The 134,836-nt window shown below is 45.5% G+C and overlaps 1 protein-coding gene and 1 long non-coding RNA gene across 3 annotated transcripts; one reads left to right on the top strand and one right to left on the bottom strand.

Moving 5' to 3' along the window:
- The first annotated feature begins 68,452 nt into the window (after positions 1 to 68,452).
- Positions 68,453 to 83,664, top strand: LOC137530307 (uncharacterized). Its single transcript, XR_011023648.1, has 3 exons — positions 68,453 to 68,613; positions 79,336 to 79,387; positions 83,186 to 83,664. It is a non-coding gene; the product is annotated as an uncharacterized lncRNA (long non-coding RNA).
- On the bottom strand, positions 68,891 to 117,692 carry ST8SIA3 (ST8 alpha-N-acetyl-neuraminide alpha-2,8-sialyltransferase 3). 2 transcript variants are annotated; one of them, XM_068251297.1, is made up of 4 exons: positions 117,148 to 117,692; positions 91,795 to 91,917; positions 83,158 to 83,715; positions 68,891 to 69,211 (listed from the first exon to the last, which is right to left on the bottom strand). In XM_068251297.1, exons 1-4 carry the CDS (start codon positions 117,324 to 117,326, stop codon positions 68,929 to 68,931), a joined length of 1,143 nt encoding a protein of 380 aa, XP_068107398.1. In that variant the 5' UTR covers positions 117,327 to 117,692; the 3' UTR covers positions 68,891 to 68,928. The 2 variants fall into 2 exon arrangements, 1 of the variants encoding a protein (XP_068107398.1); XR_011023647.1 differs by lacking the exons at positions 83,158 to 83,715; positions 91,795 to 91,917; positions 117,148 to 117,692 and adding an exon at positions 76,197 to 76,388 and having other exon boundaries at positions 69,128 to 69,211.
- Between the last annotated feature and the right edge of the window lie 17,144 nt (positions 117,693 to 134,836).

Consider the following 134,836-nt stretch of genomic DNA (forward strand, 5'->3'; position numbering starts at 1 on the left):
TGGTAACAGGTATCCTTCTTATATATACACATCAATATCATGTTTTCCGTATGACAAGACTGTACATATAATTTATGTTCGTGTGTACTTGACATCCTTTCGCATATCCTTACTATGTCAATACCCTGTATGCTGTGTGATGCCAATTATTGTATGTACTTGTTCGTACCTTCAATAAATTCAATAAAAAGTGAACAGTTAGGAAAAAAAAGAAGTTTTGGGGTGGGGGCGGGGTGTTAAAGAAAATCTGTACTGTAACAAAAAAACCTTCCCTGGGGAGTACTCACCTCGGGAGGGGGAAGCCTCCGGATCCTATTGAGGCTTCCCCCATCCTCCTCGGTCCCACGGTGGCGGCCAAAATCCTCCCGGAACGTCAGCGATGTAAATATTTACCTTTTGGCTCCAGCGCTGGCGCAGTATCCGCCTCTTCCCATGGAGATAGGCGGAAATAGCCGATCTCCGTCGGGCCGTTCAACTGCACAGGCACAAGTCTCTTGCACCTGCGCAGTAGAGCAGACCCGACGGAGATCGGCTATTTCCACCTATCTCCGTGTTGAGAGCCACAACAGCGCACCCGCTGGAGACTGGAAAGGTAAATATTGAACAGGCTGTCAGGCCGGCTTTGAAGGGCTGCAGCGAGACCCCCGTGGGACAGAGGAGGACGGGGGAAGCCTCATTAGGATCCGGAGGCTTCCCCCTCCTGAGGTGAGTACCCCCCAGGGGAGGTTTTTCTTGTTACAGTGTCATTTTAAGGTTAGGTGCGGGGGGCGGGGGTTTAAGGTTAGTTGTGGGGGACGGAGGTTACCCACAGGGGGAGGGGGGGAGTTTAGGTTGGGCACCCAATGGGGTAGGGTTCTGTGTGAGAGTAGGGAGAAGTTGTGCCATCGAAAAATATCTGTAAATATTACCAATATGTTACTACCAGGGACGGACTGGGACACCAAGGGCCCACCAAGGAAGTTTCAGCCTGGGGACCGCCCCCCTCTCCTCCTCCTCCCCCCCCATTTTGGGCTCACATACAAATGTACTCTAGAAATTTTGCTTGACTTTATGGTAGGGAATAGATTGTGAGCAATTCTGAGGACAGTCTCCAATAGGGTTATGTCTAAATGCGGCGCGCGCGACGCACTGGAACATTGGCGTGGTCATGATGAGTCATGGGCAGACTTAAAAAAATTAATACAAAACACAAAATAAGTAGCGGTGTTATTCACAGAGATTAGGTCTGACCAGATACATTTTAGATAAAATATTCAAGTAGTTACATGCCTCATGATAATTCATCAAGTAGTCAAATGGCAGCAGATACCCCCACAAAATGCAATCAGGTTGGCTGCAGATACCCCCACACAATGCAATCAGGTTGGTGGCAGATACCCCCACAAAATGCAATCAGGTTGGCTGCAGATACCCCCACAAAATGCAATCAGGTTGGCTGCAGATACCCCCACACAATGCAATCAGGTTGGTGGCAGATACCCCCACAAAATGCAATCAGGTTGACGGCAGATACCCACACAAAATGCAATCAGGTTGGCTGCAGATACCCCCACACAATGCAATCAGGTTGGTGGCAGATACCCCCACACAATGCAATCAGGTTGGCTGCAGATACCCCCACAAAATGCAATCAGGTTGGTGGCAGGTACCCCCACACAATGCAATCAGGTTGGTGGCAGATACCCCCACAAAATGCAATCAGGTTGGCTGCAGATACCCCCACAAAATGCAATCAGGTTGGCTGCAGATACCCACACACAATGCAATCAGGTTGGCTGCAGATACCCCCACAAAATGCAATCAGGTTGGCTGCAGATACCCCCACACAATGCAATCAGGTTGGTGGCAGATACCCCTACAAAATGCAATCAGGTTGGCTGCAGATACCCCCACAAAATGCAAACAGGTTGGCTGCAGATACCCCCACAAAATGCAAACAGGTTGGCTGCAGATACCCCCACAAAATGCAAACAGGTTGGCTGCAGATACCCCCACAAAATGCAATCAGGTTGGCTGCAGATACCCCCACACAATGCAATCAGGTTGGCTGCAGATACCCCCACAAAATGCAATCAGGTTGGCTGCAGATACCCCCACACAATGCAATCAGGTTGGTGGCAGATACCCCTACAAAATGCAATCAGGTTGGCTGCAGATACCCCCACAAAATGCAAACAGGTTGGCTGCAGATACCCCCACAAAATGCAAACAGGTTGGCTGCAGATACCCCCACACAATGCAATCAGGTTGGTGGCAGATACCCTCACACAATGCAAGTCCCCCTCCAGCTTGGAAGGGGGGGCAGCGGGCACAGATCAGCGGGGAAGCCTCCCCCCTCCCTCACCTAGGGCCCCCCCCCCTTCCGTGCACCGCCCTCCTCCAGAAGTGCAGCCAGCAGCGAGCGGAGAATACCTTACCGAGCTTCAGATGATGCTAGCTCCGCTCCGCATGCCGCTGCTGCCGCCCTGCTGGTCTCTGTCTACTGTAGTGATGCTGTCCAATCGCGCTCTCGCAGAAAGTACTGCGAGAGCATGATTGGACAGCGTCACTACAGCAGACAGTGACCAGCAGGGCAGCAACAGCGGCATGTGGAGCGGAGCGGAGCTAGCATCATCTGAAGCTCTGTAGCTATTCTCCGCTCGCTGCTGGCTGCACTTCTGGAGGAGGGGGGTGCGCGGAAGGGGGGGCCCCTAGGTGAGGGAGGGGGGGGGGACGCTTCCACCCCTCCCCGCCGCTCTGTGCCCAATTCCCCCCCTTCCAAGCTGTGCCCCCCTCCTTCTTAGCTCTGGGGCCCCCAGGAGGCGGGGCTGTTGGGGCCCACCGGTGGGACCATCGGTGGTTCGGTGGCTCAGTCCAAGCCTGGTTACTACAGTATATGAATGAAGTTGTAGAATATTGCTAAATATATTGATTTTCTACTACCACTATCCTGCGCCATTTTAAACAGGCGTCTTTATCAAATGAACACTGTCGTCCTTTCTGTACCACAGTCTGCACCTGTGACGAATGTATGTTTCTTAACTGTACTCCATAACACTTAAAGAGGAACTGTAACCCAGAATTGAACTTCATCCCAATCAGTAGCTGATACCCCCTTTCCCACGAGAAATCTATTCCTTTTCTCTGATAGATCATCAGGGGGATCTGTATAGCTGATATTGTGGTGACACCCCTCCCACAGTGTGATGTCATGACCATGGTCCTGGCAGTTTGCTGTCTGTGAACTCTGTTGCATTGTGGAAAATAACTGCTTTTTCCAGCTGCCAAACAAGCCGTATCTCCCTCTGGGCGTAGAACTCTCAGTAACGAACATTCCGTCCAGATCACCTGGCAGAATTAAAGATGTCACCACCAGTGATACATTTCAGCATGTAAATCAGGGAGAGGAAAGATTTTACAGCAGGCAAACGCTGACTAAAAAATCTATAAACCAATATTGTATAAAATGAGACATTTTATTCATTATGTTATTTCCACTACAGTTGGTCTTTAATATACAACCGCCATAACACTTAAAGAGAATCTGTATTGTTAAAATCGCACAAAAGTAAACATACCAGTGCGTTAGGGGACATCTCCTATTACCCTCTGTCACAATTTTGCCGCTCCTCACCGCATTAAAAGTGGTTAAAAACAGTTTTAAAAAGTTTGTTCATAAACAAACAAAATGGCCACCAAAACAGGAAGTAGGTTGATGTACAGTATGTCCACACATAGAAAATACATTCATACACAAGCAGGCTGTATACAGCCTTCCTTTTGAATCTCAAGAGATCATTTGTGTGTTTCTTTCCCCCTGCATCTCTCATGCACTGAAGTTTCAGGCTGCTCTTTTCTTCCTGCAAACAGCTTTGCCCTTGTCTGAATTTCCTCAGTATGTGAAAGCCCAGCCAGCTCAGAGGACGATTTATCCAGCTTGTAAAAGATGAGAGAAGAGAGAAGCTGCCCTAATCTAAATAATATGCAGGCAGTGTGCATAGAGGGGACCTGGAAGGGGGAGTTCATAGCAGAACCACAACACTGAAGAACTTGGCAGCCTTCCAGACACAGGCCGACAAGTCTGACAGGGGAAAGATACATTGATTTATTACAGAGACTGTGATAGTATAAAGTGCTGCAGTAAGCCAGAACACATTAGAATAGCTTTTGGAACTTGTAGGATGATAAAAAACAGGATGCAATTTTTGTTACGGAGTCTCTTTAATGTACAACATTTCCTAGCACACGCACACATCCCTTCTCTCTACACCTCTTTCTTTTATAACGTACATATGGATGTATGGGCTATGGTTCACTGTGGTGCTACCAGTAAGATATGTTAGGGTATAATGGGGTCACATGATACATAGACTGTCATGCTTCTCTTAGCAGGTCAAATGGAAGCAAGGGTCTTCCCCTCTGCCCAAAGGATATATGCCTTCCTCCTATATAGATGTATACAGGCAGAAGCCATTTAGCTGGGTAACAGCTTAAAAATACAAAAAACCCGCACAAAACTGATGTTATTGGAAGTCCCCAGAGCACAGAATGGCTACTCCGTAACAAGGACAATGAGATGGGTGCCTGTTGCGTGTGGTGTACATTGTGTATAACTGTTGTCTTCCGGCACTGAATAAACATGTGTGGGGGTTGGGGGGAAGCTTTTTGTTTCACAATCCTTTTACAGGACCTAATTGATGGTTTCAGTTTGAACCCTAGCGGATCTCTCATAAGTATTATGGACTTCAAGAGGACATAAAGAAGGAGGAAAGTAGGCAAGTTGTTCCTGCAACCTTGGAAAATCATGAGTAATATTTTTAGTGCTTTTATTTAAAGCTATTAATCTTCCGCCTTCTCATTTACTAGGTTTCGAGGGAAGGGTTGTTTAGCTGAAAATGGCATTGCTTAAAGGGAACCTCAAGACCAAGACATATGAAGGCTGCCAGCAATACACTCAGCATGCAGTTATGCAAAAATGCATCTTGGCTGTAAGGTCGGGGGTCCTACTTGAGGAAATTAGCATGAGATTTGTGTTATTGCAATAACGCAATCGCCGCACTAACAGTGGTTGCATTCGCGTTTAGCCCTTTAAATTTTCTGATCTCATTATGCCGTGCTTTTAAAATACTTACAACATGCGCTACTTTGTCAGCCTAGGGCGGGCAGTTTCTCATAGAAAAGCATTAACGTATTGAAACACACACAAACGAGCAGAGTTCCTGAAAAATCTTGTACGGAAATACCTGGGTCTTTCACAAGCAAACAAGTGTGAACCCTCTCTAGAGTTTTACAGAATTTTACATTTATAGAATCACTATTGAGAACAATTGTAAAATTAAAAATAACAGGTATATACTGTACTGTACTGTATATACTATAAAAGATGCACAGTATAAGATATTTCAGAATAAAATGTGCTATAAATTATTTTTTTTTCCTACGCCGCAGTCACTTAGGAATCTTTCACAGTAGGACATTGCGTTTTAAAGCAACGTTAAAGTCGCAACACAAGTTACAACGCAATGCCCCAAAAAGGTCGCATCGCAACTTAATGCCCCATTATGGTCGCATACAGTAGGCATACAGGCAATGAAAAGTATGTTTCCAAGTCATTACTGAGCATGTGCAAACAGTCCATCGCAGCTAATAACGTGTATAATGCACTGCATGCAGCACGTTCACTTAACGTGCAGCGTTAGTCACTAACGCAACGTGTGCACTGTGAACAGGGCATTGATTTTTCATTGCAGTGCGTTATTCTGCAGTGACTGGATAGTGTAATGGTTAAGGGCTCTGTCTCTGACACAGGATTGGGTTCAAATCTCGGCTCTGCCTGTTCAGTAAGCCAGCACCTATTTCAGTAAGGAGTTTCTTGGGCAAGTCTCCTTAACACTGCTACTGCCTACTGAGTGCGCTCTAGTGGCTGCCTCACAAGCGCTTTGAGTCCGACAGGAGAAAGGCGCTATACAAATACTGCCATTATTATTCTGCTTTAAATGTTGTTTTAACATGCGACTTTAACGTCGCACTGGGAAAGAGGCCTTACAGTTAGTAGTAAAAATCTGACAGGTTTTTAACTTGTCCATCTCCACATGAGGGATTCTTAACATTTCCTTTATTCTCACAAAAGCGCTCCGGCCTCCCTACTCGTTTACACAGTTCACATTTTGACAGTTGGACTGTCCAAGAGCTGTTAAAGAGACTCTGAAGCGAGATTAAAACTCGCTTTTTACCTTATATTTAACATGGGCATGTTTGCCCCTGCTAAAACGTCGCGATCCCGCGGCAGAACGAGTGGTCTTTACCCCCCAAATCTCCCCCTGCAAAATCCACAAACAACTTGGTTGTAGATTTTGCTGCTCCTGGAGGCAGAGCTTTCGGCTGTAGCTCTGCCTCCATGTGCGTCTATCAGCGGCGGATCTCCGCCTCTCCCCCGCCCCTCTCAGTGAAGGAAGACTGAGGGGCGGGGAGAGGCAGCGATCAGCGCTGATAGACGCGCTGAGAGGCAGGCTGCGGCCATTAGCCCTGCCTCAACAGGAAGTGCTGACCAGGAACAACGGAGGGGATTTGGGGGATAAAGATCATTGTTCAGCCACGGGATAGCAGCGTTTTAGCAGGGGCAAACATGCCCCTGTTGAATATAAGCTGAGAAGTGAGTTTTAATCTCGCTTCAGATTCTCTTCAAGTAAACGCTTTTGAAAATAGGGAAAACGTTAAAAATCCCACATGAAGAGATAGACTAGTCCAAAATCTGCCAGATCTGTCAGATTTTTACTACTGACTGCATGTGACAGCAACTCAGGAAAAAAGTAACAGCGCCTGCAGAACGTGGCAATATTTACCTTTGGACTCCTCTGTCTGCGCAGTAGAGCGAACCTGATCAGGCTCAGCTATTTCCTGCGCTGGATCCTAAAGGTAAATACATAGGTCCCAACAGGGCCGGGCTGAGGCAGAGGCAACAGAGGCTCCAGCCTCAGGGTGCAGGAAAAGAGGGGGCGCACAACTCACTCAGCTATCAGTGTTTGTAGCAGAGAGAAAAAAGACAAGGGGATACATGGCAGTGACTACAAGCTAGATAAATACATATTAAGGTGTTGGGGGACCTGGGGCACCTCTTAGGCTAATAGCAATCAGTGTGTGATGGCTGGGGTGGGAGGGATGGAGGGGCGCACTTTGGTGTCTCAGCCTTGGGTGCAGGAGGACCTTGTCCTGGCTCTGGCTCCCAACTGTCCCTCTTTTAGAGGGACAGGTCCTCTTTGGCTACCCAATTTGATTCCCTGTCCCTCTTTCTTCATTTGTCCCTCTTTCAAAACTGATGTACAGATCTGTGTAAATATATGTGTTTCATGTGCTGAAAATGGGTTTAACTGACTCTAAACTTTGCTCCCATCCTTTAAATTGATATATTTCTTATTTTCGTATGTTATTATGAAGGAAAATGAACCAGGATAGAAACAACCAGTGTGGTTTGAATTAAAAAACAACATATTTTTCTTATGACTAGGGGTGTGCTGGGGGCATGGTTAGGGGTGTGGCAATACACATACACATGTCATACTTACCTCCTGTGTAGTCTACTCCTCAATCTCTTTTTCCTCTCCTGCGTCCCATTTGGCCACTGTGATCAATGGAATTCTCTGTCAGTCATTTTGAAAATGGCCATTACCCCATAACAGCTTCCTGGTCAGCACACTGTTAAACTGTAATATCACTCACTTGAGCCATAGGGAAACATGGACATTACCTTGCACATTCAGTTGTAACTGACAGCTGCTGATATATAACTGACAGCAACTGGTATATTTCAGTTCTGATAAAATATCGTCAGAACTGGAAGGGATCACTGTAAGAAGCAAATGGTGAGCTTCTGAGAGGAACTGACTGTGAGGTTAGTATGTAATATTCATTTGCAGCTACATCATGTGTTTGTTTTAAATAATTTACTCAGTTCAGGTTCCCCTTTAAGTGTCCCTCCTGCTTATCTCAAAAAGTTAGGAGGTATGGTAAATATTCCCGTCTGCTGCTCCAGGGGTCCATGCTGTACAGAAAGAAGTGGGCAGCCTCATTAGGGTGTAGAGGCTTTTTTCCCCCTTCAGATTCTCTTTAAACAATTTTCTGCAATAGTAGTCCTTTAAGTAACAGGAATAGTTGTATCGCGATCCGGCCTGGAGCTGTAAGGTAAGTTTTAATAACAAAGTAAATTGTACTGCAATAAGATGTAACATTTTCTTTTCTGCACAACATAGCCGCGCTTGTCAAACAGACAGAAACAAGCACAGCAACGAGCAGAGAATTGTCAGGAAACAACACAAATTATATATAAATCTGTGTTCAGATGTATGATGGATTAGAGCTGGGAGGCAGGGCCAGAGCTACCATAGGAAAAAATGGGCAGTTGCCCTAGGGCCCCAGAGCCTGTAGAAGCCCCCAAAGGGGGCCCCATCTTAACTGTTGCTCCTCAGGGACTCTGCAGACTCCTTGGCAGAGTAGTGTCTCATCTCTGCTGGTGAGCAGGTGAGACACTACACTGACATAGACACTGCAGAGGTCCTAGGGAGCACAGTTAAGTTGGGAGGTGATTGGGGGAGGGTCAACAGCCAGCTCAGGCGCCCAGGAGGGAAATTTGGCTGCAACAAAGGGCCCCTAATGACGCTTTTTGGTCGGGGTGTCTGTTGGGGGGCCCCAAGGCTAATTTTGCCCTAGGGCCCAATTGTTACTTTAACTGGATCTGCTGGGAGGATGCCTCTTATCTTCTTCTGAAGGAGTCCTTCCACATTATATTTTTCTGCGAAATAAAAAAAATTCCCCTTATTCTGAAGATTTTTTTTTTGGGGTGTATTTTGACGTGAAAAGACTCATTAAAGGGACTCCGAGCACCTCTGATAGGCATGCCTTTAAGACTCCGACCAGTACTGCAAAGTACTTAAAGATGCACACCTTCCTGTAGCTTGTGCTCTCCTCTTTCATTTGATGCCTCAATCGCTGTTCTACACCAAATAGTTTTTGTTCAATTAAAAGATTGCGGCTGCCATCTTGGCTATGTTATAATTTCCGGGTCACCCCTGTCTTCTCTGTTAGAGAAGTGCATCACTGAATGAAGCAGGAAGAGGAAGTGACACGCATGGCCATTGCAAGAGGCTCCTCCAGAGCACAACTTTGTTGGAAGTCGTCTGGCTTAAAGGCATGCCCATGAGAGGTGCTCGGAGTCCCTTTAATCTGATAATGCAGGGAGTCCTCAATGTACACCAGGGCTAAGAAGTTGTATGCAATTCAAATGTCACACAATATAAACCATTGGAGCTTAGCACAAGATCCTCCCACCTGGCGAAGCTGTATCAGCAAAGGTGCTACCTCCTACAGGCAGAGCAGGATTGCAGAGGCAATCAGCAATCCTGCTTCCAGTGGCTAATGGCCATATAGCAAATGTAGAAACTCCCAGGGATTGTTTCACTACTGTAATTCGATCTCTCAGATGTGTCAGCTGGCTGCCAGAGCAAAGCAGTTCATTTGTAAACACAGGATGTTAACTCTTTGTCTGCTTCCATGAAAGCAGGAAGTAGACACACTCCACATTTATTGCCTGATTTGTATCAGCTGTAACAAAGAAAACATTTTTTCTGTGAAGGTTATTATGCTGTTGCTTATCTTTTAGAGCAGAGAGGGAGTTCTGAGTTCAGGACAGCTTTAAAGGGATACTGTAGGGGGGTCGGGGGAAAATGAGCTGAACTTACCCAGAGCTTCTAATGGTCCCCCGCAGGCATCCTGTGCCCACGCAGCCACTCACCGATGCTCCGGCTCCGCCTCCGGTTCACTTCTGGAATTTCTGACTTTAAAGTCTCAAAACCACTGCGCCTGCGTTGCCATGTTCTCGCTCCCGCTGATGTCACCAGGCGCGTACTGCGCAGGCGCAAACTACACTAGGCCTGCGCGGCACGCTCCTGGTGACATCAGCGGGAGCGAGGACACGGCAACGCAGGCACAGTGGTTTTCAGACTTTAAAGTCAGAAATTCCTGAAGTGAACCAGAGGCGGGGCCGGAGCATCGGTGAGTGGCTGCGCGGGCACAGGATGTCTGAGGGGGACCATTAGGAGCCCCGGGTAAGTTCAACTCATTTTACCTTGGCCCCCTACAGTATTCCTTTAATATTAGCACAGGGATGACATATTGCAGGGGTCCCCAACCTTTTTGAGCCCGGGGCCCACTATCCCGACCCCTGGGGGTGGGGGGGGGAGGGGTGAGTGGGCGTGGCTAGTGTCGGCGGCAGCAGCCCCCCCTTTTTTCCCAGATTCCACAGTATAGCAAGTACAGTTTCCACAGTATAGCAAGAACAGTTAGCCTAGTATAGCAAGTATAGTTACCCCAGTATAGCAAGTACAGTTACCACAGTATAGCAAGTACAGAAGGCCTAGTATAGCAAGTACAGTTACCACAGTATAGCAAGTACAGAAGGCCTAGTATAGCAAGTACAGTTACCACAGTATAGCAAGTACAGTTAGCCTAGTATAGCAAGTATAGCTACCCCAGTATAGCCAGTAGTTACCCCAGTATAGTAAGTACAGTTAGCCTAGTATAGCAAGTACAGTTACCACACTATAGCAAGTACAGTTAGCCTAGTATAGCAAGTATAGTTACCCCAGTATAGCAAGTACAGTTACCACACTATAGCAAGTACAGTTAGCCTAGTATAGCAAGTACAGTTAGCCTAGTATAGCAAGTATAGTTACCCCAGTATAGCTAGTACAGTTACCACAGTATAGCAAGTACAGTCAGCCCAGTATAGCAAGTACAGTCAGCCTAGTATAGCAAGTATAGTTAGCCCAGTATAGCAAGTATAGTTAGCCCAATATAGCCAGTAGTTATCCCAGTATAGCAAGTATAGTTAGCCCAGAATAGCAAGTATAGATAGCCCAGAATAGCAAGTATAGTTAGCCCAGAATAGCAAGTATAGTTAGCCCAGAATAGCAAGTATAGTTAGCCCAGAATAGCAAGTATAGTTAGCCCAGTATAGCAAGTATAGTTAGCCCAGTATAGCAAGTATAGTTAGCCCAGAATAGCAAGTATAGTTACCCCAGTATAGCAAGTACAGTTAGCCTAGTATAGCAAGTACAGTTACCACACTATAGCAAGTACAGTTAGCCTAGTATAGCAAGTATAGTTACCCCAGTATAGCAAGTACAGTTACCACACTATAGCAAGTACAGTTAGCCTAGTATAGCAAGTATAGTTACCCCAGTATAGCTAGTACAGTTACCACAGTATAGCAAGTACAGTCAGCCCAGTATAGCAAGTACAGTTAGCCTAGTATAGCAAGTACAGTCAGCCCAGTATAGCAAGTACAGTTAGCCTAGTATAGCCAGTATAGTTAGCCCAGTATAGCCAGTAGTTATCCCAGTATAGCAAGTATAGTTAGCCCAGTATAGCAAGTATAGTTAGCCCAGAATAGCAAGTATAGTTAGCCCAGTATAGCAAGTATAGTTAGCCCAGTATAGCAAGTATAGTTAGCCCAGTATAGCAAGTATAGTTAGCCCAGAATAGCAAGTATAGTTAGCCCAGTATAGCAAATATAGTTAGCCCAGTATAGCAAGTATAGTTAGCCCAGTATAGCAAGTATAGTTAGCCCAGAATAGCAAGTATAGTTAGCCCAGTATAGCAAGTATAGTTAGCCCAGTATAGCAAGTATAGTTAGCCCAGAATAGCAAGTATAGTTAGCCCAGTATAGCAAGTATAGTTAGCCCAGTATAGCAAGTATAGTTAGCCCAGTATAGCAAGTATAGTTAGCCCAGAATAGCAAGTATAGTTAGCCCAGTATAGCAAGTATAGTTAGCCCAGAATAGCAAGTATAGTTAGCCCAGTATAGCAAGTATAGTTAGCCCAGTATAGCAAGTATAGTTAGCCCAGTATAGCAAGTATAGTTAGCCCAGTATAGCAAGTATAGTTAGCCCAGTATAGCAAGTATAGTTACCCCAGTATAGCAAATATAGTTAGCCCAGAATAGCAAGTATAGTTAGCCCAGTATAGCAAGTATAGTTAGCCTAGTATAGCAAGTATAGTTACCCCAGTATAGCAAGTACAGTAACCACACTATAGCAAGTACAGTTAGCCTAGTATAGCAAGTATAGCTACCCCAGTATAGAAAGTACAGTTACCACAGTATAGCAAGTACAGTTAGCCTAGTATAGCAAGTATAGTTACCCCAGTATAGCAAGTACAGTTACCACACTATAGCAAGTACAGTTAGCCTAGTATAGCAAGTATAGTTACCCCAGTATAGCTAGTACAGTTACCACAGTATAGCAAGTACAGTCAGCCCAGTATAGCAAGTACAGTTAGCCTAGTATAGCAAGTATAGTTACCCCAGTATAGCAAGTACAGTTACCACACTATAGCAAGTACAGTTAGCCTAGTATAGCAAGTATAGTTACCCCAGTATAGCTAGTACAGTTACCACAGTATAGCAAGTACAGTCAGCCCAGTATAGCAAGTACAGTTAGCCTAGTATAGCAAGTACAGTTAGCCCAGTATAGCCAGTATAGTTAGCCCAGTATAGCCAGTAGTTATCCCAGTATAGCAAGTATAGTTAGCCCAGAATAGCAAGTATAGTTAGCCCAGAATAGCAAGTATAGTTAGCCCAGAATAGCAAGTATAGTTAGCCCAGTATAGCAAGTATAGTTAGCCCAGTATAGCAAGTATAGTTAGCCCAGAATAGCAAGTATAGTTAGCCCAGTATAGCAAGTATAGTTAGCCCAGTATAGCAAGTATAGTTAGCCCAGTATAGCAAATATAGTTAGCCCAGTATAGCAAGTATAGTTAGCCCAGTATAGCAAGTATAGTTAGCCCAGTATAGCAAGTATAGTTAGCCCAGAATAGCAAGTATAGTTAGCCCAGTATAGCAAGTATAGTTAGCCCAGTATAGCAAGTATAGTTAGCCCAGTATAGCAAGTATAGTTAGTCCAGTATAGCAAGTATAGTTAGCCCAGAATAGCAAGTATAGTTAGCCCAGTATAGCAAATATAGTTAGCCCAGTATAGCAAGTATAGTTAGCCCAGTATAGCAAGTATAGTTAGCCCAGTATAGCAAGTATAGTTAGCCCAGTATAGCAAGTATAGTTAGCCCAGTATAGCAAGTATAGTTAGCCCAGAATAGCAAGTATAGTTAGCCCAGTATAGCAAGTATAGTTAGCCCAGTATAGCAAGTATAGTTACCCCAGTATAGCTAGTATATTTAGCCAAGTATAGCAAGTATAGTTACCCCAGTATAGCAAGTATAGTTAGCCCAGTATAGCAAGTATAGTTATCCCAGTATAGCAAGTATAGTTAGCCCAGTATAGCAAGTACAGTTATCACACTATAGCAAGTACAGTTAGCCTAGTATAACAAGTATAGCTACCCCAGTATAGCCAGTAGTTACCCCAGTATAGCAAGTACAGTTAGCCTAGTATAGCAAGTACAGTTACCACACTATAGCAAGTACAGTTAGCCTAGTATAGCAAGTATAGTTACCCCAGTATAGCAAGTACAGTTACCACACTATAGCAAGTACAGTTAGCCTAGTATAGCAAGTATAGTTACCCCAGTATAGCTAGTACAGTTACCACAGTATAGCAAGTACAGTCAGCCCAGTATAGCAAGTACAGTTAGCCTAGTATAGCAAGTACAGTCAGCCCAGTATAGCAAGTACAGTTAGCCTAGTATAGCCAGTATAGTTAGCCCAGTATAGCCAGTAGTTATCCCAGTATAGCAAGTATAGTTAGCCCAGTATAGCAAGTATAGTTAGCCCAGAATAGCAAGTATAGTTAGCCCAGTATAGCAAGTATAGTTAGCCCAGTATAGCAAGTATAGTTAGCCCAGTATAGCAAGTATAGTTAGCCCAGAATAGCAAGTATAGTTAGCCCAGTATAGCAAATATAGTTAGCCCAGTATAGCAAGTATAGTTAGCCCAGTATAGCAAGTATAGTTAGCCCAGAATAGCAAGTATAGTTAGCCCAGTATAGCAAGTATAGTTAGCCCAGTATAGCAAGTATAGTTAGCCCAGAATAGCAAGTATAGTTAGCCCAGTATAGCAAGTATAGTTAGCCCAGTATAGCAAGTATAGTTAGCCCAGTATAGCAAGTATAGTTAGCCCAGAATAGCAAGTATAGTTAGCCCAGTATAGCAAGTATAGTTAGCCCAGAATAGCAAGTATAGTTAGCCCAGTATAGCAAGTATAGTTAGCCCAGTATAGCAAGTATAGTTAGCCCAGTATAGCAAGTATAGTTAGCCCAGTATAGCAAGTATAGTTAGCCCAGTATAGCAAGTATAGTTACCCCAGTATAGCAAATATAGTTAGCCCAGAATAGCAAGTATAGTTAGCCCAGTATAGCAAGTATAGTTAGCCTAGTATAGCAAGTATAGTTACCCCAGTATAGCAAGTACAGTAACCACACTATAGCAAGTACAGTTAGCCTAGTATAGCAAGTATAGCTACCCCAGTATAGAAAGTACAGTTACCACAGTATAGCAAGTACAGTTAGCCTAGTATAGCAAGTATAGTTACCCCAGTATAGCAAGTACAGTTACCACACTATAGCAAGTACAGTTAGCCTAGTATAGCAAGTATAGTTACCCCAGTATAGCTAGTACAGTTACCACAGTATAGCAAGTACAGTCAGCCCAGTATAGCAAGTACAGTTAGCCTAGTATAGCAAGTATAGTTACCCCAGTATAGCAAGTACAGTTACCACACTATAGCAAGTACAGTTAGCCTAGTATAGCAAGTATAGTTACCCCAGTATAGCTAGTACAGTTACCACAGTATAGCAAGTACAGTCAGCCCAGTATAGCAAGTACAGTTAGCCTAGTATAGCAAGTACAGTTAGCCCAGTATAGCCAGTATAGTTAGCCCAGTATAGCCAGTAGTTATCCCAGTATAGCAAGTATAGTTAGCCCAGAATAGCAAGTATAGTTAGCCCAGAATAGCAAGTATAGTTAGCCCAGAATAGCAAGTATAGTTAGCCCAGTATAGCAAGTATAGTTAGCCCAGTATAGCAAGTATAGTTAGCCCAGAATAGCAAGTATAGTTAGCCCAGTATAGCAAGTATAGTTAGCCCAGTATAGCAAGTATAGTTAGCCCAGTATAGCAAATATAGTTAGCCCAGTATAGCAAGTATAGTTAGCCCAGTATAGCAAGTATAGTTAGCCCAGTATAGCAAGTATAGTTAGCCCAGAATAGCAAGTATAGTTAGCCCAGTATAGCAAGTATAGTTAGCCCAGTATAGCAAGTATAGTTAGCCCAGTATAGCAAGTATAGTTAGTCCAGTATAGCAAGTATAGTTAGCCCAGAATAGCAAGTATAGTTAGCCCAGTATAGCAAATATAGTTAGCCCAGTATAGCAAGTATAGTTAGCCCAGTATAGCAAGTATAGTTAGCCCAGTATAGCAAGTATAGTTAGCCCAGTATAGCAAGTATAGTTAGCCCAGTATAGCAAGTATAGTTAGCCCAGAATAGCAAGTATAGTTAGCCCAGTATAGCAAGTATAGTTAGCCCAGTATAGCAAGTATAGTTACCCCAGTATAGCTAGTATATTTAGCCAAGTATAGCAAGTATAGTTACCCCAGTATAGCAAGTATAGTTAGCCCAGTATAGCAAGTATAGTTATCCCAGTATAGCAAGTATAGTTAGCCCAGTATAGCAAGTATAGTTAGCCCAGTATAGCAAGTATAGTTAGCCCAGAATAGCAAGTATAGTTAGCCAAGTATAGCAAATATAGTTAGCCCAGTATAGCAAGTATAGTTAGCCCAGTATAGCAAGTATAGTTAGCCCAGTATAGCAAGTATAGTTAGCCCAGTATAGCAAGTATAGTTAGCCCAGTATTGCTGCCCCAGTGTCGCCAGTACAGTTAGCCCAGTGTAGCCTCTCCTCTCCCCCGCACAGCCCCCCGTGGCCACCGCTCCTGTTACCTTACGAGCGGGCGGTCGCTTCCTTGTATTCCCCATAGCTCCTCTCCTCTTGCAGCACCTCGTATTACAGCAGCGCTTCCCGCGCGGCTGCTGTAAGGAAGGGTAGGAAGTAGGGCAGTGGCTTCCTGTAGCGGTGATCGCCGTTACCATGGGAACGCTGCCCCGCCTCCTTCCCTCCTTACAGCAGTCGCACAGCAAGCGCTGCTGTAATACGAGATGCGAGAGGGGCTATGGGGAATACAAGGAAGAAAGCGGCCGCCCGCTCAAAAGGTATCAGGAACGGCGGCCGCTGGGGGGAGAGGGAGAAAGGCCAGATCCGCCGCGGCCCCCCAGAAATCTGCCCACGGACCCCCAGGGGGCCACGGCCCCCAGGTTGGGGACCTCTGTAGGTGTAATGTCTTTGATAAGGTGTGATATTTGAGTTATCACAGTTTAGTGAATCAAGCCCTATGAACCCATGGCTGCATGTATGGATCACACTGTATTTTTGTGTCTTTTTAGCCATGTCCTCTGTTGGTATTCGACTTTTTTACACCCCCCCCCCCATGATCCATCATTTTTCCCAGCACTACATCAAGTCCCTGGACAGCAATATTAACCCCTGGGTCACAGCACCTCTAATGGATTGCCGCCTCCCTTCCACGCAGAGGACCAGAGCTGGAGTGAAGTTGTCTCCACTCACTGGTTGCTAGGAGTCCACTGTGATGAATGAAACATCGATGACACCTGACTGCGTGTGACAAAGTGCATTCATTTACATACAGCAGCATTCCCAATCGCCCAATCCCAATCTCTGTGACACAGGGAACACTATATGACATCAGCAGAATGTCACATGACAGTATCCTTTAAAGGACAGCTGATGTGAGAGGGATATGATGGCTGCCATGTTTATTTCATTTTAAATAATACCGGTTGCCTGGCAGTCCTGCTGATTTTTCATGCCTCAGTAGTGTCTGAATCACACACCTGAAATAAGCATGCAGGTAATCTAGTCAGACTTCAGTCAGAGCACCTAATTTGCATGCTTGTTCAGGGTCTATGGCTAAAAGTATTAGTAGCAGATGCTTAGCGGGACAGGCATGAAATTTGCATTGTTTAAAAGGAAATAAATATGGCAGCCTCTACTAGCGTAACAATAGGGGATGCGACCCCTGCCCCTGCAGGGCCCCCCCCCGGGGACCACTCGGGGCCGTTTTGGAGGGCTGGAGGGGTCGCAGCATGAGGGGAAAGCCATGCCCACAGTCGGCGGGGAGGGGGGACGGTCCCCCCCTCCCTCACCTCGGGGCTCTCCCCTCTGCGCTCCCCTCCAACTTAACGAGTGTCCGGGCAGCGGCAGGCAACAGCTGATACATACCTTCCATCTTCCGTGCGCTCCAGCGTGCGTTCCTCACTCTAGTCTCTGACGCGACTTCCTGTATAAAACAGGAAGTCACGTCAGAGACTAGAGTGAGGAACGCACGCTGGAGCACACGGAAGATGGAAGGTATGTATCAGCTGTTGCCTGTCACTGCCCGCCGCTGCCCGGACACTCGTTAAGCAGGAGGGGAGCACAGAGGGGAGAGCCCTGAGGTGAGGGAGGGGGGGGGGACCGTCCCCCCACCCCGCCGACTGTGGGCATGGTTTTCCCCTCATGCTGCGACCCCTCCAGCACCCTAAAACGGCCCCGGGCAGGCCCCGGGGGGGGGGCATGTCTGCTCCGAATTTCTGCAGAGGGGCCCGGTGGGACCTAGTTACACCCCTGGCAGCCTCCATATCCCTCTCACTTCAGTTGTCCTTCAGGCTGGGAGCAGACTTGTCTGTGTAGAAAGCCTTGAGTAAATAGCATTTTGCATTTCTGCATTTTTCTGTGCAGTTTTAAACTTTGGCATGTGCGGTTTTGTGTTCGTGTTGAGTTTTGTGTTTGCGTTTTTCATGCGTTTTGCTTTTTTTTTCAATATTCTCTCTTATTTAATGGAAAAATTACAGTATCATATTTATTAAATGGGCAAGCGAAATGCGATTCGCATACAGAATGCAAAAATAATCAGCAAATTGTGCATTTTAAAAACACACAGCTATGTGGCCATATAATTCTATTGTATGCGATATCACATGCGTTTTCGGCACTCCTGAAAAACGCATGCAATTCTACAAATTGTGCTCCCTGCCTTAAAGGAAGCCATAGACACAGAGACATGACTGCAGACTGATTCTTCCATTTACATAAAACATACCAGCGATCATCAACATCCAATGCCGTTGTGGTGAAATTAATTTGGGCAATGATAGTTGCACTAAACTGAGCAGTATTTTTAGCCCCCGGCATCTCATACCACATTAAAAATGTATGCTAACAAGTGGCTCATTACTAAAAAAATCTACCTCTTTTTTGACATTTAAATGTTTGTTAGTGGCTGATAGGACTGCTGTAATTAGCAGTGCTATTTACAGCAGTCCTATTAGCCACTAAGGTAGCAATGAGCAAACAAAAGCTTTAATCAGCAGGGGGTTGGAAAGATAGTGCACTGTCCTTCAAACAGTTTAGGGAAGTCACATTTGATTAAATTCACACCTTCCCATCGAAAATAAGGGAAAAGGGAAGGGGAGGATGTAAAATGGCAGCTCCTACAGCTATTAGAAACCAGGACAAACTGCAGATAAAAAAGATTCAGCATTGTCCGTGCTGGTTGTGCAGTGCCTTGCGCAGTATAAGGCTGGGTGCACACATAACATAACGTGAAAGGCTGCGATTTATGTCATGTTTTATGTTAATGTTGTGTGCATTTTTTTGTGCATTTTTACTGCATTTCTGGTGCGTTTTTCATGAGTTTTAATGCGTTTGCGGTTCGCGTATACAAAATGCATATACCGTATATTCCGGCGTATAAGACGACTGGGCGTATAAGACGACCCCCCAACCTTTCCAGTTAAAATATAGAGTTTGGGATATACTCGCCGTATAAGACTACCCCTCTTCCAACGCACACCAAACGAAAATTAAAAAAAATCATATACTGGTGCTATGTATGAACAGATACTGGTGCTGTACTGTATGTGGTACCCAGTATATAACAGTATACAGGGGATTGACTGGTTGGGTTGGTCAACTCTCCCTCTCCCTAAGTGGATTGGTCAGCTCTCCTTGCTCTACCTGTTTATCAGAGCGGTATGGAGGAATAGATTGCGCTGTGCCCATAAAACACGCCTCTTTCGCCCGTCTGGCCCCGCCCTTGTATCCTATTTACCTCCTTCTCTGCCTCTCAGATCTCGCACATGTGCGCCTGCACCGCTTCACTACAGTCCTCAGCAGCGAGATCTGAGAGTCGGTAACAGGATAGGGCGTATCACCCGGCATCAATGACACCCGGCATATAAGATGACACCCGACTTTTCAGAAGATTTTTAAGGGTTAAAAAGTAGCCTTATACGCCAGAATTATACCGTACATGCATTTTTCATGCGTTTTTAGATTTCCATTTATGCAAATCAAGACAACAGGAAGCGGAAATACAGCATAAAAAATGTTTTTGGGGGAAAAAAAAGCATATAAAAAAACGCATGAAAAACTCATACCATTGCGTTCCCATTTATTTTCATTATGTGCGTTTTTGAATATAATGCAACAAAATCTGCATTTTTAAAAATTGTTTGAAAATGCATAGAAAACATATGTGTTTTTTTATATGCGTTTTTTTCCTGCGGCCCATAGACTTCAATTAGCGGCAAAAATGCAGCGTTTTCCGCAACGCTAGCGTTTCTGCTATGTGCGCACTTAGCCTCAAGGTTCCCACACAATCATTGATTTTCTCATGCGCTTCCTTGCTTATTTGATTTATATGCTGGTAGTGACCCATTCCCCAAAATGTCTTATTGGATGAATTTTGATCGGGAGTCGATTAAAAGTATCAATCGGACAGGAAGGAGAATGTAGATTGATCAGGGGTTGGGCAGGAGCCATAGTGGATCAATAGGCCATAGCATTGCACTGCTTTAAAGCGGAATAAAACCCAGCATTTCTACTTTGCTCTAATAGATTATTTACAGCATATTATATACAACCAGCATTTTTTTTTTACTAGAACAGCATTCAAAGGGTTAACACAGGCTTTAGAAGCTTCCCTTCCAGCAGAGCTGGCCACTTCCGAACTTTACATAATGTTATCTTGTGTTTAATTGTATCAAGTGAGAAATGTAAACAAAGCCTTCTCTCACACTGCTGGGTCCCCTGAACAAAGTCAGACAAGCATACATGCTTTCTGATGCTTTCTGATTAAGTTAGAGGATGAATACAGCAGTTATAAATAAAATGCAAAGTCAGCTCTCAGAGTAAAATAAGTGTACTTTAGAAATGTATAATTTCTAAATGAATAATATTATCTATGCACAAAAGCAAATATGCTAACCGTATGGCATATAAAAAGTAGGAAAACATGTTTTTATTGAATATTATGTCAGGGTTTTATACCGATTTAAACAGTGGAGCTCTATGGCTCAATCAATTTTCAAAAGGCTCCCTGATTTATGCCCTGAATACGCAGGGTTGAAACCAACTACACTGCCTCTTCCTGCCACCAAAATCAGTTAGTCTACGTAAAAATGTTTACATATTAACAGGATTGCCGTGTATAGGCCTCCTTTGCACCAAGGAAAGGGGAGCAGCACAAACAGTGCCCGAAGCACACTTGTTACCCAGGAGTACCACCACTGCTGCCCAGGGGGGCAACACAGATATCCCCCCCGAGCATGGCCACCACCACCTGGGATAGCCATCCACAACCTCCCGCCGAAGAGAAGAGAGCTCTTGGAACCCACTGTATGCTTAGCTCTGTATTATTGCAAGACCTTTTAGTTCCTGCAGATTACATGGGAGGAGGGCATGGTCCGGACTACCATGTCTCCTTTTTTCCTTTTTTTCTTTTTCCTTTTCAAACTCAGATGCATATTTGATATGGGAAGTTCATCAGCGTATGGCGTAGTCACTTGGGCGCCAAACACCAGTGCTGAATAATGCCATCATCGTTTGAATCATACATAATTAAACTTTATTTATTTACTATATTTATGTCTATGCGTGCTTCAAATACCATAAACTCCTCCCTTCCCTTACGCAGTGGCGGCTCCAGGAAATTTTTTTAGGGGGTGCTATGCAGGTGCTGGACCAATTTCCGGGGGAGCTGACGACCTGCGGCGCGCAAAGCGCGCCGCGTCAAAAAATGGGTGTGGCTACAACCTGCGGCGCGCGAAGCGCGCCGCGGCGAGAAAATGGGCGTGGTCATGACCGGATGAGGGCGGGGCTAACTGTAATTTAAAGTGAACCCAGGGTGAGAGTGATATGGTGGCTGCCATATTTATTTCCTTTTAAACAATACTAGTTGCCTGGCAGCCCTGCTGATCTATTTGGCTGTAGTAGTGAACTGAATTACACCAGAAACAAGCCATGCAGCTAATCTTGTCAGTTCTGACAATATTGTCAGAAACCCCTGACCTGCTGCATGCTTGTTCAGGGTCTATGGTTGAAAGAATAAGAGGCAGAGGACCAGCACGGCAGCCAGGCAACTGGTATTGCTTAAAGGGAGATAAATATGGCAGCCTCAATATTATTCTCACCTCGAGTTCCCTTTAAAAGTGCAACGCAAAGACAGAGGGCCCAAGTTTTGGTGACCCTTTTCCCAGAAAATTCACATAATTGTGCAGGTTTTCTCAAGAAAATACACGTAATGTGAGCAGATTTTAACAAAAAACACGTCCAATGACCCCAATATGCACAATCGTTATCACATATGGCTCCAATATGCACAATCGGTAGCAGATATGACCCCAATATGCACAATCGGTAGCAGATATGACCCCAATATGCACAATCGGTAGCAGATATGACCCCAATATGCACAATCGGTAGCAGATATGGTCCCAATATGCACAATCGGTAGCAGATATGGTCCCAATATGCACAATCGGTAGCAGATATGGTCCCAATATGCACAATCGGTAGCAGATATGGTCCCAATATGCACAATCGGTAGCAGATATGGTCCCAATATGCACAATCGGTAGCAGATATGGTCCCAATATGCACAATCGGTAGCAGATATGGTCCCAATATGCACAATCGGTAGCAGATATGGTCCCAATATGCACAATCGGTAGCAGATATGGTCCCAATATGCACAATCGGTAGCAGATATGGTCCCAATATGCACAATCGGTGGCAGATATGGTCCCAATATGCACAATCGGTGGCAGATATGGTCCCAATATGCACAATCGGTGGCAGATATGGTCCCAATATGCACAATCGGTGGCAGATATGGTCCCAATATGCACAATCGGTGGCAGATATGGTCCCAATATGCACAATCGGTGGCAGATATGGTCCCAATATGCACAATCGGTGGCAGATATGGTCCCAATATGCACAATCGGTGGCAGATATGGTCCCAATATGCACAATCGGTGGCAGATATGGTCCCAATATGCACAATCGGTGGCAGATATGGTCCCAATATGCACAATCGGTGGCAGATATGGTCCCAATATGCACAATCGGTGGCAGATATGGTCCCAATATGCACAATCGTTATCAGATATGGTCCCAATATGCACAATCGTTATCAGATATGGTCCCAATATGCACAATCGTTATCAGATATGGTCCCAATATGCACAATCGTTATCAGATATGGCCCCAATATGCACAATCGGTAGCAGATATGACCCCAATATGCACAATCGGTAGCAGATATGACCCCAATATGCACAATCGGTAGCAGATATGACCCCAATATGCACAATCGGTAGCAGATATGACTCCAATATGCACAATCTGTAGCAGATATGACCCCAATATGCACAATCGGTAGCAGAAATGACCCCAATATGCACAATCGGTAGCAGAAATGACCCCAATATGCACAATCGGTAGCAGAAATGACCCCAATATGCACAATCGGTAGCAGAAATGACCCCAATATGCACAATCGGTAGCAGAAATGACCCCAATATGCACAATCCGTAGCAGATATGACCCCAATATGCACAATCCGTAGCAGATATGACCCCAATATGCACAATCCGTAGCAGATATGACCCCAATATGCACAATCCGTAGCAGATATGACCCCAATATGCACAATCAGCATCACCTGAAAAAGAAAAGAAAAACCCATTTACTCACCTACAGCCAGAAGACCTTCTTTCCCGACCTCCTGTCCCGAGTCTCGACCTCATTGTGGCGCGCAGCGCCCGCGCGCCCACGATCCTCTTCCTTCCCGACGTCACGACGAGACTTCCTGCCTGCATGCAGAGAGCAGGGCTACGGGAAAATGGCCGCCCGAAGCCATGCACTGCAGACTCGAAGTCTGCAGAACAGGGCTCCGGGCGGCCATCTTACCGTAGCCCTGCCTGCTGCTCCGTGCTGCCGCTGTGTGAACTGACTTGGCGTCTTTTAGACGCCTGAAGTCAGTTCACTCCAGGGGGTGCTTTGGGGGTGCTTGGACAATTCTAGGGGGTGCTCGAGCACCCCCTTGCACCCCCCTGGCGCCGCCCCTGCCCTTACGCAACCTTCCCCATTCCGGGATTAACCACGTCATTCCATATTCTTTATCCCACATATCTTAATGAAATGTTGATCTCGCTTCTGAGTACCACCACTGCTGCCCAGGGGGGCAACACAGATATCCCCCCCCCCTGGACATGGCCACCACCTGGGATAGCCATCTACAACCTCCCGCCGAAGAGAAGAGAGCTCTTGGAACCCACTGTATGCTTAGCTCTGTATTATTGCAAAACCTTTTAGTTCCTGCAGATTACATGGGAGGAGGGCGTGGTCCGGACTGCCAGGTCTCCAACGGTTGTGGGGCCTTGCCTGGCAGTCTGATTGATGAACCAAACTCTTCTTACATAGAGTTGGGCCGAACCTCCGATTTTAGGTTCGCGAACCTGGTTCGCGAACTTCCGCGGAAGGTTCGGTTCGCGTTAAAGTTCGCGAACCGCAATAGACTTCAATGGGGATGCGAACTTTGAAAAAAAAAAATAATTATGCTGGCCACAAAAGTGATGGAAAAGATGTTTCAAGGGGTCTAAAACCTGGAGGGGGGCATGGCGGAGTGGGATACATGCCAAAAGTCCCGGGGAAAAATCTGGATTTGACGCAAAGCAGCGTTTTAAGGGCAGAAATCACATTGAATGCTAAATGACAGGCCTAAAGTGCTTTCAAACATCTTGCATGTGTATACATCAATCAGGTAGTGTAATTAAGGTACTGCTTCACACTGACACACCAAACTCACCGTGTAACGCACCGCAAACAGCTGTTTGTGTAGTGATGGCCGTGCTGGACTGGTGCGCACCATGGCGAGAGTGCAGGTTTTGGTGGCTTTACAGCCCATATGGTCGCCTGGCTGATGTAGCTGAATGACAGAACAGTGACTGTCCAGCTGATCAAATTTGGTCTGACCACAATGAGGCAACGACCTTATTATCGTGGGTGTGCCCCCCGAGACACTCATCTAGGCGCCGGTCATTGCTTCATTGTGATACGCAAGCCCCTTCACCACGGCAAGGTAATGATCACGAAGGGGAATGGGCGCATGTACATGCCTTTTCTTTTGTTGTTGCAGCTGCCCGCAGTGCAGCCAGAAAAATTAGGCAGTCATGTACACGCACCAGAAAAATTACTACAGCGGCCGCTGCTAGCAGCGGCCTAAAAAATTCAGCAATCCGCCTGGAGTCCCGGACCCTGTTGGTGGTGGCGGAGAAGGTAGTCAAGCGGCCTGCAGGCAGACATGCTGTGTGGAGGGACTGGGAGCGACTTAGTCTTCTTGGGGCAGGCCAGGCAGCCAGTCACACGGCGTGCAGGCAGAGATGCTGTGTGTGCGGGGACTGACTTAGTCTTGGGGCGGGCAGCAGCCCTCCGGGATCCATGCCTCATTCATTTTGATAAAGGTGAGGTACTTAACACTTTTGTGACTTAGGCGACTTCTCTGTAACAATGCCTCCAGCTGCGCTGAAGGTCCTTTCTGACAGGACGCTTGCGGCAGGGCAGGAGAGAAGTTGGATGGCAAATTGGGACAGCTCTGGCCACAGGTCAAGCCTGCGCACCCAGTAGTTCAAGGGTTCCTCATCGCTGTTCACAGCAGTGTCTACATCCACACTTAAGGCCAGGTAGTCGGCTACCTGCCGTTCCAGGCGTTGGTGGAGGGTGGATCCGGAAGGGCTACGGCGAGGCGTTGGACTAAAGAACGTCCGCATGTCCGACATCACCATGAGATCGCTGGAGCGTCCTGTCTTTGACTGCGTGGACACGGGAGGAGGATTAGTGGCAGTGGTACCTTGCTGGCGTTGTGCCGTCACATCACCCTTAAAGGCATTGTAAAGCATAGTTGACAGCTGGTTCTGCATGTGCTGCATCCTTTCCACCTTCCGGTGAGTTGGTAACAGGTCCGCCACTTTGTGCCTGTACCGAGGGTCTAGTAGTGTGGCCACCCAGTACAGGTCATTCCCCTTGAGGTTTTTTATACGGGGGTCCCTCAACAGGCAGGACAGCATAAAAGACGACATCTGCACAAAGTTGGATCCAGTACCCTCCATCTCCTCTTGCTCTTCCTCAGTGACGTCAGGTAAGTCAACCTCCTCCCCCCAGCCGCGAACAATACCACGGGAAGGTTGAGCAGCACAAGCCCCTTGCGATGCCTGCTGAGGTTGTTCTCCTGCCGCTGTCCCCTCCTCCTCCTCCTCCCCCAAAGAAACACCTTGCTCATCATCCTCTGAGTCTGACTCGTCTTCTGCACACGACTTCTCTTCTTCCTCCTCCTCCCCCCTCTGTGCTGCCGCAGGTGTTGAGGAAACAGCTGGGTCTGATGAAAATTGGTCCCATGCCTGTTCCTGCCGTAACGGTTCCTGGTCACGCTCATTCACAGCTTCATCCGCCACTCTACGCACAGCACGCTCCAAGAAGTAAGCGTAGGGAATTAAGTCGCTGATGGTGCCCTCACTGCGGCTCACCAGGTTGGTCACCTCCTCAAACGGCCGCATGAGCCTGCATGCATTTTCCATCAGTGTCCAGTTGTCGGGCCAGAACATCCCCATCTTCCCAGACTGTTTCATTCTACTGTAGTTGTAGAGGTAGTGGGTCACGGCTTTCTTCTGTTCTAGCAGGCGGGAGAACATGAGCAGGGTCGAGTTCCAGCGAGTCGGGCTATCGCAAATGAGGCGTCTCACCGGCATCTTGTTTTTGCGCTGAATTTCCGCAAAGCGTGCCATGGCTGTGTAAGACCGCCTCAAATGCCCACAGAACTTCCTGGCCTGCTTCAGGACATTCGCTAAGCCAGGGTACTTTGCCACAAATCTTTGAACCACTAGATTCATGACATGTGCCATGCAGGGTATGTGTGTCAGCTTCCCCATATGCAAAGCGGCAAGCAGATTGCTGCCGTTGTCGCACACCACGTTGCCTATCTCCAGGTGGTGCGGGGTCAGCCACTCATCCACCTGTTTCTTAAGAGCAGCCAGGAGAGCTGCTCCAGTGTGACTCTCCGCTTTGAGACAAGACATGTCTAAGATGGCGTGACACCGTCTTACCTGGCATGCAGCATAGGCCCTGCGGAGCTGGGGCTGTGTAGCTGGAGAGGAGAACTGCCACTCAGCCAAGGAGGAGGAGGACAGCGAAGAGCATGTAGCAGGAGGAGAGGAGGTGGCAGGAGGCCTGCCTGCAAGCCGTGGAGGTGTCACAATTTGGTCCGCTGCGCCCTGCTTGCCATCGTTCACCACCAGGTTCACCCAATGGGCTGTGTAGGTAATGTAGCGGCCCTGCCCGTGCTTGGCAGACCAGGCATCCCTGGTCAGGTGTACCCTTGACCCAAAGCTCTTCGCAAGAGATGACACCACTTGCCTCTCAACTTCACGGTGCAGTTGGGGTATGGCCTTTCTCGAAAAATAAGTGCGGCCTGGCATCTTCCACTGCGGTGTTCCGATGGCCACAAATTTACGGAAGGCCTCAGAGTCCACCAGCCGGTATGGTAACAGCTGCCGAGCTAACAGTTCCGCCACGCCAGCTGTCAGACGCCGGGCAAGGGGGTGACTGGCCGAAATTGGCTTCTTCCGCTCAAACATTTCCTTCACGGACACCTGACTGCTGCTGTGGGCAGAGGAGCAGGAACCGCTCAAGGGCAGAGGCGGAGTGGAGGAGGGTGCCTGTGAAGGTGGAAGGGAGAAAGCGGCAGAAGCAGATAATGCACCTGATGGAGGAGGAAGAGGAGAAGGAGGGTGGCTTTGCTTTTGTGTGCTGCTGCTGCTTTTGCTCAGGTGGCCATCCCATTGCTGTTTGTGCCTTTTCTCCAGGTGCCTTCGTAAGGCACTTGTCCCTACGTGAGTGTTGGCCTTTCCACGGCTCAATTTTTGTTGGCAGAGCGAACAGATGGCTTTGGTCCGATCTGAGGCACACACATTAAAAAATTTCCACACCGCTGAGCTACCCTGGGATGTGGGCACTATGGGGACCTCAGCAGCTGATGCTGAAGGGCAAGTTGGCTGGCTGTACATAGGTGGCGATACATGGTGCCGGACTCTGCCACCAGCTGTTTCTGACGAAGAGCTGCCCCAGCTTCTTTCAGCAACTTCTCTCCTCCTACTACTCTCTGATTCCCCTCTGAACTGTCCTCCTCTTCATCTCCTCTATTGGGAACATACAGAGGATCCCTATCATCGTCATCATCGTAATCATCCTGCCCAGCTTCGCTTGCCTCAGACAAATCCAAACATGCACCATCAGTAGGTCCTTCATCCTCCTTACACGTTACATCCATAGTGTTGCCGGGTAACTCAAATATATGAGCTGGTGAAAATTCATCTGGCTGTAACAACAATGGCTGTGCATCAGTGATTTCAACACTAAATAATTCTTGCGAAGTGTCAAATGCAGCGGAAGTGGTGCTAGTAGTAGCGCTGGTGGCTGAGCAAGATGAGGTGTTCTGTGTCGCTAAATACTCAACCACGTCCTGACAATCTTGGGAGGTGATGGGACGTGCCTTCTTCCGAGCACTGTACTGTGGGCCAGGTCCACACGAAATTACATTTACACGACCTCGCGCAGATCTGCCGGGTGGCCTTCCTCTGGCTCTGGCACTACCTCTTCCTCTACCTGTTTTGTCCATATCGGGTATGCACGGAGTGGTATATCACACTGCGTGCACTCACGTAGGTAGGTGGGTTCACTTAACTGCACAGGTATGCGCACTGATGCGGTGGGTTCACTGAACAGAACAGGTATACAGTGGCGGGTTCACAGAACAGGTATGCAGTGGCAGGTTCACTGAACACAACAGGTATGCAGTGGCAGGTTCACTGAACACAACAGGTATGCAGTGGCGGGTTCACTAAACAGAACAGGTATACAGTGGCGGGTTCACAGAACAGGTATGCAGTGGCAGGTTCACTGAACACAACAGGTATGCAGTGGCGGGTTCACTGAACAGGTATACAGTGGCGGGTCCACTGAACAGAACAGGTATGCAGTGGCGGGTTCACTAAACAGAACAGATATACAGTGGCGGGTTCACTAAACAGAACAGGTATACAGTGGCAGGTTCACTAAACAGAACAGGTATACAGTGGCGGGTTCACAGAACAGGTATGCAGTGGTGGGTTCACAGCACAGGTATGCAGTGGTGGGTTCAATGAACAGGTATACAGTGGCGGGTCCACTGAACAGAACAGGTATGCAGTGGCAGGTTCACTGAACAGGTATACAGTGGCGGGTCCACTGAACAGAACAGGTATGCAGTGGCAGGTTCACTTAACAGGTATGCAGTGGTGGGTTCACAGCACAGGTATGCAGTGGTGGGTTCACAGAACAGGTATGCAGTGGTGGGTTCACAGCACAGGTATGCAGTGGTGGGTTCAATGAACATGTATACAGTGGCGGGTCCACTGAACAGAACAGGTATGCAGTGGCAGGTTCACTGAACAGGTATGCAGTGGTGGGTTCACAGCACAGGTATGCAGTGGTGGGTTCACAGAACAGGTATGCAGTGGTGGGTTCACAGCACAGGTATGCAGTGGTGGGTTCAATGAACAGGTATACAGTGGCGGGTCCACTGAACAGAACAGGTATGCAGTGGCAGGTTCACTGAACAGGTATGCAGTGGTGGGTTCACAGCACAGGTATGCAGTGGTGGGTTCACTGAACAGGTATGCAGTGGTGGGTTCACAGCACAGGTATGCAGTGGTGGGTTCACAGCACAGGTATGCAGTGGTGGGTTCACAGCACAGGTATGCAGTGGTGGGTTCACAGAACAGGTATGCAGCCAGACAGGAACAAGTTAAGCCTAACTAATCTTTCCCTGAGAGACAGTCTGCAGCAGCTCGCCCTACTCTCACTAACGCAGGCAGCACACGAGTGACCGTAATGGCTGCCGCTGCCTGCCTTATATAAGGGGGGGGTGGGGCTCCAGGGGCTAGTGTAGCCTAATTGGCTACACTGGGCCTGCTGACTGTGATGTAGAGGGTCAAAGTTGACCCTCCATGTGCATTATGGGGCGAACCGAACTTCCGCAAAGGTTCGCCTGCGGGACGCGAACGCGAACCACTGAAGTTCGCATGGAACCGTTCGCAGGCGAACCGTTCGGCCCAACTCTATTCTTACAGAGGTCTCCCGGTTGGATTGGATATAAAGCACTTCTAGACACTATGTAGCACAGAAGCTTGCTTCTCTAGGTGTTTGTCAGTGGGGGAAGCAGGGCTGCAATTTATGAAAAAAAAGACTGTAGTTTTCTATCTGGATAGTGCTTGAACTGTAGCCAGTCAGTAGGGGAACCCGGCTATCAGTCATTTTACTCAGAGTCTGTACTGCCAGGTCACATAACTTTATTATCGATTCTTCACCTGCTGCAGACATTGATTGATTACCAAATATAGGGAGGAGGTCACAGAGGGCTTAGGGGACACACATGACTGGAGCTGTATGGAAATCACTTGGTTGTTCCACGTCTCAATTGTTCCCTGATACAGGCACGGCGCACCCAGTTCAAAGCCTTCAGCCCAGCGACATCACTATCAGCATAGCAGTATAGCGTGGCCAACGAGAGGGTTCATTCAGTTCAACCTGTTATAATGCAGTCATGTGACCGCTAATCTGTTGAATACAGAGGACATGGCTGTGTCCATTGGAATTCGCGCTTTTTAATTTCTTAAGGTGTGTACGTAAAATCGTCCTCGATATCCCAGTGTTGTTTATGGGGCTTCATTTGTGCAAGCCCAATATCCTAATTTCCTTTGCCCTTGTATGACCTCTGGCACCCCCAACTTACTCCCTAAAGGTGGCCACTGAAGATACAATCTACCGAACGATCGTTTACCAATAATTATTTTTCCTATGAACGATCGGAAATTAACATTTGGGACCACTAACGGACAAAAGTCTCCTAACCAATCCGATCAGATTGCCAGCATTGATTTGAATTCATTAATCTAATACATACATGTCCAACTCCGGCCAAATCTGGCCCCTTCAAAGTCATTACGGTAAATTTGGCCCTCACCTTGCATTATGTTTGGCCCACTCTAGACAACCAGAAAAGCTATATTGTAAATAAATTAAAATGGTAAATAGCGGGGAAGGGGTTGGATGCTCTAGTTTTAGGCAGCGGGGGTTGGGGGGACAGACAGCAGGACAGGCAGTGAGGTGGAGGGAGTAGGATTAGCTGGAGGGAGGATGTGTGCATAGGCATACATTACCTTGTACCGGCCGGTGAGCATTCCTTCACTTCCTAGATAGTTTGCTATATTTCTGCATCCAGCCAATCACCATGTAGGGACGGAAGCCACAAGGTGGTTGGCTGGAAGTGAAAGAGCGATCGCCTGCCAGGACAAGGTAATGTATGCGTATGCACAAATCCTTGCTCCGCCTAATCCTACTCCCTCCACCTCTGCTGCCTCTCTCCCCCTGACCCGCGGGCTAACACTCTCCCCCCCAACCCCCGCTGCCTAATACTAGCCCCCCCTGCATTTTTAACTATTTAGTGTTATAAGTGTATGTCACCCTGCATGTTCCATTTATGAACACTTGTAAAGCTAAATAGCGTTATATAATGTAAGTATATGTGGTGCCATTTCCATTCTATCTGTCCCCCCCCCCCCCCCCCCCAGGCTGTGAGTCACCAAGAAGAGGCAAAGGAAGGGTTGTGAAGATCAAGGGGCCTTATCAAAGTTTTGGAGGAGGGTCCAATGATTTGTAGTTACGCCCCCGATCTGGAGGAGTTCAGGCAAGAGCAATTCATTAATTTCTTTCTTCCATTCTATGGGATTGATTCACAAAAGCGTGAATAACCCAGTTATCACGCCTAAAAACTCAGTTATCACGCCTAACAGCTTTGCACGTGCAAACTAGGGTGCTAAGTAGTTTGCACCCTAGTTTGCAACCTAGTTTGCGTGTGCAAAGCTTTTAGGCGTGATAACTCAGTTATCGCGTACGTTAAAAAAGGGCGCCGGGAAAAAACGGCGCACTGTTTTAAACGATAAGCATGAATAACGTTTAAAAACAAATTGTGCTATATTTCGTTTAAGAATAATGTTTTATAAAGGTATAAATCATTAAATAATGTGTATGAAATCGGCAATTGTAAAAACGTTAATCTTCCCTGTTTAAAAAGTGAAATTTATAATAACGTTTTATAAAACATTAATAAGAATGTTACTAAAGCTATACCTAACCCTACTCTCACACAGAACCGTCCCTGTACCTATCCCTAACCCCTAGACCCCCCTAGTGGTGCCTGAACCTAAGACCCCCCTGGTGGTGCCTAATCCTAAGACCCCCCTGGTGGTGCCTAAACCTAAGACCCCCCTGGTGGTGCCTAAACCTAAGACCCCCTGGTGGTGCCTAAACCTAAGACCCCCCTGGTGGTGTCTAAACCTAAGACCCCCCTGGTGGTGCCTAAACCTAAGACCCCCCTGGTGGTGCCTAAACCTAAGACCCCCTGGTGGTGCCTAAACCTAAGACCCCCCTGGTGGTGACTAAACCTAAGACCCTCCTGGTGGTGCCTAAACCTAAGACCCCCTGTGATAAGCATTAATAACGTTTTTAAAAAAATGTGCGGTTTTTCGTTTAAAAATAAAGTTTTAAAAAATTTTTTTTACGATTTTTCGTTTAAAAATAATGTTTTAAAAAATATTGTACTGTTTTTCGTTTAAAAATAATGTGTAAAAAATTATAAATCATTAAATAATGTGTAATCATGAGAAGCAGTTATAGAACATTAAAAGTCTCCGGGCGCCGCTTTTAAAACGTTATTTTTCTCCGGCGCCCTTTTTTCCTGTTGGGCGCCCATTAAACGATTTTTATTATGGGAGTGAATGGCGGCGCCCTTTTTGTCCACCTGCCTCATGTGCCCAAATTTCCTGCTTCCCAGTTATCACCCTTTTGTGAATCAAGCCCAATATATTCCATTGTGCTGCAATGTGATTGGGTCTGATGACAAACATTGAAAAGTGTTCTATACTTCCAAAACACAGTACGTGGGCATGAGACCCGCCGTGGCTTTGTTTCCAGGACTCGCTTCAGAGACCTCACAACGTAGAGTCATTTTTCTTTCCAGGGTTTAATCAGTAATGGGCGATTCAGCAATACAGTAGATTATATAATGACTCCTCAATGAAGTGGCTGAGAGGCTCTGAGCTATTGAACTCAATGAAAGCCCTGCTTCTCTTATCAGGCACCTCCAGCATCTCTGCTCCCTCCTGCTCTGTGTTTCCTGTGGACAGTTTCTGGCCCTGTACTGTGCAATGAATTATGTTCCAAAACGCATTTTTTTAGTTAAAGAGAAACCGTAACCAAGAACTGAACTTCATCCCAATCAGTAGCTGATACCCCCTTTTCTATGAGAAATCTATTCCTTTTCTTAAAGGGAATCTAAACTGAGAAGGATATGGATTTTTCATTTTAAAATAATACCAGTTGCCTGACTCTCCTGCTGATCCTGTGCCTGTAATACTTTTAGCCACAGCCCCTCAACATGCATGCAGATCAGGTGCTCTGACTGAAGTCAGACTGGATTAGCTGCACGCTTGTTTCAGGTGTGTGATTCAGCCACTACTGCAGCCAAAGAGATTAGCAGGACTGCCCGGGCACTGGTATTGTTAAAAGGAAACAACCATATCCCTCTCAGTTAAGGTTCCCTTTAAATGGATCATCAGGGGGCTCTGTATGGCTGATATTGTGGTGAAACCCCTCCCACAGTGCGATGTCAGGACCATCAGAATCAATTTATTTTCGCCAAGTAAGTTTGCACCTACAAGGAATTTGTCTTGGCAGTTGCTTATAAAACACAAACAAAAACAATACAAGGACAGACAGTGTGAATATTACAAGTCAAGGACATTATAAGTATAGTGGCAGTAAGCAATGTGAGAATTGTTCATTTTCAGTTCTGTGCTGATTACTTTCAAGTCCTAGCATAGTTCTGATATCACACTGTGGAAGCCTGTTGCATTGTGGAAAATAACAGCTGTTTACGGCTGTTTCCAACTGCCAAAAAGCAAGCAGTGTCTCCTTCCACTGACATCACCTGCCAGCAGTAAAAATGTCGCCATGTGATAAATGGTAGAATGTAAATCAGAGAGAGGAAAGATTTTACAATGGGCAAACACTGACTAAATCATCTATACATAATTATTGTAAAAATGAAGCACTTTTTTATTACATTATTTTCACTGGAGTTCCTCTTTAAAGTAGTCATCATAGCATAGAATGGAAAGAGCAAACCCTGTAATATGACTGCAAACAAAGCAGCATGCAGCCTTGTCTACTGTATCCTCTCTCAGCCATGGTATCACTGTCAAGACCTAACAGTGAAGTAAGGGATTCCAGTTGGGCGCTGCCACCCACAATTTAAAATCATTATAATCAGTTTATAAAAGTATTGATCATTTTGGGGGTTTTGAAGTTCGGGTGTATCTAGTGGCGTTTGAAAAGCCAGGTAGACAAGACGTTTGTATCACACTTTTCTCCTCAAAGCGCCACAGCTGCAGCCACTAGAGTGCGCTCTATAGGCAGTAGCAGTGTTAAGGAGGTCTGCCCAAGGACTGGCTTACTGAACAGGAAGAGACAAGATTTGAACACTGGTCACCTGTGTGTCAGAGCCCTTAACCAGTACACTATCCAACCACTGTTTAACGGATGGTATGGTTAATCCAGGGTTGGGAGATAACGTCAGGTTAGTTTAGGGTTTAGAAAGACTCAGGAATGTGTTTATAGTCAAACCTAAAGGGAACCTGAACCGAGTAAAATTATTTAAAATAAACACATGATGGACAAGCAAATGAATATTACATACTTACCTTGCTGTCAGTTCCTCTCAGAAGTTCACCATTTCCTATAACAGCGATTCCTTCTGATTTTGTCAGAACTGAAATATATCAGTTGCTGCCAGTAATAACTGAAAGGACACCTGATGAGCAAGGTAATGTCCATGTTTCCCTATGGCTCAAGTGGATGGCACAACCACGATGCAGGAAAGGAGAAAGAGATTGATGAGTAGACTACACAAGAGGTAAGTATGATGCATGTATGTTTATTTTGGCTTTACATTTTAAGTTCAGGGTAGGGCTGCTCAAATCTGATCCGGGAGACATCCAGATAGTTGCTATCCGAATATCTCCCAGTAAACCTATGCGGGGTGGGCAGGGGGGAGGGGGGAATCTTACCTGTCTGACGTCTTCTTCGGTCCGTCCCTCGGCGCCTCCCACGATGCGGTCCAAGCGGCGGTCACGTCATTACAAACACTTCCTCCTTCCGGGTTGAAAGAGGAAGTGTTTGTAATAACGTGACGAACATGGAGCGCATCATGGGAGGCGCCGAGGGACGAAGAAGAAGACGTCAGACAGGTAAGATTGACCCCCTCCCCCCCCGCCCAGCCCGCACAGGTTTACTGGGAGATATCTGGATAGAAACTATCCAGATGTCTCCCAGATCGGATTTGAGCAGCCCTAGTTCAGAGTCACTTTAAAGGGAACCTCAAATACCTTAAAAAAGAGTTTTACTTACCTGGGGCTTCTCCCAGCCCCCTGCAGTCGTCCTGTGCCTGCACCATCACTCAAAGATCCTCCGGTCCTCCGCCTTGGCTCAGTTTCGTCATTGACGACTTGTAAGTCGATGGCCAATGCACCTGCATGGCCCAGGGCGCGCAAAGCCTTGTTCGCGCTCCCATTGCCGGGAGCTTCCTGCGCAGGCGCAGTATGAGAAAATCTCTACTATGCCACACAGGACGCTCCGAGCGACAAGAGCATGAACGAGGATGCCCACAGCCAGGGCCACGCAGGCATAGTGGCCATCAACTGTCAGATACGAAAGTGAGCCGTGGGATACTGGAGGATCTTTGAGAGACGGCTCGGACACAGGGCGGCTGCAGGGGGGCTGGTAGAAAACCCCAGGTAAGTGATACTCTTTTTTTTAAAGGTACTTCAGGTTCCATTTAATTTAAATGGGTACGGTGAGGGAGCTCTGCTAGCGTTTCACTGGGTGGTAGGGGCATGAGTTGTAGTCAAGCCATTGCTCAGCATAGCACAATACATTGCACTGGACACCATGGGGTTGATTCACTATAACAAATAGGGAGCTTTGCCTCCTGTAACACTTGCTATCTCCTTTTGCTCCCCTTACTACATGCTTAGCGTGCCTTATCAGAGTTAGTGTGCCTTATTAGAGTGTGCATGCCTTATCAGAGTAGCATAATGAGCACTATGAACTTATGCCTGCTAATTGGCAATGATGAGAGCTCCACTCGTCCTGCCCTGAGCCCCTGCGGGTCCAATCACTTTAAAGGACATTATCCCCGCACTTTGATTGGCCCAATGTGCTGTCTGTCACTCGACAGGAAACTTGACAGGCAGCCTATTGGGCCAATCAAAGTGCGGGGAAAGTGTCCTGGATAGTGTTTGGACCCGCAGGGGCTCAGGGCAGGATGAGGGGAGCTCTCGTTATTGCCAATTAGCAGGCATAAGTTCTTAGTGCTCGCTATGCTACTCTGATAAAGCGTGTTAACTCTGATAAGACACATCAACTCTGATAAGACATGTTAACTTTGATAAAGCATGTTACCTCTGATAAGGCATGCTAAGCATGCAGTAAGGGGAGCAAAAGGAGATAGCGAGTGTTACAGGAGGCAAAGCTCGCTATTTGTTATAGTGAATCAACCCCCCTTTGTCTGTTTCTCAATATGCATCAGAGTAGGATTGTTCTTCAACAATGGCACAGTCCTGCACTGCAGCAGCCATTCTTCTTTTACCTTGGCTTCAGATAGACAAATTGTGGAGCACTGTGCTGTGCCTGTTTGATACCCCCAAGCCACTGCACACATTGCATTTCATTAGCATTCATTTAGGAGACCTTCTTTTTTGCAGCTGCCCCCACACTTGCCCCCACACATGTCCAGTGGTTTATGTGAAGTGCAATTTTAAGATTTGTGCTAGAAGGACTTAAGCACGTGTAGCAGAACAATTAGTAGTTTGAGATAAGGCCCATTCCCATTGCCTACAGCAGCATTGACTCTAACTATGACCCTTATTAAATAAACAGACATTCATGTTTTCTTCCCCTTCTTGAGGAGGCCTCTCTGACCCTCACAGTCCCATCTTTGCAGGAGAAGTACTTCAAAGCACAGAAGATCCCAACTGTTCTTCGACCGAGCAGAGGAACCGTGGAAGATAACGGCAGACCTCTTGAACATACAAAGCACCAGGCTTAGTGGCATTAACCACATAAGAGCAATGCAGAACCTAAAGGTCATAAACAGAATTTCTAAAAAAATCAATAGGCAACTTAAAAGCAGCCCTGCAGAGAGATTTCAGGTTGTGTAAATGTGACAAGAGATTTTAATCATGATTTGTGTGGTTGAAACTTCACAGCGATGCTGCATCCTCTTCCTAGGAGAAGACCCACTTGAGAACAATGCTCCGAATGCCAAGCTTATTTGTATGGAGAGAACAAGGAGGACTGTGAGAAAATAGCTCTAGGACCAACAATAGCCTGCAGACTCCAAGCAAGCATCTGGGAATGTCACATTGATACTTTTTTATAACAGTGTTGTAAAAATTCAGACAGAACACGGGAATGCTTGGGCTGATGGACAATGTTGGGGTGATGGTAAAGGGATCCTGGTGTGTTGCAGACAGGGGCGTAACTAGAAATCACTGGGCCCCCCTGCACAACTTTGGATGGGGCCCCCCTTTCATCTTCCTCAACCCCCCCCCCCCCTCCCTTTAAAGGAAATCTGAAATAAAATAAGCGTATAGATTTATACTTACCTGGGGCTTCCTCCAGCCCGATGTAGTCCGTCTGCTTGATTGCTGCCCTCCTGCAGTGGAGTCCACGATCCAGCCCAGTTGCACTCCACTGTGCTTGCACAGTCCAGGATACACATGCACCCACGATCACTCTGTACAAGCGCACAGGTTTAGTGGCCTGCACATGTGCAGATTGCTCCTGGCAGTGTGAGCACAATTGGGGGACATACACAGCCGTGACCACGCATGCGCAGTGGAGTGCGACTGGGCTAGTCTGGTAATTTACTGCTAGAAAACAGAGTGGCCCAGGAGGACAGCAATCAAGCAGACAGACTACAGGGGGCTGGAGGAAGCCCCAGGTAAGTATAAATCTATACATCTATGAATCTATTACAGGTACACTTTGAAAGATGCCAGAGCCTAAGTGTCCTGCTAAAATGATGGCTACCTGCATGTGTGTGCAGATGTCCTCATCTTAAACATTCCTCCCATTTACCACTCCCCCCCCCCCCTTCATTTGTATGAAAAAGACCATGTTAGTTTGTGTGAGTCACCTTAGTCGCACACTAATGAGCATGCGCAGGCCTCATGACACGCCTCCTTGACTACGCTTCTATGGCCTGGAACATTCTGCATATGAGGCTTGTGAAGGCACGTTAAGAGCATTCCCAGCCACTGAAATGCGGTCAAAAAGGCTTGCCACCGGGCCTGCGCATGTGCGGTAGTGGGCAACGTAGGTGTCTCATTCAAACGGAGGGGGGCAGGGGTATGAGGCAGAAGCGGTAAGGATGAGCGTATCTGTATATACACATTGTATGTAGTGGCTGTGCACACACACACAAAACACTCTCACACACGACACCACACACACACAAACACCACCCGACACACACCACAACCCCCCCCCCCCCCCTTACACACACACACACACACACACAGCCCCCCCCCCCCCCCACACACACACACACACACAAACAAGAAACACACACCACCAACCCACACACACACAGCCCCCCTCACACACACACACACACACACACACACACACACACACACACACACACCTTACACATATACACACACACAGCCCCCCTTACACACACACACAGCCCCCTTACACAAATGCACACACACACAGCCCCCCCCCCCACACACACACACAGCCCCCCCCCCCACACACATACACAAACAAGAAACACACACCACCAACCCACACATACACAGCCCCCCTTACACACACACACACACACACACACACACACACACACACACACACACACACCCCTTACACATATACACACACACACAGCCCCCCTTACACACACACACACAGCCCCCTTACACGAATGTACACACACACTGCCCCCTTACACACACACACACACACACACACACACACACACACACACACACACACACACACAGCCCCCCTTACACACACACACAGCCCCCCTTGCACAAATACACACACCCACTCACAGCCCCCCTTACACAAACACACACACACACACACACACACACACACACACACACACAGCTTCCCTTACACAAATACACACACACACACCCCATACACACACACACACACACAGCTCCCCTTACACAAAAACACAAATACACACACACACACACCCCATACACACACACACAGCCCCCCTTACACAAAGACATACACACACAGCCCCCCCCCCCCTTACACACATACACACACACACACACACACACACACACACACACACACCCTTACACACATACACACACACACACATACACACACTAACACACACACACACACACACACACACACACACACACACACACACACACACACACACACACACACACACTTCAAAGTAATATACTCTCACAGAAACATACAGTATGATCCAGGAAGCACCTATCTTTCTGCAGGCAGCCTGTGTGAGCCCTCTGTCTCAGTCTTCCCTCTCATCTCAGGCACAGACAGGCAGGCACACTGTCATAATCTGGTGGTCTTCTTCCTTCACAGGACGGAACCACCACGTGCATGAGGGGGCGGAGCAGTGAATGAAAGAAACACTGCCCGAAGTCTGCAGGACTTGATGTCAGCTGTGTCCTAGTGCCCATCCCCTGCCCTGCTGCTGGTACACAGCGAGCTGAAGTTACAGTGACAGATGCCCGCTTGTGTGTTAGTTACAGGAGCAGACGACCCCTCCACCAGGCCCCCCCACGTGATCCCCTCTACCTGGGCCCCCCTGCGATTGAGGGGCTTGCAGGCCCTATTGTTACGCCCCTGGTTGCAGAGAATCGGCTGCAGAGGGAGGTGCAAGCAAATGACTGGGTGATTGTGGTTCAGGGCATTATTATTAAAGTGTATTTATAATGCGCCATCTTCTGCAGCACTTTACAGAGTACATGTCACTGACTGCACTCAGAGAACTTTACAATCCAATGCTACTTACAATCCAATGCTTAAGCTATGTACCTACGTCACGATTGTTCAAACTATATTTCCCACGACAGGCTTTTTTTTTAGGCAACGAGTGCGCAATCCCACTGGCGTAACAATAGGGGATGCTGAGCACATACCTCCTTCTCGCCGGAGGTTTTCCGATCTCTAAGAGCTTCATGTAACTTCCTGTTTACACAGGAACTTACATGAAGGTGAGGGGGGGATGTCCCTCCTCCCCACCGATCTGCGGCCATGCTCTCCTCTTATGCTGCGACCCCTCCTGACCCACAAAAGTCCCTGCGCGGGCCGTGGGTGGTGGGGGGGGGGGGGGGCATGGATTTTTTTTTTGCAGGGGGATTTCTAGGTACGCCCCTGCGCGATCCCATGATGTGGGTGCACGATTAGGAGAACAATGTTTTGCATCCCGTGGCAGTGTCAGACTGGGAGTTGGAAAAGCTGAGGAAATCCACTTGCTGGCCAAGCGGCAGTAATCATGTGTTGCTGCTCACAGTGAAGACTTGCTACAGGTTTCTATTGGGAGTGATAACACAGGGTTACTGCTGCTTGGCCAGCTGATGGATGTCCTCAGTTTTTCCACCTACATATAAATGAATGACTGATTCTCTCACCTACTGACAGGCTTATTCAAACACCACCCCCAAAAAAAGGGAGGGACAAGATAATCCAGTCCCCACCCCTCATTAAACATTTCCCTCCGAATGGAGAGTATAAAAAAAAGGCATAACTTATCTGTCCTGGTGATTGATGTCGATCCCTGGATCAGACATTTCCCTGGAACCGTAATCTGCTGCAGCAAGAAGTAGACAGCCGTAAAGTTGTACGGAAAAGATGTGCAATCTTGCGCTGCTGAGGCGGTAGTCAGGGGTGGCGGAGTGGAGTTACACTTTAGCTGCTCCTCTTAGAGCCCGGCTGTCAAGGAGGCTTGATCAAGGAAACAAAAAAAGGAAAAGGAGGAGCGCTCCTAAGTGTAACATCGCTTTATTAAGACAATTGCGCAAATAAAAATTCACTTACTGGATGTAAGTTGAATGCAAGCATAAAAAATCCTTAAAATCCTTCCTTGGCGGTTGCACCTCAAACTGCCGTGGCCATCGGAGTCGAGAGGATCTGGTGGAAAGTGATCCTGAATGCTCCCTCAAGGGTAAATCGTGTGCTGGCTGCGTTACTACGCGTTTCGGCGTTCCACGCCTTCGTCAGATAACGCTGCCAGCTTGCACACTAGATGCTTATATACTCTCCATTCGGAGGGAAATGTTTAATGAGGGGTGGGGACTGGATTATCTTGTCCCTCCCTTTTTTGGGGGGTGGTGTTTGAATAAGCCTGTCAGTAGGTGAGAGAATCAGTCATTCATTTATATGTAACACCCTTCTTATGCAAAGCGTCATGGTTGTTCGAACTCTCATTCGTGCCTGTTGAGTGCCGTTGCGTGTTCCCACGGGTAGGAAAATGAATAAGGGAACGCTCGCTTGTCGGGTAGCGTCACTGAACTTTTTCGATCCATCTAGCAGGGAGTATGGGCCTTTAGTTTTATGCTGATGGCAGCACTTGTGAACTTTTTGTGTGTACTTTTGCTGTCCACCAGTAGATGTCCCTTTTCACATTTTGGAGCGCTGCTTATCAAACTTAACACGCCTTATCAGAGTAGCATAGCTAGCGTTACCAACTTATGCCTGCTAATTGGCATTGACGAGAGCTCCCCTCGTCCTTCCCTGAGCCCCTGCGGGTTCGTAGCGCTCGCTCTGCTACTCTGATAAGGCATGTTCACTTTGATAACAAGTGTTTTCTCTGATAAGGCGTGTTAACTCGGATAAGCCATGCTGTTTGTCTTAGTGAATTAAGCCCATTGTATTTATTCATTAAAAGTGCTCGGGAAGTCGCTTTTCAAACCATTTTTCAAGCGCTTAGTGATTTCCCTATTCTTTCTATTGAATAGCAAACACTCTGAAAATGGAGCAGGAGCCACGTATGCGATTGGATAGAAAGCTCATCGCTTACGTGACAATACTCACATATGCGAAAAATACACAAGCGATTTTAAGGCGATTTCTCCGACTGAGCAATCAGTCTGGCTTTGCCCTGGAATTTTTATAGCTGAGTCTGTGTTCTCTGGTGTCTTTTCAAGCCCAAGCCTGCCCCCTTGTGGCTCTGCTCAGGAATCATTATAGCTGAGTCATTATAGCAAAGCCAGACTGAATGCTCAGTCTGATATTTTATTAGGGCTGATTAGAAGCAAGCTGAACAGTTAAAAATGAAACAGACAGCAGATATGGTAAAATATATGAGGGTGCTTCGTCTCAGGTTCACTTTAAAGCTGCATCTGCCATCAGTGAGCTGCTAGATATTGATGCGCGTAGCCTTGTGAATCTGGTCATCAGTTCCTTGCTCCCTGTTCCTGGTAATCTGACTCCCTGATCTTATGCCTGTCTGACTACTCTCTTGCCCTGCCATTTATATGTTTATGTACATATATTGTATCAGTCTGTTCTCTGCATTTGTACATTTGCCTTTGTATACTGTATCTGCTTTGGTTAGTTAGTCAGGGTTGTTATTTTGGGATCAGTGGTGCACTATTATCATATGTATATAATACACACTTGTAAATAAAATACATTATTTACTTTACAATTCATTGTTTGGACCTTGGTATTTTCTATCAAGTGGCCCGCTGTTTCTGTGCAGTCTCGCCAATGTGCAGATCAATATCATAGCCATAGCAATACAGCTATCATAGTCATTATTATTATTATTATTATTATTGTATATTTATATAGCTCTGACATCTTCTGCATTACTTTAGAGTACATAGTCATATCACTGACTGTCCTCTGAGGAGTTCACAATCTAATCCTTACCATAGTCATCGTCTAATGTCCTACAATATTATTATATATTTATATAGCACTGGCATCTTCTGCAGCACTTTACAGAGTACATAGTAATGTCACTGGCTGTCCTCAGAGGAGCTCACACTCTAATCCTACCATAGTAATAGTCTACTGTCCTACCATATTATTATTATGTATTTATATAGCACTGACATCTTCTGCTGCACATTACAGAGTACATAGTCATATCACTGAATGTCCCCAGAGAAGTTCACAATCTAATCCCTACCATAGTCATCATCTAATGTCCTTCCCAATTACTATATATTTATATAGCACTGACACCTTCTGCAGCACTTTACAGAGTACATAGTCATGTCACTGGCTGTCCTCAGAGGAGCTCATAATCGAATCCCTATCATAGTAATAGTCTACTGTCCTACCATATTATCATATATTTATATAACGTTGATATCTGAAACCACTAAATAAATAAAAGGGGAGACACACATGAGAGCACACTATAGTGTAGTATGTACTGGAAATGTGGAAATGAGAGAGTAAGTATGACGTTATACTCACAAGAATATCTGATTCCAAGAAGAAAGCAAAGAGCATGCACCTTCCGTCTAAATAGTGTTGTTTAATGGCCTCCCCACTCTTAGCCGGGCACCCACCTCCAGCACCAGCCACCGAAGGTTTCTTTGCCGGTCACGTAAGAGATGTCTGACAAGCATACTTTATGCAACACTGTATCGATATGAAATGCCTGCAAGAATTTTAAGGTTGTCTTCACTGCCATTAAACAACACTATTTAGACGGAAGGTGCATGCTCTTTGCTTTCTTCTTGGAATCAGATATTGATGTGAGTTTCTTCTTTGATGAGCTGTGCACACGTCTGAGTGGCAGAATTGGGCGACCTAACAGCAAGCATATAACTGAGGACGCTGGAAAGATTGTTTTGCTATGTGATTATACTTTATTGCTCTTTGAGGTTTCCAATTGATGGGATGTGCCATACACACACCTTTTTCTCCTTTTTGAAGTGAATCGTTATACTCACAAGTCTGGGTTACCGTCCAGGAAACCACTGTGTAGGCAGGTGGGGAGTATTAGACCTGTCCCTATTCATGATTAAGAAGTCGCTCTCTGTAGTTCGGAAGAAGGGGGCTAAATCCCCTCCACCAGGGATGGACACAGTAGTTATACAGGTCTGGAACCGCAGTTGCTCAATTGAAGCTGAATTATGGCAAATACCTTATGTTTTAAGAAGGCAAATTATAGTCGGCTTTATTTCTAATAGGAGGGCGTTCTGGTCTCTTTTAGCCCCTTATACTTTCCTAGTGATTCTGGGTCTCCATGACTTTCTGGGTATTTTGTTTGAATAATAAAATGTTCAAAAGGAGAAGAAAAAAATAATAAATAATAATATATAAATACTAGTGACCTTGGGCTAGGTCTGTCTCCACGCTCCTGCCACGTGCATTAGCGCACCTGTCCGTCACGTGCGCGCAACCGCCACGCACGTCCGGTATGCACACTCACACACAGGCCCGCCCCTTCCTCCCCTTCAGTGTTTCTGCGTCCCTCCCTGCACATGCGCAGTACAAACACACACACACACACACGAACATGGGACGCAGAGACATTAGTGTTTTATTATATAGGATTACACTGAACCGACTGCCTTGGTAAACCAGCAGGTTGTAAATTAAGCAATGGCAGTTTCTGATAGGTTGCTGTAGTCCTAGACATTGTGGTGAAAAGTACTAAAGAGTTTCCTTGTGCTAGTACCACAGGTTGGATCTGGTTCACATATTACTAGTGAATTGGTGTGGTTCATGCGCTGTTTCTGGATTGTTCTCATTCAGGGTCTAACTTAAACTCCTCACCCTATCATACAAAGCTCGACATAAGTTGTCACCTCCATACATTCCTTCATTAATCTTCAGATACCATCCCACCCAGAACCTCCACTCCACCCAGGAGACCCTCTTGTCCTTCAGCTTGGGCACCTCCTCTTATTCCCACATGCAGGACTTTTCATAAACATCTCCTCTCCTTTGGAACTCTCTACCACAACCATATGTAGAAGCTTTCCAGAGGCGCCAATAGAATAAAAGTCACTTAAACGAGCTTAAAACCGATGGGGCAGTGGTGGGCCTATCCCATCCATGCAGACAAAGCAACCAAAGGAAGGACTGTGGCATCAACAGTCAAACAACAATTTATTTATACTCCACAGTAAAAATAGGCCTATTTTTACTGTGAAGTATAAATAAATTGTTGTTTGACTGTTGATGCCACAGTCCTTCCTTTGTTTGCTTTGTCTGCATGGATGTGATAGGCTCACCACTGCCCCATCGGTTTTAAGCTCGTTTAAGTGACTTTTATTCTATTGGCGCCTCTGGAAAGCTTCTACATATTGCTAAGTCCACCCTTGGTGGAGGGTTGTACCCATCTTCTTCCCATCTACAGAGAGCGACTTTTAATCCTGAGTGGGGTCAGGTTAATCTCCCCACCTGCCTTCACAGTGGTTGCCTAATGGTAACCCTGGTTTGTGAGTATTAAATTGTTATATTACTCATAAATGGTATCATCCTGATTTAAAACTTCTTGTCATTATTATCTATACAATATCACACTATTGGGCTCTTGGTGTCCCCCCTCCCTTTATCTCTACCACAACCAGTCCATCACGTTCTCTCAAAATACACCTGTTCAGACAAGCCTATAATTTGCTTTAAAGGACAACTGAAGTGAGAGGGATATGGAGGCTGCCATACTTTTTCTTTTTAAGCAGTACCAGTTGCCTGGCAGATCTGCTGATCCTCTGCCTTTTAGCCATAGACCATGAACAAGGATGCAGCAGATCAGGTGTTTCTGACATTTTTGTCAGATCTGACAAGATTTACTGCATGCTTGTTTCTGGTGTTATTCAAACACTACAGCAGCCAAATAGACCAGCAGGGCTTCCAGGCAACTGGTATTGTTTAAAAGGAAATAAATATGGCATCCTCCATAGTCGTCTCACTTCAGTTGTCCTTTAAGTTGCATTGGAGGTTCACTGCCTCATCTGCTAACCCATGTGTCCTTCCCTAATGTCGCCACACCACTACCCTCTAGATTGTTTTCTTGCAAGGGCAGGGACCTCTTCTTACTCTGCTGTAATTTATCATATTAACATGTACCAATATCGGTGATGTCTCAAACCACACATCATCAATGTATGTATTTGTATTGCTGGGAAGTGGGGGGGGGGCAGAAGCTGGCAGGAGTGATGAAGAGCCTCTCAGATGACCCATAAATAAACGACAGAGGCAGAACTTTACTACTACAACAAGCTTGTGCCAGATAATGTCCTCAATGAGATGGATCTTGGCATTAGAGGTCAATGAAGGTCTTTTCAAGAGTCATCTCATCCATGACATTTATTGACTTAAAGGCAGGAGACATGGCTAACCATGGGCACTTCCAGAGTTGTGGGCCATTATCTTCTCTGAGAGCTTGTCACACTCTTACCAGGCCAGTGAGCCAGCAGTAGGTCCGGCACTTTCAGGAGCCAGCTCATGTGTCCGGCTTCCTTCTTTGGTGGGAGTAGCATCTCCGGCGTCCCTTCAGAGTTTTGCACACACAAACAGCTTCAAGGGGTGGTGGGCATGAGCTCTGACACCAGCAGTGGCAGCTGGGGGTTAAAGTGCTCCTTAAAGAAGCCATTTAGATAGGATCCTGATGCGTCAGCCTATTGGCTGATAGAATGTGTGGTCTCTCCAGATTGGTGCTTGTCTCTGTATAACTCTCTCTGTAACTTCCTCTGGCCTGTGCATCTTGCCCATGATAGTGTTAGTTGCTGTATCTAGCTGCTTGAGTGTGTTTCTGTACGATCTGTTGTGACCTTGCTTGACCTGCTGACTTCTCTGTGGATTGCTGCCTGAACTGACCTTTGCTCGTTGTGAACCTCTGCCTGCTTCCTGGATAACTGCCTGATTACCTGTGTATGACCTTTGGCTAGTGGCTGACCTGGAGTTTGCCTTATCCCTGAACTGACACTCATCTGATCTCCAGTATTGACATTTGACCTGGTTCCTGGACATTACTCTGTTTGGCCCTCTGGTATTTCATTGGTTTCCTTGACCTCAGAAACAATATCTTGCATGCACAAGTCCTGGGGGCAACAGAAGTTGGGGAGACGCATCCAGTCTCGCGTTCAAGCCGGCTTCCCACCCCAGGCATCCCTGAACCTCCCAGATGTGCATGTCACTATTAACCACACTACCATTCACCCTACCCGTCAAGTCCGCTGTCTGGGTGTCACCCTGGACTCCACACTCTCCTTCACTCCCCACATCCAAAACCTCACAAAGTCCTGCAACTTCCACCTTGACTATGATTAAGGACCTGGAGTCTGAAACATGTCAGTCTTGAGCTTCTTTTTGTACTGGAACATGTCCCGAATACATTTAGCATTTTCTTTTAAGACATTTGTGCGGACCATTCTTTCTTTTCTAACTTCCACATCCGTAACATCTGCAAGATCCGCCCTTTCCTGACCTCTGCCACCACCAATCTCCTCATCCATGCCCTCATAATTTCCCACCTTGACTACTGCAATGCCCTTTTGTCTGGTCTCCCTAGGACCCAAATAGGGGCTATTTGGGTCATAGGGAGACCAGACAGAGGGGCATTGCAGTAGTCAAGGCGGATAATTCTGGTTGCCGCATTCATGATGGACTGCAGCGGGGCGCTGCAGTCCATCATGAATGCGGCAGACAGAATTATCCACTCCTCCCATCGCTCCACCACGGCGGCTCCCCTCTGTGAATCCCTCCACTGGTTTCCTATGCAGTCCAGATTCAGGATACTGTGTCTGACCTACAAATCTGACCACAAAACCTGTTCAACCTACATTTCCGATCTTACTCAGGGGTACACACCTAGCCGCTCACTACGCTCCTCCAATGAACTTCGCCTGATCGCCCCCCGCATCACCCAGTCCCATGCACGCATCCAGGACTTCTCAAGAGCTGCTCCAACACTATGGAACTTCCTACCTCCACCCATTAGCGCAGCCTCCTCCTTCAACATCTTCAGGAAGGCCCTCAAAACTCACCTTTTCACTCTGGCCTACCCTCACAAGTACTCTAAACCCACAGCTGAACTCTGGTCCCTACCGTTTGTGTCCCTACCTCCCCCTCTAGATTGTAAGCCTTCGGGCAGGGTCCTCCCTGATCATGCACCTCCATTACTGTGCACCCATGCTATGCATTTGAGTGGACTCAACTTGCCTAATCTCCATGCTCCCATCCAATGACTGACTAAGCATTACCTTGTACTCATACTGTGCTGCGTGATCTGGTTTTTCTTGTATTCCTGTATTGTCGTATTGCTGTATGTCACCCCTAAATATTGTCTGTAACCTAAACTAATGTCCAGCGCTGCGTAATGGCACTTTATAAATACAATAAATAAATAAAATAAATATGTGAAGAGCGTGGCGGTGATTGGGATATAGGGTTTGAAAGGAAACCAGTGATTACTGGACAGTTTTGCATGGTTCAGTTTGGCCCTGCTCCTTGCAACCTATGCAGCTAAAGCTCACAGTGCCCGCTTTTGAAGTCATTGGGAATTGTGATAACAAAAAAAAATCCAGATACTTACCTAGGGAGAATGAAGGCTCTGGGTCCTAACCACGACTTCCAGTGACTTTAATGCCTCTTGGTTGGCGATTCAGGTCACATGACCAAATATTCAAAAAAGGCTTTTCAAGCACTTTTACAGACGTGAATAATGACCAGCCACACTTATGCACAATGAAACTTTTATTATTAAAAACAATGCATTCATCACCGTGTTTTGGCAAACAATTTTCAAGTTGCAGGCACATTACATCGACCAATTACCGAAACCGAAAGATGTAAAGTGAGTCACTGCCATGTTTTATTCACAAAATACTGCTACAATAAACAGGTCGGTAAACTCTACAACGTAAGAAATAGATATTCCAGAATCCACAAGATATGTACATCAGCACTTGCGCTTCCGAGAATACTATCCTATGGCCTTGGAACCATGACGGATGGAGGTCACATAGAAAAAGAGTCATCATGGCAAACCTTAGCCTAACTGTACAAGTGACACTGAGGAGATGGTCGAGACATTCACGAAAAAGCTGATTCGCGGCGACGGCATTATTGTGCTCCATACAAATTAATCCGTGTGCTTAAAGTGAACACTGAAAGAAACTTATACATTTATGGAAAACCCATTACAGGTACCCAATTCACAAAAAATGTTAAAGAAGCCCATAAACCTCTGGAGTGGTGAATAGCAGAGGGTGGCTGGGGTATCAAACCCCGATTCAACAAACCCTTCTCACAAGGTCTCGTACTTTATCAATAAAATACCCTTTCAGTACTCAGTACACAACAAATTACTCAAAGCAATTTGTCCCATAAGTAGGGATGGTCAACAGGATGCATAAAAGTAGCATCAGCCCAGAATTCTTAGAATCCCATTGACCATCCCTACCGAAAAACAACTATATTTCTTTTATGCTTTTTGTATTAGTTTTAAAGTTGCTCCTTTGTGAAAAAGTATCTTGTAGAGAAGGTGAGAAAACAACTCCTTTAACCACTTCAGTACCAGAAGTCTCTGGTCCACTTCTTGGTAAAAACGAGGCTCATCGATGTCATGCTGCATGGACCCGTCTCTCTCGCCCTCTCTGATGCCCACTAGTCCCGCTGTCGGTATGACAACAGAGCATCGTGAGCGGATTTCATTGGCTCCTGACCCTGTGAACAATGTGAGCCAATGACATTGATTACAGGGTCAGGAGCCAATGAAATCAGCTCCTTACCAACTCTCGGAGCACTGCTGTAATACCAACAGCAGGGTGAGTGGGCTGCAGCGACAGGAGGGCAGCAGTAGCATGCAGTAATTGAAATCTATGCCCTGGCAGGGATAACAGGTCCTAAACAGGGCGTAGATTTCAATTAGCCCGGTCCAGAAGTTGTTAGCAAACTTAGGAGAAATGTTTACCGAATTAAAGGGTACCTGAAGGCAAATAAATGGGAAGCCTCTGGATAGTCCAGTGGCGCCCCCTATTCTCATCAATCTCACCAATCCAGTGCTGGGACCCTCCTAACATATTCAACAACAGCTTGCCAAATATGTTCTTGCAGGCAGGAGCTCCTGTCCGTGTACACGCTGTACAGCGCAGGCATAAATACGGTCAGCGCCTGTGCAGCAGTACCGAGCCACTCCTGCACGTCTTTCTCCTCCGTGCACATGCGGCTTTGTGATACTGCACAGGAATGGGCCATACCACTGCCTGCCTAGTGCGGCATCTGAGAAGCCTGAATGACCGCACCCAAGCTCTTCATGCCCTCTGTAATCTGCTAATGCAAGTCCGTGCATGCAATGACTTCATCGCACCCGCTAATGATGGATAAACCTGCCATGCTAGACTATTCAAGGCTTTTCTGCACCACCCTTTGCACCAATTAGAGGGTAAAGGGAGTGCGCCTGGTGGCACTGATGTGATCATTGTATGCATAGGATGCAGATGCATCCACCATTAGCGTAAGGGCCCTTCTAGGAGTTTGGCCTTAACGCCAACAGAGGGGTTTAACCCAAATGCCTGTTGAATATGTGGCACTAACAATCTCATTTATTTTAGGATGTTGTGTTAGCCGCTGCTATCTGTGAGTTTTGAGCCCAGGTCTCTTTAAATTTTGCTCTGTGTATTTGCCCAACGTTGTGAGCTCCTCATATAATGGTTATCAGCCTGATTGAGCAACTACAAACTTTTTGCTGTGATCATGGGGAGGAAGAGACTGCAGAGGGGGGCATAGATTCTGGAATTTTAGAACAGTTCTGAGAGAATTCGTTGGTTAGAGCAGTGATCTGGAAACTCGGCAAGTCACACAATGCATTTGCCTTTATGAATCATGACTGTGGCTGTCAGACTCCCGCAATGCATTGTGGGACTTGTAGTTCATTAACAGCTGGAGAGCCAAGTTTGCAGATCACTGGTTTAGAGAGAGTCACATTTATACCCCAGCATCTCCAAACCATACACCACAAGAGTGTTTAGCTAGATCGTAGACACTTCGGGAAAACAAGTGCTTTAAAGCCCCAGCCCAGGCAGTTATTTTATATGTATTTAATAGAAGAGAATTTTTGAATTAATTATGAATTTTTGTAAAAATCACAGTTTTTGCAAAAAAAAAAAATGGAAAATACCTGATGCTTCCATTCATCTCCTGCTCAAAGGCTAATGCCTAGGTACATACTATGACATTTCCTGGCAGATTTACTGTCAGATCGAATATTTCCAACATGTCCGATCTGTTTTCCGTTCACTTCAATAAAATCGATCGGAAAATACTCAGAAATCGATCGGACATGTTGGAAATAATCTATCTGACAGTTAATCTGCCAGGAAATCTCGTAGCGTGTACCTAGGATAACAGTTACCTGCTCACTCCCAGTCAGTCTGTACTGTGCTTCCTTTAATCACATAGGCATGTGTGTGGTAGAGTGATTGTTCCGTCATCAGAAGCCACACCTCCTTCTCAGCTGATAGCCTATCAGGAAGTACGTCTTCAGACTGACAGGGAGGGGTGGAGAAATCATGCAGCTAGGAGTTTGATGATCTATTACCTGGTTTAACATGCATTTTTCCTTTTTATTTTACTAAAACGGCAACTTTTTTTTTTACAACAAAATTTACACACTTTACACACTTAATTCATTCATAAATAACGTTCTATTAATAGCATATCAAAACTGTGTCTGTACTTGGGGCTTTAGGCTTCAAGTTTTCATTTCCCAAAACATTTGTATTGTTACTGAAATTCTTTTCATCCAGAGGAAAATATCTATTTTATATTATGGTTCACTTTAGCTCTGTCAGTAGACTGAAACATCTTGACATCACTAATGCACTTTACGCCATCAAAATCTATTTTATAACAACCTTTAAAAATGAAAAAAAAATACACATGTTCATGCAAAGCAAAGCCTGATCTTAAAGGGCATTGTCTAATGATGAGACAAATGTGAATGTGGGGTAGAATGCACCCCATTGAAAAAATGTGAATGTGGGGTAGTGTGCACCCCATTGAAAAAATGTCAATGTGGGGTAGTGTGCACCCCCATTGCAAAAATGTGAATGTGAGGTAGTGTGCACCCCCATTGCAAAAATGTGAATGTGGGGTAGTGTGCACCCCCATTGCAAAAATGTGAATGTGGGGTAGTGTGCAACCCCTTTGCAGTCCTGTGGGTGAAATCACCCCAGGTTGACGAAATATATCTTACACCTTGTTTTACCACTATGAGTAGCTTGCTGTCTCAGGCATATTAGTTCAGTTTGCAAAGCCCAGTGTTAGGGGTGGTAGGGTGACTGGAAACACCACTGGCACAGAAGAGCTCATCAAAGTTGCCAGTTTCTCGAAAAACTGAAATGTTTCCAAAAGCTAATTTTCACTAAAGCAAATTTCCAACTGGTGCACCAAAAAGCTCCTTTGATGTTACACAAGCGCTACTGCTGTTTTACCTTAAATCCATGAACCAGCACTCCCTGTGACAACTACTGGGCCACTTTAGAAGCAGTTGGCTGGTTATACAAAATAATACCCAGAAAAATGGCCAGCATGCTCCAGTCAATGCCTATTGAAAATTAGTACTGTTGTTAAGCATGTCAGAAGGAAGTCTCTCAGAGTCAGGAGGAAACCACTCCCCTTTGACCTGTCAAGATTTTTTACTCCTCCTTCAATGTGATGGACAGCATCACTGACCAATAGGGATGTTTAGGAGCTCATCGCTCTTAACTCTTCCTTTCATTTTGCCTTGTTAAGTTTGCGCTAAACTCTGGAGTAAGTAAAAATTAGACATTAAGTTTTCACTATATCTGTATTTTACAAACTGGGCTTACTTTAAACTTTCTTTAAAATGAAACTCAGCCTATTTAATTATTTTTTTTATTTTTCAATGGAGGAAGGGTTATGATCTCTCTCATACTTTTATTCCTTTCTAATTAACCTCAATCATCTGAATAGGAAGTAAGACAGTAATAAAATCTGACAAAGCTCTAATCCCACCCTGTGTGAGAACATCAGTTACAAAGGTTTATTATCGATTCCTGTCAAAATAATACAAAAATAATAAAGAGGAAGTGAGGGGAAATTCCTTCAGCATGAACAAAGACGGCAATAAAAAAGTCACATCCCATCCTCACTCTATTTAAAACTAAATAAGCATTGGCTTAAGGGATGGCCAGTGCGTTGCTAATAATTCTGAGATCATGCAAGGTATATGCAAATGTATGCATCTTGAAACAATCAAACACAGCAGCTGCTGCAGTTCATTGGCCCATTTCCAACCTGCACAAATTTGCATGACATTACATCAACTCAGAATTGTTAGCATCTCACTGGACACCCTTAGTGAACCAATTGCACAATCTTACCACTTCCATGTAATTTGTGGAAATACTTAAAGTGTAACCAAAGCAAACCTCGGGTACAAAAATACATACTTACCTAAGAAGAAAGAAGCCTCTGGATCCTATAGAGGATTCCCATTTTGTCCTCCAGACCACCCTTCCCGATCGTGGACCCCCCCATGAAAAACTGACAAGGGCTTGTCAGTCGGCACATCAGCGCAGCGCTCCTCTCCAGTCACCAGCTGCCCCATGTTACTATGCAGGCATGGCTGTGCTCCTGAGGGTGCAATATGGCCACACTGGTGCCTGATGTTAAGGAGGGTCCCAGCAAGGAGGATCCAGGAAGCCTCTATTGGATCCAGATGCTTCACTCTTCTTAGGTTAGTATTTTTTTTTATCAATTCAAAGTACATTCACTCAGTTTCCTCTACTACTACATACATTTGATAAGATTATCCAATCAAGATAGTATAATTAATGGGCACCTTTAGAACCATGAGACAAAAACCCTTAACTCATCCCAGTCTTGTGGCTTTAGTTTATGTCAGGTGGGCTCAGTACTCTGCTGATCCTTCCCTCCCAATGGATTGGTTCAGTGTCAGGTGGGCTCAGTACCCTGCTGATCATTCCCTCCTCATGGATTGGTTCAGTGTCAGGTGGGCTCAGTACCCTGGTGATCCCTCCCTTCCAATGGATTGGTTCAGTGTCAGGTGGGCTCAGTACCCTGGTGATCCCTCCCTCCCCATGGATTGGTTCAGTGCCAGATGTGCTCAGTACCCCGGTCATCCCTCCCTCCCAATGGATTGGTTCAGCGCCAGGTGTGCTCAGTACCCCAGTGATCCCTCCCTCCCAATCTCATCCCTTTGGCTCAGTGCTGACGTTAAGACAGACTGGTAGATTCAAACTGTACTATAGCATAAACTACATATCCTGTATAAGTATAAACTTTGCTTTTAACAAAATTCTTTGTCCTATTTGTTTTCAAAAATATCACTAGTTTGGCTAGGATCCAATCCCATCATCACAATCATCACAGTTAGTTAGTCTCTTCCATGTCCTTTTACAACGAACATTATGTCACACGGAACTCCAGTCAACATAAATAAGTAATAAAAATAGAGCTTGACAACAAAGCAAGCGGTTTGCTGAAACTAGGCGCCACTATAGCAGTTATGCTATAGTACGCGGGGGCGTAAGGGTAATTTGGGGTTCTGGCGATGGCCGACCCAACTCCTAGAAACTCGGAGGGGGAATAGTATTTAACGCCGCCAGGGATTTGCGCGGCAGCAGAGTGAGCCACCATTCTGCTCATCCTGTGCCTAGCTCACCGGCGGCTTACCAATACAAATGCCTTAAAGGGATACTGTAGGGGGTCGGGGGAAAATAAGCTGAACTTACCCGGGGCTTCTAATTGTCCCCCGCAGACATCCTGTGTTGGCGCAGCCACTCACCGATGCTCCGGCCCCGCCTCCAGTTCACTTCTGGAATTTCTGACTTTAAAGTCAGAAAACCACTGTGTCTGCACGCCCGTGTCCTCGCTCCCGCTGATGTCACCAGGAGTGTACTGCGCAGACACAGACCATACTGGGCCTGTGCAATACACTCCTGGTGACATCAGCGGGAGTGAGGACACGGCAACGCAGGCGCAGTGGTTTTCAGACTTTAAAGTCTGAAATTCCAGAAGTGAACCGTAGGCGGGGCCGGAGCATCGGTGAGTGGCTGCGCCAACACAGGATGTCTGCGGGGGACCGTTAGAAGCCCCGGGTAAGTTCAACTCATTTTCCCCCGACCCCCCTACAGTATCCCTTTAAAAAGCCTTCTGTCTAAACATGAGAGCTCAATATGGTCAGCAAGGAGCCAGTCTCTCTGTATGCACTTAGCTGACCATTCTATTGACCATTCCCATTTTTTCACTAGGAGTGGTTGGCTAGAAAGAGGGCAGGCTTTGGTGTATAGGTGACTTGGACAGTAGGCCTCTCTAGTGGGATTGCTGCTGTGGTTTGCAATCGTTCAAACGTTTTGTGCAGGATCTCTGGGCCGATTTTCGGTGCGATTTGTGGGCATTTGGATAAACTGTACAGCGCTTACGATTTGCATTCTTATTTTAAACCTGGGGAGATAATACTTACCGAATCTCATTTCCACCAGCTTTTGGCACGTAGCCCCACCCCCTAGCACAAGAGGTCAGCCCCGCCTCCTAGCACAAGAGGTCATAGGTGCTTCTCTATCTCCAACTAAGTGCAAAAGATCTTTTGTGCTAAGGGGCACCGCTATGAGCTGGAAACTGGGAGACCCAGCAAGTATATTGAATTGTATTGAAAAAACACACAATTGCCCAAAAAGTCGCTGTAAAAATCTTTGCAGCATTCCTGTCTTTTTTATTGGACCGCAATTGCTTCAAAGATGCCAATTTGTGGGTGTGGGTTCACCTGCTTCCATTTCCATCAGCAAATCGCTTTTTGGAACTGCCGGCGATCCCAAAGCGCTGCGTGTGCGTGGGAGACCACCTAGCGTCTGTTCATGGAACAGTTTAAATTACTATTATATACAGTGCATCCGGAAAGTATTCATAGCACATCACTTTTTCCATATTTTGTTACGTTACAGCCTTATTCCAAAACAAAATAAACTCTTTTTTTTCCTCAGAATTCTACACACAACACTTCATAATGACGTGAAAAAGTTTACTTGAGGTTTTGGCAAATTTATTAAAAATTAAAAAAAATGAAAAATCACATGTTCATAAGTGTTTACAGCCTTTGCTCAGTACTTTGTAGATACACCTATGCCAGCAATTACAGCCTCAAGACTTCTTGAATATGATGCCACAAGCTTGGCACACCTATCCTTGGCCCGTTTTGCCCATTCCTCTTTGCAGCACCTCTCAAGCTTCATCAGATTGGATGGGAAGCATCGGCGCGCAGCCATTTTAAATATCTCTCTAGAGTTGTTCAATCGGTTTAAAGTCTTGGCTCTGGCTGGGCTACTCAAGGGCATTCACAGAGTTGTCCTGAAGCCACTCCTTTGATATCTTGGCAGTGTGCTCTCGGTCGTTGTCCTGCTGAAAGATGAACCATCACTCCAGTCTGAGTTCACAACGCTCTCGAGCAGGTTTTCATTCAGGAAGTCTCTGGACATTGCTGCAGTCGTCTTTCCCTTTATCTAGACTAGTCTCCAAGTTCTTGTCGTGGAAAAACATCCCAACAACATGATGCAGCCATGACCATGCTTCACTGTAGGGATGGTATTGGCCCGGTGATGAGCAGTGCCTGGTTTCCTGCAAACATTACTCTTGGCCTTCACACCAAAGAGTTCTATCTTTGTCAAGTTAGACTAGACTTTTGTTTCTCATGGTCTGAGAGTCCTTCAAGTGCCTTTTGGAAAACTCCAGGCGTGCTGCCATGTGCCTTTTACTAAGGAGTGGTTTACGTATGGCCGCTCTATCATACAGGCCTGATTGGTGGATTGCTGCAGAGATGGTTGACCTTCTGGAAGGTTCTCCTCTCTCCACAGAGGACATCTGGAGCTCTAACAGGGACAACAGGGTTCTTGGTCACCTCCTTGACTAATGCCCTTCTCCCCGACCCCTCAGTTTAGATGGCTTGCAAGCTCTAGGAAGAATCCTTGTGGTTTTTCACTTCTTCCATTTACAGATGATGGAGGCCACTGTGGTCATTGGGACCTTCAAAGCAGCAGAAATTTTTCTGTGACCTTCCCCAGATTTGTGCCTTGAGACAATCCTGTCTTGGAGGTCTACAGACAATTACTTTTACTTCATGCTTGGTTTGTGTTCTGACATGAACTGTCAACTATGGGACCTTTTATAGGCAGGTGTGTGCCTTTCAAATCATGTCCAATCAACTGAATTTACCACAGGTTCAGAAACATCTCAAGGATGATCAGAGGAAACAGGATGAACCTTAGCACAATTTTGAGCTTCATGGCAAAGGTTGTGAATACTTACGTACATGTATTTTCACTTTTTTTTATTTTTTAATACATTTGCAAAAATCTCAAGTAAACTTTTTTGCAATTGTTATTATAGGGTGTTGTGTGTAGAATTATGAGGGGAAAAAAATAATGTAATCCATTTTGGAATAAGACTGTAACATAACAAAAATGTTAAAAAAATTATGTGCTGTTGAATAATTTCCGCATATACTGTACACATCTGTGCCTGCAACTGGGCTTAACCAAAGCATTACGTATACATACTTTCTAAGACAAAACTTTTTACTTGGAGTTCCTCTTTAGCACTCTAATAAACACTCTATATGATATAACTAGTATTTAGTGATATGTATAAACTGCTGGTTCAGTTACTAACAAGTGTGTAACAACTTTGTCACATCCTTGTTACAAATACAGTATAACAGAATAGGCAATACTAAAATCCGACCTAATGCCCTTATTCTCGCTGGATAATGTCTGATGCTGTTCTACATCTACATTGTAGCAACAAAACATACACATTTACTTTCGCTAAAAGAACCAATTTAAAAAAAATGTAAGCCTCTATTTCTGTACACCAATGCTGCAAGCAAGATCTTTTTTTTAGGACCAGCCCTTGGTAACCAACAGCAACCAATCAGACTACAGCTCTCATGATGCTGAAATGGGCACAATTACACGTGGGAACGAGGACTAAGTATAGTTGCGTTTACATTTACTTGAAAATGAACCTGCCAGTGTTCAATTACACTACTGCTTAAAGAGACACTGAAGCGAAAAAAAAAATATGATATAGTGAATTGGTTGTGTACTATGAATAATTACTAGAAGATTAGCAGCAAAGAAAATATTCTCATATTTTTATTTTCAGGTGTATAGTGTTTTTTCTAACATTGTATCATTCTATAACATGTGCAGATTACACAACACTCAGCATTCAAAATGATTCTTTCAGAGCAGTCTGTGAACTAATGACCTCTCCTCTGGCAGAGGAAAAGTAAATAGTCCAATAACACTTGAGATAATAAAAGTCAGATAACAGCCCTCTCCAGGACTTTGAAAGTTGCAGAGCTTAATTGCTTTTTTCCATAGAGATAACAACTGGAGTTTCTTAACTCTTCCTGTACTGGAAACAATTAGACTGATGTATCTGATCTTAATTTTTTATTTCTTAGCTGTACTACACATACAAATCATAATATCATAATTTTTTTTCCGCTTCAGTGTCTCTTTAAATGACAATTATTGTGAAAAATGTTAAACTTTAAAATATGCTGTCACTTACAGTAGGTAGTAAAAGGCTAAAATTCTTGTATTTTGTATTAGTCCATCTCCTTATGGGTTATTCTCAGTATTACCTTTATTCTTTACAAAAGCTATCCCTAAGAAGGACGTTAGCCACCTTTCCTCATCGTTTGCACATTATTTTGGCAGTTGGACTGAAAAACAGGAAGTTCAGTATGCGCCTTTGGAAATAAAGGAATAACTGAGAGTCCCCCATGAGGTGATGAACTAGTCCAAACCCTGTCAGACTTTCACCACCTACTGTAAGTGACAGGAACATAGGAGAAAAGTAATTTATCCTGCGTTCTACTCTGGAAGAAATGTACATTTATATGTATGTATTTTAAATGTTACAATTTGTCATGATAGTTGTCCTTTAAAATTTTCCTGGCAGCAAACAAACAAGTTAAAGAGAATCTGTACTCTAAAATTCTTACAATAAAAAGCATACCATTCTATTCATTATGTTCTCCTGGGCCCCTCTGTGCTGTTTCTGCCACTCCCTGCTGCAATCCTGGCTTGTAATTGCCAGTTTTAGGCAGTGTTTACAAACAAAAAACATGGCTGCTAACCAGCATGTGATAGGCTGGGAGAATCTCAGTTTGTGACTCATACAGAGCCTGGAGGGGGCGTGCAGAGGGTGTGTATAGCTTCTGCCTATCACAAGTAGAGCAGCACATTCCTTCCTGAGTGCCTGAGTCCGACAAAGCTGACAAAAGAAAGAAGATTAGATTATATAACAGAGATAATACAGCCACTGTGCAACTAGGAAAGGCTGCAGTAAGACAGACCACATTAGAACAGGTATAGGAACTTATAGGATAGAAGAAATAAGGCTAAACATTTTGTTACAGAGTCTCTTTAAGTAGGTTTGGAGGCACCCCAAAAGACTGCAAATCATCAATTAGTATGTGAAGGTAAGTGGAACACTTACTTTACAAAAGGTATCACAGTAAAAAAAAAAGGTTCAGTAATGATTAATTGGCACTATAATGCATTTTGTGGGACTACCCCACTTCCTCAGGTCATGTGCCTATTGGACTATTCCTCACTATTATTTATAAGTCAAAACCAATGAAGTGCTCACATGCTAGTGAAGAACTGCCCAATAGGCACATTAGAAGCTGGGACAGCCCTAGAGGAAAATAGCTTGGATTAGGTATGTGCATGGTTTTCTTTCCTTAGGCTTAATGTGGATTACATATAGCCATTCTGCTTACTTGCCAGCAATGACTACTAAGCAGGGTGAGTATAGGTTTGCACTAAATAGCAGTGTCCACTTGAAACTGTAACCGTAATAAGATGTCACAAAAATGAAAGCAAGTTACTGATTCCTCTAGCTTACAGATCACAAACACATATCCAATCTGCTCCATGTGGTCATTACCTAATATTTCTCAATGTATAACTTTTTTTTTACTTTAGAATTAGTGAACTTGAACGTAAAAGTGATTAAAATGACTTAAAGGGGCACTACAGCGGAAAAACTGTAAAATTTTAAATATGTGCAAACATATACAAATAAGAAGTACTTTTTTCCAGAGTAAAATGAGCCATAAATTACTTTTCTCCTATGTTGCTGTCACTTACAGTAGGTAGTAGAAATCTGACAGAAGTGACAGGTTTTGGACTAGTCCATCTCTTCATAGGGGATTCTCAGGGAAATATTTATTTTCAAAAGCACTTAGTGAATGGCAGTTGCTCTGTCCAACTGCCAAAAAACTGTGTAGCGAGCAGGGAAGCTGGCCAGCATCATTGTTTAAAGGGACTCTGTAACAAAAATGTCCTTGTGTTTTCTACCATCCTACAGGTTCCTAAACCTATTATAATGTGCTCTGGCTTACTGCAGCACTTTCTACCATCATTATCTCTGTAATAAATTAGCTTATCTTTCCCCTGTCGGACTTGTCGGCCTGTGTCTGGAAGGCTGCCAACTCTTCAGTGTGATCTGCTATGCATGCCCCCTCTATGCACACTCCCCTGTGTGTGTGTGTTATTTACATTAGCCAGCTTTTCTCTGCTCTCTTATCTTTTACAAGCTGGATAAATCCTCTGTTCACATACTGATGAGTCACATACTGCAGAATTACAGACATCCGGGCAGAAACAATCAGCTTGTAACTCTTCAGTGAGCTGCATGGGGGAATGAAACACACAAATGATCTCTTGAGATTCAAAAGGAAGGCTGTATACAGGCTGCTTGTGTATGGATGTATTTTCTATGTGAGGACATACTGTACATCAACCTACTTCCTGTTTTGGTGGCCATTTTGTTTGTTTACAAACAAACTTTTTAAAACTGTTTTTGACTACTTTTAATGCGGCGGGGAGCAGCGAAATTGTGACAGAGGGTAATAGGAGATGTCCCCTAACACACTGGTATGTTTACTTTTGTGGGATTTTAACAATACAGATTCTCTTTAAATCCTTTTTAGGGAATATCTTTATGAAGAATAAAAACCTTGCTGAAAATGCCCTATGAAGAGATAGACTAGTCCAAAACCTGTCACTTCTGTCAGATTTCTACTACCTACTGTAAGTGACAGCAACATAGGAGAAAAGTAATTCATGGCTCATTTTATTCTGGAAAAAAAAGTACATTTTATTTGCATATATTTGCACATATTTTAAATGTTACAGTTTTTCGCTGTAGCGCCCCTTTAAAACAAACCTGAAGCGAAAATAAATGTATGAGAATATATGAATACCATATATGTGAAGTGCAGCTAAGAAATAGAACATTAGTAACAAAGAGAAAATAGTCTCATATTGCTTTTCCTGTACAGGAAGAGTTCAAACACTTCAGTTATTTATGCAAAAGAGCTTCTCTGAGCTATTCAACCCAACTTGTGTTTAATACAGTGCCGTTTTCTGAAGCACTTCAACAGCCAAAAAACAGTGAAAGACAACTTGAGATAAGGTTTTACTGCAGGAAAGTTCAAACGGTCATTATTACTGATTTGTTTTATAGCTTAAAAGACAGAGTGTGGTTTTAAAATTCCAACTGAGATAGTATGATGCAATGTTATTTAAAAAAAAAAAGCTAGATAACAGAAAATAAAAATATGAGACTCTATACTTTGCTATTAAAGTTCTATTTATTGTCCGTGCTACACATACAATTCATTATTTCATAAGGTTTTTTTTCCACTTCAGGTCTGCTTTAACCCCCTTGGCGGTACGCAGTTTCTGACTCTGCGTCAGCCGGGAGGTTTTTTGACCCCAAAATTTTTTTTGACGCTTTAGCTTGCATTTCGCTCACTAAGCGCATGCTTTCGGTTGCTCCGGTCCCCCCCATGCCCGCCGATTGCCGCCGTTTCCCGATCTGCTTCCGGCGTTGCTATGGCGACGATCGGAGCTGACGTCATAACGTCATCGGCGTCAGCCGCAATCCCGATCGCCGCCATCGCGATGCCTGGAGCCGATTGGGCGGCTGCGCCTGCGTGGGAACACTGGGGGGGGGGTACGTATTCCGGAAGTAACTGCGGGCGATCGCGGGGGACCGGAGCAACTTTGTGCATACGATTAGCTAGTGAACCGCTAGCTAAAGCGTATTGCACCAGTTTCTTTGTTTTTTAAAGTCCTGGGGCCATGTGATCCTCCGCGGCGGCTACCCCGTGTGTAGCACAGGGTTACCGCTAAGGAGGTTAAAGGATACCAGAATTGACATTTGACATGATGAGATAGACATGTGTATATACAGTGCCTAGCACACAAATAACTAGGCTGTGTTCCTTTTTTTCTTTCTCTGTCTGAAAGAGTTAAATATCAGGTATGTAAGCGGCTGACTCAGTCCTGACTCAGACAGGAAGTGACTACAGTGTGACCCTCACTGATAAGAAATTCCCCTTTTTATCTCTTTCTTGCTCTCAGAAGCCATTTTCTGCTAGAAAAGTGTTTTATTTAAATTTGAATTTCTTATCAGTGAGGGTCACACTGTAGTCACTTCCTGTCTGAGTCAGGACTGAGTCAGCCACTTACATACCTGATATTTAACTCTTTCAGGCAGAAAAAGAAAACAAGGAACACAGCATAGTTATTTGTATGCTAGGCACTGTACATACCCATGTCTATCTCATCATGTCACATGTCAGTTCAGGTATCCTTTAACTTGTGCACTGCATGATAAAGCAATATACCTGCATTACTGATATTAGCCCTGCTACAATACTGGTATCCCACTCTAAGCACAAGTTGTTACTCTGCGCTTATACTGATAGATAACTATCGTATATTCTTGGCTATAACTCGAGAAATGTATAACCGAGAAGAAAAGTATAGGGATCAACTCGTACATGAGTCAGACGTACATTTCTGACTCACAGCTGTCCATCGGTTCATTTGTCACTTAGCTTTACAGGTCTTTAGTTTCACATTATGAAGTGTAGCTTCTATGAAATAATGGTCAATATCCCTGCACAGTCATGTGGGTGGAGACAGCTTTTCTAAAGACTGCTCAATAAATACAAATTACTCAATTGTGCAAATCAGATGATGCGTTTTCACATTAAAGCTTGGTGATTTTTTTTTTTACTCTTTCCAAAAATACTTTTTTTTTTTTTTTAACAATCTGTTTGCAGTTTTAAAGGGAAGGTCCAAGCAAAAAAAAAAAATGAGATTCACTTACCTGGGGCTTCTACCAGCCCCATGCAGCCATCCTGTGCCCTCGTAGTCACTCACTGCTGCTCCAGTCCCCCGCTGGCAGCTTTCTGACCTCGGAGGTCAGGGCCAAATTGCGTACATTTTTACACATTCCCGCTAGTGCAGGAACATTAATACATACATTTTTACGCGTTAGTGGTGAAACGCGTAAATTTTTGTTCCTGCACTAGCTGGAATGCGTAAAAATGTATGCAATGTGGCCCTGACCTCCGAGGTCAGAAAGCTACCAGCGGGGAACTGGAGCAGCAGTGAGTGACTACGAGGGCACAGGATGGCTACATGGGGCTGGTAGAAGCCCCAGGTAAGTGAATCTCATTTTTTTTTTTTTGCTTGAACCTTCCCTTTAAGTGTAAAACAACATAATTACAAGTGCTGTTTCTGCATGTCTGGGTTAAAGGGTTGCTCCACCCAGAAATGAATACTTGGGTTGTCATGAGTGACTGGATGCTGACAGGCAAGTGGTTGCCATGAGTGACTGGATGCTGACAGGCAAGTCATATGTCTGGAGATCCCATGGGAACCCCAGCGGTATAGATTCCAGCTCTGTCTGTCTGTAGGTAAATCCTGACACAGATAGACAGCTATGTGAGATTCTGCCAGGTGGGCGGAGCTGAGAACTCCTAATATGCACTGAGCAAAAACATTTCACAACAGTACTCAAAGGAGTAGGGCATTTAAAGGTGTCTTTTTAAGTCTCAATATCAGTTCCCTATTTCTGAGAACCGGAATCCAAAACTACCAGCTCTCAGGTCCCGGTGCTTTTAAGAGCCGATTGATTTTTTTTATACTTTGTTTGAATAGTTATGATACATTTTTTTTTGCCATCCACACTCGGGGTAGCCGCCGCAGAGGATTTCTCTGCCCCGGGAGGGATTTTTTGAATAAAACTTGTAGCTAGCACTTTGCTAGCTTCCATTGTCCCCCAAGTCCCTCCGCTCTTTTCTGATCGCCCCCAATTGCCGCAGTTATACGTAACCCCCCCCCCCCCCCCAGCCTCTCCAATCAGCTCCAGGGTTTGCTATGGGGAGGATCGGGATTGTGCATGACGTCAGACGTCATGTCTGATCGTCGCCATAGCAACGACTGAAGCTCATTGGGGAGGGTGCGGCTCTCGCGGGATTGCGGCTAGGTAACGTATAGCGGCGGCGATCGGGGGGATCAGAAGGGTGCGGGGGGACTTGGGGGACAATGGCAGCTAGTGAGGTGCTAGCTACAAAGGATACAACAACTTTAATTCAAAAAATCCCTCCCGCGGACGCAGCCTCAGGAACTGCGTACCGCCAGGGAGGTGTAATTCAGCCATGTAATCCTAGCATTCCCCAGCCATTTTCAATATTTAAACCGTTACGTAAACATGATATTCACTGAGTGGTTGTCTGGAGTTACTGACCAATCATTGATTTCCAAACCAAAATGATAAGCTGGAATAAGGGGCGGCGACTAGTTTTGACAATCTCAAATGCTTTTCTGCTACCGTGCAGAAAAGCGTTTAGCATTGTTTCATTGTTGTGTCGAATTTTGAACCCTAATGGTGATGCAGAACCATAAACACAGTCAACGCTAGAAGATACATGCAGTATGTCGGAAATTCGACAGTAAATGCATTGATATGAACACCCCCATTCACTTCAAGGCAGGACACGGTGGATCCCTGCAGTACACTACTTGCATGGATGCTAACAGCCGTCGGTCTTAACCGGTCCTTAAAGTGGACCTGAACTCAGAACTTCCACTCTGCTCTAAAAGATAAGCAACAGTAGAGAGGAAAGACACCCCACAGAACTCCTGCAATAAATCTGCAGTTTGTCTACTTCCTGCTTTCATAGAAGCAGACAAAGGGTTAACATCCTGTGTTTACAAATTAGTTGCTCTGCCATGGCTGCCAAGATTCCTGCGCTGACACAACTGAGAGATCAAATTACAATTGTGAGTACTTGCAGCTGAGGGGGAATTAGTCAGGCTCTTCACTCTAAACACAAATGATGGATTAATCAGTGTTTTCCTTGTGTCCCGTGTATGAAGTCAGGTCCAATTTAAAGGATACCCGAAGTGACATGTGGCATGATGAGATAGACGTGTTTGTACAGTGCCTAGCACACAAATAACTATGCTGTGTTCCTTTTTTTTCTTTCTCTGCCTGAAAGAGTTAAATATCAGGTATGTAAGTGGCTGACTCAGTCCTGACTCAGACAGGAAGTGACTAAAGTGTGACCCTTACTGATAAGAAACTCCCCTTTTTACCTCTTTCTTGCTCTCCAAAGCCATTTTCTGCTAGGGAAGAGTTTTATAGTTGGAATTTCTTATCAGTGAGGATCACACTGTAGTCACTTCCTGTCTGAGTCAGGACTGATTCAGCCACTTACATACCTGATATTTAACTCTTTCAGGCAGAGAAAGAAAAAAAGAAACTCAGCATAGTTATTTGTGTGCTAGGCACTGTACATACACATGTCTATCTCATCATGTCACCTCGGGTATCTTTTAAGGTGTGTACACACGTATGATTACAACAATGGCCAAGTGTGGCACAGATGCAACGCTAACCAACAGGGTCGCATCTGTTGCTGTGGAAGGGGGTGGGGGACTACTGCGTGGCGCATGATGGAGTGGCCTCTGGTGGTTGAGGTAAGGAGGGGAACAACTCACTTGGGTCGGGTTTTGCCGTCACTAAAGATGTGGCATGTGGGGTCTTTACGCAACATCTGGGGACTCCTGTACACACACTAGAGTCTAGCATCTGTACTACCGTCAGAGCTTGTCTCCAGAGGCTTCACAGACCCATATCTGGCAAACTTCAAATGGACATTTCTGAAGCCTCTCAAATACATCGCCGCAAATTTCCACTGAAAGTTATGGGGCAGTCTCCACCTGTAGATTCAGTGCAGCAAGTTATATTTCCATGTGATAGAGCCTGTATTCGCCTCTTCTTTCGCTCACACTTTTTTCTTCTTCCAATTACTTCATACAGATTTCCTCCCCCGCTTCAGGTTTGCATTTTACTAACTGGGAGATGCAGGGTCTACTCCTCCTGCTAGACAAGCTGCCTTTGTTCAGACACATTATAATGTACTTGGCCCTCAGATTAAAGTTTCACACTCATAATTTCAGCTGAGTTTTGGGTCGCCCTCCAGAATCAAACACGATCCTGCAGTTGACAATCCCCAATGATGTACAGACCCATCGCTAGGCAACAGCCAAGTGCTGTCTCTATGGAGGTGGGAGAAACGAAGACAGCATGGCCCATGAGGGAGTGGCTTCTGTGAGCTGGGTAAACCGGGGAACAATGGACCTGGCTATCGATTGTGGCTCAAAGATCCAGCATGTTAGATCATTAAAGCGTCCTTGGTAGACACCTGTGCTAACTTTAGATTCTCATCTGCGACAGCTCCGGCTGGCCGCCTAAGCCAGGATCACGCTAGTGCATGTCCTGGCCTAAATTCATACTAAAAATGCTCATAGGTGATCCTCTAATATTTCTATTTATTTGGAAAGAAAAGAATAACCGCTCCCAAAAGACACTGAATTCCAGAAGCTGAAAAAATGGGGGCTGTGACTACTGCGTCCAGGAAACAGGAAATTCCATTTGACTTTTAAAAAACAGAGAAGAAAATCCCAGCAGTTCGGGCCTATACATTCCTAGTACTAATGTCAAAGATATTCCTCGCTTTGTTTTTATGTGGCTATAAAACAGAAGCCATGACAAAAGCGTTCTTGCAGGGCCCAGCTTGCTGATAGCTACTCAGTTCCTCCAAGTGCACAAAGGCAGCAACAAAAGCTTCTTCTCTGTGCATGCTTACAATCTCATGCAAATAGACGGGGAAATTGTGGGGCAGTCTGTGCTCCAAACAGACTGCTGATGCCGTGGTGGCAAAGCATTTCAGTCTGACCGTAGTGTAAATTTTTGGTAATTTGTAGTTGGCTGCACAGTGAAATGTGAAAATTATTTTTTTCTAACAATACAATACAAAAATATTTCTGATGTCCAGATAAGTACAGGGTTTTGTTTTTGTTTTGTTCTTCGAACAAAATTGGAATTTCCTTTCAAAGCCTCAGTTTGTGTACAATTTTTCTTTATGCATTATGTTGTGATATATTTACTGCCTCCATGCATATATAATTTTTAACGTAAAAGTTTTTGTTTCTTCAATAAACTCACAACCTGGTGCAGCTGTTCCCCAGTGCCCATCTCCTCTTCCGAAAACCTCCAGGCTCCTGCGTCAACTCCCTTCACTCTTCCATTAAAAGCTCCTGCTCTAAAATCACATGGTCCATTTAGCAAAAGGACGGTGGACCTGCTCTCCCTGCTGAAACCAAGTGATTGGCTGTCAGTCTCTAGGAGGCAGGATTTTAGCAGGAGCTCCACCCCCTCTGCTATGTGAGCCCAATCACTGCAATGGATATGCAACTCTCCAGCCAGGGAACGTGGAGTGAGCTCAGATCTGAGCCTCAGGGGAAAAGTAGATAAGCACCAGGGATGGTCAATAAGATGCCAGTAATCAAGGGTTGATGCAAATTGAATGCTTATTTATGCAGCCTGGAAAATGACCAGTTGCTCTATTTGATTGCTCAAAGTACATACATTTGCATAAAATTAGCATAACATTTACATCATTGTAAAAGTATTAGCATCTGAAAAAGTATTGGCACTGACCATCCCCAATGAGCACTAAAGAATGCAGCAATAGATACTTAAAATGAATTTACTGCATAAATAACGTTTTAATTAAAAATCTTTAAGGGGAACTGTAGTGAAAATAAAATTGCCTATTTTTTAAATAATATTCATTTTTAAATTATGAAATCATTGATTGCCCCTTGTAAAATCTTTCCTCTCTCTGATTTACATTCTGAAATGTATCATTTACTGAGAGTTCCGAAGCAGTACGAAATAAAAGCATCTAAACAGCCTAGGCTAAGCATCACTGGTAGGGCGGGGCTACATTCAATATACAGCAATATATAGATATAGGAAGTGTTTCTGATGCTGAAGCCAGGAAAATTACCATAAAAGTGGGTAGCCTGAATAATTTACTGCATTCTACTGTATGTCACTACAGGGCCTCTTTAAAGTGATACCGAGGTGAAAATAAACGGATGAGTTAAACAATTGTATTTATCCTCCTACACCTAAAAATGACCTTTTTAGGTATCCCATGGTTTTATTTTATATTTAAACATACACAGAATACATTTAATATTTTGTTGTCTCTGCTCAGCGACTGCCTATTAAGTGTCCCTAAATACAAATACATAAACTATTGACCTTTTTCTATCGCTCCCTGCTCTCAGAAGTTGTATTCTGCCAGGAAAACTTTTATGGCTTTAATTAGCTTATCAGTGAGGTTTACTATATTCCCAACAAGGTACCGACAACACAGAAGCTGCCACTTCCCTGCCTAGAAATTAACTCTTTCAGGCAGCAAAATAAAACAAGTAAAACAGCCAGGTTATTAATATATATTTTTGCACTGTACATACACATGTCTATCTCATCATGTCACCTCATGTACACTTTAAATAGATTATAGATGCCAAATATATAACTATGTAATGCATAAAGAAAAAACGATCATGAACTGAGGCATCAGTAACTGATATGAAATCGGTCGAGAATTAGCAAAATTTAGTTTTCCTTTCATTTCAACTTTAACCTCAGATATGCTGTGGCGGGCCGTCCCCTCCCGATACAAAGATGGCAACAGCGGCAGATTCTCCAGCATTGGATATGAAGCAGCCTCCAGTCTACGATACAAGATTGGGGTGACAAAACACTGAGGAACATCACAGAGGAACATCAGCGTGAGACGGACATTCCAGACAGGTAACGAAACACAATAAGATAACGTGTCAGCAGTTGATGAAATCACGATAATGGTTCTGTTTCCTAGAAAATACTTTCAACCACTGTCAATCTCTGAATACTGAAAATGGATCACTTCTCAGGGGAGTTCTAAGCGCTAGCAAATACAATACAGTACGGAGGGGAGAGGAACCTACATTCTACGTCATGAGATACATTTTTTGATTGTTATTGATGTCAATTTTTTGTTGTTTTTTGTTGTTGTTTTTTTGATGACTATTCAATTACACTTGGGCACTTTTAGATCAATGGCACTTCATGTTTCCTGTTTCGTATTTAGGCACAATGTGACAAGGTTAACCTTGTAAGTCCTTCTCGGTGCATCTTGTAGAGCAGTTTGAACTCGGCGGGCAGTTGGTGGGACTCCTGCCATTTTGTGGTAAACTTTGTTCCCTTTTTGTCGTAGTAGTGGTATGGAAGGTCCTTCCCGCTGTTTGGATCCCATCCGAAGGGCCAGAAGCCGTACAGGTGGATTTCGTCACAGATGGACGAGGCCAGGGTGTACATCAGGATGCCTGTGCTCAGTCTTTTAGGTGATAAATGTTTGTTTTTCCAATATCTACGGAGATAAAAAAAAGGACAGATTAGACGTGGAGAAACAAAAAGAGACGTTTTGCATATTCAGCAGTGATGCATTGTGGGAGACATCAAATGCTCACTCCAACCTGAATAATCGCAAATACCTTCTGTACGTTTTTTAAGTAAGCAGGCTTTTTGGTTCTTTTCAGGCCCTTAAACACTCCCAGGAGTTCTAGTTTACCGTGAGCTTGCTGGGCAATCTGTAACTCTGGGTGTTTCAAGTCCTACCCAGGGGTCAAGTGGGGCGTGGACGCGGGGGGACGGCGTCCACTTACTATTTCCCGAGGGTGGACGCCGTCCCCCCTGGCATTTGTGGAGGGGAGCAGCGGAGTGGAAGGAGAGCTGTGAGCAGCGGTGGGGAAGGGAGGACATTCCCCCTTCCCTCACCTTGGGGCTCTCCTTCCCTCGCTCTCCCCTCCAGAAGTAATGTGCGGGCAGCCGGCGGGACTTACCTCTCCTCGTTCCGGCGCTGGATCTGCGTGCCGCTGCTCTGGTCTGGACCAGACCAGACTTGCGGCACGCAGATCCGGTGTTCCGACGAGGAGGAGAGGTAAGTCCCGCCCGCTGCCGGCTGCCCGCACATTACTTCTGGAGGCGAGAGCGAGGGAAGGAGAGCCCCAAGGTGAGGGGGGGGGATGTCCGCCCTTCCCCACCGCTGCTCACAGCTCTCCTTCCACTCAGCTCTTCCCCTCATGCTGGGGGGACACATGACTACTTATTCTGGGGACATATACCCCCTGACTACATATACTGGGCACATATACCCCCTGGCTAGATAGATTTACTGGGCACATATACCCCCTGACTACATATACTGGGCACATATACCCCTGCCTACATATACTGGGCACATATACCCCCTGGCTACATATACTGGGCACATATACCTCTGGCTACATATACTGGGCACATATACCCGACTATATATACTGGGCACATATACCCCCTGGCTACATATACTGGGCACATATACCCCCTGACTACATATACTGGGCACATATACCCCCTGGCTACATATACTGGGCACATATACCTCTGGCTACATATACTGGGCACATATACACCCTGACTACATATACTGGGCACATATACCCCCTGGCTACATATACTGTGCACATATACCCCCTGGCTACATATACTGGGCACATATACCCCCTGGCTACATATACTGGGCACATATACCCCCTGACTACATATACTGGGCACATATACCCCTGGCTACATATACTGGGCACATATACCCCTGGCTACATATACTGGGCACATATACCCCTGACTACATATACTGGGCACATATACCCCTGACTACATATACTGGGCACATATACCCCTGCCTACATATACTGGGGACATATACACCTGCCCTGCCTACATATACTGGGCACATATACCCCTGACTACATATACTGGGCACATTTACCCCTGACTACATATACTGGGCACATATACCCCCTGACTACATATACTGGGCACATATACACCTGCCTACATATACTGGGGCAAATATACCCCTGGCTACATATACTGGGGACACATACCCCCTGGCTACATATACTGGGGACACATACCCCTGGCTACATATACTGGGCACATATACCCCTGGATACATATACTGGGACATATACCCCTGACTACATATACTGGCACATATACCCCTGGCTACATATACTAGACACGTATACCCCTGGCTACATATACTGGGGACATATACCTCTGGCTACATATACTGGGACTACTATACTCATGGCTACTTTTACTGGGGACACCTATAGACCTGGCTACCTATGCTGGGGGTACCTATTTTGGGGGAACTGCTGTCAGATTATCTGCATTTTTGTGGAACCGCTGTTATGTATTTTGGGGAACAGCTGCCAGATTATGTGTATGTTTGGGGGACCACTGCTGCCAGATTATATGTATGTTGGGTGTTACGTGTATTTTGGGTGATCCGCTGCCAGGTTTCGCGTATTTTGGGGAACTGCTTCCAAATTATGTGTATGTTGGGGGAACTGCTGCTGCCACATTGTCTATTTTGGGGCAACCACTGCCATATTATCTGTATTTTGGAGGAACTTCTACCAGATTATGTGTCTCTTTGGTGAAATGCTGTCAGATTGCTTCTATTTTGGGGGGATACACTACGGCAGAGCTCAAACTTCCCCGGCAGACCTTTTACATCACTGGTAAGGTCATGTATATTTGGCCCCACCCGTGACCACGCCCACATTATGCTTGACCACGCCCATTTTTTGGCACGCAGGGTTTTTCGAAGTGAGTACACTCACTTCTTTTCCCAGGACTAGACCCCTGGTCCTACCCCATAGAGGCATATATTAATCCATGCCATGCACTGATGAGAATCAACCAGCCTGAAACAGTCTGTATGCATATTGGATTATTGTGGCTCTACAATTAACAAGCTGACACATTTTTGCTTCTGCAATAAAGCAGTCACCACATTTAAGTCTGATATACATATCTGATTGTGACTGTATATATGATGTGTACACAGGAATCTTTTATATATGTTACCCGAAGTTTGGCCACTTCGGGTTCTGGCCGGCCAATGTGCGAACTGGCCGCTGCGCTGCGGCCAATGTGAGAAATGGAATAATTCCTGTAACGTTAATGTATCTTCTGGCCGCAGCGCAGCAGGCAAATGTATCACATCTTAGTTAATATAATGAAATTAAGCCAGCGGCAATGTAACAGATGAAGCCGCCGCTCTCTCCTCCCCCCGCCTCTCTCTCCTCCTCTTATGGCCAGCCGGGGTCGTTCGTCGCGGCAGGAGAGCAGAGCGGGGAGGCTGCAGACATTGCTTCTGCCAGCACCTGCTCTGCAAGAATGGCAGGATTCCCTGCCGCGACGAACGACTCTGGGGGACACGCGTGTCCCCCCCCCCCCCCGGCTGGCCATAAGAGGAGGAGAGAGAGGCAGAGAAAAAGCCGGCGGCTTCATCTGTTACATTGCCGCCGGCTTAATTTCATTAAATTAACTAAGATGTGATACATTTGCACACTGCGCTGCGGCCAGAAGATACATTAACATTACAGGAATTATTCCATTTCTCACATTGGCCGCAGCGCAGCGGCCAGTTCACATATTGGCCGGCCAGAACTAGAAGTGGCCAAACTTCGGGTTCTGGCCGTAACATATATATTAACCAGCCGGGCGGTATGGACGAGCTCAGCTCGTCCATCACCGCCGGGGGCTGCCGCTCAGGCCCTGCTGTGCCGATTTTCATCAAATAAAGAGCAGCACACGCAGCCGGCACTTTGCCAGCCGCGTGTGCTGCCTGATCGCCGCCGCTCTGCGGCGATCCGCCGCGAGCAGCGGCGAAAGAGGGTCCCCCCAGCCGCCTGAGCCCAGCGTAGCCGGAACAAAAAGTTCCGGCCAGCGCTAAGGGCTGGATCGGAGGCGGCTGACGTCAGGACGTCGGCTGACGTCCATGACGTCACTCCGCTCGTCGCTATGGCGACGATGTAAGCAAAACAAGGAAGGCCGCTCATTGCGGCCTTCCTTGTTTATTCTGGGCGCCGGAGGCGATCGGAAGAACGCCTCCGGAGCGCCCTCTAGTGGGCTTTCATGCAGCCAACTTTCAGTTGGCTGCATGAAATAGTTTTTTATTATTTAAAAAAAAACCTCCCGCAGCCGCCCTGGCGATCTTAATAGAATGCCAGGGAGGTTAAATAACATCTCTGCTTTAACTACCTGCGGACTGAGCGAGTATAAATCTACGGCGGGCAGGGGGCGCTGCGGTCCTGACCAGACGTAAGCTCTACTTCCCATTGACCGCGCGCCCCCGCCCGTCCTCGCTGCTCGGTCCGCTCTGCCCCCGCCGCAATGTGATGCCCTGCCGACTCTATGATGGCAGAGCACTGTGAGCCGGGCAGGAGCCGTTTTCATTGGCTCCTGGCCCTGTCATTCATGTAAGCCGTTCCCGTTCCCAATGAAAGCGGCTCCTGACCGGCGCACAGCGCTCTGCCGTCATAGCGACGGCAGAGAGAGCAGCCTGCGGCGGGGACAGAGCGGCGTGTCCGGCGGGAGCGACGGTAACTTGCGGCGATTCGTCCGGAAGCAGCGGTTTACTGGACCAGCACCCTCTGGTCCTTAAGGGGGCAGAGGGTGCTGGTCCAGAAAAGGTTAAAGGACACCCGAGGTGAAAATAAACTAATGAAATAAACATGACGCCTAATGAAATAAACACTAATGAAATAAACGCGGAAGTTGGGAGACGCAGTTGGGAGATGCTGACTCCCCAACTTCCGCCACCTGAGGAACCTGCCTCACCACGCCTCATGGGCGGCCTGGCCCGACCCTGGCTGCATGCAGGCTCCATATTACAGTCTATGGCCAGTCGCCATTGCAGTTCACACACATTATAACACATGCATTATGCAACTGACTGTGAATCCAACTTGAACCATGATGTGAAGTTGAATCAATAGAAGGGATGGTCAATGAGATATAATGTGAATAATACTGCACTGATGCAGATTTATGCAAATTTTGTAGGCAACTGTATGCTCTCCCTTTGCTTATGAAATCTATTAATTTGATAAGGTGTTAAAATTTGGTTTGGTGACTACGAATGAAGTCAAACAGTAGTACATATGCACTTCCCGCAGAGCTGCAGTGAATCCACTGAGAATGTTGTGCACACTGATTGCAGAGGTGTTGTCTAAAGGGGCCCATACACCTAACGATTTTCCCGCCGATATACAGCCGATTCGATCACAGTGAACGAATTGGCTGTGAAATCGGCGCGCACACCGCTGACAGAACAATCGATTTCCATCCGAAATCGATCGTTCCCGTCGATCCGTCCGTGCGGAAGATTTTTCTCGATCGCCGGCGGGTCAGGAGTGTGTCGATAGCAGCGTTCGAATGCCCGACGACCAACGCAATACAGTGGGTATACATTACCTGTTCCGCCGACGCGAGTCCCCTGGTCCCCGCTGTCTTCTTTCCACGCTGGGTTCCGGACCGTTCCTGCAGCTACACAGAACTTCCTGTCCCGGCAGGAAGTTTAAACAGTAGAGCGCCCTCTACTGTTTAAACTTCCCCTGGACAGGAAGTTCAGTAGCTGCAGGAACGGTCCGGAGCCCGGAGCGGAGAAGAAGACAGCGGGGACCAGGGGACTCGCGCCAGCAGAATAGGTGATGTATGCAGGGGGGGGGGGGGGGGGGGGAGTGGCAGCAGCAGCGGCAGCTCCACAGATTGTGAACGGTTTAAGGCTGAAATCGATTCACAATCTGTTTGCAGTAAAGGTGGCCATACGATCCCTCTCTGATCAGATTCGATCAGAGAGGGATCTATCTGTTGGTCGAATCTGATGGCAAATCGACCAGTGTATGGCCACCTTAACCAGGTTCAGATTGTGCATGAAGAATGTGTAATAGAGGAAGAATGTCCTCATTCTCCTGCAGAGTACCTGCACATCACTCTTACATGTACCCACAGTTACGTTGCCTAGGGCCTGATCCATGTTCAGATTGTGCATGAAGAATGTGTAATAGAGGAAGAATCCCCTCATTCCCCTGCAGAGTACCTGCACATCACTCTTACATGTACCCACAGTTACATTGCCTAGGGCCTGATCCATGTTCAGATTGTGCATGAAGAATGTGTAATAGAGGAAGAATCCCCTCATTCTTCTGCAGAGTACCTGCACAGCACTCTTACATGCACCCACAGTTAAGGTAGCCATACATCTAGTGATGATGGGCAGATTCAACCAAGAGACAAATCTCTTTAATTGAATCTGACTAGAGATAAATCTGTCGGCTGCTCATACACCGCAGGCCAATTCCTGATCAATTGCATGCTGAAATCGTTCCGGAAATTGGCCTTGTGATGCCGCATCCGTCGCCTCACCGGTGCTGTCCCCCTAATGTTCAATGTGCTCCTCCTCCCCCCCGGTACATTTCCTGTCCATGTCCGCCGTTGTCTCCTTCCTCCATCAATACACATGCCCCGCATGGTTGCTGGGGTAACCTGGGCATATGTGATATCACACATGGACACACATGGACAGGCATGATTTCCTGACCGATCTGGGAAATTAATCAGGACCCAAACTTGCATTCTGCAGTTACATAGTTACATAGTTACATAGGTTGAAAAAAGACATACGTCCATCGAGTTCAACCAGTACAAAGTACAACTCCAGCCCGTCCCCCACATACCCCTGTTGATCCAGAGGAAGGCGAAAAAAACCCCACCAGGCATGGTCCAATTAGCCCCAAATGGGAAAAATTCCTTCCTGACTCCAGATGGCAATCAGATAAAATCCCTGGATCAACATCATTAGGCATAACCTAGTAATTGTAGCCATGGATGTCTTTCAACGCAAGGAAAGCATCTAAGCCCCCTTTAAATGCAGGTATAGAGTTTGCCATAACGACTTCCTGTGGCAATGCATTCCACATCTTAACCACTCTTACTGTAAAGAACCCTTTCCTAGTGTCTGAATGGAACCAACTGATTTGTTCCAAATGGACTGATGTGAACAGATCCTAATGCTTTGCATAAGATCCGTTAGTGTCCGTTCAGATAAACAGAGCCTTAAAGGACCACTATCGTGAATTTTTTTTTAAAATGTTAAATACATGTAAACACACACAAATAAGAAGTCGGTTTCTTCAATAGTAAAATGAGCTATAAATTACTTTTCTCCTGTATTGCTGTCCCTTACAGTAGTTAGTGAAAATCTGAAGGAACTGACAGGTTTTTGACTAGTCCATCTTTTCATGGGTGGTTCTCAGTATTTCATTTATTCTGTACAATAGCACTCCCTGGAAAGGATCTATACCAAAGGTGTCAAACTCAAATACAAAGGGGGTCGAAATTGTACACTGAGACCAAGTCCCTCCTTTATACATTTCCCAGGTTGGCCATCTTCTTACCTTATAAAGTTCCCAGGTGGCCCCCCTCCCTCCCCTATACAGTTCCCTGGTGTTTACCTGCCTCCCCCATAGGGCTTCCCAGGTGTTTTAGGGCTTCACCTCCAATATAGCTTCGCTGGTGGTCTAGAGTGAGCCAAACATAATGCAAAGTGGGGAAACCACTTGTGGACCAAATGTAATGGCTCCAAGAGCCAGATTTGGCCGGCGGGCTGGAGTTTGACATGTATGATCTATACAAAGATGCAGGCCACCCCCCTACCTGTTTGCACACTATTCTGGCAGTTGGACTGAGCAACTGCCATTCAATAAGTGCTTTTGATAATAAAGAAAACCCAGAGATTTCACCAAGAGGAGATGGGCTAATCCAAAACCTGTTGTCAGGACCGGCTCGCTCATGAGGCGGGGTGAAACTTTTGCCTCAGGCGGCAAACTTCTAGGGGCAGCATCCGCCCGTCCGTGGGTGCGGGGGGCCGGCCGCCGAGCTGGAGGGGTAGCGGGCAGGACGGGGTATAGGGCCTAGCGGTGGGGAGGGGGGTCGGACCCCCCCTCCCAAGCCTGGGTCTCCCGATCTGCGCTCCCCTCCAGCTTTAAATAGTGAGTAAGCAGCCGACAGTAAGAGGCACGGGCGGGGGATCACTCACCTCTTCCTTGTTCCAGCGTGTGCTCCACTGACGTCACTTCCTGCAACGCCGCCCACTGTATTGTACGTGGCCGGCGGGGGGGGGGGGGGCAATTTTTTCAAAATTTGCCTCAGGCGGCAAAAAGTCTAGGGCCGGCCCTGCCTGTTGTTTGTCAGATTTATACTACCTACTGTGACAGCAACATAAGAGAATGTTACTCTGAATTACTCTGGTAGAAACATACTATTTATTAATGTATTTTCACGTATTTAAAATTTTAGTTTTTTTTTAGATAGTGGTCCTTTAAAAAGGAGCCTTATGAAGTCCCAGATCCTAACGCTGTGGTCTCTTCCGCAATCCAATCCTACTCTTATATCCCAGCGTTCATTCCTGCTCACCGCACCATTAGTGGGGCTCATATGAAATTTCATAACTTATGTCAGGCGCTCTTTGGCGTTCTCCGTTAGGGTTTTCTCCAATGCACAGCAAGAAAGACTCAATAAAGGTCGCGCAATGAAATTAAGAGCCACTGTGTGAGAGGACTATAAAAACATAATAGATGGATTGTTGTAATAAAAACTGGCAAACCTGATTTGGAAGGGTTACCGGTCTTGATGAAATGCCAAATCTTATTTAAGAAGTGGACTTAGAATCTGACAAAGGCTGCACCGTAAATGGCGATATAATTGTGGATTATTAATGTGTCATCCAGCGGTTTGTCAGTTTGCTGCCTATATCGAGCTATCAGAGAAACTATAGGTGTCAGACAATATTGCTGCGCTCACACGCCGCTCTGAGGAGCAATAAAACGTATATTTAAAGGGTGAGAATACCTTGTTTGTATGGTATTCTCGTCTTTAAGATTGTCTTAAGATACATGGAACTTGAAGGCCAAAAATCATATCTCAAATTAGATTTGAGATATTTATAGCACCAGCTGTACTGAAATATGACCAGGGCAAGGACTGTGGACGGACGGCTTTACCCGCATGTTATGTACTGGTGTCTATAATCATTGGGCCACTGCAGAATAAAAAGGATCCTGCAGTTCTGATATGAGTTAAGTGACAATTCTTTGCTGTTAGGTAGCAATTGTATGCAATTTTCACACAGTAGTACTGTAGTCTATATGTGCACTCCTCGCAGAGCTGTAGTGAATCCACTGAGAATGTTGTGCACATTGAACGTAGAAGTGTTGTCTATCACCCGTAAACCTGGTTAAGATCAGGGCTGTGGAGTCGGTATAAAAATCATCCGACTTGAACGTTTATGAAACCCCGACTCCGACTCCAGGTACCCAAAATTGCTCCAACTCCTTCTCCACAGCCCTTGCAGTTGGTACACAAATCATCCGAATCCAACTCCTAAGTTTATGAAACCACCAACTCAGGCTCCAACTCCTATTTCAGGTACCCAAAAATTGCTCCGACTCCTCGACTCCAACTCCACAGCCCTGGTTAAGATCATGCATGAAGAATGTGCAATAGAGGAAGAATCCCCTCATTCTCCTGCAGAGTACCAGCACTTCACTCTTACATGTACCCACAGTTACATTGCCTAGGGCCCTATCAATGTTCTTTGTTCCTGTCCATACCCTCTCCATGAACTCTTGGGCTTGGACTTGTGCAAGGTGTTCAGACACATTTTTCATTTGCGAAAGTTTATCATTATTGGGATGTTGACAGTTAAACTTTATACACACATGAGGACTGTCGTCTACAGGCCTTGGATGTGGACCTCGGCCTGCAGGGCAGATTTTGTCGTAATGCATCAGTGTTGCTGTACATGCCCTGGATTTTCAGCGGTGGAGGTCCCGACTGGCCCCTTCGTCTGAGAACCATCCAGTGTGTTTACAAAGTATTAGGCTCTGTTCTCACTAGAGTGGAGAATGGACATTTTTTGTCCGTTCTCCACCCATCTGGTGAACGGCTCCTATTTTATAATAGGAGGAAATAGAGGACGGACAGTGTAGGACTTGTGTTGGAGGGTATGTGCAACGCTGCCGATGCTTTGGGCCGCACGCGCCGGGACTTGGGAGGAATTTGAAGCCGCTTCTTCAAACTTCCCCCACATGGAAATTATGTAATCATGGAAATCGCCGCTTTCATGATTCCAAAATTGTGATCATGGAGATTGCGATTTCGGTTTAAAATTGAGAGATTGTTCAGGCCTATCCGGCACCCATGAAGCTGGAGTTACAGTGCTAAAGTACAGCACAAGTACGGAGAACCCAGAGCATATAGTGTCAGGTGTCTTCATACATTGCAAGCTCCAGGATGAGTAGAACAGAAGATCAGTGCATCAGCATCCACAGGACTACAGCGAGTGTGGCGGCAGGATTAGGTGAAGTATGGAATTGTTCATTTAGTGCAAGTACAGTGTAAGTGCAGTACAATGCCGTGTTAGTGTAGTGTTATTTGTAGTGTAGTGTAACTTAGCTGGAAGAGCTTAGATAGAGTAGCTGAGAGACAGTTGGGGGGGGGGGGGGGGGTGCGCAAAAGCTCATAAGACCACCCTGCACTAAAGACGCACTAGGTTTAATATTTTTCTTTTTTTTACCAATTTTTGCCCTCTAGGTGCGTCTTCTGAAAAATATGGAATGTTAAAGCCAGAGGCATAACACTACAGGTATGCTAAACATAATGCACAGGTTGCATGAGGGCGGGGCAGAGACACAGCTTTCTGAGAAGATTGCAGTCTGGAGCCCTATAAGTCTGTGCCACAGGAAGTGGCAGGTGAAGGGAATCCTGATTGGGCACATAAAAATGTATTTATTTGGCGTCAGCCTATCAACTAGAAGCACACAGAAGAGAGGTGGGAAAACATTTGTGCCAAAAGTTAGGCTTTAAAAAATGATGTAAACCAGCAGTGTGTAGAGCTGTAGGCTTTGAAAAACAGTCGGATTAGACAGAGGTGTTATAATCTCTCCTCATGCACTGTTAATGACATTTTTATTGATGTGCCTATCATGAAAAAAAAATCACGTCTCAACCTTTTTTGCAAGTCAAGAGTGTGAGAAACAGTTTCCTGGGTGTGAAGACAATTAAAGTCGCACAAGACAATTAAAAGGCTTGTTGCCTCTGACACTTGCCTAACACAGTGCCTGAGTAACTCTTGTCTAAATCTTTTCATTGCAGGCTGTCCTCACATCTGCAATGTCAATACTAACAACAGATACGTATATGTGTTCACATAAACTTTCATGAAAGCACAACAAAAACATCCCTACATGTGACCCTACACAGTTTTTCCTTTTCTATTCTATATTGTTGTTTAAATTATTGATTTCATAGATCAGTCAAAAAAATGCTTCAGGAAGAGCAAGTGAAATTCTGGGTAAAAACTAAAATCCTTCAGCACACAGTATTTCTGAATATAAAGTAAAGTATACATGTGTCAGAATTTGTTATCCAGCAGCAAAAGAGAATTACCTTGGGCCTGATTCACAAAGCGGTGATAACGCAGTTATCACGCCTAAAAGACTTTAGGCATGATAACCTTTGCACCACACTGGTGAAAAGCCAGTTTAGGCGTGATAAGTTTAGGTGTGATAAGTTTAGGTGTGATAAGTTTAGGCATGTTAAGTTTAGATAAGTGTAGATAGCGTGCAAAGTCCCGCACGCAAACCATTAAACTCTATGCGAAGTGCACCAGACTTTGCTAGCGCAAAACTTTTGATCAGCTGTGCACTGCGGTGCTAACGCAGTTGGTGCTTAAACTTATCATGCCTAAACTTATCACACCTAAACTTATCATGCCTAAACTTATCACACCTAAACTTATCATGCCTAAACTGAGTTTAGGCGTGATAAAGGGCTTTTCACCAGGGTGCTAACTGTTAGCACCGCTTTGTGAATCAGGCCCCTTGTATTTCCTGACTATCATATCTGCAAGTCTAAAGCAAATGCCTTATGCTACTACAGTGTTCTCCCTAAGGCTCCCTGCACACTGCAAATCCGTTTTCTAATTCCAATTTTCAATTCCGATTTTCCCTGAATACATTCAACAGAAAAACGGATCAAAAAACGCAGCATGCAGTAAAGATTAAAAATCGGAATCGGATGTAAAAAACGATTAAAAAGCGGAATCGGAATTAGCGCTATCAGCAGGCGCCCCACTCCGCTAATTCTGGTGAGCGCCCAGTTGTTATGTCTCTCTTGTCAGAGCAGCACATGCAAAGAAGGCAGGGCCAGCAAGGAGAGAAGTGAATAATAATTAGGAGGCGGGATCACATACTCACAGCTCTCTAGTAGAAGAGGGAGAGTGTGTGAGAAAGATTTTTAGAGTCTAAAGCTGGGTTTACACGATACTTTTTTTGCGTTCGATTCGGTGCGCGATTTATTAGCCATGCGATTTCCTGCTTGATTCTCTTATCCTCCACTCGTTTTTCTTACCTTTTTTCCATTGACTTCTATAAGAAACTAATCGAGCGGAAACATCGGACATGTCGGAATTTTATCATCGAAGGCATCTATCAGAACGATTCTTACAACAAAACGAATCGTGTAAACCCAGCATTAAAGATAGTCTAATGCACCAGTGAACACCACTGCTGCCTCCCTAGAGTTTGCTACCTGAATTACCACCATGCAAACCTAAATTATGTAATTCAGGCAGCAATCTCTAGGGGGCAGCTGTGCAGTTCACTGGTACTTTAGAGGATCTTTCTCACACACTTCCTTTGCTACTACAGATGGCACACAGGATGGAGCTGGGAGTGTGTGATCCCGCCTCCTAATCATTATTCACTTCTCTCCTGGCTGGCCCTGCCTCTTCTCCACATGCCGCTGCTTGTCTGAGGAGTGTCTGTGTGTGTATGTATGCCCCTATGGTTTGCCCCTATGGAAGCGCTGGCCCTGTATTTCCTTGTTTTGGCCCACCTGGCTAATTTTTCCTGCCACCTGGGGAGAACACTGTACTAGCTCACATTTCCACTCACTACAAGACACGTAGAGGGGTGTGAAAATGCAAATAGAACAGGAGTGAAGCAATACCCTATTATTAGCTTATAGGGTGGGCTACTTGTAACTTAGTAAACATCTCTCCAGGCCTTTTAGAAGAGAAGTGGGTGTTGTGCAAGGGAAGGTGGGGGTAAGTGACCCCATTCCCTATAATAAGTGCAGTAAACATGGTACTCCCCATAACAAGTGAACCCATCGTGTCCTCCAATCATATTGAGCTTCATATCCCAAGAAACCAGACAGAAGGGCTTCTTCCCAGAACATGTGTCTCTTTACCACCCTCCATAACAAGTGAAGCTATCATGCTCTCGCCCATAACAAGTGAATCCATCATGTCCCCCAACCATATCGCATTCAGCCAACCTATCCCCAACCAGTAATGAGGGCGACCAATATGTTCTCCACCAAAAAGTGCCTCTGTTCCCCTATTCTCCTTGCCATAACAAGAGCAGGTATTATGCCCTCACCCATAACAGGTGAATCCATCATGCTCCCCTACTATATTGATTTCAGTTTCCACACCCTCGATCAGTAACTGTCTTTGTTCCCCTATTCTCCTCTCCATTACAAGTGCCAACCAAATCAAGTTTAGTCATCATATCCTAAACCAGTAGCAAGGGCAGCCATCATGTTGCACCCCCCCCCCCCCCCCTCCCCCCACAATCCGTCATATTTAGGAGGTGGAAAAAAGGTTAAAGATCCACTATAGGAAAATTCTTGACATTCTGTTACCTCTATAGTAATTGACTGTTATAGTAACAGAGTGAAAGGCGTAATAAACTCCTTGTTTATTAAGCATCTCCTGAGCTAGCAGGACTGCAGGGAACAAGGTACACACATGATTTTTCCACCTGATAAGACCGCAAAAACTGGCAGGTTAACAGCTGTTGGCAAAGGAATAATGACTATTACAAGCCTAGTCAGGTGGAAGAGGCCAATTGAAGAGGGGTGGATCTCTGTCCCCTGCTGACAGACAAGGAGGTGTGAGATGTTGACAAATGCTTTTTTGTTTATTAAAAGTTCTATTATGACTAAGCTGTTACTAGGCAGATTATGTTATATTTAACTAATGCGAATTTTCGCGTACAAAAATTTGCATAAAATGCATAAACATTTACATGCAAATTTTCACCAATCAGAAAAATCTTATACGTTTTTTTGCAGGCGAAAATGTCATGCTACAGTGGAAATGTAGCCTAACAATAAAGTATGTAGTAAAACTGTCCAGGTCTATATTGGAAGGTTGGATTGTGTTAAAAGGGCTTGATCAGGGGTCGAGTCCTGCATGAACGTGGGTGAACGACGTCCACTTACTTTTTTTGGAGAGTGGACATAGTCCACCCTAGCATGCTATTATATGAATCACTAGAGGGGTTGCAAAATACAACCGTTTTCTTGATGGTGGTCTAATTTACCAGCATGAAATCATTTTCTTACCTGTTTACATGCTGCATGATATTTCCAGGCCAAGCCAACTGGACTTTTAGTTGATCTCGATGTTCCACAAAGAAGTCCACTAATGTTCTAGTCACGGTGGCAGAAGTATGAAAGAAGAATGCTGGGATCCACAATATTGCTCCGTCAAGCTTTTTTAAGTTCAAGAAAAAGTTGTTCCGGTCCTGTATGGTCAGAAGATTGTTGTAATACTTCTCGAGAATACTGGGGTTAAAAGTGGTCAGGTTGGTCTTCCTGCCAACATCCTTGTAGAAAGCTTCGGTGGGAGCAAAGTTACATCGAAACACAAAGTCGGCGTTGTCTATTTCAGCTCCGCACTGGCTCTCAGTGAGGATACCGCTGTTTCCTATCACTGCACAAATGTTATAGTGCTTGTTCACAATAGGAGAGGTGTCTGGAAGAAGAGATCGGAAGTTATTGCTGATGGAGAAGACGTATTTGTGACTTGAGTAGTCATAATGCATCAGCTGCCCAGTCCGTACACTGCTCTTGGTCAAAGAAAAGTTTCTGATGACGTCCACGTTCTGGAGGATCTCTCGCCTGCAACAATGAGAAAATCCAAGAACGTCATCATTCAGCTGATTTACTAAACACACTCATTGCAAAGCAAAGCCAGTTTTTCATACATTCTAAAGGAAATAACACAAAATCGCAAAGCCACAAAGCTATAACATATATGTTGCCTAAGTAGGTGATTTTGGTGTCCAGTAGTTGGACACTGTGGTCAACTGGACTGCAGATATTGAACAGTTGTCCCTATGTTGATAAGAACAATCCTTAACCGTCTGAACTCAAGACACTCACATCAAACACTAGATGCATAAAAAAAAATAGGTTACAAGATTATGCAGTTGAAGAAAGAGAACTTTGGCTTTCAAAATGGATTGCATGCCATAGTATTCTATACTAGATCCTTACACCAGCAATGAGGTTTTCCAGTTATGGTAAGGGTCTACTAGCAGGGGGTGAGATTGCGGTCATATACACTATCTGCCTCTTCAGTTTCTGCTCATGTTTGTCGCATAGGGAGAGGGAGAGTTGGGGATCCTGGGAAGCTTGTTGGGGGTACCAGGATGAGGGCTGCCTTTCAATCTCCCTGATGTTCTTTGGTGTCTTAAAATGTTTGTATATCTGGGGTCCAGCTTGGAGATAATCGTGGTTGGGGTGTCTTGGCACCCTATGGGAAAAAAAAGATACAGGAGACAAAAAAGGGAGCCCGATAGTGCAGTATGTCAATAGTAGGTGTGTGGAGAAATCAATTGATTGAAAGGGCTACTCACAAAGGAGGGTTGCAAGGGGCAACCGACCACAGGAAGCAGGTGGAGACCATAAACCCGACTCCACTCGGGGTGGTCCTGGACGGACCTGGTTGCGGTCGCTCTCTTAGATGAAAAAGGATGCACAAAACATTAACCGTGGTAAAACAACGGGTGTTCTGTCACCACCCCTCGGACAAACATGTACGGGGGTATAACTATGCACAATAAGGGAAAGAGGCGCCCTGATTTGAAAAAAAGCTTTTAAAACCAGTTTAAAAACGAAAAAGAAAAATGAGGTATCTTACCTCAATGACGAAATCTCTGTAAACTTACAAAAGATTTTTATTTGAGCACAGGCTCAAATAAAAATCTTTTGTAAGTTTACAGAGATTTCGTCATTGAGGTAAGATACCTCATTTTTCTTTTTCGTTTTTAAACTGGTTTTAAAAGCTTTTATTCAAATCAGGGCGCCTCTTTCCCTTATTGAGCTTGGAGATAACTTAAAGGACATCCGAGGTGAAAATAAATGGATGAGAAAAACAATTGTATCTATCTTCCTTCTCCTAAAAATTACTTTTTTTAGATGTCCCACAGTTTTAGTTTATATTTAGTTCTAGTGTTTACGTTTTTACTGTTTCATTGTTTCTGCTCAATCACACTTTCATTGAAGTATGCTAGAGCTCAAATCTATGAATTATTCACCCTTGTTATCTCTTTCCTGCTCTAGAAAGCCATTTACTGACAGGAAAGTATTTTATGGCTGTAATTACTTATCAGTGAGGGTTATGCTATAGTCTGACCCAGACAAAAACTGTCACTTGCATACCTGATTTGTAATTCTTTCAGGCAGAGAAAGAAAACGGAACATGGCCTAGTTAGTTATGTGCTTGGCACTGTACATACACATGTCTATCTCATCAGGTCACGTCACCTCTGTTGTCCTTTAAAGAGAACCAGAGACGAAGCACCCTCATGTATTATTATCACATTTATCAGTGGGATCATGACAGTAAACACCTACCCTGCTTTTAGTTTCATTCTTATCTGCTTAATTAGTCTATTAGCAGCTGTGATAAGAATCCTCGAATGGCTCAGTCTAGGTTTGACCTGGAAACATTATAGCTGAGTCACTCTTCTGTGGAGTCTTTTTAAGCCCAAGCCTGCCACCTCTTGGCTCAGATTTCCTGCTTTGCATACTGAGAGCTGTGATGACATGGGAGGGGCTGCTCCTGCTGAGAGAGAAGCTCTGAAACAGACAAGTGTGGCTGCAATATGATCCCTGTGTGCTCTGTGTGCACTAGATAATGATGATGACTGCAGTTTCATTCCTATGAGAGACACTTCCTACAGGCAGATGCACATCATACCAAAATTAAAGCACACAGATGAAAGGCTGCAGCAGCCTTTCTCATATAGCCTAGATAGCAGCCTAGTTTCATATAGCCTAGACAGCACATCCAGAACAACTCATAACCCGGAAGCAGAAGGGATATGAGCCGGCGGCCATATTTGATTTTTCCTGGAGCAATAATGGATAAAAAACACTAAAAAAGGCACACCAGAGTGGCGAAATTATCAGGTAGAGCATTTATTCTTTACAAGCTATCGACTGATATGTTTATTTTGTGTGAAACGTTCATCTCTGGTTCCCTTTAAGCATCGTGGATCTATTTATTATTCTAATCTGTAGACCTGGGTCTAAGGAATCACCTTTTCACCTTTTAGCAAAACATAATTTAATGCAAAACCAGAGATAAACCAGGAATACTGATTCACGGCATGCAGTGTTCTCCCCAGGCTATTTTAGCCGTGTGCTACACCTGGCTAGTTTTGGTGAGCACCCGGCTGTCATCGGCTCACCTCCTCCAATGCTGTCAGCAGAGTTGCTCACAGAAGCACTGGCTCTGCATTCTCATCTCGCCCCACCGTCTACTTTTTCATGCCACCCGGCTACTATTTCATGCCACCCGGCTGGAAAAAAATTGTGGGGAGAACACTGGCATGTATCAGATAACATCATAATCGGTCAGGTATTTTAGTTCCTGCTTTCCTTTCTTTTCCGGAATTTCTGTTTATATAAAGCACTAGCAATACTTCATGGAAAACCAGGCCTTTGTGTTATTGAATTGTGTGGCATGTGAGTAGGAGGTCCGGTTATGGGATGTGTGAAGTTGTCTCTGATAGCTGGGCGCCATTAGTTTTGGCACCGCAATGGGCAATAAATCCTGTCCTCAACCCACCCATAGCCCCCCTCCCACACAAAACTAAATACTGCACCCATTCATGTCCAGGAATCCCCTCTATAAAGACTTTGATACTCACCTAAGAAGTAGGAAGACTGGATCCCACAGAGCCCTCCCAGTCTGCTCTCCACATCCTTTTTCCTGCTCTGTCCCCCCGTTGCACATGCGCAGTACAGATGCGCCCCTCTTAGAAGCACTCGGAGAAAAGAGTGCTTCAGAAGTGTACTGAGGAGTCCCAAAGATGCCAATTTTTAGCGGAGGACAGTGGGAGAATGAGGAGACAGAGAGCGGACCAGGAAGGCTCTACGGGATTCAGCAAGATCCAGGCTTTTTGTCTTTTTTTCCAGGTTGCTTCAGGGTTGCATTAAAGTGAACCTCCAGACTAAAACTCTACTCAGCAGCACAGAAAAGGCTTGATGTTTCTATAACAGTTTCACAGCATCAGAACTTTGTTTTTCTTACCCAAGCCTTATTTTTAGCTGCACAGAAGAAACTTGCACGGGCATTTTTCCCCTGATGCTGTGCAAAGCATGATGGAATTTCTGATGTTGCTGTTCTCCATCTGCTGTTTTGGCACAAATAGTTTTTTTCAATTTTTAATTTGAGATTTGAAGCCTAGCGCGCGCAGCTGGGAGGGGTGATCAGGACACAGGACAGTTGGAACTGTGTCTCATGCTCTGTCACCTCCTTTCAACCAAAAAGATGGCTGCCCCCATGAAATCACAAACATTTGTCTGTTTGTCTATTTTAATTAACATAACTAATGTAACTTAATGACAGTATGTTTGTTTGGGTTGACGTTCCCCTTTAAGCCTCATACTGACATTTAACCCTCCTGGCGGTAACCCCGAACGTAGTTCGGGGTAAGCAGCGCAGGAGGATTTCTCAGGCCCTGCTGGTCCGATTTGCATAATTGTTTTTGCTACACGCAGCTAGCACTTTGCTAGCTGCGTGTGCACACCGATCGCCGCCGCTCGACGCCGATTCGCCGCTACCCGCCGTGCCGCGCCGCCCCCCAGCCCCCTTGCTCAGCCTGGCCTATCAGCGCCAGGCAGCACTGAGGGGTGGATCGGGACTCCCGATGACGTCACGACATCGATGACATCATCACGACCGTCACCTTGGCGACGGGAAAAGCCCTCCAGGAAATCCTGTTCTTTGAACGGGATTTCCTGATTGCAGATCGCCGGAGGCTATCGGAGCGGGTGGGGGGATGCCGCTGCACAGCGGCTATCATGTAGCGAGCCCTAGGCTCGCTACATGTTTTAAAAAAAATAAAATAAAAAAAAACTGCTGCGCTGCCCCCTGGCGGTTTTTAATAGACCGCCAGGAGGGTTAAAGAGACAGCGGCCCATATGCAATTCAATTTTTCTCCTACGTTTTATCTTAGGTGATATTTTCACACCTTGCCATAAAATGCCTTTTAAACCCCCCGCCAGAAAGACAATACTCGAAATAATTTTGATTGTTCCTTTTCCCCAACGTTTAGGTACTTTTTCAACTGTAAAATGCTTAAAAGTTATTTTAAAGAGGATATGAAAATTATCTCCTAAGAGAAAACTCGGGAGAAAAAGTTAATTGCATATGGGCCAAATGGCCTTAGGCTCAACACACACCATACAATCTTGGTTGTTCAATCTTACCACTTTCATGCAGTATAAGAGCTTATCCACTCAATCATTCAAGGTATTTTCAATCTGTTGGCCCTTATACTACATAGATTTGGTAAATCCGTACAACCAAGATTGTATGGTGTGTGTTGAGCTTTAATCAATTCACTTTTTCTCCTATGCTTTCTCCTAGGAGATAATTTTTTATCTTCTGTTTAAAAATAACTTGTCAACACTCTGCAATTAAAAAATTATCAAAAAGTAGGTGAAAAAGTACTGTGCAAAATGATTTAGAGTATTTTTTTGCTTGCTTTTGGCTTAAAGAGGATCTGTACTGTAAAATCTGTACAATAAAAAGCATACCATTCTATTCATTATGTTCTCCTGGGCCCCTCTGTGCAGTTTCTGCCACTCCCTGCTGCAATCCTGGCTTGTAATTGCCATTTTTAGGCAGTGTTTACAAACAAAAGACATAGTAAGTGATATGATGAGAGTAACTCAGTGTGTGAGTCATACAGAGTGTGCAGTGGGCCTGGAGAGGGTGTGTATAGCTTCTATCCAATCACAAGCAGCACAGCCCATTCCAGCCTGACTGCCAGAGCCCGACAGAGCCGACAGAGGAGAGAAGATTAGATCATATAACAGAGATAATACAGCCACTGTGCAACTAGGAAAGGCTGCAGTTAGAGCACATTAGAATAGCTATAAGAACTTACAGGATAGAAGAAATAAGGATGAAAATTTTGTTACAGAATCTCTTTAAAAGGCGTTTTGTGGATAAGGCGTAATAATATCACCTAGGAAAAAACTTGGCCCTTGACCCTTATTTAATTCGTTTTTCTCCTAACTTTTCTGATAGGTGATATTGTCACACCTTATCAATAATATTGCTTTTAAGCCAAAAACAAGTAATACAATATAGTAATATAATAATGTTGACAATACTTTTTCCCCAACAAGCAAGAAAAGACTCAGAATAATTTTGTACGGTACATTTTCACCTACTTTTTTAATTGCAGAGTGTTTAAAAGGTATTTTAAACAACAGATGAAACTTTGGCCTCAATTCACTAAGATCATGCTGGAGATAATAAGGCAAGAGAAAACTTACCTCCACACAGTGAGAGCTAAGTCAGCTCCTCTGTAGTTAAGTTACCTCCTCTGTAGTTAAGTTAACTCCTCATCACCATGGTGATAACTCTAGAAACGTTATTAAAGTGGATCCGAGATGAACTTTTACTCATTGCATAATTGTGTTTCTTACATATAGTTTATAGGGCATTCCTTAAGCCAAATACTTTTTTTTTGTTTTATTTTAATACCCTAATTTCCTATAAACTAAACAAGCCACGCCCACAGCTTCTCCAGAGTGCCTTGGCGCTTGCAAGGGATTGTGGGATTTCCGCCTGGGCATGTGAAAAAGTGTTACTAGCTATAGATTTCAGAGGCAGAGTTTTCACAAGCTGAGGGCTGCAGTGCAGATAAGGATCAGTTGCCTGTGTAATGGAAGAGATTGGAGTGGAGTTCACAGGCTGAGGGCTGAATATGCGCATTAGCATGCCTAGATTCAGATAAGCTTGCCTGTATGTGTAATTGTGTAATAGTGACGAGCAGAAAACATGGCTGCTCCCATTGTATATCAGGAAAAAAAATAATATACTGTTGAAGCGGTTTACAGCTAGATTTGCTGTGTAAACTATCTAAACTTTAGATAAAGTATATAGACAAGTTACTCGTTATATTTAGCTTTTCATCTCGGATCCACTTTAAAGACAGGAGATAAGCTTAGCAAATTGAGGCCATTATCTCGTATTAGAAAGCTTGGGAGTGAATTAAATAAATACCCCTGTTGTTGCTCCAGGTATATAAAAACACTACTACTGCATCCCGAAAGAGAAGTTTTTACTAAAAGTACTGTTGCAATTTCTTCCCCTGTAAACATATTCCTCTTTCTGATTCAGCAACTTAAAAAGTGGTCGGATGTGCAGCTCTGACCAGCCTCTCTGTTAGGGTCCGTTTCCACTATCGCGATTTCGCAGAGTTTCCCCGCACGTGAATAGCACGGGGAAACTCTGCCATAGGGGATGACTGTGCCGCGGCCGAATCGCTTGCGGTAGCGATTCGGCTGGAACCCCCCGCAGAATTCGCGGCGGTGGCTGCGAATCCCATAGCCGTGCATGGCACGGCTCATGGGATTTGCCTGCGATCCTGCTCACCCGCTCAGTGCCCGCCGCACTAGTGAAAACGAGCCCTTAACCTGCTGAGCGTTCTGGACGAGCTGAGCTCGTCCAGAGACGCCGGAGGGTGCCGCTCAGGCCCTGCTAGGCCGATTTCAATGAAATGAAAAGGAGCACACGCAGCCGGCACTTTGCCAGCCGCGTGTGCTACCTGATCGCCGCCGCAGCGCAGCGATCCGCCGCGTGCAGCGGCGAAAGAGGGTCCCCTCAGCCGCCCGAGCCCAGCGCAGCCGGACCAAACAGTTCCGGCCAGCGCTAAGGGCTGGATCGGAGTCGGCTGACGTCCATGACGTCACTCCGCTCGTTGCCATGGCGACGAGGAAAGCAAAACAAGAAGGGCCGCTCAGCCGGAGGCGATCAGAAGTGCGGATTAGGAGTGCCCTCTAGTGGGCTTTCATGCAGCCAACTTTCAGTTGGCTGCATGAAATAGTTTTTTTTTTATTTAAAAAAAAACGTCCGATCGCCAGCCTGGCGATCTTAATAGAACGCCAGGCAGGTTAAAGGACACATATGAGCACCTTAAAAATAAAATGAAATCCACTTACCTGGGGCTTCCTTCAGCCTCTGCCAGCCGTCCTGTGCCCTCGCCGCAGCTCCGCTCCCTGCCGGTTGGCCCAGGGTCACCTCCAGTGCAAGATGCCCACTGAGCCTGCGCGAGCCGCCAGCGCAGTACAGTCCGGATGACGTCATTGCAACTCAGTGAGCCGCATGGTGAAGTGCAAGCAGATGCCGACCTGGCGAGGTCGGCATCTGCACCAGAGGGGACCAGAAGCCACCAGAGCTGTGGCGAGGGCACAACCCGAGGTAAGTGGATTTTTTGTATTTTTATTGTGCTTGGACCTTTGCTTTAATTCTTTTCTCAACCCCTCCCTTCCGATGAGGCATACTGCATCAGCATGTGCAGTCCTCTACTCTCTTCAAGATCACTGCTGGACAGTACTGAACACACAAAGCAGCTGTCTACTCTCTGCACACATAAGATCAACCAAAGTAACAAATCGTGCCAAGATGACACAAATGTCTAGTGACCTTGGTGCCTGCTGCTGCTCAGGTAGTTTTGGTTCCAGTACTGTTTGGGTGCCCTTTGTTTTGGCAAACCACAGCAGTGCAGCTATCTCAGCACCGAAACCTTCTTCCTTGATGTAGCTAAACCAATTCCAACCGAAATCAATCTGCTTGCGGAATAACTGTGCCGTGTCTATGAATGGAATGAGGAGCTACCCGGAGACTCAACAAGACACTCATTTTAAACATAAAATCAATAAACCAACCTCTGGCGTGCAAACGCTGTTCTGTTAAACGTCCATTTGGCTGGCTTCTCCTGCAGCTCCTGCGTCAGAGAATTTGTGATTGGAACAAAGGAGGGATCCAGAAATTTCATTGCAAACTGTGACCTGGGAAGAGAGAACACAATTTTACTGTAACCACATATAAAATAAAAGTATCACCGCAATATACTGTACGTGCTGCACACAGCGTAGACAATTATCCCTATGGATAGCGCCACAGTACGTTACAGAATACAAAGGATATTATACACCTATTCCTCTAAGCCAGTGTTTCTCAGAACTGTTACAAAATGTACATCCACCATGATTAAAGCGGATCCGAGATGAAAAACTAACTATGCCAAGTAATTTGTCTATATAGCTTATCTAAAGTATAGATAGTTTACACAGCAAATCTAGCTGCAAACAGCTTCAGCAGTATATGATTATTTCTTCCTGTGATACAATGAAAGCAGCCATATTCTGCATGTGATCATTACACACAGGCAAGCTGCTCTGCATCTCCAGCCCTCAGCCTGTAAAAACATCACTCACCTCTCCTTCTCCCCTCTGCCTCTGAAATCTCTGGCTAGTAACACCTCCTCCTCCTCCTGCCCAGACTGAGCTCCCATAAGCCCTTGCTACATGGGTCTCAAACTGCCAAGGCACAGTGGGAGAGGCTTGTTTAATTTATAGGGAATTAGAGTATTAAAACAAACAAAAAAAAGTATTGGGCTTGAGGAATGCCTTATAAACTATATGAAAGGAACACAATTATGCAATGTGTAAAACTTTATCTCGGATCCACGTTAACATGGAGTACCCCCAATACACATATGTATGAATGCTTTCCAAGTATTACCGTACTTTCACTTTTTTCCAACAACCATATGCTCTACTTTAGGCCACTCCCCATTTGGCCTAAGGCTATGTTGTACTCCTACTGGATCACCTAAAAACACGCTGCCTCTAGGTATGACTATAGTATACTACCTCACCTCGTATCTCCCTCTATTCCTTTAGATTGTAAGCTTGCAAGGGCAGGGCTCTATCACTCTTGTGTCTTGGAATTTGTTACACATTCGGTTACCGACGAATCGCCACAATAATCCGTCGCTCCCGCCGCTCTGTCTCCATCGCAGGCTGCTCTCTCTGCCGTCTCTATGATGGCAGAGCACTGTGCGGCGGTCAGGAGCCGCTTTCATTGGCTCCTAACCCTGTCACTCAATGTAAGCCAATGGTAATGGCTTACAGGAATGACAGGGCCAATGAAAACGGCTCCTGCCCGGCTCACAGTGCTCTGCCGTCATAGAGGCGGCAGGGCAGCACATTGCGGCGGGGGCAGAGCGGACAGAGCGGGCGGGGACGCGCGGTGAATGGGACGTAGAGCTTACGTCCGGTCAGAAACGCAGCGCCACCCGCCCGACGTAGGTTTGTACTGCGTCGGTCCCTAATTGGTTAATTTGTTCAGTGCCACGGAATATGTCGGCGCTTTATAAATCAAAAATAATAATTGAATAAATACTTATTCAATATAGAAATCCGGTATTGTATATGGCTACCCCATGGGGTCAGTTATAAGTAATAATTAAAAAAGAAATTTGATGAAGGTTTGGAGGCCTGCTCCTTGTTACATACAAGTAGGAAGTGTAACCTTTATTATACAAATTGCTTTAGATGGAAACAGCAACGATACAATCTTCAGTCATGTTGTGAATCAAATTCACGTGATTAATGCGATTCGTGTCAAAATCACTCTAAAAAACGTTTAGATTTGCGATTTCCAGTGGGTCCCATTGCTAATAATTTAGAATTTGAGCCTGATCATCAGCACTAAATTTACTATGCATGTCCATATTGCATATACAGGCCTATTCCACGTGTTTGTAGATAGAGCTGCTCAAATCCGGAACCGGGAGATACCCAGATAGTTGCTATCCGGATATCTTCCAGTAAACCTGTGCGGGGTGGGCGGTGGGGGGCAAGCTTACCTGTCTGACGCCTTCTTCGGTCCGTCCCTCGGCCCCTCCCACAATGCGCTCCACGTGTGTCACGTGATTACAAACACTTCCTCCTTCAACCCGGAAGGAGGAAGTGCTTGTAATCATGTGACCGCTGCTTGGACCGCATCGTGGGAGGGGCCGAGGGATGGACTGAAGAAGATGTCAGACAGGTAAGATTGACACCCCCGCCCACCCCGCACAGGTAACTGGGAGATATCTGGATAGAAATATCCAGATGTCTCCCGGTTCCGGATTTGAGCAGCTCTATTTGTAGAATCACATTGTCTGTGAAATGAGTGCAGGCAGGCACAGAGCAATACATTGCAGTTGTATTTTCCACTACCGCGGTTCAGCTGGGTGTACAGCGCGAATGCGATACATTTGCAATTTCCTACAGGAAATAAAAAAAAACACCCTGGTGGGAAAATAATCTGAATGGCCAGATGGTGTAAATATTGCATAGTGGCGCGACTGCTGTGCGATTTTCCTGTGCACCTATACTCAAGTGCGGCAAAAATGCAAACATTCGCTGCAGATTCCATTAGATTGACTGTACCTAGCGTTTTGCAAGCGATTGGATATATGATTTATTAACACAGAGTACAATGTACTTGTTTGTCGCTGGTTGTTTGTCGTTCACTCAACGTCATTGTGGGACGCCTGTACATATGCTTTATTCTTGGCTAATATGGTACTATGGGCTTGATTCATTAAGCTGCGCTGCTTTGCGCAGCTTAATGTGAAGGAGCGCTCGCTGCCATGTAAGGAGCGTGCATTCCTTAGTTACATGCGTTGCTTACATAGCAATGTGCGTAACTTTAAATATGGGTGCTACTATGTTACTTAACATAGTTACTGTAACTATGTTAACTAACATAGTAGCGGCTGCTAGTGAAGTATTGTGGTAACGATACTTTACAGGACCGCCCACATTTAAAGCTACGCACGTTGCTATGTAAGCAATGCATGTAACTAAGGAAGGCACGCTCCTTACATAGTAGCGAGTGCTGCTATGAAAGGCATCCATAGCGAGCGCTTCTTCACATTAAGCTGCACTGCTTTAGCAGCACAGCTTAATGAATCAACCCTATATGACCATCTTGGCTAAAGGACATCTAACGCATATACAAGCTTTTACTCTGCTGCTAATCTGTGTACAAGGCTCTACTCTGCTGCTGACATGTGTAAAAGGCTCTACTCTGCTGCTGACATGTGTAAAAGGCTCTACTCTGCTGGTGACATGTGTAAAAGGCTCTACTCTGCTGGTGACAGGTGTACAAGGCTTTACTCTGCTGCTGACATGTGTACAAGGCTCTACTCTGCTGCTGACATGTGTACAAGGCTTTACTCTGCTGCTAATCTGTGTACAATGCTCTACTCTGCTGCTAACATGTGTACAAGGCTCTACTCTGCTGCTGACATGTGTAAAAAGCTCTACACTGCCACTAACATGTGTACAAGGCTCTACTCTGCTGCTGACATGTGTACAAGGCTCTACACTGCCACTAACATGTGTACAAGGCTCTACTCTGCTGCTGACATGTGTACAAAGCTTTACTCTGCTGCTGACATGTGTACAAGGCTCTACTCTGCTGCTGACATGTGTACAAGGCTCTACTCTGCTGCTAACATGTATACAAGGCTCTACTCTGCTGCTAACATGTGTACAAGGCTCTACTCTGCTGCTAACATGTGTACAATGCTCTACTTTACTACTAACATGTGTACAAGGCTCTACTATGCTGATAAACTGTGCACAAGGCTTTAGGGCCGGTTCACATGGATGCTTGGCAAAAAGTACCGCCAAGCGTCAGGGACTTGTCGGTAAACGCTCACATTCAAGTGAATGGAAGTGTTTACATTGCATGGTTACTGTCGATTTTGCAAATGCGGCATTCCGATCCCAATTTACTGCGTTGTCTCAGCCGACCCTAGAAGCCTCATGCGGCTTCTAGAGTCGATTCACCGCCGCGTCTTCATGTCCCCTTGCAGGGACGAAAAACGCTGATCGTGATGGGACGCCGACGATCCCCTCAGAAAGTCCCCGAACGAGATGCCACATCGGAAGCCGCACGTCTAAACCGACCTTTACTCTGCTGTTAATGTCTGTACAGGGCTTTACTTTGCTACTAAGGTATGTAAAAGGCTCTACTCTGCTGCTGACATGTGTACAAGGCTCTACTCTGCTACTAATGTGTACAAGGATTTATTCTGCTAATAACGTGTGTACAAGGCTTTACTCTGCTACTAACATGAGTTCAAGGCTCTACTCTGCTACTAACAAGTGTACAAGCCTCCACTCTGTTACTAATGTGTGTACAAGGCTCTACTCTGCTGCTGACGTGTGTACAAGCCTTCACTCTACTACTAAAATGTGTACAAGGCTCTACACTGCTACTAACATGTGCACAAGGCTTCACTCTGTTACTAATGTGTGTACAAAGCTCTACTCTGCTGCTGATGTGTGTACAAGGCTCTACTCTGCTACTAACGTGTGTACAAGGCTGTACTCTGCTAATAACGTGTACAAGCTCTACTCTGCTACTAACATGTGTACAAGGCTGTACTCTGCTAATAACATGTGTACAAGACTTTACTCTGCTGCTAATCTGGGTACAAGACTTTACTCTGCTGCTAATCTGGGTACAAGACTTTACTCTGCTGCTAATCTGGGTACAAGGCTCTACTGTTCCTCCTAATGTGTGTACAAGGCATTACTCTGCTGTTAACGTGTATACAAGGCTCTACTCTGCTACTAGCATGTTTGCATGAATTTTAACGTTTGGGTGCCAGGGGTTCAGCTATAGCAGGTGCAAAGGGTTAAAAGATAGCGGTGGTGCTTGGATATAGTATAGGCATGGGCTGGGAGGTTAGTGGTTAGTATTAGGCACAGGTAGGGTGGATGTTAGTGTTAGGCTTAGGTAGGGGAGAGTTAATATAAGAAGAAGGTTAGATTAGGGAAGCTGATAATAGAATATCGGTAGCATCACCGATATTATACCATCTGCAATATTTGCACCAAAATTAACAGGCATCCCTATTAAATGTGCGCTGTAAATTTCACTGCCGCCAACCCCCTTTGTTTTAGAAGCTGTAGAGTGATAGGCGTTTCACATTTGGTGACCCTGTTCTTTGCCTCATCAGATTCTGGAGTCAGGTATACAAACTACTATCCTCCCTTTTCCACATAACAACCACTAAAGATCCTTGGCAGGCACTGCAGCATAAGAAAATAGAGGGGTAGACAGAATCACAGAATATAGCCATTCATTCCAGGCACTTTGGCTCGGGGAACACATGCTCCCCTTCACCAATCTCTGCCATGTAAATCCCGCTAAACAAGCGTCAGCAGCAACACTGGACACGTATACGCGTCCAGATAGACTAGCGGGGCTCGTAATCGTGATGTCATGCGCATAGCGCTCCTGGCCACGGTCACGCGCTGAGGGACGCGAGCAAGCCGGGCTGGCGCCTGCGCAGTGAAACCCGACTCCGACCACCAGGAAAAGGCTGTCAGGGAGCTTTAGATAAGAAAGGCGGGGACAGAGTAGAACGGGAGGAGCGGTGGCCATCAGGATAGCTCCCACATATGCCGGCTCCCCCCGTTTCTCCTAAGGGTGAAATGTATAAGATGAAATTTAAATATGACATTTGTCATTCCATGTCATGTTATGTTGTTGTCAACCAATAACATTTTTAAAATACAAATGTAGCTGTGAAGCCATTTTGCTCTTCAGATACATTTATGCTCAGAAAACAAGCAGCAGAGTAATAAAACTGCCACGTGTTGCAGTATTCACTGGTAATATTCAGTTATTGAGACAGGGATTATTTATATAAGTAATACAGTATATGTAAATTCAGAAGCACAGCAGTACCAGACCGTGTGTCATATCTGGCTTTTATGTCTCCGTGGGATGATCATTTTGCAGCGCCTCGGCTCCTGCACTTGCATTGCAATGGGCAGCCATGCTTCCTCAGCAGCTGTCCCCGCACAACCGTGTATGTTAATCAGAAGAACTCCAGTTGTTCAGCCTAATCTTTTCCAAGCGGCGGATTTATATTACGCGTGTGATTGGAAGTGTGGCCCTGCTGCTGGTAAGTAGTGGAACTTAATATAAAAAGTCTCGTCAGCTGGTAAAGGCCGGACAGCACAATCATGCAGTCCATTATATTGTAGGAGCATCAAGTTCCAACATTTCATTTGTGTACTCCAGACGAGGGAATTCTGTGTTCTGGGTGCAGCTCGGTAAAGTGTAAAAAGAAAAATGGGGCACCTGCCTGATCCGTGCCTAATCTGGAGAAGTGGTGTTCTCCTTGTTCTGCATCAGTGGAACCCAGCAATGTGCAGTGTCTGTTGGATTGTCCAGCTTGAGACATTGCCACCAGTAGAGCCCAGATTCACCAGGATGGCCTTGGTGGTGATCCTTGGATTCTTTATCACCTCTCTCACTATCCTCCTGGCCAGCACAGGTGTCGCTTTTGGCTTCTGACCACGTCCTCTGAGATTTTCCACAGAGCAGAACATCTTGTATTTTTTAATAATACTTTGCACTGTAGCCACTGGAACTGGAAAACATTTAGAAATGGCCGTGTAGCCCTTTCCTGACTTGTGAACAGCCACTAAGCTCTTTGTCTTAGCCATGACTGTCCACAAATCAACTGCAGAGAGCTGCTGATTTTCACCTGTTGATTAAAACAGCTGTTCCCAATTAACCAGGGTAATTATGATGCTTTAGAACAGCTTGGACTATTTGGAATGGTATAGAACTTTGGATTTTCCCACAGACTGTGACAGTTTGTAAAGGGTATGAATAATTTTGGACAGGACACTTTTTGCTCAAATTTAAATAAAAACTGAGAAATGTTTTTTTTTCCACAATAATGCCTCTTGTACATCGACTTATTATCTTTTGGGAGACACCTATTTCATTTCCCATCAAAAAATTACTTGCTGGTTGAATAAAAGTAACTTTAAGTTAAAATTTGCCAGGGGTATGAATAACTATGGGCAGCACTGTATATAGCTTTTTTTTAGAAAATTGATTCATACTGTCACAGTTACATATTTAAAACCACACTCTGTCTTTTAAACTATAAAACAAAACAGAAATGATAACCCTTTAACCTTCCTGTAGTAAAACCTTATCTCAAGCCGTCTCTCACTGTTTGACTGTTTAAGTGCTTCAGAAAACAGGTCTTTATTAGGGCCTTTTTCCACTAGCCTGCGATTTGCGATTTGCTTCTGATCGCAATTCGCAAGGTACATTAACCACTTGCCGACCGCACACTCATAACGTGCGTCGGCAAAGTGGCAGCTGCAGGACCAGCGACGCAGTACTGCGTCGCCAGCTGCAGCCTAATTAATCAGGAAGCAGCCGCTCGTACGAGCGGCTGCTTCCTGTCAAATCACGGCGGGGGGCTCCGTGAATAGCCTGCGGGCCGCCGATGGCGGCTCGCAGGCTAGATGTAAACACAAGCGGAAATAATCCGCTTTGTTTACATTTGTACGGCGCTGCTGCGCAGCAACGCCGTAAGGCAGATCGGCGATCCCCGGCCAATCAGCGGCCGGGGATCGCCGCCATGTGACAGGGGACGTCCTGTCACTGGCTGCACAGGACGGATAGCGTCCTGTGCAGCCCAGATCTCCCGGGGGAGCAGGTAGGAGAGGGAGGGGGGAGAATGTCGCCGCGGAGGGGGGCTTTGAGGTGCCCCCCCCGCCACCCACAGCAGGCAGGAGAGATCAGACCCCCCCAGCACATCATCCCCATAGGGGGGAAAAAAGGGGGGCAATCTGATCTCCCTGCCTGCACCCTGATCTGTGCTGGGGGCTGCAGAGCCCACCCAGCACAGATCAATCAAACCAGCGCTGGTCCTTAAGGGGGGGTAAAGGGTGGGTCCTCAAGTGGTTAAACTAATGGAAACACGGGGCAGCACGGTGGCGTAGTGGTTAGCTCTCTCGCCTTGCAGCGCTGGGTCCCTGGTTTGAATCCCAGCCAGGGCACTATCTGCAAAGAGTTTGTATGTTCTCTCCGTGTCTGCGTGGGTTTCCTCTGGGCACTCTAGTTTCCTCCCACATTCCAAAAACATACGGATAAGTTAATTGGCTCCCATTAAAAAATTGGCCCTAGACTACAGTACTTACACTACATAATATAGACATATGGCAATAGTAGAGATCAGATTGTGAGCTCCTTTGAGGGACAGTTAGTGACAAGACAATATATATATATATATATATATATATATATATACACTGTACAGCGCTGCGTAATATGTCGGCGCTATATAAATACTAAAAAATAATAAAAAATAAAACTGCAGCAGCAATTTCCATTAGTGCGATCCGATTGCGATGCGATTTTGGTCAAAACGCAATAGTCGTCCTGCCGCGTTTTGTATGCGATTGAGCTGGACTATAATGAGTATAGTAGCTCAATCGCAATCGCAATCGCATGGTGGAAATTGAAACGCGATTGAGATCGCATTTCATAGTGGAAAAGAGCCCTTAGACCCAGTGGGTCAAATAGCCCAGAGACGCTCTTTTGTATACATAACAAATGAGCGTCTTAAACTCTTCCCGTCCTGACAAACAGGAGACTTTTTTTTGCTACTAAGGTTCTATTTCTTAGCTGTACTACACATACAATTCATAATCTCATAAGTTTATTTTCCCCACACCAGGGAACTGTTTAGGGCTGGGAGGGGGGCCACTAGATTTTAGGGAACTTTTAGGGGGTGGGAAGGGGACCACTAGACGCCAGGGAACTGTACACGGGAGGGAGGGAGAACCACTAGACACCAGGGAACTGTATGGGGAGGGAGGGGGGCCACTAGACAGCAAGGAACTGTTTAGGGGTGGGAGAGGGATCACTAGACACCAGGGAGCTGTTTAGGGGTGGGAGGGGGACCACTAAATACCAGCAAACTATATAGGGGAGGGAGGGAGGATCACTAAACACCAGTGAACTGTACAGGGGAGGGAGAACTACTAGATATTAGTAAACTGCATAGGGAGGGAGGGGTGCCACTAGACACCAGGGAACTGTATAGGGGTGGGAGGGGGGTACTACATACCAGCAAACTCTATAGGGGAAGGAGGGAGGATCACTAAACACCAGGGAACTGTACAGGGGAGGGAGAACTACTAGACAATAGAAAACTGTATAGGGGAGGGAGGGGTGCATTAGACATCAGGGAACTGTATAAGGGAGGGGGGGCACTCGATGCCAGGGAACTGTACAGGGGAGGGAGAACCACTAGACACCAGGAAAATGTATACAGGAGGGGGGCCACTAGACACCAGGGAACTGTATAAGGAAGGTGGGGCTACAAGACACCAGGGAACTGTATAGGGGAGGAGGAGGAGGGGGCATCAGACCCCAGGGAACTTTATAAGTGAGGGAGAGGGGCCACTAGACACCAGGGAACTGTATAGGGGTGGGAGGGGGCACTAGACAACAGAAAACTGTATAGGGCAGGGAGGGGTGCATTAGACATCAGGGAACTGTATAAGGGAGGGGGGGGGGGGGAACTCGATGCCAGGGAACTGTACAGGGGAGGGAGAACCACTAGACACCAGGAATATGTATACAGGAGGGGGGCCACTAGACACCAGGGAACTGTATAAGGAAGGTGGGGCTACAAGACACCAGGGAACTGTATAGGGGAGGAGGAGGAGGGGGCATCAGACCCCAGGGAACTTTATAAGTGAGGGAGGGGGGCCACTAGACACCAGGGAACTGTATGGGGGGGGGGGCACTAGACACCAGGAAACTGTATAGGGGAGGGAGGGGGGGATTAGACACCAGGGAATTTTATAAGGGGGGAGGGGGGCATTAGACACCAGGAGACTTTATAAGTGAAGGAGTTGGCCACTAAACATTGAGGACCCAGTGTTTTGTCCCACCTCGTATGTTTGACACCCCTGCTCTAAGGATCCACACTACGGCGGAAGGAAGGACAGGCTGTAAAGTCTACCTGTAGCAAGGAACGGCTTCCTTTGCTGTATAAAAGGGCTGCGGAATGGGCTGGTTTCACAAATGTAACATTTAATAAAGAATTTTAAAAAAACCTGTTACTGTTCCTGAACAGCAGGAGACCTGAAGAATGTGTAATTAAGGCCTCAGAGCAGCATGATAAGCTGATAATGAGCTATGAATCAGCACCATGGAGAGCGCTTTCATCTGTGCAGACTCACCTCCTATTACACACTGCTGAACAATGTACAGGGAGGCCCCTGTCATAGTAACAAGTGGAATAGTATCAGCACCTGGGACAGCGGCAGCCTGAGAATTGTTCTCTATTCACAGCCTGTTCCTTCACACATACCAGCCCTTTTCAAGCTTTTCCAGGTCAGGGCACCCTTGGCATTTTTTTCAAGGCACCTCTTGGCACACTGGAGGCTAAAGGTGGCAAATTTACTGCCTGTCACTATGCACTAGCTGAGCACTTAAAGAGGAACTCCAGTGAGAATAATGTAATAAAAAAGTGCTTCATTTTTACAATAATTATGTATAAATGATTTAGTCAGTTTTTGCCCATTGTAAAATCTTTTAAATCCCTGATTTACATTCTGACATTTATTACATGGTGACATTTTTACTGCTGGCAGGTGATGTAGATGCTGCTTGCTTTTTTGGCAGTTGGAAACAGCTGTAAACAGCTATTTCCCACAATGCAACAAGGTTCACAGACAGGAAACTGCCAGGAGTACCACGGTCCTCAGAGTTTCTTGTGGGAGGGGTTTCACCACAATATCAGTCATACAGCGCCCTCTGATGGTCTGTTTGTGAAAAGGAATAGTTTTCTCATGTAAAAGGGGATATCACCTACTGACGGGGATAAAGTTCAATTCTTGGTCGGAGTTTATCTTTAAAGGATCACTATCACAAAAAAGTAGGCAGTTAAAATCTGACAGAGCCGACAGGTTGTGGGCCAATCCATCTCCTCATGGGGGATTCTTAGGGTTTTCTTTGTTATCAACAGCATTTCCTGAACAGCAGTTTAAGTGCCAAAATAGTAAGATACCATCCAGCCTCCCGACTCACTTGCACACTATTTTGCAATGTATTAGCACACCAATCTTCAATCAAACACGCTCTTTATTGAGCCATATGTTTCCACAAGCGTTTTAGCCGACAATTGTTTCGGGGGCCGTGCAGGGTCCCCCTTTTATCAAGGCATGTGGTTGCCTATGCATCAACATCAAGCACCCTATTATATCTTGACGGAGTGCCCATCAACAACCATGGTATCCTATTTTGTCAGTTAGACTTTGCAACTGCTGTTTAGAAAATGCGTTTGAAAACAAAGAAAACCCTGAGAATCCCGCATGAGGAGATGGACTGGCCCTGTCAGATTTTAACTGCCTACTTCTTTTGCGTCCTTTAAGCTAATACATCAGGCGACTTGGCAGCTGATCAACTATCCAATTGGAAAACAGATCGGATGAGAATCAGTGCTGCAAAAAGCATGCCTGATTGAGGATGCGACCAATTTTGGACCGAAATAGGCCGCATGTATCGATCGGACATGCTGCAAGATGTAGGGCCGACATGCATGAAAGGGTGTGCGGGGGTTATGGCGTGTGATATCGGGACTAGCGACAAACGAGACGGAACCCACAGCACTGTCCCTCCTAGTATTAGATGTGCCCCCTGGTGCCCCATGCAGTATACTTTACCTGCATGGGGCAAAGCAAGAGCAAAGCCAGACTGAATGCTCAGTCGGGGATTTTATCAGGGCTGATAACAAGCAGGCTGAGCAGTGACGAATGAAACAGAGAGTAGGGTAGGTGTTTTCTCTAATGTTCCTATATGGTGAAAAACATGAGGGTGCTTCGTCTCTGGTTCACTTTAGCAGCAACCCTCCTTCTTAAATTAGCCAGTGACCTCCACTAGGTAGAATCCTCCTCTCCAGGTAGACAGTGACCCCCTCCCCCGCTAGGTCATCAGCAACTATTTTATTATTTTGATTATTAATGTTTATATAGCGCCAGCATCTTCCGTGGCGTAACAGTCCAGGCTTCTTCTATTCATCAGCCACAAATGCATTTGCCCTTGTTTTCCTCCTGCCACTTCATTCTGTCCGTTGCCATTTGAGCCGGTTGCCGGGACTATGTGGCAGCTGTCGGGTAATGTGGCCACAACGGATATCAATCCACGGCCGTACTACCCGATGCGAAGGATCTCACCAAGCTGAAAGAGGCCAGGATGTGCTGCAAGCAAGAGAAGGGACAACAGTGCTGTGCTGCAGTATCTGCTTGTGGCAGCCACAGCTCCCATTTTCAGAAATGCTGACATAAGGCCCATACACACGTCGGACTTTTGCGAACGACGGGTCGTTTGAACGTCCCGTCGTTCAGTCATCCGCACGCAAAATCGGGCGTTTGTACAGACTGTCGTTCGGGTGATAAGACTGGACGACGGGACATTCAAACGACCCGTCGTTCGCAAAAGTTCGACGTGTGTATGGGCCTATAGACTAATCACCTATACAAAATCCAGTCCAAGAGTAAACAAGGCCAGCTATGCACTATCCTTCTATGAAACAGACCAAGGTCCACAAATTCCTACAACTAGGGAGGTCGATCACAAACTCATTTTCTTGGTGTCTATTAATGGTACAAGTTTTAGCAATCATATTTTTGATTACATTGTTCAGATCATACTGTGTAAAGACAGAGCAGCTGCAGGGCCCAATCAATCCCAGGGCTGTGGAGTCCTCTGGGCCAGATTTATCAAAGCATTCCCAACAGGTTTTTCTTCTTATACTGTTCTAACCAGCAGAGGAACTGTTCTGCATGATAACAAGAAACTTCTTAAATCCTACTTAATAGCACCAGTTTAGCGTGGATTTCTAAAGCTGCACTACCAATAAGAAAAGTGCAAATCCATCCCTAAACTGCTGCAGATTAAGAAGTGCTTAATAGCAGTTCTACAGATAGTGCAGCAATGAAGGCTAGGCATGATTTGTGAAGGGCTCCTCCCCCCTGCTGCCAGGTGTCCTGTGCAGTTGTTCTGTGCTTAACCCTTCCAGTGCTGGGCATTGCATGCAGTACAGCAGATGTATTGGTTACCTCAGCAACAGCAATTTTCCTCACACACTGCACTGCCTGAGAGACCTTCCTAACTCCTATTCCTAAGTATAAGAAGGATTCTGCACTATTTAGTGATTTCTTAAGATGTCTGAGACAATTCTGCACAGATTTCTAAAAACCTAATATTTTGTCTCAGGCACTCTCGATAAATGTCCCCCAGAGTTATGTTGAGTACCTGGAGGTGGAGTTTGATGATTTTTGTACCAACTCTGCAGCCTTGGTAAGTATTACACTAAGGAGTTGGAGTCAAAAAGTCAAAGCAATTTTGGGTACCTGGAGTCGGGGGTTTCATAAACTGAGGAATCGGATAATTTTTGTACCGACTCCACAGCCCTGATCAATCCTGAAGCATTGAGTTAGCGATTGGTATGATTACTTTTTTTTTTCATACACACAATTCCAAATGGTTTTGATAATTGAGAATAGATTGGATCCTTATTGATTAAATAAAATCTAGTTGTTGCCTGGTGATTCAACCGTATTCTGTACCTTCCAGTTTTCCCTTGTTCAGGTTCTATGGCTAAAAGTATTAGACAAAGGATCAACAGGATATTGCTTTTGAACCTGAGGTGAGAGTTATACGGAGGCTGCCATATTTGTTTCCTTTTAAACAATAACAGTTGCCTGGCAGCCCTGCTGATCTTTTTGGCTGCAGTGGTGTCTGAATAACATCAAAAACAAGCATGCAGCTAATCTTGTCAGATCTGACAATAATGTCAGAAACACCTGATCTGCTGTATGCTTGTTCATGGTCTATGGCTGAAAGTATTAGAGGCAGAGGATCAGCAGGACTGCCAGGTAACTGGCATTGTTTAAAAGGAAATAAATATGACAGCCTCCATAAATCGCTCACCTCGGGTTCACTTGAAATTAAGTAAATATGGCAGCTTCCATATCCCTCTCACTTCAGTTGTCCTTTAAAGGACTGACTATCGCAAAAAAAAAAAAAAAAAAAATAGGCAGTTAAAATCCGACATCAACTGGTTTTGAGCCAGTCCATCGCCTCATGGGGGATTCTCAGGGTTTTCTTTGTTTTCAACAGCATCACCTGACCAGCAGTTTAACTGCCAAAATAGTAAGATACCAGCCAGCCTCCCTACTCCCTACTCCCTTGCACACTATTAGACTCTGCAACTGCTGTTCAGGAAATGCTGTTGAAAACAAGGAAAACCCTGAGAATCCCCCATGAGGAGATGGACTGACCCAAAACCTGTCGGTTCTATCAGATTTTAACTTCCTACTTTTTCACCATAGTGGTCCTTTAAATTGAATCATATTACTGACATTTGCAAGAAAAGGCAGATATCAGCCAAGCAATACCCCATCATGTCTACAGGTACCATTCATTACTTTTACATGGGGCAAGCAAGATCTTATTTACACCCACAGGTTCATCTTCACATAAGGGACCCATTCCTTGAGGGTTTTTGACCGCTACATTAGAAACAATCAGATCCAGAAAGATTGTCTTCTCAACAAGTAGTCACATCCACTTGACATCACATTTCAGCCTGGCCTCCTGCAGATGTCAAGCCGCTGTAATCAGAAGGAAAGCACTTGCTTTAAGGTGACCCCTGTAGTGACAGTAAAGTACCTAAATAGGCACAGCAACATGTAGCACACTAGGTGGAGGGCTGGAAAAAGCCCCAGGTAAGTGAAACGGATTTTGTTTGATTTGGCTGATGATTCCTATAAGAACTGTTTTTTTTTCTGACCTTTCATGACCTGGGAGTCAAACTCATGACCTCACGCTTCACAGTCAGGGGCAGTACCTCTGGGCAGTCTCAGTTAAAGAACAGTCACCATCTGTGTACACAGCACGATTGAAGCTGGCTCTAAGCACAACCAAATCTCAGGAATCTTACTTATGATAAGAAATGGACCCCCACTACAAAGTGTGCCTCATCCCCCTAGCCAAGCCAGGGGAGAGATGACCATAAAACTGCTATGAGAGCCTGCAGCAAAGGGGGCCCAATGGGTCTGGCTATGTATTGTAGCTAAGTAGCAAGAGCAAGAGTGCACCTACAGGCCCATAGTTATCAGTCGATCTGCTTTTCCTTTTATCTTTACCAGAGGTGTAGCAGCAGTTTAGGAAGTGTGTGTGTGTGTGGGGGGGGGGGGGGGGATAAGGAATGCATGGCATACTCTGGCACAGTAAGTAATGCATGGCATACTCTGGCACAGTAAGTAATGCATGGTATACTATGGCAGAGTAAGTAATGCATGGTATACTCTGGCACAGTAAGTAATGCATGGTATACTATGGCAGAGTAAGTAATGCATGGCATACTCTGGCACAGTAAGTAATGCATGGCATACTCTGGCACAGTAAGTAATGCATGGCATACTCTGGCACAGTAAGTAATGCATGGTATACTATGGCAGAGTAAGTAATGCATGGAATACTCTGGCACAGTAAGTAATGCATGGCATACTCTGGCACAGTAAGTAATGCATGGCAAACTCTGGCACAGTAAGTATTGCATGGAATACTCTGGCACAGTAAGTAATGCATGGTATACTATGGCAGAGTAAGTAATGCATGGTATACTATGGCACAGTAAGTAATGCATGGTATACTATGGCAGAGTAAGTAATGCATGGCATACTCTGGCACAGTAAGTATTGCATGGAATACTCTGGCACAGTAAGTAATGCATGGTATACTATGGCAGAGTAAGTATTGCATGGAATACTCTGGCACAGTAAGTAATGCATGGTATACTATGGCAGAGTAAGTAATGCATGGTATACTCTAGCACAGTAAGTAATGCATGGTATACTATGGCAGAGTAAGTAATGCATGGCATACTCTGGCACAGTAAGTATTGCATGGAATACTCTGGCACAGTAAGTAATGCATGGTATACTATGGCAGAGTAAGTATTGCATGGAATACTCTGGCACAGTAAGTAATGCATGGTATACTATGGCAGAGTAAGTAATGCATGGTATACTCTAGCACAGTAAGTAATGCATGGCATACTCTGGCACAGTAAGTAATGCATGGCATACTCTTGCACAGTAAGTAATGCATGGCATACTCTGGCACAGTAAGTAATGCATGGTATACTATGGCAGAGTAAGTAATGCATGGTATACTCTGGCACAGTAAGTAATGCATGGCATACTCTGGCACAGTAAGTAATGCATGGTATACTATGGCAGAGTAAGTAATGCATGGTATACTCTGGCACAGTAAGTAATGCATGGCATACTCTTGCACAGTAAGTAATGCATGGCATACTCTGGCACAGTAAGTAATGCATGGTATACTATGGCAGAGTAAGTAATGCATGGAATACTCTGGCACAGTAAGTAATGCATGGCATACTCTGGCACAGTAAGTAATGCATGGCATACTCTGGCACAGTAAGTAATGCATGGCATACTCTGGCACAGTAAGTAATGCATGGTATACTATGGCACAGTAAGTAATGCATGGCATATTCTGGCACAGTAAGTAATGCATGGTATACTATGGCAGAGTAAGTAATGCATGGTATACTCTGGCACAGTAAGTAATGCATGGCATACTCTTGCACAGTAAGTAATGCATGGCATACTCTGGCACAGTAAGTAATGCATGGTATACTATGGCAGAGTAAGTAATGCATGGAATACTCTGGCACAGTAAGTAATGCATGGCATACTCTGGCACAGTAAGTAATGCATGGCATACTCTGGCACAGTAAGTAATGCATGGCATACTCTGGCACAGTAAGTAATGCATGGCATACTCTGGCACAGTAAGTAATGCATGGCATACTCTGGCACAGTAAGTAATGCGTGGTATACTCTGGCAGAGTAAGTAATGCATGTAATACTCTGGCACAGTAAGTAATGCATGGCATACTCTGGCACAGTAAGTAATGCATGGCATACTCTGGCACAGTAAGTAATGCATGGAATACTCTAGCACAGTAAGTAATGCATGGTATACTATGGCAGAGTAAGTAATGCATGGCATACTCTGGCACAGTAAGTAATGCATGGCATACTCTGGCACAGTAAGTAATGCATGGTATACTATGGCAGAGTAAGTAATGCATGGAATACTCTAGCACAGTAAGTAATGCATGGTATACTATGGCAGAGTAAGTAATGCATGGCATACTCTGGCACAGTAAGTAATGCATGGTATACTAAGGCACAGTAAGTAATGCATGGCATACTCTGGCACAGTAAGTAATGCATGGCATACTCTGGCACAGTAAGTAATGCATGGTATACTATGGCAGAGTAAGTAATGCATGGAATACTCTAGCACAGTAAGTAATGCATGGCATACTCTGGCACAGTAAGTAATGCATGGCATACTCTGGCACAGTAAGTAATGCATGGCATACTCTGGCACAGTAAGTAATGCATGGTATACTATGGCAGAGTAAGTAATGCATGGAATACTCTAGCACAGTAAGTAATGCATGGTATACTATGGCAGAGTAAGTAATGCATGGCATACTCTGGCACAGTAAGTAATGCATGGTATACTAAGGCACAGTAAGTAATGCATGGCATACTCTGGCACAGTAAGTAATGCATGGCATACTCTGGCACAGTAAGTAATGCATGGTATACTATGGCAGAGTAAGTAATGCATGGAATACTCTAGCACAGTAAGTAATGCATGGCATACTCTGGCACAGTAAGTAATGCATGGCATACTCTGGCACAGTAAGTAATGCATGGCATACTCTGGCACAGTAAGTAATGCATGGTATACTATGGCAGAGTAAGTAATGCATGGAATACTCTAGCACAGTAAGTAATGCATGGTATACTATGGCAGAGTAAGTAATGCATGGCATACTCTGGCACAGTAAGTAATGCATGGTATACTAAGGCACAGTAAGTAATGCATGGCATACTCTGGCACAGTAAGTAATGCATGGCATACTCTGGCACAGTAAGTAATGCATGGTATACTATGGCAGAGTAAGTAATGCATGGAATACTCTAGCACAGTAAGTAATGCATGGCATACTCTGGCACAGTAAGTAATGCATGGAATACTCTGGCACAGTAAGTAATGCATGGTATACTCTGGCACAGTAAGTAATGCATGGCATACTCTGGCACAGTAAGTAATGCATGGTATACTATGGCAGAGTAAGTAATGCATGGAATACTCTAGCACAGTAAGTAATGCATGGCATACTCTGGCACAGTAAGTAATGCATGGTATACTATGGCAGAGTAAGTAATGCATGGAATACTCTAGCACAGTAAGTAATGCATGGTATACTATGGCAGAGTAAGTAATGCATGGCATACTCTGGCACAGTAAGTAATGCATGGTATACTATGGCACAGTAAGCAATGCATGGTATACTATAGCAGAGTAAGCAATGAATGGTATGCAATGGCACATTAAGCAATGAATGGTATACTCTGGCACAGTAAGGAATGCATGGTATACTCTGGCACAGTAAGCAATGTATGACATACTTTGGCACAGTAAGCAATACATTTCATACTATGGAACAATGCATGGTATACTCTGGCATAGTAGTCAATCGGCATTATTCACAGGGTTGTGGATTTGGAGTCGAGGATTCGGAGCAATTTTGGGAACCTGGAGTTGGTGGTTTCATAAGCTGAGGAGTCGGGAGTCGGATGATTTTAGTACCAAACCCAGCAAGTATTAGACTAAGGAGTCAGAGTCGGGAGTTGGAGTAATTTTGGGTACCTGGAGTCGGAGTTGGAGTTGGTGGTTTCATAAACTGAGGAGTCAGAGTTGGAGTCGGATGATTTTCTACTGACTCCACAATCCTGATGATTCACAAAGCTTTTTCACCGGTTTTCACCTTATCTATGTTCAGTATTCTCCCCAGGCTCTTCTATCCGGGTTTTCCACCCAGCTAGTTTTGGTTAGCACCCGGCTGTCATCGACTCACCTCCTCCTCTGCTGTAAGCAGAGAAGTGCTGGCCCTGCATTCCATCATCTCACCCCACCCGACTACATTTTCATGCCACCCGGCTGGAGAAAATTTCTGGGGAGATCACTGTGGCCCATATGCAATTCACTTTTTCTCCTGAGTTTTCTCCTAGGTGATATTTCCATAACTTGTCATAACATGTTTTTTAAACCACCAGCAAGCAAGAAAATACTCTAATTTTTAACCAACTTTTGTGTACTTTTTGTACAATTCTAAAATGCTGAAAAGTTATTTTAAAGATAATATGAAAATTATCTCCTAGGAGATAAGTCAGGAGAAAAAATGAATTGCATATGGGCCTGTATGTTACATTTGTAAGCTCCCAAAGAGCAAAAATACAATTTAATTAAGGTAAGAAAAGTAATATTGAAATGAAGTTAAAGTGAACCTCTGGACTAAAAATCTACGGTACTTAGCAGCACTAAAAAAGGCTTGGTGTTGCTTTAACAGTTTCACAGCATCAGAACTTTGTTTTTCTTACCAAAGCATCATTTTTAGCTGCATTTTTCGCTAAGCTCCACCCAACAAAGAAAACTGCCCGGGCTTTTTTCCCTAAAGCTGTGCAAAGCATGATGGGATTTCCTGTGTTGTTATTCACGTTGCCTAGCAACTGGGAGGGGTGATCAGAACATAGGACAGTTGGAACTGTGTCTCATGCTCCCTGTCACCTCCTTTCAACCAAAAAGATGGCTGCCCTCATGAAATCACAAACATTTGCCTGTTCTTTTAAAACAGGGTGGGTAAGAGATTATATTACCAATCTATTTTAATTAACATAACTAATGTAACTTAATGACAGTATGTTTGTTTAGGCTGAAGTTCCTCTTTAATGAAGAACAACTTACTTTGAGTGATTATTTTGCTTGTAAATGTGCTGAAATTTTATTTTTATTAATTAGGAGATAAATAAGTCACTTTTGAGAAGTTCTGTGAATAGAGCCCAATGTGTGGCACAGTAAGGAATGTAAGCCATAGTACGGCATAGTAAGCAATGCATGGTATACTATGGCACAGTAAGCAATGCATGGTATACTATGGCACAGTAAGCAATACATGGTATACTATGGCACAGTAAGCAATACATGGTATACTATGGCACAGTAAGCAATACATGGTATACTATGGCACAGTAAGCAATACATGGTATACTATGGCACAGTAAGCAATACATGGTATACTATGGCACAGTAAGCAATACATGGTATACTATGGCACAGTAAGCAATACATGGTATACTATGGCACAGTAAGCAATACATGGTATACTATGGCACAGTAAGCAATACATGGTATACTATGGCACAGTAAGCAATACATGGTATACTATGGCACAGTAAGCAATACATGGTATACTATGGCACAGTAAGCAATACATGGTATACTATGGCACAGTAAGCAATGCATGGTATACTATGGCACAGTAAGCAATGCATGGTATACTCTGGCACAGTAAGCAATACATGGTATACTATGGCACAGTGGATGGAAAACAAGAACACAGTAAGCAATACATGGTATACTATGGCACAGTAAGCAATGCATTAGTAGGCATGACATAATCAGGAATGCCTGGCATACTATGGCACAGTAAGGAATGCAAGTTATACTGTGATCCAGTATGGAAAGCAGGTCACACTATGGCATAATAATCAATGCATGTCATACTATAGCACAACAATAAGCATTACTAAACAATACATGGCACAATAAGCAGTGCAGTGCCCTATGGCCCAGTATGTCTGGCAAACTATGGCACAGTAAGGAATGCAAGGTAAACTGTAGTATAGTAAGTATTGCAATGTAATCTATACTATAGCACAATAATCAATACATGGCATTGTATGGTACAACAGTAAGCAATGCATTACTAGGCTATACATGGCACACTAAGCATAGCCTGGCATACTATGGCCCAGTAAGCAATGCATGGCATAATACAGTACATTAAGAATACATTACTAGGATATGCATGGCGCAGTAAGCAATGCCTGGCAGACCATGGCCCAGTAAGCAATGCATAATACAGTACATTAAGAATACATTACTAGGCTATGCATGGCGCAGTAAGCAATGCCTGGCAGACCATGGCCCAGTAAGCAATGCATGGTATAATACAGTACATTAAGAATACATTACTAGGCTATGCATGGCGCAGTAAGCAATGCCTGGCATACTATCGCCCAGTAAGTAATGTATGGCATAATACAGTAAGCAATGCATGGCATACTATTAGCAATGCCCAGTATACCGTATCTCACTAAGCAATGCCCAGCATATCATGGCACACTAAGCAATGCCATAGAGCACTAACCAATGCCCAGCATATCATGGCACACTAACCAATGCCTGGCATACCATGGCTTACTAACCAATGCCCAGCATACTATGGCTCAGTAAGCACTGCATGGCATAATACTATACATTATGCATGTATTACTAGTCTATGCGTGACACATTACGCAATTCCCAGCATACCATAGCTCAGTGAGCAATGCATTGCATGGCATAATACTCTACATTATGCATGTATTACTAGGCTATGCATGACACACTAAGCAATGTCCGGTATACCATGGCTCAGTGAGCAATGCATGGCATAATGCAGTACATTTTAAATGTATTACTAGGCAATGAATGGCACACTAAGCAATGTCCGGTATACCATGGCTCAGTGAGCAATGCATGGCATAATGCAGTACATTATAAATGTATTACTAGGCTATGCATAGCACACTAAGCAATGTCCGGTATACCATGGCTCAGTGAGCAATGCATGGCATAATGCAGTACATTATAAATGTATTACTAGGCTATGCATAGCACACTAAGCAATGTCCGGTATACCATAGCTCAGTGAGCAATGCATGGCATAATGCAGTACATTATAAATGTATTACTAGGCTATGCATAGCACACTAAGCAATGTCCGGTATACCATGGCTCAGTGAGCAATGCATGGCATAATGCAGTACATTATAAATGGGATTACTAGGCAATGCATGTCACACTAAGCAATGCCCGGTATACCATGGCATAGTAAGTAATGCCCAGCATACTATGGCCCAGTAAGCACTGCATGGCGTAATACTCTACATCATGAATGTATTACTAGGCTATGCATGGCACACTAAGCAACGTCCGGTATACCATGGCCCAGTATGCAATGACTAGCAGACCATGGCCCAGTAAGCAATGCCTGGCATAATACAGTACATTTTTACTAGGCAATGTAGGGCATGCTATGGAATGCCCGGCATAGTATGGCCCAGTAAGCAATGCATGCCATAATACAGTACATTAAGAATGCATTTAGAAGGCAATGCATGGCATACTATGGCCCAGTAAGCAATGCATGCCATAATACAGTGCATTAAGAACGCATTTACAAGGCAATGTATGGCACACAAATGCCTGGCATACTATGGCCCAGAAAGCAATGCATGGCACACTAAGGAATACCCAGCATACCATGACCAGGAAAGCAATGCATGGCATCATACAGTGCATTATGAATGTATTACTAGGCAATGAATGGCACACTAAGATATGCCGGGCATACTAAGGCCTAGTAAGCAAGGCCTGGCATACCATGGCCCAGGAAGCAATGCCTGGCATACCATGGCCCAGTAAGCAATGCCTGGCTGGCAGACTATGGCCCACGAAGCAACACATGGCATAATACAGTACATTGAGAATGCATTACTAGGCTAAGCATGGCACACTAAGGAATGCCCTGTATACCATGACTCAATAAGGAATGCCCGGTATACTATGGCCCAGTAAGCACAGCATGGCATAATACAGTACATGAGAAATGCATTTAGAATGCAATGCATGGCATACTATGGCCCAGGAAGCAATGCATGACATCATACACTACATTATGAATGTATTACTAGGCTGTGCATGGCACACTAAGGAATGCCCGGTATAAAGTGGCTCACTAAGCAATGCCCGGTTTACTATGGCCCAGTAAGCACTGCATGGCATCATATAGTACATTAAGAAAGCATTTACAAGGCTATGCATGGCACTATAAGCAATGCCCAGCATACTATGGCCCAGAAAGCAATGCCCAGCATACTATGGCCCAGTAAGCAATGCATGGCACACTAAGCAATCCCTGGCATACTATGGCCCAGAAATCAATGCCCAATGGCCCAGTAAGCACTACATGGCATAATACAGTATATAATGAATGGATTACTACTAGGCAATGCACGGTATGATGGAAAACTAAGCAATCCCTGGCATACTATGGCCCAGTAAGCACTGCCTGGCATAATACAGTATATTATAAATGGATTACTAGGCTATGTATGGCACACTAAGCAATGCTCGGCATAAGATGGCCCAGCGAGCACTGCCTGGCATCATACAGTATATTATAAATGGATTACTAGGCAATGCATAGCACTATAAGCAATGCCCGGCATACCATGGCACAATAAGCAATGTCTGGTACTATAAGCAATGCCTGGCATACCATGGCCCAGCAAGCACTGCCTGGCATCATACAGTACATATCTATTACTAGGCTATGCATGGCACTATAAGCAATGCCCGGCATACCATGGCACACTAAGCAATGGATGGCATCATACAGTACATATCTATTACTAGGCTATGCATGGCACTATAAGCAATGCCCGGCATACTATGGCCCAGCAAGCACTGCCTGGCATCATACAGTACATATCTATTACTAGGCTATGCATGGCACTATAAGCAATGCCCGGCATACTATGGCCCAGCAAGCAATGGATGGCATCATACAGTACATATCTATTACTAGGCTATGCATGGCACACTAAGCAATGCCCGGCATACTATGGCCCAGCAAGCAATGGATGGCATCATACAGTACATATCTATTACTAGGCTATGCATGGCACTATAAGCAATGCCCGGCATACTATGGCCCAGCAAGCAATGGATGGCATCATACAGTACATATCTATTACTAGGCTATGCATGGCACACTAAGCAATGCCCGGCATACCATGGCCCAGCAAGCACTGCCTGGCATCATACAGTACATATCTATTACTAGGCTATGCATGGCACTATAAGCAATGCCCGGCATACCATGGCACACTAAGCAATGCCCGGCATACCATGGCCCAGCAAGCACTGCCTGGTACAATACAGTACATATCTATTACTAGGCAATACACAGCACTATAAGCAATGCCCGGCATACCATGGCACACTAAGCAATGGCCGGCATACCATGGCCCAGCAAGCATTGCCTGGCATAATACAGTACATATGTATTACTAGGCAATGCATATAAGTATAACAAATGCCTGGCATACCATGGCAAACTAAGCAATACATGGCTTTATAAGCAATGCCCGGCATACCATGGCCCAGCAAGTACTGCCTGGCATCATACAGTACATATCTATTACTAGGCTATGCATGGCACTATAAGCAATGCCCGACATACTATGGCCCAGCAAGCAATGGATGGCATCATACAGTACATATGTATTACTAGGCTATGCATGGCACTATAAGCAATGCCTGGCATACCATGGCACACTAAGCAATGCCCGGCATACCATGGCCCAGCAAGCACTGCCTGGCATCATACAGTACATACGTATTACTAGGCTATGCATGGCACTATAAGCAATGCCTGACATACTATGGCCCAGCAAGCAATGGATGGCATAATACAGTACATATGTATTACTAGGCTATGCATGGCACTATAAGCAATGCCCGGCATACCATGGCCCAGCAAGCACTGCCTGGCATCATACAGTACATATGTATTACTAGGCTATGCATGGCACTATAAGCAATGCCCGGCATACTATGGCCCAGCAAGCACTGCCTGGCATCATACAGTACATATGTATTACTAGGCTATGCATGGCACTATAAGCAATGCCTGACATACTATGGCCCAGCAAGCAATGGATGGCATAATACAGTACATATGTATTACTAGGCTATGCATGGCACTATAAGCAATGCCCGGCATACCATGGCCCAGCAAGCACTGCCTGGCATCATACAGTACATATGTATTACTAGGCTATGCATGGCACTATAAGCAATGCCCGGCATACCATGGCACACTAAGCAATGCCCGGCATACCATGGCCCAGCAAGCACTGCCTGGCATCATACAGTACATACGTATTACTAGGCTATGCATGGCACTATAAGCAATGCCTGGTACTATAAGCAATGCCCGGTCACCTGCATACCATGGCCCAGCAAGCACCGCGGTACCCCGAGTCACCCAGCAGCGGGCACAGCCCCCCCCCCAGCAGCGGGCACATGCCCCCCCTCACCTGAAGCCAGCATGGAACATGTACATCCTCGGCCCCCCGGCGCTGGCATACTTGGGGGTGGTGAAGATGTTGTCCTTCTTCAGGGACACGTAGCTGATGAGGGACAGGATGAGCAGGGCCACGCTCAGCATCACCAGCCCCAGCACGCTGACCACCCGCACCATCCTGCACACTCTCATGCCTGGCAGGGCCGCCTCGCTGCCCCCCGGGATCTCTCCTCTGGCTCGGCACACAAGCAGGACGCGATAATCCGCATAGAGAGCAGAGCAGGGGGGGATTTAGGAGGAAGATGGAGGAGAGGGCTGGGAGAGCTCGGAGTCCCCCCTCATTGTGCACAGCGAGCTGCTGCTGCTGCCAGGCAAGATGAATAGCATGGCAATCATCATACAGCAGCGTCCATAGGGCGGCCTGGAGATCTGCCTGGCCGGTGATCCCTGCTCTCTCTATACGGCTCAATGGCTGGCTGCATCCATAGGCAATAGCTGGATGTATGGTGTGTGCATGCGTGCTGCCAGGGCTTCCCCTCTCTGCCAGGGAGAGACCACCGGGGAGGACAGGCTGGCTGCACGAGCAATGGCTGGGCCGGGAGCTCCACCCTCCCATCCAGCAAAGTGCACAAGCTCACTCACTGCTGAGGGTACCCACATACACAGGTATAGACTGAGGGGGTAATAGGAGGGCAGCCTCTACCCCCACATGATCTGAACACATATCTCCTCCAGCCCCTGTGTGGTAGCATATTTTGCATCCTATCAAAATGTGCATCCTATGTAGGAGAAGGGTAGTGGTAGAGGGGAGAGGTTAGTGTTAGGGAGAGGGGAGGTTAGTGTTAGGCAGAGGATTGGTGGAGGGTAGTTTAAGGCACATGAAAGGGTAGTTTAGTGTTAGGCACGGGATGGGTGAAGGGTAGTTTTAGGCATTGGATAGAGTAGGTTAGGCATGGGGTGGGTGAAGGGTAGTTTTAGGCATTGGATAGGGTAGGTTAGGAATGGGGTGGGTGGAGAGTAGTTTTAGGCATTGGATAGGGTAGGTTAGGCATGGGGTGGGTGGAGAGTAGTTTTAGGCACGGGATAGGGTAGGTTAGGCATGGGATGGGTTGAGGGTAGTTTTAGGCATAAGGTAGGTTAGGCACAGGATGGGTGGAGGGTAGTTTTAGGCACGGGATGGGTGGAGGGTAGGGTAGGTTAGTGTTAGGCAGAGGGGATGAGGGATTAGTGTTAGGTATGGGATGGGTGGAGGGTAGTGTTAGGCACAGGATAGAGTAGGTTAGTTAGGCATGGAATGGGTGGAGGGTAGTTTTAGGCACAGGATAGCATAGGTTAGGCATGGAATGGGTGGAGAGCAGTTTTAGGCACAGGATAGGGTAGGTTAGGCATGGAATGGGTGGAGGGTAGTTTTAGGCACAGGATAGCATAGGTTAGGCATGGAATGGGTGGAGGGCAGTTTTAGGCACAGGATAGGGTAGGTTAGGCAGGGAATGGGTGGAGGGCAGTTTTAGGCACAGGATAGGGTAGGTTAAGCACAGGATGTGTGGAAGGTAGTTTTAGGCACAGATTGCCAAGGTTAGGCATAGGATGGGCGGAGGGTAGTTTTAGGCACAGGATAGGGTAGGTTAGGGATGAGTAGAGAGTAGTTTTAGGCAAAGGATAGGGTAAGTTAGGCACAGTATATGTTGGAGGGTAGTTCTAGGCTCAGGAAAGGGTAGGTTAGGCATGGAATGGGTGGAGAGCAGTTTTAGGCACAGGATAGGGTAGGTTAGGCATGGAATGGGTGGAGGGTAGTTTTAGGCACAGGATAGCATAGGTTAGGCATGGAATGGGTGGAGGGCAGTTTTAGGCACAGGATAGGGTAGGTTAGGCAGGGAATGGGTGGAGGGTAGTTTTAGGAAAAGGATAGGGTAGGTTAGTGTAAGGTTAGAAGGTTCATGTACAGCGGAGGAAAGGTATTGGTTGCAAATTCTGATGAAGTTGCAAATATTTTCACTACAGGTAGCATTTTATGCAGCCTGAAAGAATTTGCACCCCATAGGAGAAGAATGGTAGAGGTTGCAAATAGTGGCACAGTTGCATTTATTTTCACCACACCCGGTCTTATTGTATTCTCTTCACGGCAACTGGTCAGCTTACAGCAGTGTTCCTCCATAAGCCTCCCCGAATGCTCAGGGGTGTTTTTAGGCAGAGGCAAACCAGGCAGAAGCCTAGGGTGATGCTTGCAGAAAGGGGGTATCACTGAGCTGTTCTTAGCACATCTGTACGTTATGAAATTATTATACACATCTGCTAATTCTGTTATATGGGGTAAGCCGCCGGAGGGTGCCGCTCAGGCCCTGCTGGGACGATTTACATAATTTTTTTTTTGCTACACGCACTTTGCTAGCTGCGTGTGTATAACGATCGCCGCCGCTACCCGCCGATTCGCCGCTATCCACCACGCCCCCCCCCAGACCCCTTACGCTGCCTGGCCAATCAGTGCCAGGCAGCTCGAAGGGGTGGATCGGAACACCCGCTGACGTCACAACGTCGGTGACGTCATCGCTCGTTGCCATGGTGACGGGGAAGCCCATACAGGGAATCCCGTTCAGAACGGGATTCCCTGTATGGGCTTGGATGCCTACCGCACAGATTATGCAGCAATGCAAGTCAATGGGCGACACAGCAAGTGAACACTATGGGAGCACGTTGCGCCATGCATGCATGAACAGACAGGAATCCCTGTGATGTACTTCCTGCCCAGCAGCTACTTCCTGTACAGTAGTAAGCAGTGATGTACTTCCTGCTTCCTGCACAGTAGTAGTAAGCAGGTCACATGATTTGTAGTTACACACCTGAGGCCTTGTTGGTTCTAGTCACAGCACTGAGCCTCCACATACTATTGGCCACATGGTAGAACTAGCCACAGCAACTGAGCCTTCGCCTACTTTTGGCCACATGGAAGAACATTTGAGTCATACTTTGTCTTGACCATGAACTGTTCATCTTCTGGGGAATCTGCCAACATTTTAAGGCAAAACTTTACCAGTATATCCCCATGGAACTATAGTCGGCTACCCCCTTGAAGGCAACCTGAAGCAAGAAGTATATGGAGGTGTCAGCGACGAGTACGCCAGGATATAACAACGATATCTCCCCACCACAGCTCACTCGCCCTGCTGTCTCTATAGCAGCAGAGCCCTGTGAGGGGGTGATTTCATTGGCCCCTGACCGTCTCTATCAAGGTAAGCAACTCCCATGGGCTTACATTGAAAGACATGGTCTGGAGCCAATGAAAGCAGCTCCTGACCGGCTCACAGGACTCTGCCATCATAGAGACAGCAGACAGGGTGGCCTGTGGTGGACGGCGGGTATGTACGGTGGTTCGTTGGTATTCTGCGGTTTCTGGTACCAGCGGTCTCTGGTCTTAAGGGGGCAGAGGCCGCTGGTACTTAAAGAGGCACTGAAGCGAAAAAAAAAATATGATATAGTGAATTGGTTGTGTACTATGAATAATTACTAGAAGATTAGCAGCAAAGAAAATATTCTCATATTTTTATTTTCAGGTATATAGTGTTTTTTCTAACATTGCATCATTCTCTAATATGTGCAGATTACACAACACTCAGCATTCAAAATGAGTCTTTCAGAGCAGTCTGTGAAGTAATGACCTCTCCTCTAGCAGAGGAAAAGTAAACAGTTCAATTACAGTTGAGATAATAAAAGTCAGATAACAGCCCTCTCCACGACTAAGTTAGTCGGAGAGCTTAATAGCTTTTTTGCATAGAGATAACAACTGGAGTTTCTCAACTCTTCCTGTACTGGAAACAATTAGACTGATGTATCTGATCTTAATGTTTTATTTCTTAGCTGTACTACACATACAAATCATAATATCATCATTTTTTTTTCGCTTCAGTGTCTCTTTAAGTGGTTAATAAAGTTAAGTATTTGCTATGTTTAAAGGGAACCTGAAGCAAGGGATATATGGAAGCTGCCATATTTATTTCCTTTTAAGCAATACCAGTTGCTTGGTTATCCTGTTGATCCTCTGTGCTGTTCCCTTTTTTTTCCATGTCTGCCAGCAAAAGGATCAACAGGATAACCATGCAACTGTTATTGCTTAAATTGAAATAAATATGGCAGCTTCCATATACCCCTCACTAACTAGCATGCAGCTAATCTTATGCCAGAAACACCTGATATGTGGCATGCTTGTTCAGGGTCTATGGCTAAAAGTATTAGAGGCAGAGGATTAGCAGGAAAGGCCGGGAACTCATACTGCTTAAAAGGAAAACAATTTGGCAGCCGCTGTATCCCTCTCCCTTCAGTTGTCCGTTAACTATATGTTCTTAGGATATGGGAGGAACCTGGAGAGCTCAGAAGAAACCCACATTAACTACATACAAGCTCCATGAAGTTATTGCCCTGACCCCGATATAAACCAGGGACCCAGCACTGCATGGCGTGAGTTCTGTCCATTACGTCACTGTGTTGCTGCTTATCTGAGGACAGTAGCATCCGCCAGCAGAGGAGAGAGTATCTGAGCTGAAACAAAACAAAGCCCAATCATCTCTGAGCACTTTGGCAGCCCTGGGTCTGCTAATTGGAACTTGGGAGCAGCTGGTCAGTGGAAGTACCAGCCGTGGGCCGCTGCCAGTCTCAACTGCTCAACACTACAGAGATTTTCTCTTTCAAATCTCCTGAAAGAATATCTCTTCCGAAAATTAACTTAACGAATGTAAATTTTGTTTTCAAACCAAGCAAAAGTGCCAAAACTGCCTCTGGGAAGCGAGGCTAGTTTTTCACACTAGGCTCGTTACACAAGTCATTCTGGGATCACTAGGCAAAATAGGATTGCTGGGGTGTTGAAAAAGTCTCACTGGGAAGCATGGTGGTCTAGTGCAATGATCTGCAAACTTGGCTTTCCAGCTGTTAGGGCCCGTTTCCACTATTGCAGTGCGGAATCGCCGGAAAATCACCACTGACGAAATGGCATGCGGGTGCGATTCCGCATGCGTTTTTTGCCGCGATTCCGCATGCTATTCCGCATAGTTTAGGTTATATGCGATTTTAACCATGTCACTGCCTGTTCCTATGCAGAATCGCATGCGTAATCGCGGGGAAAACCGCATGCAAAAAAACGCGATTTCCCTATTAAATGCATTGCGTGCGATTTGCATAGCAGTGTGCGGGGTGCAAATTTTGACGGCTCTGCCGTGCAGATTTTACACGCACACAAAAACGATCAGCAATACGGACAAGTGGAAAAAGGGCCCTTCCACTTGTATTGGCTATGCAAATCCGCATGCAGATAACGCATGCGGATTTGCGATAGTAGAAACGGGCCCTCAAGGAACTACAAGTCCCACAATGCATTTGCATTTATGCAGCATGACTGTGGCTGTCAGACTCCAGCAATGCATTGTGGGACTTGTAGTTCCTTAACAGCTGGAGAGCCAAATTTGCAGATCACTGGTCTAGGGGTTAGCGCTCTTACCTTGCAGTGCTGGGTACCCGATTAGCATCCCAGCCAGGGAACTATCTGTATGGAGTTTGCATGTTCTGCCTGTACCTGGAGGTCCGGTTTCCTCTCACATCCGACAAGCATACAGATAAGTTAATTGGCTTCTTCCTGAATTGGCCCTAGCCTGCGACACATACGCGACATGATACATACATAGACATATGACTATGGTAGGGATTAGATTAGGAGCCCCTCTGAGGGACAGTTAAATGACAGACAAAATACTCTGTACAGCGCTACGGAAAAGTACGATACGGCACTTACGGTGAAGCACAGGCCCGGATTTACCTCCCCTATAGGTAATATATCTGAGCTTATAGGCACAGATGTTCTGGCACCTCAGACTTCCCCCTCCATGAGCCTACAAACACTTGCCAAACTACTCCGTAAGTGTGCTGGCTGTCCCAGCTGTCACTTCTCCCTTACTTCCATTGCCCATCATAGGTAGCTACAGGTGCACCTTAGTATTAGGTATCCAGAAGTACCCTCAATATTAAGTAGCTAGAGGTCCCACCAAGTATTAGGTAGGTAGAGGAACCTCAGTATTAAGTAGTGAGAGATGCTCCTGACTGAAGGGAGATCTGGTCAGTGAAATGCAGAGAGCTGGGTGAGTAACCTCTCATTTAGACTCCGCTTGGCACTCTGCATAGGAAAGGCAGGTGGGAGGTACTTGGGGAGAGGAGTGAGCCGCCTCTCCATCATCAGGTGCCTGTAGGCATGTGCCTATAGTGCCTTATGGTAAATCTGGCCCTGGTGAAGCATATGGTACGCAACATAAAAATGTAACATCAATTTGCCTCTATGGGAATTTCCCACTTAGGAGAACAAATTTAAAACTTAACTTTAAATGAAATGTCTTTAAAAAATTGAGAAAAGGAAGCTAATATAATGCCAGAAGCTGCATAAGATGGAGGGCGGAGACACAGCACAGAGCGATTTTTCGATCCATTTTCATTTTTAAAGACGCTCCCATTGACTTGCATTAAAATTGTGATTTTTCGCAAACGCAGCAATTTTGCCGCAACTTTAACACTATTTCAATGCAAGTCAGTTGGAGCATGTTTTAAAAAACGGATTGAAACAGCACTCTGCCGTGTGTCCCTGCCCGGAGACTGGGTAGAGAGCCTAGTCTGACCTAATAAGAGCAGGGATTAGCCATGCAAAGTCTCTGATTTCCCACTCTCTCTCGCTCATCCAAAAGCAACTAAATGACGAAAAATACACCCTAAAAGTGCCCTACATGTTTCACCTCCTAATGGAGGCTTCACCACGGGTGCTAGCCAAGACCGGTGTCCCTCAAAAAGCTAGTGCATAAATATACATTAAAAAAAAAAATAACATTGATAAATGTAGCAATATAGTGTCAGCCAGCATAGCCAGAAGCACCCACGGTACATAGAAGTATGCTTCTTTCGGTTGCCGTGGAAATCTGACAGTAACACGCTGTTGACTTTGCAGTGGGTCGGCGGCAGATCAGAAGCACGACACGGTTAGTATACTGGGCCCCATACACTTTCATTACTGGTGCGTTACCCTGTGTGCAGAAAGGGTAACCCAATGCAAAATAGTGACCAAGTGTAAAAGGGGTCTTAAGCAAAGGTTTTCTTTAAGCAGACTATAATATGGAACTCACACAGGAGCAAAAATAGAAATCACTGGGCCCACTTACGAAACTTTGGAAGGGGCCCCTCCCCCCGCTTTCTGCAGAGGTAAACTGAGACCCAATGTTATTCAATTGGCCAGTGCACACTTGAATGTGTTTTCTCCATGCAGATAAAAACAGACAGCAATGAAGCACTGCAGGCATTTTATCTATCAATTATATCAGCTTCTGTGATAAAACGCGCATGTTTTCCCACATAAGACACACATGGTGTGCAGAAAATGCATACAGAAAACCGACAGACAAGTGTGCTCCCAGCCTCAGCTTATTACACTCACTCTGTCCTCTGATGGAGCAGAACTGGCTCTATGGACTTCTCCAGCATCACTACAGTACACAGCACTTGGGGAGGGGTGGAGAGGCTGGGAGCAGAGCACTGCACACAAGACCCTGCTGCACACTGAATAAGGACTGTCTACAAATCAGTGGCCTCAATTTATAAAGCATTACCGCATGCGGTAATATTGAAAGCAACAGACTTTCCCGAGCACTTAGCAAAGTGTCAATTCATAAAGGCTGTTACTGCATGAAAAACTGAAATTACCGAGCAGTGAGGAAAATTACCGACTTGGCTGTAATTACCTCCGACACATGTCAGTAAATTGTCAGCAAATGTCAATTCATAAAGCCTTCAACAAGCGGTAAGCCAGACGATAGTTACGGACACCTCTGGTGAGGTCTTAAAGCGGATCCGAGATGAAAAACTAACTATAACAAGTAACTTGTCTATATATCTTATCTAAAGTTTAGATAGTTTACACAGCAAATATAGCTGCAAACAGCTTTAATAGAAAATGATTATTTCTTCCCAGTGGCGTCCCTACCATAGTGCGCAGGGGGGCGTGGCGCACCGGGTGTCAGACACCCAGGGGGGTGTCACCACGACCCCCCACAGCAACACAGCAGGAGGGAGAAGCAGGGCTAGAAGGAGATGCAGTGGGGGCAGCGGTGGGGAGGGGGGAAATATCCCCCCCCCCCTCCGTCACCTGGGACCCCTCCTTCTGCCTCTCTCTCACTCCAGAATAGCGGCGACAAGTGCGGGGCGGCCGGAGGCGTATGAACAATTACTCACCTGATTTCCGCGTTCCAAGCGTGGAGCGCAGCGTCATGACGTCACAGGTCTCCGTCTTCAATGCCGCCCACTGTGCTTCCTGATTAGCGGAAGCACAGTGGGAGGCATTGGAGGCGGAGACCTGTAACGTCATGACGCTGGGAACGCGGAGATTAGGTGAGTAATTGTCTATACGCCTCCGGCCGCCCCGCACTTGTCGCAGCTATTCTGGAGGGGGAGAGAGAGGCAGAAGGAGGGGTCCCAGGTGAGGGAGGGGGGATATTTCCCCCCTCCCCACCGCTGCCCCCACTGCCCCTTCTTCTAGCGCTGCTTCCCCCCCTCCTGGGCATCTTTACTGGGGGGAACTGTACTAGCTATACTGGGGGCAGCTATACTGGGGGCAACTAAACTAGCTATACTGGGGGCAACTACCAGCTATACTGGGGGCAACTATACTGGGGGCAGCTATACTGGGGGCAACTAAACTAGCTATACTGGGGGCAACTATACCAGCTATACTGGGGGCAACTATACTGGGGGCAACTAAACTAGCTATACTAGGGGCAACTATACCAGCTATAGTGGGGGCAACTATACTAGCTATACTGGAGGCAACTAAACTAGCTATACTGGGGGGCAACTAAACTAGCTATACTGGGGGGCAACTATACTAGCTATACTGGGGGCAACTAAACCAGCTATACTGGGGGCAACTATACCAGCTATACTGGGGGCAACTATACCAGCTATACTGGGGGCAACTATACTAGCTATACTGGGGGCAACTATACTAGCTATACTGGGGGCAACTAAACTAGCTATACTGGGGGCAACTATACCAGCTATACTGGGGGCAACTATACCAGCTATACTGGGGGCAACTATACCAGCTATACTGGGGGCAACTATACTGGGGGCAGCTATACTGGGGGCAACTAAACTAGCTATACTGGGGGCAGGTATACTAGCTATACTGGGGGCAGCTATACTGGGGGCAACTAAACTAGCTATACTGGGGGCAACTAAACTAGCTATACTGGGGGCAACTAAACTAGCTATACTGGGGCAACTAAACCAGCTATACTGGGGCAACTAAACCAGCTATACTGGGGGCAACTAAACTAGCTATACTGGAGGCAACTATACTAACTTCATTGGGGGCAACTAGTTTCACTGGGGGCAACTATACTAGCTTCACTGGGGGCAGCTATACTGGGGGAAACTACTAGCTATACTGGGCCAACTATACTAGCGAATACTTTAAATTACAGTTAGCCCCGCCCTCATCCGGTCATGACCACGCCCATTTGTGCCGCGAAGCACGCCGCAGGTTGTGGCCACGCCCATTTTGGGGGGGGGGGTGTCTTTTAATACCCAGGACCGGGTGCCAAATGCCCTAGGTACGCCACTGTTTCTTCCTGTGATACAATGACAGCAGCCATGTTGTTTGTAAACATTACACAGAAGCAGGCTTATCTGTATCTTGATCACTAAGCCTGTGAAAAAAACCTAATCCCCCTTCTCCCTCTGCCTCTGAAATCAATGGCTTGTAACACCTCCTCCTCTTCCTCCTGCTCAGACTGAGCTCCCATGAGCCCTTGCTACTGCCAAGGCTCTCTGAAAACCTGTGGGCGTGGTTTATTTAGTTTATAGGAAATTAGAGTATTAAAACAAAAACAAAAAAGTATTTGGCTTGAGAAAGGAACACAATTATGCAATGAGTAAAAGTTCACCTCGGATCCACTTTAAGAAGTTACCAACACCTCTGGTGAAGTATTAACAATGCAAAGTGCAGAAAGCTGAAGTCTCTGTGAGTCATCTGTGCAAGGAGCCAAAGTATTCAATGTGATTTCTGCCCTTAAAATGCTGCTTTGCGTCAAATCCAGATTTTTCCACGGGACTTTTGGCGTTTATCCCACTCATCCATGCAAAAACTCAGATGTTAGACCCCTGGAAACATCTTTTCCATCACTTTCTGGCCAGCATAAGTGTTTCTAGTTTTCAAAGCTCGCCTCACCATTGAAGTCTATTGCGGTTCGCGAAAGTTTGCACGAACCGAACTTTTGCGGAAGTTCGCAAACCTAAAATCGGAGGTTCGGGTCATCTGTAGTGCAGGGAACCGTAATTACAGCTTGTAACAAAAGAGAGATATCGCCACACTTCTGCTGTACCGCTCAATGGGCTGCGGTAATTTACCGAACTTCAAAGGCAGCTGTGACAATCTTTATGAATTAGCACACAAAGGTCTAAAATACCAAATGCGGTATTTTCCCGACAAGATTTTTTTTATCGCACTGCTTTTATGAATCGAGGTCTTTAACTTTGTATGATTCCTTATCAGTGACTGAGCAGATGCTGTCATTAGAACAATTGTGCAGAGCGGAACGGTTTTTTCTCTCTGTGCCCTTAGTTGTCTGTCTCTCAGGACAGGGAAAAGAAACTTCTCCCGCCATTTTGCCCCTTGCAGCTTCTGGGCCCCCCTGTGGTTGCATCCATTACAGCGTCTATTACGCGTTCCAGAGCTGACACCTGACATAAAAAAAAATGTGTTAATATTCAAATAAGTTCCCTGATTCTATTAATCTTTGCTGAAGTAGAGGAGCTCAGCATCAGCATAAATAAAATCCATTATTGGAATGACCATGCCCTCAATCCTCTTAACAAACCTAAATAGTCTTTAAGACAACAGAGCCGACTCAATACAAATCATAGAAAAGCCACTGTCTATATATTGACTACGGAGCGCTTTGACTGATCTTATTCCCAAAACCGCAGAACATGTGTAGATGCAGCAGCCTCGCAAAAGATCGGCTCGGTTTTATTCCTACCAAAAAATCTTTAATTTGTTGATCAATAGCTCCCATGTTAACAGGCCTTTGAATAATAGTATCCACTTTAATTCCAAGTACACGTGAAGCCTTTTATCTCTGCTATAATAGGCCTGTTCTTGTATTATACGGAATCTGAAGTGTTTTATATTCCAGGCTACACACGCACCCTTTCTACCTTTCTTTCTTTTTTTTTTTGGTCATTGCAGTAAAGACAAGTTTGTAAAGCACTTTGGGGTCCTTTCATACTGAGGCGGCCCAGTGGGGTATTTTTACTGCACCCCACCGCAGGGCAATGAAAGTCTATGGGGACTTTCATACTGACACGGTGTGGCGCAATGCGACAGAAGTGATGTTTTCATCGCATTCTCGTTGCAAGGGCAAATCTCTGTTGCCGCGCGGTGCTGCGTCAACGTGCGGCGGACTGAAAGTCATGTATGTCTGTGGCAATGCGCGTGTGTTAAAATGTCCACTGAAGGTTTTACCAATACGTTTTCGTGCACGTCATCCCTTCGGCCACAGGAAGTGAGCGTCACTTCCTGCTTGGCTGGCTGCCAGACGGGGATTACCGCATACTAACACAGTAATCCCTGAAGGCTGTTTTTGGCCTAGGGGCAACACAGCGGCCGCCAATCCGCAGTGTGAAGCTGGCCTCAGGATAAATGTAGTTGTTCCCGACCATACAGTTACCTGTAGTAGTAGTGGTGGTGGCGGGCCTTCGCACTTATAAATAGTACTTAGGTCATTTCCTCTTAGCTTGCATAGGTCACTTTTTTCAGAGGAACAGTCCCTCTTTGCGAATCAAACACCTGTCCCTCTTTCTTCCTCATGTTTCCCTCTTACAGGATTGTTGTACAGGTGAAAATATATCTATTTTTCATTTGAAAAATGTGTTTTATTGGTTTGGAAGAGTGAGAGGGGCGGGCAGAGGCGGCGATGCGCCGCGATTGTGAAATTTCTTATGCGGCCCAGCCTCATCCTGACTTTGCCTCCTGCGGCCCACAAGGTAAATTGAGTTTGAGACCCCTGCTCTAAAATGTATATCTTATTTTGTTTATTTAAATACTAATATCTAGAAAAATTAATTACGATAGAAAGGACTACTTGATAAAACATAGTTACCTAGTTATTTAGAACCAAAAATATGTCCGCAACACTGATGTAGCGATGTAACACAAGTGTGCTAGGGCTCAAAGGTAAGTATCCAAAAATTAAGAGAAAAAGAAAGCCCCCATGCACAGCACCACTTGTAAGTTTACAAAAACATACTTTATTGAATAATAAGTATTAATAATGAGACCATAATGAGATTCAACATGATAAAAACAATTAAAAAACGGCATAAGACAATTCCCTGCTATCAAATAATGATACATATAATGATGATGTTAATAAATACAAACAACCTCTTGCATCCAAAAAGACAATCAATCAATCAAGAGATATATAATCAAATCAGCAAGGTGGGCATCTAAAAAGAGCACCACCAATGCTTGAACCCGGGTTCAGCAACAATGTGATAAAAAAGGAAGGGGATAATATCCCAAAGTGCATCAAACACGTGCAAACATTGCTAAAAAATGCAGAAAGATATACATATACAATGATTAGTGATCAATATGATAAATTGGAGCAGCCCAACAGTAAAGTGCATAGAAAGAGACAAATGGTGAGTGCTGCAAGGAAGAAAAGGTTTACTTATCCCCAGGCACAGCGTAAGTCAGATAGGATGCAAGTAGCAGGGAAGAGTCGGTATCCAGCTTGACTATCCAACTATTTGGATAGTCAAGCTGGATACCGACTCTTCCCTGCTACTTGCATCCTATCTGACTTACGCTGTGCCTGGGGATAAGTAAACCTTTTCTTCCTTGCAGCACTCACCATTTGTCTCTTTCTATGCACTTTACTGTTGGGCTGCTCCAATTTATCATATTGATCACTAATCATTGTATATGTATATCTTTCTGCATTTTTTAGCAATGTTTGCACGTGTTTGATGCACTTTGGGATATTATCCCCTTCCTTTTTTATCACATTGTTGCTGAACCCGGGTTCAAGCATTGGTGGTGCTCTTTTTAGATGCCCACCTTGCTGATTTGATTATATATCTCTTGATTGATTGATTGTCTTTTTGGATGCAAGAGGTTGTTTGTATTTATTAACATCATCATTATATGTATCATTATTTGATAGCAGGGAATTGTCTTATGCCGTTTTTTAATTGTTTTTATCATGTTGAATCTCATTATGGTCTCATTATTAATACTTATTATTCAATAAAGTATGTTTTTGTAAACTTACAAGTGGTGCTGTGCATGGGGGCTTTCTTTTTCTCTTAATTTTTGGATACCTAGTTATTTAGGTTAAAAAAAAAACATTGTTTTGCTTTTTAATTTTTGTGGTACGCGTGACTTGGAGTATGGTGGGGCGTGGTTAGAGGTGTGGCAGGGGTGTGTCTTAATGGCGTCCCTCTTTCTTAGCTCCAAAATGTGGGAGGCATGTTTTTTGTCTACCTAAACATACAGTGTCTCCCAAGTGTTGAAGCCAGGAAAAAGGGGTATTTGTTGAGGGCCCCAGAGCCAACTGACAGACCCCTCAGTCTAACCCCACTTGATAGTGCTTCTATAGGGCCCCAGCAAAGTATAAGTGCTGCTGCTAATCTCCAACCCCCCAAGTATTCAGCTGCCACTGTGCCACGGAATTTTGTATTGTCGGTGGCTGGCAGCGGGCGAGGATTTACCACTTCTCTTCCAGCCGCGGGAGGGAGCTCTGCACGCCACTAGTCTGGTCTACTCAAGACCAGACTAGCGGCACACAGAGCTTCTTCCCGTGGCTAGAAGAGAAGTGGTAAGTCTCGCCCACTGCCAGACGCAGACAATACAAAATTCCGGAGGGGAGAGCGAGGAAGGGGGAAACGTCCCCCCTTCCGCGCTGCTGTGCCTGCTCCCCCTTCACTGCGCTGCCACCCCTCCTGGGGACACCTAAAGTCCCGGCTACCTATTCTGGGGACACCTATACACCTGGCTACATATACTGGGGACACCTATAGACCTGGCTATACTGGGGACACCTATACACCCGGCTACATATACTGGAGACACCTATAGATCTGGCTATCTGTACTGGGGACACCTAAAGACCTGGCTATCTGTACTGGGGACACCTATAGACCTGACGACCTATTCTGGGGACACCGATAGACCTGGCTATATAAACTGGGGACACCTATAGACCTGGCTACCTATACTGGGGACACCTATAGACCTGGCTACCTATTCTGAGGACACCTATAGACCTGGCTACTTATACTGGGGACACCTTTAGACCTGGCTACTTATACTGGGGACACCTATAGACCTTGCTATCTAAACTGCGGACACCTATAGACCTGGTGAAACGATTGGTGTCAACACGCAGAGAGAATCTGATTATTGGTGATCTGCAGTATCACCAAAAATACAGATATATACCTGATTATTGATGATCTGCAGAATCACCGATAATACAGATATATAGCTAACCTCTGGACACCTGAAGCGTGTGAGTGTTTGGTGCAACAGTAGAAATTGGACCACCGGGGTAGCCGGTGGTCCAATAAGTAGAGATAGACTCTACTGCAGTCAAGGACTCCAGGGAAAGGAGACCTTGACTGGTTTAGCAGCAGTGCCCCCTCTGAGAGGCAGAGGGCCCCTGCAAGGAGGCTGAGCCCCCAAGGGATGGGTGACAGCCAGAAGGGTCGGGCAGGCCGGGTCGACAACACACTGACAGATAAAGTACAAAACAGTAAGCTGATTCGGTATCCAAGGCAAGCAGGGTTTGGCAACGGTATATCAGAAATGCAAGGTACCGAATCAACGATCAAAGGAGAGATCAGGAAAGCAATAGGTCATAACAGATATCAAACAATGCCTAGTCTGGGTGTGAGGTCCGTGTTCTCTACACCCTGGAACTAGCCTCAAGTATAACAGAATGATAACACAGATTCCCTAGTCTGGGTGTGAGGTCCTTGGTCTCTACACCCTGGAACTAGCCTGATGTTTAACAGAATGATAACACAGATTCCCTAGTCTGGGTGTGAGGTCCTTGGTCTCTACACCCTGGAACTGGTCTAAAGAATAACACAGATGACACACAGTATTCCTAGTCTGAGGTGTGAGGTCCGTGGTCTCTACACCCTGGAACTAGCCTGATGTATAACAGAATGATAACACAGATTCCCTAGTCTGGGTGTGAGGTCCTTGGTCTCTACACCCTGGAACTGGTCTAAAGAATAACACAGATAATACACAGTAAACTGGCTAAGTGTGGATTCCCAGATCCTCCTGGTTCCACCACACTGAAAGATCTGACTAGGTCTGAGTGCTAACACATAGGTATTCGCAACGCCAGACAACCAGCAACTGAACAGCAAGAGATATATATAGTGGAGCGCTCTCCAGCGCCACCCAGCTCCCATCAACCAATCAGCAACTGAGCTGGGGTCAGTTGACCACCTCGATCAGCTGACCCTTCTCCTATTGGTATAAAGAGCCTGTCTTGTGGCGCACGCGCGCGTAGCTCTCCATCTGTGTGCACTACTAGGTCCAGCAAAACCAGGCACATGTTGCTGCGGGGAAACCGCCGCTCTATGCGCGGAAACCACCGCCTGACTGTCAGAAGGCGTGGCGGCTTCTCTGCACTCCGTCACACCTGGCTACTTCTACTGCGGAAAGCTACAGACCTGGCTACCTATTCTGGGGACACCTAGAGACCTGGCTACCTATTCTGGGGACACTGATTATTATTATTATTTATTGTATTTATAAAGAGCCAACATATTACGCAGCGCTGGACAATAAATAGGGATACATACATTGCAACAAGGGATGACAGACAGAGAGGTAGCAAACGGTTATACAACATAGCACAAGGTTATACATACAATCAGGGTGTAAAATGCGTTTTACAGAGACCCGGCAAAACAAGTATGAGTTAGTCCATGAGAAGGGGGTCATTGTTGGGGTAGTAAAATTAAGAAGGACACACTAAGGGAGGAGGGAGGCCCTGCCAAGGCTTACAATCTAAAGGGTGGGGGGACACATAAGGTAGGACTGTGGAAAAGGTGAATGACAGAGAGTTAGAGTGTGGTAGATGTGGGGTAGGCTATATTAAAGAAATGTGTTTTGAGGGCTTGCTTGAAGGTGTTGAAGGAAGGAGCGAGTCTGAGGGGGAATGGAAGGGAGTTCCATGGGGTGGGGGCAGCTCTTGAGAAATCTTGTAAGCATGCATGGGAATGAGAAATGAGTGGGGAGTCAAGGTGGAGATCATTGGAGGACCGGAGGGGATGGGCATGTATATATCTGTTGACGAGCTCAGAAATGTAGGTTGGGCGGGTCTTGTGCACAGATTTGTAGGTAAGGCACAAAACCTTAAAACTGATCCTGAAGCTGATAGGGACCCAGTGTAGGGCTTCGCAGAGGGGAGAAGTGGAAGCATAGCGGTGGGAAAGATAGATGAGTCTAGCTGCTGCATTCATGACTGATTGAAGGGCTTCAATGCGTTTTAAGGGGAGGCCAGATAGTACGGCATTGCAGTAGTCAAGGCGGGAGATGATGAGGGCATGGATGAGAAGCTTGGTGGTGTCTGGGGTCAGAAAGGGGCGGATTTTGGAGATGTTTCAAAGCTGGAAGTTGCAGGTTCTGGTTACATATACTGGGGTATACCTTTAGACCTGGTTACCTATACTGGGGGCACCTATTTTGGGGAGAACTGCTGCCAGATTAAGTGTATTTTGAGGAACAGCTGCCAGATTATGTGTATGTTGGGAACCGCTGTCAGATTGTGTATGTTGGGGGAACCGCTGCTTCCCGCTGCTTCCCGATTATGTGTATTTTGGGGGGAACCACTGCTGCCAGATTACATGTATTTTGGGTGATCCACTGCCAGATTACGCATATTTTGGGGGAACCGCTGCCAAATTATGTGTATGTTGGGGGAACCACTGCTGCCAGATTACATCTATTTTGGGGGAACCACTGCCATATTATCTGTATTTTGGAGGAATGTCTGCAAAATTGCATGGATTTTGGGTGAATTGCTGTCAGATTACATGTACTTTGGGCGGAAACACTATGGCAGAGTTCAAACTTCCCCGGCAGACCTTTTACACCACTGCTAAGGTCATGTATATTTGGCCCCACACATGACCACGCCCACATTCTGTTACGTGCAGGGCCGGATTTTTACTCTTTACCACCCTAGGCCACTGTCACCAGCTGCCCCCTTTCAGTATAGGAAGCAAGATCTTGTAAAAACAAACAGAGGACACCGAGAGCCCAATAGTGCAATATTGTCTGGTAAGCTCAATATATAAAATAATGTCAAAGGTTCTTATACTCACAAAGGTGGGTTACCATCAGGCAACCACTTGACAGGCAGGTGGGGAGTATTAGTACCTGACCCCACTCAGGTATAAAAGTCGCTCTCTGTAGATAGAAAAATGGGGAAAGAACCCCTCCACCAGGGGTGGACTTAATAGTGCTGTAATATGTACGAACAGAGGCGCCAAGCAGAGTAAAACAATGTTCTAAAAACGATAAAAAGAGGGAAGTCGAGGTGGACTTACCTCCCTCTGATAGTGGACATATACTCAAATGCAGAGTAAAAATATAT

This window comes from Hyperolius riggenbachi, chromosome 1, assembly GCF_040937935.1.
Source record: "Hyperolius riggenbachi isolate aHypRig1 chromosome 1, aHypRig1.pri, whole genome shotgun sequence".
NCBI classification, from domain to species: domain Eukaryota; kingdom Metazoa; phylum Chordata; class Amphibia; order Anura; family Hyperoliidae; genus Hyperolius; species Hyperolius riggenbachi.

Coding starts and splice junctions, on each gene's coding strand:
- ST8SIA3 (XM_068251297.1), bottom strand. CDS start 117,326: ATGAGAGTGTGCAGGATGGTGCGGGTGGTCAGCGTGCTGGGGCTGGTG. Junction 91,918..117,147: donor ATGTTCCATGCTGGCTTCAG/GTGAGGGGGGGC, acceptor CTCTCTTCCCAG/GTCACAGTTTGCAATGAAAT. Junction 83,716..91,794: donor ACAGCGTTTGCACGCCAGAG/GTTGGTTTATTG, acceptor TCATTGTTGCAG/GCGAGAGATCCTCCAGAACG.